Below are 144,179 nucleotides of genomic sequence, written 5' to 3' on the forward strand. Positions count from 1 at the left end.
ATGTGAGTATGAATTTATCAAAGTAATGCATTGTGAGATAGCTAAAGGTATCTAGGTTAAATTAGAAAATATTCATGAAGGAGATAAAAGGGTGAAGATGCTCAAATTACAAGTGCATAGAACACAATTTGAGACCTTAAAAATGAATGAAGATGAACATATAGCTAAATTATTTTTAAGAGTTGAGGAAGTTTTAATATCATGTTGGGTCTAGGTGAAACAATAAAATAAAGTGTAATAGTTCATAAAATATTGAGATCATTACCTTCTAGTTTCAATCCTAAGGTTTCAGCTATAGAAGAAACAACAAACTTTGAGACTTTGAACAAAGATCAACTACATGACTCTTTGACAACATATGAGATGAGAATTCCAAAAGGGAAGGAAACTAGTAGAGAGGCAACTTTCAAGGCAGACAAGCCCATAGAAGAAAAGGAGCAGTCATGCTCAAGTTGTGATGAAGAAGAAGCAAAATTGTCAGAAGGTTGAAGAAAGGCACATATAAGTATAAAGGAAAAAATCCATTTAAGTGTTTTAACTGTGGAAGAGTGGGACATTATGCATCAAAATTCCCTTATAAGAAAGAGGAAAATCATCCTAAAGGGAAAGAGAAGAACAAGTCTAGCAAAATATATAAAGAGAGGCAATTCAAAAGAAAAACATTATATGTTCAAGAGGATAGCAGTGGATCTAAAAGTTTCAATGAATCCTCTATTGAAGATGGAACCCATGAATTCATATTGATGGCCTTGGAAGAACTTGAAAAGGATTTGTAGGAATATGAAGAAGAAGAGGAAGGTGAGTTAGAAATTGAGGGGCAATTAATCAGTGCCCTAGATGAAATAGAAAGGCTTAAACTAAAGAATAGAAATAAGAAATAGATCCTATTTAAATATGTAAAGGAAGAATCAAATTCAAAAGACATTATCAAGTTGAAAGTTGAACTTGAAGAAGCAAAGAAGGTGAAAGACATTTTAATGAAGCAAATAAAAGAGAAAAACTAGGAGTGTGAAAGATTGGAGGAAGAGGTGGTATGTCTAAAGAAAAAGCTAGAGAAGGCTCAAACTGAACTAAACATGAATATTCAACAGATAAAAGAGTCTGAAAAACTGGATGTGATATTAAATTCTCAAAGGTCTCCACTCATAAAGACTGGGTTAGGCTATGAAGGAGAATCCAATAAATCTAAGGCAGAGGATAAAAGGACAATCACCTTTGTAAAAGCTGTTAGGGGAGAGGATGACAACTCACATCAATATGAGAAAAAAAAATTGAGCAACACTTCAACATCAAGTGAACAACTGCAAAGTAACATTGTCGGTAAAGTACAGAAGTAAAAAAAAATGGACAACCAAACAACAATCTATCAAAAACCACACTTCTTTAGGAGACAGGATTATCAAATGTCAAGATGGTTAGATTCTCAAACATCATCCACTACCAGGTACATATATATTTTTTATGAATATTGTTACTGTTGTAAAAATTTTGTACATAAAGCCATAAATTGTAGAGTTTATGTCAGAAGAACTGATTTTTGGAAATTTTAAGAGGAGAAAGAATGGATTCACAAACATTAAAACAAACATGAATATAGACAAAAGTGCATTTTCTCCTCTCCTTGATATCACTGAATGTTTATATTGTCACAACTTTGGGCACAAGTCATATGAATGTCAGCTTAAAGACAATAGATTAACATCTCAAAACATTTATATAACAAGTGGATGCATGCAATGGAGAAAGAAGGTAGAAGAAAAGAAACTTGATAAGTGTGACCTAGTTTTGTATGCTCAAGATCAAAGCAATAAATGTTATGTGGATAGTGGCTGCTCTAGACATATGACAGGAGATAAAAGAAAGTTTGTTTCCCTGAATGAAAATAAAACTGGAAATGTCACATTCAGTAATGATGAAATAGGAAGAATTAGAGGAAAGGGTACAATCAGTCTGAACATCGAAAGAGGAAAGGCTCGAGATGTATTGTTTGTAGATGGTATAAAACATAACTTGTTGAGTGTAAGTTAGATGTGTGACAAAGGTTGTGATGTTCTCTTTAGAGCTCAAGACTATGAAATTAGGTCAACATCTATAGGGAAGATTCTGGCTAAAGGAGTTCGAACTGAGAATAATGTATATATCTTGAAAGAAGAGAGTGAGGAATGCTACATCAGAAAACAAGATGAATCCTAGCTATGGAATAGGAGATTGGGGCATCTCAACTTTGATCACATCATTAAACTCAATAAGAAGAAAGCAGTCAAAGATCTACCAACAATAAAGAAGCCTCAAATGGGAAAACAAACATGAACATCATTCAAATTCAAAGATAAACTATCAAGTAGTAAGCCTTTGCGGCTAGTTCATATGGATTTGTGCGAGCCTTCCAAAACATAAGCACCAGGAGGAGAAAAATATTTCATGCTGGTAATCGATGACTATTCGAGGTTGACCTCGGTGGTATTCCTCATAAATAAGTCAGAAGAATTTGAGAAATTTAAAACATTCAAGGCATTGGAAGAAAATGAAACAGAGTGCAAGATAAAGTGCATAAAGTAAGACAGAGGAGGTGAATTGACATCAGATGAGTTTGCAGACTTGTGTAATGAATTAGGGATAAAGAAATAATATACTATTATAGACACATCACAACAAAATGGAGTTGGAGAGAGACAAAACAGGTTTGTTCAGCAAATACCGAGAGCCATAATCCAAGAAAGAAACAGTGCTCAAACCTATTGGGCGGAAGCAGTGCATACATCAATACATATTCTCAATAAGGCACATCTCAAACCAAACTGTGATAAGACTCCATATGAATTGTGGCATGGGAAACCAACATCAATCAAGAATTTTAAAGTATTCGGGAGTAAATGTTATATCAAAAATAATGATGAAAAGCTAGGAAAGTTTGATGCTCGATTTGATGAAATTATTTTTTTGGGATATTTGTTAAAAAGTAAGGGATACAAATGTTATAATAAAATATTGCATAAGATTGTGGAACGCATATATGTAAAGGTTGACAAAGAGCTACCCAATAAGAATAAGAGCACAGAATTTATCAATCCTCCAAATCATCATCATAATATCAATAAAGAGAATGAAGTACAAGATGAAGAATTAGATGATACATAGACTCATTCTAATGGATCCTCAAGACACACTCAAAAGAATCACCCTAAAAATAAAATTATTGGAGATAAAAGTGAAGGAATACAAACAAGGAGGCAACTAGTAGAAAAATTTGAGCAAGTTCATATAGCCATGTTATCACAGATAGAGCTAAAGAACTTTGAAGAGGCAAGTAAATACAAAAGTTGGATAGATGCTATAAATGAGGAGCTAGACCAAATTGAGAAGAACGAGACTTGGGAACTAACACCAAGACCTATCAAAAAGAATGTAATTGGCACAAAATGGACATTAAAAAATAAGATGAATGAACAAGGTCAAGTTGTTAGAAACAAAGCTAGACCAGTTTGTAAGGGTTAATCACAAGTGGAAGGTCTTAATTATGAATAAACCTTTGCACAGTCGTGATACCAGAGGCAATCAAGATGTTTTTGGCCTTTGCATGCTAAAATGACTTCAAGGTGTACCAATTGGACATGAAGTATGCCTTTCTAAATGGTGATCTCGGGGGGGAGAAGTCTATATGGAACAAGCATAGGCCTTTTCATTATCATATAAACCTAACTATGTCTGCAGGTTAAAGAAATCACTATATGGTCTTAAACAAGCACCATGGGTGTGGTACTTTAGACTGAAACAAGGTTTCAAGAGAGGAGGAGCTGATAGTAATATGTACATAAAGGTTGATGGATTTGAATTACTGATTATAGTTGTGTATGTGGATGATATTATGTTTTGCAGCAATAAATGTCATCTAGTCGAATGGTTTGTTGAAGGGATGAAGACCAAGTTCGAAATGTCAATGATTGGAGAACTTAGCTTCTACCTAGGGCTCCAAATCCTACCAAACCTAGAGGCATATTCATTTCACAAGAGAAATACCTAAGAGATATGTTGAAAATATTCCAAATGGAAGATTGTAAACCTGTCTTAAACCCCATGACTACTAGATGTAAGTTATGTGCGGAGATGAATCACTTCATGTGGAACAAAATCTTTACAGATCTATGATAGGAATTCTGTTATACCTAACAACTTCTTGAGCAGATATAATGTGGGCAGTCAGACTAGTAGCAAGATATCAATCAACACTAAAACAAAGTCATTTTTTAGCAACAAAAAGGATATTTAATTACTTGAAAGGGACTATAGGTTATGGACTATGGTATTTGAAAGGTAAGGAATTTACATTGAAAGCATACATAGATGCGGATTGGGCCAGATGTGTGGATGACCAAAAAAAACACAAGCGGTGGTGCATTCTACTTAGGAGAGTCTTTGGTGGCATGGTTAAGAAAAAACAAAAATAATTTTCTTTATCTACAACGAAAGTTGAATACATAGCAGTTGCAGCCTGTTGCAAACAAGTGTTGTGGATGAAGCAGCCACTTCAGGATATGAAGGTAGATTTCAATGAGCTTATCTCTATCAAATATGACAATACAAGTGTAATAAGAATTTCAAAAATTTGTGTGCTTCATTCAAATACCAAACATATCCCTATAAAGTACCACTTTCTCATAGAAAAAGTGGTTGAGAAAATAGTGAAGATGGAGTACATACCCACAAAAGAATAGATAGCATATATATTTACAAAGCCTCTTGCTAGGGAACCATTTGAATATCTGAGAAACAAGTTAGGGATAATTTCTGCAAACTCTCTTCACTAATGTGACTTCAAAAGGAGAACCTAAAATACTGCAGAGTATATGAAATTGAGCACGATCCAAGGGGGAGATTATAGGAGAATTAAGGAGTAATTAAGAGGAACAAGAGGCTTATGATTATGTCAAGAATTTGAAGCAGTTAAGAAGCAAAAAGAACAAAAGCATCATCAAATTGTGAGATCAAGCCACTTTCTTCATGAGCTAACAACATCAATTAGGTTCACCATTCAAAAGTCCATTCTTCAATGATTTTTTTTCATATACGCATGTATATATTCTATACATAAACATGTAAATAAATATTTTCAAGCATACATAGTTTTGCTAAGACAATTTCATATCTATTCAAAGCATGTTGGAAGATAAGCCTAAGTTATTGTACAATTGCAACATCAAATTTTCTCAAAATTCTTCATCTTCTGATAAATATAAGTATTTATATGGAATGTATCAATGTACTTTATGATGATCCCTATATTTAAATTCCATTTGATCTATGAAGAACTTGAGATCCATCCAAATATATGCATGGAAGAAAAAACAAAGGTTTTGAGATCGAGCAGAGGAGAAAACCCTATTATATTCAAATATATATCCATGCAATAAAAAGAAAAGGTATTGCCATAAAGTTGAGGAGAATATTCTATATATTTTTTATGTCTAGTTTAGAGAACATTCATCATGAATCATCATGGGATCTACATCCGAGCCATATTATTTGTGATCTCTATGTGAAGACATCTATCTCAGCAATCACTCAAGTGTTGTACTAATGTAAATGATAATTTTATATAGATATCCTTTATGAGTTCAAGATACTTCTATTGAAATGAAAATGGTTCTGCACGTAATTAAGCTACATTGCTACATTTCACTGCATCACTAGGATTTCTCTAAATCCTTCAGCACTGTTATTATGAACACAAAGATTTGGATGCAAGAAGAGTTAAAATATATTCATCATGAATAAAAGAAATCTCTTGAAAAGCATCAACAACATAGTTGAATATGAAGATCAGATGAGGATCCAACATCTCATAAGGATTTGAATGAAGAATCAATACATCATGAACTTATAGTGATTCTAAATCACAACACTTAAATTCAAGAAGCCATATTCTTAACATGAGGCTATGTTTAAACAAAAAATATATTACAAAGATTTGCTTATTTGCAAAAGAAAATATTGCATCATACAGAGAGGGCATTCTCCATATCTATAAATGTTGTGGAAAATAAGGCTTATCTCTCACATAGCAAGCAAATGGAAAGACATTCAAATCCATTGTGTTGCAAACTCTATTCTTTGTATTCACTGAAACATATTATTCGAAGGCATCCAATACTAAGAGAGTGTCAGAGAGAACCGAATATTTGAACAAGAAATCACGGATGCATGTCATTGAAAGAGGCATCACCAATTAAGTGCATACATTGAAATGTTTCAAAAAATAAAAATAAAAAAGGAAGAAAAACCCTAAAAATACCAGGAAGACTAAGAGAGTAAGCAAGCATATCAAATATGGAAATGGGAGCCCAAAAGCAGAATTTGAGTGCTCAAAATGATGCCCATATGTAGTGGTAAAAATGAACACTCTCAGGTAAAGTATCGCAAGGAAGAGTAACGACTGTGTGGTCAGGAATATCATTATGGGTTTCTCATAATTTTGATAAGAACAGAAATGGGAGCAGAGATGGCAGGAGACAAAAAGTCAAATAATGAATACCGACAACCATATATTCCAGTCAGATACATTTCATATATTCCTAATTTATTTAGTGGTGTGTTACACTAAATTGAAGTGTTTTTTTGTGTGCCCTAAATTAAGCCATGATTTTTGGAAAGTGAAGAGCATTTTGATGCTGCATTAATGAACACATGGAATTAGTGACATTGGAACAATTGTAATCTTGATTACCAGTGACAGACTTAGAGGGAAGCATTAATGACACTGCAAACAAGTCATCGTATTGGAATGATTGGAATGATGTTATTATACAATATTTATTAAATAACATAATTGGGAAGCATTACCATAGTAGTAAATTACGTTGTGTGTGGAGCATGATTGTTCAGAGGTTTTTTGTTTCAGCTGGATGTATACCCTAGGAAGTTTGTAGACCCCTCCACGCGGGGGGGGTGCGGGGGGGACTTGTCCCCCCCGTGGGGGTCAATCCCCCCCAGTGGGGATTCAGGGGTAGCGCCCCCGAAGCCAAAAATAGATGCAAAATTGCCTTGTAAAAGTATAGTAATTTCTAGTCAATTTGAGCCGTTCATTAGGCGGATGATCTGACGGTAGAACTTATGTTTGGTTTAGGGTTTTTTTCCCTAGAAGGCAACCCCTCTCTTGGTATGAGGGCATTGTATTTGAGGTTGTGATATAGATGTGTATTTTCTAAGAGAGAAACAGAGAGGTGAGACTGTGAGAGAAAACAGAGGATATTACAAGGGATTTGTTGTAGGTTGTGTCTCTTCATTTTGCTGGATAATAGAAAGGAAGGACTAGTTGTTCGGGGTGGACGTAGCCCAAACTGGGTGAACCACGTATATCTATGTCTCTCTTGTTTTATTCGATTTCTGTGTTTATATTTTTTCAATATTTTATGTGTTCCATTGCTCCATAATATATAATTTTCTAACAAATGGTATCAGAGCCGAAGGTATATTTGGCCGATAAACTCGCATGAAAGAAGGGTTCCTCATTCGAGTGGGAGCAATGGCGGAAGATGGTAAGTTTAGGGTCGAGAAATTTAATGGCCAAAACTTCTCGCTATGGAAGATGTAGATGGAAGATTATCTGTATCAGAAAGATCTGTACCTACCATTGAGCAGAAAAACAAAGAAGCCGATGGCTATGACAGATGAAGAATGGAACCTTCTTGATAGAAAGGCACTCGGAACAATATGGTTGTGCCTCGCTGCGTCAGTCGCCTTCAACATTTCGAAGGAAACAATGACATAGGGTTTGATTCAGGCGTTGTCGAAACTATATGAAAAACCCTCAGCCTCAAACAAGGTATTTCTTATGAAACAGTTATTTAATATGAAGATGTCAGAAGGTGGATCTGTTGCAAATCATCTAAATGATTTTAATACAATTACAAGTCAGTTAAGTTCTGTAGGGGTAAACTTTGAAGATGAACTTAGAGCTCTGTTATTCTTGTGCTCATTGCCAGAAAGTTGGAATGGTTTAGTAATGGCAATTAGTAACTCTGTCTCTGGATCTAGTACTTTAAAGTTGGATGATGTTGTCGGTGCTATCCTTAGCGAGGAAATGTGACGAAAAATCTCCGGTGAGACATCGAGTAATGCTTTGAGTGCAGAGTCTAGGGGAAGAAAAATGGAAAGAGGAAAGAGCTCAGGATATCGCAGTAAATCAAGGAAAGGTAGATCCAAGTCTAGATAGGGGATAGTGTGTTGGAAATGCGGAAAGAAAGGACACCTAAAGAAAGACTGTAGATCTCGGAAGGGAAAAGAAGGAGATGCATAGCAAGAAAACAATCATGAAGCAAATGTGACAGGTGAGGTGTTACAAGATGCTTTGATTCTTTCTTTTGAAAATATTACTAATTCCTGGGTGGTAGATTCAGGGGCCTGTTATGAAACCAGCTCAAGAAAAGATAGAAATGATAGATCAACGCCTTAGAATTCAGCCTCTTCGAGGGGGAAACCTCCTTTACATTACATAAATGAACAATTCTTGGATGTTACAAATGAAAAAACCTCCTTTCTATATATAGGAGTCTAAGGAGTCACAATATAATCTAGCCGACCTAACAATAATAATATAAAGCCACAAAAATAACAATAGAGGGATTCTATGGGGCACAGAAGTAACAATATGGGGGTAATAGGGGCACAACAATATAAATAAGGGGTATAACTACAATAGTAATGGGGTAATCACTAGTATTATAGGGACCCAACATGCCCCTTTCCTTCAAAAAAGTGTTGTCCTCAACGCTTGAGTAGTTCTGGATACTTCTGCATAAAATTCTCATCCTCCCATGTGGAATCTTCAGCGGATAAGTTCTTCCACTTGATAAGATACTCTGAAATTGATCGATTTCGTAGCTGTCGAGTTCTTGTTTCTGTGACTGCTTCCGGTTCCAATATAATTTTTCCTTCCTCGTCAAGTTCTGGCAATATTGTTTGAATTGGGAGCTTGTTGCCTATAACCTTCTTTAAACATGAAACATGAAAAACTGGGTGCAATCGAGAACCTGCAGGAAGCTCCAATTTGTATGCCATAGTACCAATCTTTTGCAACACCTTGTACGGACCATAATACTTTGGTGATAATTTATTATCCTTCTTAGCTTGCTTTAGGGACATTTGCTTATATGGTTGTAGCCGTAGGAATACCCAATCACCTACATCAAAACTTCTTTCACTGCGATGTTGATCTGCCTGTTGTTTCATTCTATTTGTGCCAACACGAGGTTATCCTTTAAGAGTTGGAGGACTTGTTGTTGATGTTCGATGTGATGTTCCACTGCCTGAACCTTAGAATTTTCTCTTAAATATGATGTGATGGATGGTGTTTGATACCCATAAAGTGCCATAAATGGGGTCATTTTTGTTGCTGTATGGAAGGAAGTGTTATACCACCATTCAGCCAGAGGCAACCATTTGACCCATTGTGTCTGTTTATCAGATACAAAGCAACGAAAATATCCTTCCAAACATTTGTTTACTATCTCAGTTTTCCCATCAGATTGAGGATGATAAGATGAGCTATGAGCTAACTGAGTACCAAGACAAGAAAATAATTCTGTCCAAAAATTTCCAGTGAAAATGGGATCTCTGTCACTTACAATAATCTTTGGGTTTCCATGTAGCTTTTGAATTGTTTCCATAAATGCAGTAGAAACTGTACTGGCTTTAAATGGATGTGATAATGCACAAAAGTGTGCATACTTGGTAAGTCTGTCAACTACCACCATGATGACACTCTTTCCCTCAGACTTGGGTAAACCTGTGATAAAATCCATTGAAACCTCCTCCCAACATTGGCTTGGAATGGACAAAGGATGAAATAGACCCGGTGTCTTAATTGTTTCAACTTTATTTTGTTGGCAAACCAAACATTCCGCCACAAACTTTTGAATATCTGATTTAAGGCCATCCCAAAAAAATTCCTTCTTAACCCTGTGGTAAGTTTTTAAAAATCCTGAGTGCCCTCCTAAGGGAGAAGTGTGCAATTCCATAAGAATATTTTTTTTTAGCTGGGAATTCTTACAGAGGTATAAGCGATCTTTGTACCATAACGAATCATTTTGCCAGCTAAATGTATCAGACGTACTGGAATCTTGTTGTAGCTTTCGAATAAGTGCCCACACTTCTTCGTCATTCTTCCATTCCTCCCTTGCTTCATTTATCCAATCTGGTTGGATAATAGAAATGGCACACAACAATGCTTCCACATTCTCATCCTTTCTTGAGAGTGCATCTGCCACCACATTTTGCTTCCCTTTTTTGTAGATGATTTCAAAGTCATAACCCAACATCTTTGTGACCCACTTTTGTTGCTCTTCAGAGGATAATCTTTGTTCTAAAAAGTATTTAAGGCTATCATGATCCGTTTTTACCTTGAAGTGTCTTCCCATTAGGTAGGGTCGCCATTTCTTAAGTGCATGGAGTATTGCCAACATTTCCTTCTCATAAATAGCTTTGCTTAAAAACTTTCCCTTGATTGGACGACTTTCAAAAGAAATGGGTCTTTCATCTTGCATTAGAACAGCACCAATTCCATTTCCTGAAGCATCACATTCCACAATAAAGGTTTTTGTGAAGTCCGGTGTAGCTAAGACCGGTGCTTGGCACATTGCCTCTTTAAGATGTTCAAAGGCCTTTGTTGCTTCCAGAGTCCATGAAAATGCATCTTTCTTCAATAATGTTGTTAGAGGTGCTGCTATTCTCCCATAATTCTTAACAAACTTGTGATAATACCCTGTCAACCCAAGAAATCCTCGCAGATGCTTTATGGATGTGGGGATTTTCCATTCCTTAATGGCTTTAATTTTGCTAGGGTCTACCTTAACTCCTTCATGAGATACAATATGACCCAAATATTCCACCTCCTGGACTCCAAAGAAACATTTGGATCTTTTTGCATATAATTGTTTCTCCTCCAATAGTTGTAGCACCCTGTCAACATGTTCAACATGATCCTTCCAAGACTTGCTGTAGATTAGTATATCATCAAAAAATACTAACACAAATTTTCTAAGGAATGGTTTGAAAATTGAATTCATCAAACCTTGAAATGTTGAAGGTGCATTGGTAAGGCCAAAAGGCATGACCAAAAATTCATAATGACCCTCATGAGTTCTAAATGCCGTTTTCGGAATGTCTTCAATCTTCATTCTGATTTGATGATATCCCGAACGAAGATCCAACTTGGTGAAGTAAATTGATCCATGCAATTCATCCAATAATTCATCAATGACAGGAATGGGGAACTTATCTTTAATAGTGAGCTTGTTGAGCTCCCTATAATCCGGACACATGCGCCATGATCCATCCTTCTTGTGCACCAATACTACTGGAGCAGAGAAAGAACTTTGACTCGGTTGAATTATACCAGCCTCTAGCATTTCTGCAACCATACGTTCAATTTCACTTTTTTGGACATAGGGATATCTGTACGGCCTGATGTTTGGAGGAACACTTCCTGGAATCAGATGAATAGCATGATCATGATCACGCATAGGTGGGAGACCTTTGGGAGTCTCAAATACCTTGGAATGATTGTCCAGGACTTTTTGGAGATCTGGAGAAATAGATGATTCCGATGTGGAAACATCTAGCGAACATAATTGTGCAATTACACCTCTTTGCTCCTTTTTTAGAAGCTTTGTCATACCATTAGAGCTGATTATCTTTCCTGGTTTCCCTGCAATACCCCTTAATTCAACTTCCTTTCCTTCCGTAGAAAATTTGATGAAAAGTTCTTGAAAATTAAAAGCTATTGTACCCAAGGATTGTAGCCATTGGACTCCTAGTACAACATCAGCACCTCCCATTGGAATGGAAAGCATTGGGCTAGTCAATACATATTCTCCCATGGATAGCTTGATATTATGGCACTTTCCAGAGCAATTTATTGTTCCTCCATTTGCAATCATCACTTGACACTCTGGTGCTGGATATAGGAAGCAATTCAATTCTTTTGCTACCCTACAATGAATAAAATTGTGGGTGCTTCCTAAATCAATCAACACTATTACCTTTTTCTTCTTGATTTGTCCTTCTATCTTGATGGTTTGAGGAGTGGTAATTCCCGCCAATGCATTACAAGATATGGTTGGATTTATTTTTTCTTCATCTAAGCTTTGTTCTTGGAATATATCCTCTTCTTTTGACCTTTCTTGCTCATTTTCTTCTTCCTCTTCACAATCTATGTAGAATAATTTCTTCTCAGCACACTTATGATTTTTAGTGTATTTGCTATCACAACTGTAACAAAGCCCTTTTGCTCTTTTTTCTTCCAATTTTTTTGGTGTCAACCTTATAGGTTGTGGAAGACTAGGGGCAACAACACTTCCGTCTTTATAGTTGTGAGTGGTATGCTTCCTAGTTGCCATAATTTTGCTTTCCATTTTTCTTGCTAACCTGAATGCCTTCTCTAATGAATCAGGTTCCCAAAGGCGAACATCATGTTGGATATTATCCTTTAAAGACCCTATGAACACATCAATCCTATGTTCCTCTGGAATATCTTTTACCCTTATGTTCAATTTTTGGAACTCCTCAATGTGCTCCATTATTGAACCCTTTTGTTTGAGACTTATCAATTGGCTAAAAAAAGTGTTGCTTTTTGTATCCTCATAATGTGCTATCAATTCTTCCATAAAAATTGCCCAAGTGATAAATTGTTTACGAGAGCAAAGCCATTGATACCATACAAACTGATTTGGTTCCAAATATACAGTTGCCATACGTACCTTTTGTGCGTTTTGCACATTATTGAGATCGAAGAATTGCTCCATCTGTAATATCCATGTGGCAGGATCCTTGCCATCAAACTTCCTCATATCGATTTTTGGAATATGGTGAGTCTTCGATCCAACATTAGCATCTATGGAATCATGATTAACATTTCTTTTGTTCTCATCATGAGTTTCCTTACTACCTTTTCACCATTAGTAAGTATTTCTTGTAGAAAATTTGTCAAATCTGTCTTCAAATATGCCATGCCTGTCTTCAAATTTGTGTTCAAATCTATCTTCAAATTGTCCATCTTAGCTTCCATGCCATTCATCTTAGCTTACACGCCATTTATCTTAGCTTCTGTTAACTTTTGTGAGCGTGACATTTGTTGCACCTGTTCTTGTAATTTTGATATATCATGTAGCATTTCTTCCTCTTCTTCATGAGTCATGCTAGAGCTATCAGGTTCCTTATTAGGTGTTTGCATTTTCTTTCCTCGGGGCATCAGTTACCGATAATAATTCTCTACTATGCCCTTTGAATTCCTTCAAAATAAATTTTCAAACCAAGCTTAAGAAAAAATTTAAAAAAATCTACACACCTTTTTTCACTTTGTAGGAGCTCGATATTGCCTCTGATGTATCTCCGTACTTTCCAATCATCTAGTTCTGAAATTGCTACCTGTAGTAGCCCTCTGTGTCCTCTTTCCAATGCCACAGGTCTAACCCAAATTGGATTCTCCAAGGAAGAGTTATGCGAAATCTCTCACAGTGACTTGATTATAGACTAGTTCAGTAGAGCGAACTTGTACGATGTGCCACGAGTCCCTGTTTCAACCTTTGGATCTGAAAAACACTTATAAGAAACTACAGTCTGTCCTATTTCTGTACCTTCTTACGAAATTTCACTCTGATCCCCAGAGAGAAAGTTATGACGATTTTCCCCAGGTCACCTGTTTGGAATGTAATTCAGAAGTCTGCAAAAAGACCAACTTCCTCAGATCATAACTCCGCAAATATAGCGCGAAACGCTCTGAAATTCGACCCAAGGTTCAGCGCAATTTCTTCTCAAATGGGTTTTTTTTGCGACTTCTGAAACGTCACAGAAAAAAATTTATATCGAAAATGCCACGATGACCTGTTTGGAGCAGCGAAACCCTAGAACCCAAAGCTCTAATACCAAATGTTATGAAACCAGCTCAAGAAAAGATAGAAATGATAGATCAATGCCTTAGAATTCAGCCTCTTCGAGGGGGAAACCTCCTTTACATTACATAAATGAACAATTCTTGGATGTTACAAATGACAAAACCTCCTTTCTATATATAGGAGTCTAAGGAGTCACAATATAATCTAGCCGACCTAACAATAATAATATAAAGCCACAAAAATAACAATAGAGGGATTCTATGGGGCACAGAAGTAACAATATGGGGGTAATAGGGGCACAACAATATAAATAAGGGGTATAACTACAATAGTAATGGGGTAATCACTAGTATTATAGGGACCCAAAAGGGCCTCATTCCATGCCACACCTGATAAGAAATACTTTCATGACTATGTTCAAGGAGATTTTGGACAAGTTCATTTGGGTGATGATAAACCCTGTAAAATTGTTGGAATGGGTAAGGTTCTTGTAAAATAGTAGAATGGAAACCAATGGCTACTAAAGGAGATAAGGCATGTTCCAGATCTAAAGAAAAATATGATTTCAACAGGGCAGTTAGGCGGTGAAGGTTGTGTGACAAATTTCACAGATAAAGCTTGGAAGGTCACCAAAGGAGCCCTGGTAATAGCAAAAGGCGAAAAGGTTGGTACATTGTATTTATGCAATGGTATTTCTAACTCTGTTAATGCTTTAACTTCCAAAGGAGCAGATGCAGTATTATGGCATCATAGGCTCGGACACATGAGTGAAAAGGGAATGAAGATTCTTCACTCAAGGAATTTGTTGCCAGGTTTGAAGAATGTTGATTTGGACTTCTGTGAGAATTGCATTTATGGAAAACAGAAGAGAGTTAGATTTCTCACAGTTGGGAAAGAAAAGAAGAGCGAAAAATTAGAGTTTGTGCATACAGATGTATGGGGACCTGCTCAGGTATCATCTCTCAGTGGCTCTTGTTATTATGTTACCTTTATTGATGATGCAACTAGAAAAACTTGGATTTATTGTATTAAGAATAAATCTGATGTATTTGATACTTTCAAGAAATGGAAAGCTTTGGTTGAGATTGAGATAGGAAAGAAATTTAAGTGTCTTAGATCAGACAATGGAGGTGAATATTGCAGCAAAGAGTTTGATAGGTACTATTCAGAGCATGGAATTCGTAGAGAGAAGACAATTCCAAGAACACCACAAGAAAATGGTGTGTCAGATTGGATGAACAAAACAATCATGGAGCGTGCAAGGTGCATGAGATTGCATGCAGGATTGCCTTTACAGTTTTGGGCAGATGCTGTAGATACTGTTGTTTATCTAATAAATAGAGGGCCTTCAAGTTCCTTAGATGGTGGTGTTCTAGAGGAAGCATGGACAGGTAAAAAGGTAAAATACTCCTTTTTAAAGCCTTTTGGTTGTGAGGCCTTTGTCCATATTGATAAAGAAAATAGAACAAATCTTGAGGCAAAGTCAAAGAAATGTACCTTTATTGGATATGGTGTTAATGATTTTGGTTACACTTATATGATTACGAAAATCACAAAATCATTAGGAGCAGAGATGTAATATTCAATGAAAAGGTCTTGTATAAGAATCAGTTGCAGGAAAAGAAGCAAGAAAAATAAAACAAGGAATATGCAGTTCTTGACAAAATCACTGAAAAAGTAAAGGTGCTTGAAAATAATAATAATCAACAACCACAACAACAGTAATCACCACAACAGCAACAAGCACCCCAAACACTTGAAAGTGGTGTTAGAAGATCTACCAGGATAAGTAGACCCCCTAAACGATACTATCCTTCATTATTTATTTATTGTTGACTGATTTTGGTGAACCCGAATGTTATGAAGAAGCAATGCAGGTTGAAAGCAGGAAGAAGTGGGAGGTAGCCATGGAAGAAGAGATGGAGTCCTTAATGCATAACCAGAATTGGGACTTAGTCAGGTTGCCTGCAGGAAAAACTACATTGAAGAATAGATGGGTTTACAGGCTGAAGGAAGAAGATGGAGGAAAACAGAGGTACAAAGCTAGACTTGTGGTGAAGGGGTTTGCATAGAAGAAAGGTATTGATTTTGATGAAATATTTTCTCCTGTTGTTAAAATGACTTCAATCAGAACTATTTCAAGTCTAGTAGCATCTAAAGATTTGCATCTTGAGCAGTTAGATGTAAAGACAACTTTTCTCCTTGGGGATTTGGAGGAAGAGATATATATGTAGCAGCCACAAGGATATGAGGTGAAAGGGAAGGAGAAATTAGTGTGTAGGTTGAAGAAGAGCCTGTATGGCTTAAAACAGGCTCCAAGGCAGTGGTATCTAAAATTTGACAAGTTTATCTCTGAACAAGGTTATACTAGATGTCACTCTAATCATTGTGTTTATCTGAAAAGGCAAAATGATGGCAACTATATTATATTGTTATTATATGTAGATGACATGCTTGTTGCAGGGTCTAACATGCAGGAAATAAATGTGCTCAAAAGAAAATTGGCAAATTCATTTGCAATGAAAGATTTGGGAGCTGCAAAACAAATCCTTGGTATGAGAATCACTAGAGACAGAAAAAATCGCAAATTAACATTGTCTCAGAATGAGTACATACAAAAGGTGTTGAAAAGATTTAATATGCACAATGCAAAACCAGTTAGTACACCTTTTGCTAGTCATTTCAAACTTAGTAAGGAAATGTGCCCAAAAACCCAAGAAGACATGGATTATATGTCTAAAGTTCCATATGCATCAGCAATTGGAAGCTTAATGTATGCAATGGTCTGCACAAGGCCTGATATTGCACATGTAGTGGGAGTTGTAAGTAGGTACATGAACAATTCAGGAAAGGAACATTGGATGGCAGTGAAATGGATTCTCAGATATTTGAAAGGTACCACAAATCAAGCATTATGCTTTGGTGGTTCAAACATTTCTCTACAGGGATATGTTGATGCAGATATGGCAGGTGACAGAGATAACAGGAGGAGCACTACAGGATATGTATTCACTGTTGGTGGAACAGCTATCAGTTGGGTTTCAAAAATCCAAAGTGTTGTTGCACTTTCAACAACAAAAGCAGAGTATGTTGTTGCTACAGAGGCTAGTAAAGAAATGATTTGGTTACAAAGGTTTATGGGTGAATTGGGTAAGGAGCATGATATGGGCACGTTATACAGTGATAGCCAAAGTGCCATTCATCTTGCAAAGAACTCAACATTTCATTCCAGGACTAAACACATACCACTCAAGTACCATTTCATACGATCAGTGTTGGAAGATGGAGAGTTGAAGCTGGAAAAGATACACACTAGCCAGAATCCTGCAGACATGCTAACAAAAGTTGTAACCAGGGAGAAACTGAGAACATGCTTACTTTCAATTGGTCTTCAAGGATGACAATGAAGATGAGAAACAACCAAGTCCAAAGAGGATTCATTGTACAGCAAATGAAGTAGCGGTGGAGTTGCTACAATCATTCTCCAAGTGGGAGATTGTTGCGTGTGGAGCATGATTGTTCAGAGGTTTTTTGTTTTAGCCGGATGTATACCGCAGGAATTTTGTAGACCCCTCCACACGGGGGGTGCGGGGGGGACTTGTCCCCCCACGGGGGTCAGGGGGGCCGATCCACCCCGACTAGGGGGTCCGAGGGCCAACGGTCTAAATGTAAAATTGCCTTGTAAAAGTATAGTAATTTCTAGTCAATCTGGGCCGTTCATTAGGCGGATGATCTGACGGTAGAACTTATGTTTAGTTTAGGGTTTTTTGCCCTAGAAGGCAAACCCTCTCTTAGTATGAGGGCATTGTATTTGAGGCTGTGATATAGATTTGTATTTTCTAAGCGAGAAACAGAGAGGTGAGACTGTGAGAGAAAACAGAGGATATTACAGCGGATTTGTTGTAGGTTGTGTCTCTTCATTTTGCTGGATAATAGAAAGGAAGGACTGGCTGTTCGAGGTGGACATAGCCCAAACTGGGTGAACCATGTATATCTTTGTCTCTCTTGTTTTATGTGATTTCTGTGTTTATATTTCTGCAATATTTTATGTGTTCCATTGCTCCATAATATATAATTTTCTAAAAAATTAATGACACACAACATTGATATTATTCAAACACAATATTGAGATATTGATGACAACATTGATACATTAAAGGTAACATTGATAGAATTGGAGACAACGTTGACACATTTGAAGGTAGAGTTGGTATTATTTGATATTGTTGAATAAAGGAAGCATCTTATATTATTTGTAGTGGGATATTACTTTGATACGAACATTTTCTTTCTCCTCGCAACAATGCATTTTCTATGGACAAGCCATTTGTATTTACAAGTGAAATGTTTTTTAGGGTTTTATTCCCTAATCTAGGCAATATTATGTATATTACATGCTCAATGTTATCAATGGACAATGTTCTCATAGCTCCAATTTTTTTAATGGTTCCATGATATTTTTCTCACAGCTACTGTTGTAACAACATATAAATTTATGCAGCGTTAGATTTGTATGAATATTGTTATTATCTTCTTGAAATCAACATAGAATGATAATGCATTTATCCCTCTTCATTTCAAGAGGAGAAGGTTCTCGCTTCCCGACATGACCTCTATAGATAAGGATCTTATCATTGCAAAGCTAAAACACATTAGATTGCAACCACAAAGAATAATGGCTAGCATAAGGTTAATATTGGGTGTGTGTTATATTCTTTCCACGACTACCCCATGTGCAGGGGGTCAGTAGCCCCCCTGCACGGGGTCTGCAGCGACGCCTCAGGAAATTTTTTTTGCACCATATATTAGGTGGGCAGACCTACCCATGGTTTTGTGCATGGATTTCATACATGGTTTTGGGCATGATGGTTTTCTGTCCATGGTATTTTGTAGATCTGGTCAATGGAACTACGATTATGTTCTAATCCAAGGTTAATGGATTGGGATTTATGTGTGCTTCGACATGTATATCGTTAGAAAATTATATATTACGGAGCAATGGAACACATAAAATATTGCAGAAATATAAACACAGAAAACGCACAAAACAAGAGAGACACAGATATACGTGGTTCACCCAGTTTGGGCTACGTCCAACCCGAACAGCCAGTCCTTCCTTTCTATTATCCAGCAAAATGAAGAGACACAACCTACAGCAAATCCGCTGTAATATCCTCTATTTTCTCTCACAGTCTCACCTCTCTGTTTCTCGCTCATAGAATACACATCTATTTCACAGCCTCAAATACAATACCCTCATACAAAGAGAGGGGTTTCCTTCTAGAGCAAAAAACCCTAAACTAAACATAAGTTCTACCGTCAAATCATCCACCTAATGAACGGCCCAGATTGACTAGAAATTACTATACTTTTACAAGGCAATTTTACATTTATTTTTAGCTTTGGGGGCGCTGCCCCCGAGCCCCCTTCGGGGGACCGCTGGCCCCCGAACCCCCGTGGGGGGGACAAGTCCCCCCCGCACCCCCCCGCGTGGAGGGGTGTACAAGACTTCCTGGGGTATACATCCGGCTAAAACAAAGACCTTTGAACAATCATGCTCCACACACAACAATCTCCCACTTGGAGAATGATTGTAGCAACTCCACTGCTGCTTCATTTGCTGGACCATGACTCCTCTTTGGACCTAGCTGTTTTTCATCTTCATCGTCATCCTTGAATACCAATTGAAATTGAGCATGTTCTCAGTTTCTCCCTGGTTACAACTTTTGTTAGCATATCTGCAGGATTCTTGCTAGTGTGTATCTTTTCCAGCTTCAACTCTCCATCTTCCAACACTAATCGTATGAAATGGTACTTGAGTTGTATGTGTTTAGTCCTGAAATGAAATGCTGAGTTCTTTGCAAGATGAATGGCACTTTGACTATCACTGTATAACGTGCCCATATCATGCTCCTTACCCAATTCACCCATAAGCCTTTGTAACCAAATCATTTCTTTACTAGCCTCTGTAGCAGCAACATACTCTGCTTCTGTTGTTGAAAGTGCAACAACACTTTGGATTTTTGAAACCCAACTGACAGCTGTTCCTCCAACAGTAAATACATATCCTGTAGTGCTCCTCCTGTTATCTCTGTCACCTGCCATATCTGCATCAACATATCCTTGTAGGGAGATGTTTGAACCAACAAAGCATAATGCTTTATTTGTGGTACCTTTCAAATATCTGAGAATCCATTTCACTGCCATCCAATGTTCCTTTCCTAGATTGTTCATGTACCTTCTTACAACTCCCACTGCATGTGCAATATCAGGCCTTGTGCAGACCATTGCATACATTAAGCTTCCAACTGCTGATGCATATGGAACTTTAGACATATAATCCATGTCTTCTTGGGTCTTTGGGCACATTTCCTTGCTAAGTTTGAAATGGCTAGCAAAAGGTGTACTAACTGGTTTTGCATTGTGCATGTTAAATCTTTTCAACACCTTTTGTATGTACTCATTCTGAGACAATGTTAATTTACGATTTTTCCTGTCTCTAGTTATTCTCATACCAAGGATTTGTTTTGCAGCTCCCAAATCCTTCATTGCAAATGAATTTGCCAATTTTCTTTTGAGCACATTTATTTCCTGCATGTTAGATCATGCAACAAGCATGTCATCTACATACAATAACAATATAATATAGCTGCCACCATTTTGCTTTTTCAAATAAACACAATGATCAGAGTGACATCTAGTATAACCTTGTTCAGACATAAACTTGTCAAATTTTAGATACCACTGCCTTGGAGCCTATTTTAAGCCATACAAGCTCTTCTTCAACCTGCACACTAGTTTCTCCTTCCCTTTCACCTCATATCCTTGTGGCTGCTACATATATATCTCTTCCTCCAAATCCCCATGGAGAAAAGATGTCTTTAAATCTAACTACTCAAGATGCAAATCTTCAGCTGCTACAAGACTTAAAATAGTTCTGATTGAAGTCATTTTAACAACAGGAGAAAATATTTCATCAAAATCAATACCTTTCTTCTGTGAAAACCCCTTCACCACAAGTCTAGCTTTATACCTCTGTTTTCCTCCATCTTCTTCCTTCAGCCTGTAAACCCATTTATTCTTCAATGTAGTTTTTCCTACATGCAACTTGACTAAATCCCAAGTCTGGTTATGCATTAAGGAGTCCATCTCTTCTTCCATGCCTACCTCCCACTTCTTCCTGCTTTCAACCTGCATTGCTTCTTCATAACATTCGGGTTCACCGGAATCAGTCAACAATAAATAATATAATGAAGGAGAGTATTGTTCAGGGGGTCTACTTATTCTGGTAGATCTTCTAACACCAATTTCAGGTGTTTGGGGTGCATGTTGTTGTTGTGGTGGTTGCTGTTGTTGTGGTTGTTGATTATTATTATTTTCAGGCACCTTTCCTTTTTCAGTGATTTCATCAAGAACTGCGTATTCCTTGTTTTCCTTTTCCTGTTTCTTTTCCTGCAACTGATTCTTATACAAGACCTTTTCATTGAATATTACATCTCTGCTCCTAATGATTTTGTGATTTTCGTAATCATATAAGCGATAACCAAAATCATTAACACCATATCCAATAAAGGTACATTTCTTTGACTTTGCCTCAAGCTTTTTTCTATTTTCTTTATTAATATGGACAAATGCCTCACAACCAAAAGGCTTTAAAATAGAGTAGTTTACCTTTTTACCTATCCATGCTTCCTCTAGAACACCACCATCCAAGGAACTTGAAGGCCCTCTGTTTATTAGATAAACAGCAGTATCTACAGCATCTGCCCAAAACTGTAAAGGCAATCCTGCATGCAATCTCATGCACCTTGCACGCTCCATGATTGTTCTGTTCATCCTTTCTGACACACCATTTTCTTGTGGTGTTCTTGGAACTGTCTTCTCTCTGCAAATTCCATGCTCTGAACATTAACTATCAAACTCTTTGCTGCAATATTAACCTCCATTGTCTGATCTAAGACACTTCAATTTCTTTCCTGTCTCAATCTCAACCAAAGCTTTCCATTTCTTGAAAGTATCAAATACATCAGATTTATTCTTAATACAATAAATCCAAGTTTTTCTAGTTGCATCATCAATAAAAGTAACATAATAACGAGAGCCACCGAGAGATGATACCTGGGCAGGTCCCCATACATCTATATGCACAAGCTCTAATTTTTCATTCTTCTTTTCTTTCCCAACTCTGAGAAATCTGACTCTCTTTTCTTTTCCATAAATGCAATTCTCATAGAATTCCAAATCAACATTCTTCAAACCCGGCAATAAATTCCTTGAGTGAAGAATCTTCATCCCCTTTTCACTCATGTGTCCGAGCCTATGATGCCATAATGTTGCATCTGCTCCTTTGGAAGTTAAACCATTAACAGAGTTAGAAATACCATTGCATAAATACAATGTACCAACCTTTTCGCCTTTTGCTATTACCAGGGCTCCTTTGGTAACCTTCCAAGCTTTATCTATGAAAGTTGTCACACAACCTTCACCGCTTAACTGCCCTGTTGAAATCAGATTTTTCTTTAGATTTGGAACATGCCTTACCTCCTTTAATAGCCATTGGTTTCCATTCTACTGTTTTACAAGAACCTTACCCATTCCAACGATTTTACAGGGTTTATCATCACCCAAACGAACTTGTCCAAAATCTCCTTGAACATAGTCATGAAAGTATTTCTTATTAGGTGTGGCATGGAATGAAGCCCCTGAATCTACCACCCAGGAATCAGTAATATTTTCGAAAGAAAGAATCAAAGCATCTTGTAACACCTCACCTGTCACATTTGCTTCATGATTGTTTTCTTGTTGTGCATCTCCTTCTTTTCCCTTCCGAGATCTACAGTCTTTCTTTAGGTGTCCTTTCTTTCCACATTTCCAGCACACTATCCCCGATCTGGACTTGGATCTGCCTTTCCTTGATTTACTGTGATATCCTGAGCTCTTTCCTCTTTCCATTTTCCTTCCTCTAGACTCTGCACTCAAAGCATTTCCCGTTGTCTCACTGGAGCTTTTCCGTCACATTTCCTCGCTAAGGATAGCACCAACAACATCATCAAACTTTAAAGTACTAGATCTAGAAACGGAGTTACTAATGGCCATTACCAAACCATTCTAACTTTCTGGTAGTGAGCACAAGAATAACAGAGCTCTAACTTCATCATCAAAGTTTACCCCTACAGAACTTAACTGACTTGTAACTGTATTAAAATCATTTAAATGGTTTGCAACAGATCCACCTTCCGACATATTCATATTAAATAACCGTTTCATAAAAAATACCTTGTTTGAGGCCGAGGGTTTTTCATATAGTTTCGACAACGTCTGCATCAAACCCTCTGTCGTGGTTTCCTTCGAAATGTTGAAGGCGACTGACGCAGCAAGGCACAACCGTATTGTTCCGAGTGCCTTTCTATCGAGAAGGTTCCATTCTTCGTCTTTCATACCCATCGGCATCTTTGTTTTTCCGCCCAATGGTAGGTATAGATCTTTCTGATATAGATAATCTTCCATCTGCATCTTCCACAACGAGAAGTTTTGGCCGTTAAATTTCTCAACCCTAAACTTACCATCTTCCGCCATTTCTCCCACTCGAACCAGGAACCCTTCTTTCCTACGAGTTTATCAGCCAAATAGACCTTCGGCTCTGATACCAGTTGTTAGAAAATTATATATTACGAAGCAATGGAACACATAAAATATTGCAGAAATATAAACACAGAAAACGCACAAAACAAGAGAGACACAGATATACGTGGTTCACCCAGTTTGGGCTACGTCCACCCCGAACAGCCAGTCCTTCCTTTCTATTATCCAGCAAAATGAAGAGACACAACCTACAGCAAATCCGCTGTAATATCCTCTGTTTTCTCTCACAGTCTCACCTCTCTGTTTCTCGCTCACAGAATACACATCTATTTCACAGCCTCAAATACAATACCCTCATACAAAGAGAGGGGTTGCCTTCTAGGGCAAAAAACCCTAAACTAAACATAAGTTCTACTATCAAATCATCTGCCTAATGAACGGCCCAGATTGACTAGAAATTACTATACTTTTACAAGGCAATTTTACATTTGTTTTTAGCTTCGGGGGCACTGCCCCTGAGCCCCCGCCGGGGGACCGCTGGCCCCCGGACCCCCCAGCCGGGGGGGATCGGCCCCCCCGGACCCCCACGGGGGGGACAAGTCCCCCCCGCGTGGAGGGGTGTACAAGACTTCCTGGGGTATACATCTGGCTGAAACAAAGACCTTTGAACAATCATGCTCCACACACAACATATATATATATATATATATGTGTGTGTGTGTGTGTGTGTGTGTGTGTGTGTGTGTATTGTAACATTGAAAGGAATACAATGAAAAATCAATCTAGTAGCCTTGATTTTTGGATCGAGGGAAAATCTCTATATATATCTATTTTATGTTTTGTGCTCTCGCTATTTGTTTATTTTTTGTTTTCAGAATTCGTATGGAGGTAATTTATGTACGAGGTTAAAACCTACATTTGGTGTCGGAGTTGTTTCAGCTTCAAGGGGACGCTTTTGCTGTTGAGGGGTTTTTCTCGGGCTTGTGGTAGACCCTGTTCAGTGGGAGATCTATGGGATCGATTCTTGTGGTGAAAGGAGATGGCGAGTAGTGGAAAGATAGAGATAGAGAAATTTGATGGTTAGAGTTTTGAGTTGTGGAAACTCAAGATGGAGGATCTGCTGGTGGATAAAGATCAGTGGATCACAGTAGATCCGGGTACTAAACCAACAACAATTTCAGTTGAAGACTAGGCGAAGTTGGATCGGAAGGCAAAGAGCACAATATGATTGTGTGTCTCTGATTCAGTGTTTTTGAATGTATCAGGGGAAGCTTCAGTGAAGGCTTTGTGGGACTTTGTATCAATCTAAGTCTATTGTGAATAAATTGTTCCTATGGAAAAAGTTGTATAACCTGAGGATGAAATATGGAGACTCAGTGATAGAGAATTTAAACATATTTAATACTGTGGTAAGTCAATTATTATTTGTTGATATTAAAATTTCAGATGAAGATAAGTGCATCAGTTTTTTGTGTTTTATACCAGATTTGTGGGATAGTCTGGTTGTTGCAATAGGTAGAAATGCAACTACCTTGAAGCTTGATGAAATAATCTCATCCATGCTGTCGGAGGATATGAGATGGAAAAATATGGAGGGCCATATTGGTGATGCCTTTTCTATATGAGGACGGTCCCAAAACATAAACAAAAATAATTCCTCGAGTGAGAGATCTAAATCTCTAAGAAAACCAGTGAAGGTGTGCTGGAAATGTGAAAGGAAGGGCACTTCAAAAGGGACTGTAAATCTAAAGCTCCTTAGAAATGAAAGGGATCTGATGATGCTCTTTCTACAAAGGTGAAAACCACCTCAAATGAAGGTGGGGATGTGTACTTGGCTTCTTCTTCAAGTGCACATGTAGATCACGAGGCATGGTTGATTGACTTAGGTGCATCCTTTCACTTCACTCCCCATAGAGAGTGGTTCTACAAGTATGAGAAATAATATGGTGGTGATGTTTTCTTAGGGGATGACAGGAAATCTAGAATCATTGGTTGTGGAAAAGTCAAGTTGAAGTTGCAAGGTGGAAGGATTAGAACACTTTCGGGTGTTCTGCATATTCCTACATTGGCCAAAAATCTGAAGTCTGTAAGCAAGCTTGATGATGCAGGTGTAAAAACAGTGTTCGAGAATGAGACCTACAAAATGGTTTGAGGATCAGTGGTATTGATGTGGGGAGTTCAGATTGGAACTTTTTACAAGCTTCAGGGTAGCATTTTTATTGATGAGTGCAACAGTTCTGTGGTTCTTGAAATTGGAGCAGAAAATCTAGTGGTCTCTGGAGAAAAGACCATGTTATGGCATCAAAGACTTGGAAATATTGGAGAGAAGGGCCTTTGAATACTTCATGGTAATGGTATGGTAGAAAGTATGTCTTATTTCTCTCTAGGTCTTATTTTTGTGAAAATTGTGTATATGGGAAGAAAAATCATGTGAGTTTCCCCTCTCATGCTAAGAGAGAAAAACATATATTAGAGCTTGTGAAAAGTGATGTGTTTGGACCTGTGTCAGTCCCATCACTGGGTAAGTTTGTGTACTATGTATCATTTATAGATGATTTCTCAAGGAATACACGGATATATTTCCTCGGTGTTGGATTATGAGGTCCTGACCTAGGTTCGAAGTTATTTAGCCAAACAAATCCCTACACTACTGGCCCTTTCAGCATCAGCCCATGGAGCGCAGGCTGAAGTCTCACCCGAAGCAGTATGGGGGGATGCTGGAACCAAGTTTTCGCACCCTTGAGATGTCTGTGATGTCAGTTTAGTCCAATTATGTCTGCCTCCGCACAGGTCATTTCATGCACTGTTCTAACCTTCAATACCTTCATGATTTGTTATAATCATCTTTCACACAGCCCTAACCAGGGCTGAGATGCTTTCACGCTGCTACGACAGCGACCTACGCTATTTCCCCAAACTACACCGCGTATCTTACTTATCTTCTTAACAAACCTTACTTATCTTCACGTAAACAATTATTCTATCTTGCGTTCACTTAATCAACACAGTTATACACATTCGCGCATCATACAAGCATTAAAAGTGAAATTTATATCCAATGTAACAGATGCATAAACAGATAAATACATAGAAATGATAGGAAACTTCTCTTTATTAATATTTCCAACTGTTACAAACTCGACTCACCCTGAGCACTCAGTTGTAGGGGTCCACGCACTCAGCTGTGGACTACTAGGCCTCTGCGCACTCAGCTGCAGAGCCTTCTCCTACTCTATGACCCAAAACTAGACTTTTCTCCTCAGATCTATCTTACATACATCATTGATTTTTCCATTATCCTTAGGTTAGATGTCTTAACTACTTAGAGCCTCGCTCTATTTATACAATCCCATGGTCCGTGGACCATGGGTAGATCTCTACAGCCGACATTACAATAACAAAATTAAGGGCAAACAACCCTATGACTCTTTTACAAACTACACACTCCGCGCCACAAAATGCAGAGTCTTTACATTGGAATTACAATTTTTGACCAAAATCTAGGCTCTAAGCCCCAAAACTTCCCTTGAAGGATCCCGCACCCAACACTCGGGAAGAAAACAAAGGTGTTGAGGACAGATAATGGTGGAGAGTTTTGCAAGAAAGAATTTGAAGAGTTTTGTAAGAAGTGTGGTATAACATGGTATAATATTACTTCATACACACCTAAACAAAATGGAGTTATAGAAAGAATGAACAGGACATTGATGGAAAAGGAAAGACGCATGCTTAGTGGTGTCAGGTTAGGATAGGAATTCTAGGCAGAGGTGGTGGAGACTGCATGTTACCTGGTCAACAAATCGCCTCCATCAACGTTGGAGGATAAGACTCCACAAAAGGTATGGACTGCTAAAAAACATTCTCTTTCACATCTAAGGGTATTTAGATGTGATGCATATGTACATGTTCCAAAGGAGAAAAGAACAAAGTTGGATAGTAAATCTAAAAGGTACATCTTTATTGGGTATAAGGATGGTTTAAAAGGTTATAAGCTTTGGGACCGAGAAACAAGGAAGTTTGTGTACAACCTATATGTGGTGTTTAGAGAGGTGAAATATGTTACTAAATATGAAGTCCTACCAAAGGAACCTGAACAGATAGAGTTTAAGCTAAAGGAGGAAGAACCAGACTCTACAATAAAAGAGGAATCAGAAGATGAAGAGCCACAAACTCGAGCCTTGAGAAGATCAGTTCGAGAAAGAAGGCAGCCAGAAAGGTATAGTCCATCTTCTTTCTGTTCAAATTTTACTATATCTATTACTAATGATGATCCCAGAACTGTGAGGGAAGCATTAGATTTAGATGATGGAAAACTCTGGAAAAATGCCATGGTTGATGAAATTTCATCTTTGCACAAAAATGAGGCTTGGGATCTGGTGGAGTTGTCAGCTGGAGGGAAACCCATTGCAAGCAAATGGATGTTTAAGAAGAAGATGAATGCAGAAGGCAAGGTGGAGAAATAAAAATCTTGGTTGGTAGCAAAGGGTTATTTCCAAGTGCCGAGAATTGATTTTGGTGATATTTTCTCCTATTGCCAAGGTAGCTTCTATTAGATTACTTTTATCTATTGATGTTGATTTTGATTCTGAGGTGAAGATAATATATTTTCACAGAGATCTATATGAAACGACCTGAAGGATTTAGGATGAAGGGTAAGAAAGAACTGGTATACAGGTTAAAAAAGTCTTTGTATGGGTTAAAACAGTCACCAAGGATGTGGTATCATAAATTTGATACATATATACAGGGACTTGGCTTCACTAAAAGCAAAGCAGATCATTGTGTGTATTTTAAATTAATTGGTCACCATGTTATTTATTTGGTCTTGTATGTGGATGATATGTTCTTGGTTGGAAATTAAAAATAAATTATCTAAGATTTGAAGACCCAATTTCCCTCCAAATTCGACATGAAAGATATTGGTGCTACAAACTATATTTTGGACATGGAAATTAAACGAGATCGAGCAAAGAGGAAGCTCTGGTTAAACCAGAAAAAGTATGTCGAGAGAATATTGCAAAGGTTTAATATGCAGGATAGTAAACCGGTGAAGGTTCCTATTCATGTAGGTATAAAGTTATCTACTAAACAATGTCCCAAGACACAAGAAGAGGAAGAGGACATGTCCCGTGTTCCATATGCAATTGCAGTCGATAGCTTGATGTATGAAATGGTTTGTACTATACCAAACATTGCACATGTAGTGGGAGTATTGAGCAGGTTTATGTCAAAACCAAAGAAGGATCATTGGATAGCAGTGAAGCGGTTTTTAGGTATTTGAGTGGCACTAGTGATTATGGTTTGTGCTACCAAGGAAGACCAAGATTAGATGGAGTTTTTGAGATCTATGGCTTTGTTGATGCAGACTGGGCTAGAGATCTGGATCAAAGAAGATCTACAAGTGGGTATGTGTTTAATCTATTTGGAGGTGTAGTCAGTTAGATGAGTAAGAGATAGTATATAGTGGCACTTTCAACTACAGAGGCAGAATACATGGAAACAACTCATGCAAGGAAGGAAGCAGTTTGGTTGCAAAGATTGTGTTCAAGTATGGGATTAGTACAGTGAGCTATAAGGATAGACTGCGAGAGAAAAAAGTGCATTTTTCTTGGCAAAGAACCCTTCTTATCATTCAAAGAAAAAGCACATTGATGTTCAGTATCACTTTGTGAGGGATATGGTTGAAGACAAAAAGGTGTTGCTAATAAAGGTGGACACGTTGAAGAATATTGCAAATGCATTGACAAAGTCTGTGAGCATTGATAAGTTCTCTTGGTGTAGAGAAACAATGGGCATTGTAGGACTGGACCAATGACTAAGCTCTCCTGTGGGACCCTGTGGAAAGAAAACAACAAGTGGGAGAGTGTTGGATGTGTGTTATATTCTTTCCACGACTACCCATGCACGGGGGGGGCCGGGGGGGGGGGAGGGGGGGCTACGCATGGGGGGGGGGGGGGAGGGGGGGCCGTAGCCCCCCTGTACGTTGTGTCAGGTGCAGCAGGGGGCTCACAAGGGGGTATGCGGGGGGGTGGTAGCACCCCTCCATAGGGTCCGGGGTAGTGCCCTGGGAAATTTTTTTTGGACCCTGTATTAGGTGGGCAAACCTACCTATGTTTTTGTGCATGAATTTCGCACATGGTTTTGCACATGATAGTTTTCTATCCATGGTATTTTGTAGATCTAGTCAAGGGAACTACGATTGTGTTCTAATCCAGGGTTAATAGATTGGGATTTATGGATTCTTCGGCATGTATATATATGTATTGTAACACTGAAAGGAATATAATGAAAAATCAATCTGCTAGTCCCAGTTTTGAGATCTAGGGGAAAATCTCTGTGTATATCTATTTTATGTTTTATGCTCTCGCTATTGTTTATTTTCTGTTTTTAGAATTCGTATGCAGGTAATTTCTATATGGGGTTAAAGCCTATAGTTAAACAGAAGCATGAAATTGGGCTTATATGAATAAGGATAAGCACCGTAGCCAACCACAAACAAGATATCAAGTTGTATATCGACTTTTCTAAACAAGTCTAGAATCTGATCCTATGGAAAGACAAAGATTGATTGCATTACAAAAAAAAATATGCATAGAATCTCGAGGAAGAGCTTGGATGCTCTACAATATTCCCGTGCCAAAGAAACTTTTGAGTACAAGGGCCTACATTTCAAATATGTTGTTTTAAAGGGAAAATGAGGAAGTGCAATTTCTACAATAATGCATCTTTTCCAAAGTCATCGAGATTCCTAAAAGTTCTTATTTATTTAGGAATGGGCCTTAGGATAGAAAAGGAATGAGTTAAGAAGGACCATAATAATTAACAAGCCAACCTTATAACATATCCAAATTATTGACAACATTGATATTTTATGTGAAGAGAATTACAGACATGTTTTCAGTGAAGGACGCACAGTGATCAATAATCTCAAAGTAATGAGAAAGTATTCCCGCACTAAAGTCAACTCCTTTCTACTTCAAATTTATTCAACTTCGACAACTATGTAAAGGAGGGAAATGCTTTGTAAAGAAATAAATGTGTCTCAACTATCTGAGTTACTACAAAGAAGAAACAAAGGACCCCATTAAAACAAAAAAAGATGCATGTAGTAGAAAAAAGTAATGAGAAAGTATTCCTGCACTAAAGTCAACTCCTTTCGACTTCAAATTTATTCAACTTTGACAACTATGTAAAGGAGGGAAATGCTTTGGAAAGAAATAAATGTGTCTCAACTATCTGAGTTACTACAGAGAAGAAACAAAGGACCCCATTAAAACAAAAAAAGATGCATGTAGTAGAAAAATTGCAAGAATCATTGAGGAGTACTGCAACAATTTAGTTTCCTGTCGCAAACATGCATACAATATAAACAGAAGACATACGAAGTCCTAGAATAGAAGTCTTGTGACAAATAACTGTTTCATTTCGATACAACTGATATTCAATTAGTTTCCAGCTGCCTCGAGCTGCAACAGGCCCATTCTTAGAAGACACTTTTATTACGCCCACCACTCATGATGCAAGAAAACAGATCTGCAATTATAGTCACCATTAATGCTCATTCAACACATTCATCACCCTTTAATACAATATTGCCTAGAAATACTCTTTGGCAGATTGCACTTCAATTTTTCAAATACGCTTCCTTGAATTCATACATCCGTGTAGCCTTGGATATGAACCATAAAGGCCACGCATTAAGAGCTACAACGAAGACTGAACCGTGCATATAACATGATTAGGGAAGTAAATCTTGTTTACAAACTATATTCTAATGAGAATAATAGTTGCGGTTTCTTCTCTGTCACCAAGGATTTAATAATATGCTTTTGTATTCAGACTTTACAGTGTATTATTATGCCTTAGAAAATCAAACTGAAGAAAACCCCATGGTTTCCTACATGTGAACAGTTTTTTTCTCATTATCATTATTCTCTTGTTGGTCAGAGAATGAAAACATATTATTTGCCTCCAGCGTATTGGATGCTCTAGCGTATTACTACAAACTTGCCATGCTCCAGCGTATTCATTATTACTCCAACCTATGGATGTTGTAACAATATCCAACATATATTATTTGCTCAACGTATTTGTATATCTTATTATTTTCTCCAACGTCCAATTCTCAATGAATTTGCAGCTCCAATGCTCCAATGCTCAACGTATATCTTATTATTTTCTCCAACGTCCAATGATCAACTTGCTCAGCGAATTTGTAGCTCCAATGCTCCAATGTATTTGCAGCTCAACGTATTCTATTTTCTCCAATGTTTAATATGAAGTCTCCAACATTAACGTATTCTATTTTCTCCAATGTTTAATATGAAGTCTCCAACATTAACATGAAGTCTCTTTTCATGTCTATAACTTGTATTTTGGTATTGCAAACAAAGTTGGATAACATCGTTGAATTGATTTTGCTAAGAGTGCTTAGTTGGAATCACAAGCAGGATATAGAAGCCTTGGTATTACAATATACTACAAGAAACATCATCAACGTTGGTATTACAATAGGCTACTAAAAAACATCAATAAGACTATTTATTTGGAGCAATATATTATTTCTCTTGCCACAAGTTTAGTTCGAGCAGTTTATTCTTTTTCTTAGTTATTATTTGTAGCAATACTATTCACACATTACACAAAAGTGGCATCGATGTTGAAGAGCAACAAGAAATATGGTAACATCTACACTTTGGAGTAGTGTCCACATTCAAAGTACATTAATACTTGGAACTAATATTGGATATGCTTCTATAGATTGGGTGCTATTATGAACTATCATTTTTAGTGTTAAAACCCCTACCATTGATGTGAAAGGGGGAGGTAACAAAAGTATATTTTTTTCTCGAAGCATAGATATCTTTTGTTGCCATCAATGTCAAAGGGGGAGAATGTTGGAAATGTTGGCATTGATGTTAGTGATCACATGAATGTTGAATGTTGAATTGGGGATAATTTATGCTTGAATGCAAAAGGTTGAAAGTGATGTGAAATGCAAAGGATATGCTAATCAATGTGAAGGCTAAACATTTTCAAGTGGAACATAAAATATTGAGACAAAAGCCGAAATACATATATTTCTCTGAACGGAAAATATAGATAATACAATCTGATTTGTCTCTTGTAATTATTACTGATTGAGCTATTAGTTCAACTTTATTTTATATTACAAATAATTTTCAGAACTGAAAGTAAAAAGACAAGCTTGTGAGCAGTTTTTGGAAGTCTAAGAGACTACACTTCATCTCATTTTCCTACAAAGAATACAAATAGCCAAAATGGCTTACTTATAAAACATACAACGTGGAATGAAAAAGTTATATTTTTTGGAAGGAAAAGAGTTTGCATCAGAGAGTTGAAGAGCAGTAGCAGAAAAGAAAAAGAATGAAAAGAATAAGAAGTTCAACAGTAAACTTGACAACAAAATTATATATGAGGTAACCAACATTTGTGACTTGATGATGTGATTGAGAAATTTATGTTCCTTTCTTTGTTGTAGCTTGAAAATGAGCAAGTTGTAGCCTGTTGAAGTAGGAGCCTTTTGTGGGTTGTAACTTGCAGAAAACTTATGGGAGTTGAAGCTTCCTTTGACGTAGGAGTCTCTTGTAGGTTGGAGCCTACAAAAAATATGATGTAATAAGCAGTAGCAGCGTGCCTTCACCTCACTTTCAACCTAAAATTTGTGGTTTTCTCCCTTTGGGGTTTTCTATCTGGTATCTTCATGTGTTTATTCTTGAATGTTGTGTGAATATTTTGAATTCTTGATAAATAAATCTGCAAATTTCTCTCTTTGACACCTGCAAAAGTAATTCAATAATGATTGAGCACAAACATAAACCATTAACTGCATAAGAAAAAAATTAAGTTGAACAAAAGTAAATAATTTGAATTACTTATTCACCCCCTCCTTAGTAGTTACGAATCATAGATATCAATACTACCTTCCCATAACGCAGCGCTTAATTCTTCTACGTCTACTTGTGTGAACTTTCATCCTTGTATGTGTGAGAAGGATTACGGATATCCATGGCGTCCGTATTCAAGCACTTATTTAATGTGGGTTATGTAACATTAAGATTGTTTTTCTGCTTTCAATAGGTTTGGAATTGGTCAGTGGCTCTACCTAGAGAAAATTTCGAGGGCTAATATTCGCAAGTGGGCTAATTTTCCATGCTTTTTTCAAAAAAAAAAAAGATTCGCCAAATTCCATTTTTATTTAAAATGATTCACCCAAATTTTAAAGTACACCATTATTTTACTTTAAAAATCACAAAAATATTATATTGACTAATATAAAATTATTGGAAATCTAAATATTTCTACGAAAATATCACCAAAAATTTTACAATTTGCATATTAGGGACTAGTAAGATTCACAAATGTTTCTAAAATTTAAGATAAACTTTCATCCTTAATACTTTCCCTATCATGCGGGTATGGTGGTGTGCCTCCATCTGATGCTCCTCCTTTTGCGGGTCATGTAAGGTAACAATTACAACCTTTCTGCTTTGGGTGAATTTTTCCTTTTCACGGTTTGCTCAGCTGGTTGGTCAAGTGGAGAATTGGTTGGTTTTAAGATTTTGTGTTTTGGGTTTAGGTAGTTCTGTATATTGACATTTCGAGTGGTGTTATGGCAGCCCTCAGTGTGTGGTGGATGGCGCAGTGGCCAACGGTACTTGTTGTCCTGTAGGTGGTAAATGCATTTGGCTCGGGTATTTGGATTTGGCCATAATTGAGCTCTTTGGCATTAGCCTTGCCTAGTTCTCCTGTCTAGGTGTCGTTAGTCGCAAAATTATCATTGAGGAAATCCGATGGCTCTGGTGCTGCTTGGACTTCTGGGAGTTGGAGTGTGGTGTTTTGCCTGTGGGTAATTGTTTGGTTCTCCGCTGGGTCCTCATGCTGAGAGGTTGTCGGTAAGTTTTGACCAAGTTATATAGCCATTTAGAGGTGAGTTAGGGTAGAGGAGACTAGAGCGATGGTGTAACACTGCCTCTCCTAGCAAGCGCGTGGAGCGTTGGGCCTGCAGTGGTGGTCGGTTGGCTTGAATTGTATCTTGTTGTAGGGGTCGTGGTGCTAGGGCTGACTAGGTGGTTGTGGAAGATAATTGTGATTTGGTATGGGTCACTGGTTTTGAGTGGGGCTCCTAAGATGAAGCCTCTTCCATGCTCCTAGCGTGCTGAAGCTGACTGAGGTTTTGCCTCGGCCAGTGCTAGGGGTAGCGAAGCAAGAGTTGTTGATGTTTGCAGGAGACATCTTGCAGCTTCTAAGTGTAGTAAAGCTAATGGGGGCGGTGAAGTTGGTAGCAGTTAGTTGGTCCCACGGGTGTCAGAAGTTGCAGGGCCTTGTCTAAGGGTGGTCACGAGGGTAGAAGCAGGGGTGGAAGATCAGGCCATGGACGAGACTCGGGTGCATGAGGGTGGGGTGGCATGTCACAACGCGTGGTCTCTAAGGGGCGTACCGCTGGTTGCAGCAGGAGATGCACGACACGATTCAGCTGGTTGCAGCAGGAGATGCATGATTCAGCTGGAGATGCTTCAGTCCATCTTGGACACTTTGGATCTCATGATAGGGTCCAAAGAGAAGAACATGAGGCAGTTATGGCCAAGCTAAAGAAATTCCAGTACTTTCAGCACCACATTCATGAACGAATTTTGGTTGTCTGGTGTGTCAAAGTATTATCACTGAGAAAATCGAGAAGCTAGAATCCTTGCTTGCTCACTTTTAACAACATGTCCATTGTGGCTACTGCCCACCTCTTCCTCCACAGATGGGGCCAGATAATCCTGCCTCCATCACTTTTGATGACTAATTATGGTAATGGATGTCTTGTTAGTTCTTTTTGTTTTTTGGCATGTAAGGTCTATAACATTGTAGGTCTCCCAATTGGGTATTTTGTTTTTTTGTCTGTAGCATGGTAAGAGCATTGGTCAACAAACCTGGCCGGGGTGAGGCCACATGCATTTTGACACCCTTGTATAGAATCTCAAGGAAGAGCTTGGATGCTTTACAATATTCCTATGCCAAAGAAACTTTTGAGTACAAGGGCCTACATTTCAAATATGTTGTTTTAAAGGGAAAAAGAGGAAGTGCAATTTCTACACTAATGCATCTTTTCCAAAGTCATCCAGATTCCTAAAAGTTCTTATGTATTTAGGAATGGGCCTTAGGATAGAAAGGGAATGAGTTAAGAAGGACCATAATAATTAGCAAGCCAACCTTATAACATATCCAAATTATTGACAACATTTATATTTTATGTGAAGTAGAATTACACACATGTTTGCAGTCAAGGACGCACGGTGATCGATAATCTCAAAGTAATGAGAAAGTTATTCCTGCACTAAAGTCAACTCCTTTCGACTTCAAATTTATTCAACTTTGACAACTATGTAAAGGAGGGAAATGCTTTGTAAAGAAATAAATGTATCTCAACTATCTGAGTTACTACAGAGAAGAAACAAAGGACCCCATTAAAACAAAAAAAATGCATGTAGTAGAAAATTGCAAGAATCATTGAGGAGTACTGCAACAATTTAGTTTCCTGTCACAAACATGCATACAATATAAACAGAAGACTTTCGAAGTCCTACAATATAAGTTTTGTGACAAATAACTGCTTCATTTCGATACAACTGATATTCAATTAGTTTCCAGCTGCCTCGAGCTGCAACAGGCCCATTCTTAGAAGACACTTTTATTACTCCCACCACTCATGATGCAAGAAAACAGATATGCAATTATAGTCACCATTAATGCTCATTCAATAGATTCATCCCCCTTTAATACAATATTGCCTAGAAATACTCTTTGGCAGATTGCACTTCAATTTTTCAAATACGCTTCCTTGAATTCATACATCCTTGTAGCCTTGGATATGAACCATAAAGGCCACGCATTAAGAGCTACAATGAAGACTGAACCGTGCATATAACATGATTAGGGAAGTAAATCTTGTTTACAAACTATATTCTAATGAGAATAATCGTTGCGGTTTCTTCTCTGTCACCAAGGATTTAATAATATGCTTTTGTATTCAGACTTTACAGTGTATTATTATGCCTTAGAAAATCAAACTGAAGAAAACCCCATGGTTTCCTACATGTGAACAGTTTTTTTCTCATTAGCATTATTCTCTTGTTGGTCAGAGAATGAAAACATATTATTTGCCGCCAGCGTATTGGATCCTCTAGCGTATTACTACAAATTTGCCATGCTCCAGCGTATTCATTATTACTCCAGCCTGTGGATGTTGTAACAATATCCAACACATATTATTTGCTCAACGTATTTGTATATCTTATTATTTTCTCCAACGTCCAATTCTCAATGAATTTGCAGCTCCAATGCTCAACGTATATCTTATTATTTTTTCCAACGTCTAATGATCAACTTATTTGCTCAACGTCCAATGCTCAACGAATTTGTAGCTCCAATGCTCCAATGTATTTGCAGCTCAACGTATTCTATTTTCTCCAATGTTTAATATCAAGTCTCCAACATTAACATGAAGTCTCTTTTCATGTCTATAACTTGTAGTATTTTGGTATTGCAAACAAAGTTGAATAACATCGTTGAGTTGATTTTGCTAAGAGCGTTTAATTGGAATCACAAGCAATCTTGGATATAGGAGAAGTCTTGGTATTACAATATACTACAAGAAACATCAATATCAACGTTGGTATTACAATATACTACAAAAAAAAAAAAAAAAAACATCAATACCAACGTTCAATATTTTGGAGCAACCTATTTATTTGGAGCAATATAGTATTTCTGTTTCCACAAGTTTATTTGGAGCAGTTTACTTTTTTTCTTAGTTATTATTTGTTGCAATACTAATCACACATTAGACAAAAGTGGCATCCCTGTTGAAGAGCAACAAGAAATATGGCAATGTCTACAATTTGGAGCAGTGTCCACATTCAAAGTACATTAATACTTAGAACTAATATTGGATATGCTTCTATAGATTGGGTGCTATTATGAATTATCATTTTCAGTATTAAAACCCCTTCCATTGATGTCAAAGGGGGATGTAACAAAGGTATATTTTTTTCTCGAAGCACAAGTATTTTTTGTTGCCATCAATGCCAAAGGGGGAGAATGTTGGAAATGTTGGCATTGATGTCATTGATCACATGAATGTTGAATGTTGAATTGGGGATAATTTATGCTTGAATGCAAAAGGTTGAAAGTGATGTGAAGTGCAAAGGATATGCTAATCAATGTGAAGGCTAAACATTTTCAAGTGGGACATAAAATATTGAGACAAACGCTGAAATACGTATATTTCTCTAAACGGAAAATGTAGCTAATACAATGTGATTTGTCTCTTGTAATTATTACCGATTGAACTATTAGTTCAACTTTATTTTATATTACAAATAATTTTCAGAACTGAAAGTGAAAAGACAAGCTTGTGAGTAGTTTTTGGAAGTCCAAGAGACTACACTTCATCTCATTTTCCTGAAAAGAATACAAATAGCCAAGATGGCTTACTTATAAAATATACAACGTGGAATGAAAAAAATATCTTCTTTGGAAGGAAAAGAGTTTGCATCAGAGAGTTGAAGAGCAGTAGCAGAAAAGAAAAAGAATGAAAAGAATAAGCAATTCAAGAGTAAACTTGACAACAAAATTGTATATGAGGTAACCAACATTTATGACTTGATGATGTGATTGAGAAATTTATGTTTCCTTCTTTGTTGCAACTTGAAAAAGAACAAGTTGTAGCCTGTTGAGGTAGAAGCCTCTTGTGGGTTGTAGTCTACAGAAAACTTATGGGATTTGAAGCTTCATTTGAGGTAGATATCTCTTGTAGGTTGGAGCCTCCAAAAAATATGATGTAATAAGCAGTAGCAGCTTTCCTTCACATCACTTTTAATCTAAAATTTGTGGTTTTCTCCCTTTGGGGTTTTCACTTATATCTGGTATCTTCATGTGTTTATTTTTGAATGTTGCGTAAATATTTTGAATTCTTGATAAATAAATCTGCAAATTTCTCTTTTTGACACCTGTAAAAGGAATTCAATAATGATTGAGCACAAACATAAACCATTAGTTGCATAAGAAGAAAATTGTTAAACACACATGGGAGCAAGAATAATATGAATGATAAATCATGAGAGTACAATTTTTATTAACAACTGATATACATTTATAGTACATAGTTTGACCGTTGGGTTCCACATCCCAAGGTCTCTTGGACTTCTTTTGTCCATGCGGCTTCCACACTAACCCATTGAGGATTAGGTGTCCAACATTCCCCTCCTTAATCCGAAGGGTTATGTATGAGTCCAAGAAGAGAGCGGTAATACAAAATGTGCAAAAATGCATGGCAGCACTAGGCTGAATGTGCTCTCTGAAATGTTGGTATAAAGGGCAGTGGTTTAAGGATGACCACCAACACTGGAACGCTTAGTGCAGTTCCCGGAACTCTTCCAAAACTGGTAAGAAACTGAAGTCTTCTGCTAGAAGAAGTGCTCCTATTGTTTTAAAGAGGGAAACCTTCAACCATGAAAGGGAGGTCTCACCCCGCATAAAAGGGAGAACTTCAACCTGAAAAGGGAAGTCTCAACCTGTGATGATTTAAGGATGACCAACAACTCTGCAATGGTTAATGTAATTCCTAGAACTCTTCCAAAACTGGCAAGAAGCTGGAGTCTTCTGCTAGAGGAAGTGTTCTCAATTTTGCTCCTGGAATTCTTCCGAAACTGGCAAGAAGCTGAAGTCTTCTGCTAGAGGAAGTGTCCCAAATTGCCAACTAAAGGCATGCTCAGGAGCATCTTTGTCGCTGGCTACAACTTTGAAACTGGTGTGGCAGGTTGTGGCTCAAGCTCGTTTGATGTGACTTTGAAGCTTATAGATGACCATCATTTCCCCCCCTGCCAGATACAAGGTGAGATGATGGAACTACAAGATTGTTCAATACTTTGGAACAAGTTTTGACATGAGTTTGGAATATCTTCTTGGCTGTTGATGCCCATTGCCAAGAAACGATCCATCCAAGATGAATCTTTGTTCTTGCAGGACGTTTATTTCTGAAGCATCTGTGTGAAGAATGACTGGTTTTATGACAGTGCTTACATGGATGAAGATCAAAACAGTGATCTTTCAAATGGCCAACTCGGTCACAGTGTTGGCATTTCACAATCTGTTGTTGTTGTTGCAGTTGTTGCTGTGGAAGAGGGGCAAAATCTGGAACAGCTGGAGGTGAATTGTCATGAGGAGCAGGTGAACTATCATGAATGAATCCAGCACTCTGAAACTGAATGGGCTTTGAGTAGTCTGGAATATGAAAGGACAAGTCCTTGTCATATGCAAGACTAGTTTTGTGCTTGTTGTGGACAAGCTGTTCCCAAGCTCTAATGATGGGCTTGGGAAGTGCAGACTGAGTTTCTGCATCTGCATGTAACCTTGCTGCTTTATGGGAGTCTGTTTCAATCTTCTGAACAGAAACAGGTTCAAAATTATGACTCCTCTATTTTAATTCTTCTTCTTGTAGCTTTGTCTCAAGCTGCAAAAACTCAATATTCTCATGTGCATTTTGGAGACAAATTTTAATATTGGAAAGAGAGGTTTTGTTGATCTTAACCATCTCATCAACAGTGGAAAGTATTAAATTATTCAGTAGTTTCAATACATTATCTATTCTATCCATTTCAGACCAATATAATCAGAGAAGTGATGTTATCTTCAGCTACAAATTGGTCTATAAAATGATAAATAATTGCAACTATTAGATGAGTAGCAGGATACCAATATCACCAAGTCACTGTAGCAGACAACACAGTACCAATTTCAATGTAGCAAATGACTCGCTGCTTTAATGTACTTCTCAAATTATTCAAACTACTCACACTGTGAAAAAAAGAGAGTCAATCTTTGACTTTCTTTGCAAATGAAATTTGTCGACAGTCTTAGTAGAGCCTGGTTTGTGTCATCAAGATACTAAATATAATCAATTGCAAGGAAGCTAGATCGAACCCTGCAAACTGATTTCTCATAGCTGAACTAAAGCTTCAAAAGAATCAAGTATCTTCACCCAGTGTTAGAATCGGGAAAATTCTGAAACGATCAACAATGTATCTTTAACGCAGTGCTTTTTCAAGCCCCTTTTTGGAAGGTCAAAACTCAATAATTCTTCAAATTTAACATTTGTTTGCAAAGTAATGGCATCATTGGTTTCAAATCCTCAACTAGCAATGGCCCCTGGATTGGTCCCCTTCGCAAATGCAACACAAGGAATACAATTTAGATGCAGATCACCTATGGATATAATGAGTATTTCAGCCTCCAATTTGACTCCTTAATAAATTTGGCATAGGCAATATATTTGGAACACATACTCGCCCTTGACACCTTGAGATTCCAAAGCACAATTAAATCTGAAAACACAACTCAATCCTCAGGTAATGTGACAAATAATGCATCCCTTATTGTCTGATCATAAACCCTGTGATATGTAATTCAAACTTCAGATCTGGAAAATTAGATGAAGAACTGTTTTTAGCCATAACATACTTGTTCCTTCATATAACTCAGAAATTACAAAATATAGCAGAGCTTTAACATTTGACGAGGGAAACCTGGTGTAATTTCTCCACAAAGATCTCAGCCTTTGATAGTCAGATGGAGCCAAGAATAAACAATTTTCTGTTTGCTATGTTCAGCCCTTTTTCGTTGGTGTAAACACTATACACCAAGTGAATTACACTCCTAAATTATCTCTCAACATAAAAATATTTGGTGTTTTACGACCCTCTCAAAGCATAAAATAATTTTTAAAGTGCACAACAATGCAACGTAATCCATGATTCAACTCATAGAGACTGATTCCTTATGAATAATATGCACAAAGAATAATATAAATCACTGCTTCAAGGCTTACAGGCAGCTCACAGGTGTGCCTATTGGACAATGCTTCCAGTGTACTACTTCATGAGTGCGCATAACTTTAAATCATACGAGTCTTGACATTAGAACAAAGTGCAAGTATCCATAGTCTTCACATGATGAATAAGTCCCACGTGTAGCCATCAAAACCCATGTGGTTGACAAGCACATAGATAGGCCCGACACATTTCTTTTCGATTGTCCCTCTCAGCAAGATGAGTGATTTGGAAGTTCAGCTCCCTTAGGAGACTACCAAACTGTGCTATGTCGAGGAAATAGGAAAAGGGGATCACTGTAATTCCACCAACATGCAATATACAGGCAACTGCAAGAAATGCAAAAGGAAAACATATGGGTCGAACACACCCAAGTCTCGTATGAAGAACAACCAGAGTCAAAATCGATGGTTTTCAGAATCGATGATACTCCAGAATCGATGGTTTTCAGACCAATAATGGTTTCTAGTCAAAATCACAACTTATTAAGCAGTAATTACAAGAATTAACACAAATCCGTGAGGACCAACTACAAGAGAAGGAATGGTTTCTCTGTCAAGTGGTTTCAAGGCCAATCCATAATCACAATGTTTCCATTTCCAACGCCAATACAACTCTAACGCATCACATAAAATCCAACAAATCTTGCAACCAATGGTCGTCCAACACAGCAAATACAAAGCAAGGAAAACCTGTAAGAATCAAGACAATTTGATCGAAGGCAACATGTTGAACCCTCTATAGAATGATAAACACAACCATATCTCGCCAAACCAGTGCTTGGTGCTTCTCACTTCTCGAAATTCTTTTCAAAGTTTCAACACAAGGAGCGATCGATGCACATTCGATTGCTAGCTGGAATTGTAACACAGTCCAAGAGATGTTGGAATCACAACAACGATGTTGGAATCGTAGAACAATCCAAGCAATGTTGAAATCACAACAACGATGTTTATTGCTCATAGATCCACTGGTGGGAGGACACCGAGGAGGTGGTTTACAACAAAGGTTGTTGGGGAATTTGCACCAATGATAGGCGAAATAAAGAAGCTACACACAGGAAAGAGAATGCAAAGGTTTACAAAGACAATGGTTCTCTGATTTCTAGTTCCAAAGCTAATTCAAGGCACAAGATTTTCTAGCAGAATAATATAATCCTATGAATAATATCTCCATTCATCATAATCTAGTCAAAAAGAAGAAAAATGAAGGAGTGTTATTTCCATAAAGACTGTTAGAATTCCAGGAGTGCAGGTCACACAGGCGCAGGTAGGATAGTGCGTTACATAGAATATTGCAGAGTATAAAACCACTATAATTTTAGGAGCAAAGATAGAGATGATTTGAGTGCAGAGGAACGTAGCAGCGTATGGGAGCCAAAAGCAGTATCTTTACACAGGATATCAGGCTTGACAGAAAAGGTCAGACAACTGACAGGCAGGTAATGGCAGCGTATTGTACGGAGCAGGCTTTGTATGGAGCAGCGCTTTTAAATGGAGCGTTTATGGACAGAGAGCACAGGTAATGGCAGACAGAGGTCAGGTAACGCAGAAGAGAGTCTTAAAATAGCCAAAGTCAGGTGCAGCGTATACAGTGCCAGAGGTCAGGTAGAAGAGGTAGCAGATTTCTGGCAGACAATGAATTAATGGTGCGTTATAGGTAATGGGCAAAACTGACATATATATAGCAACCACAAAACAAGTGGCTCAAATTGGAGCAGGACCAGCGATCGCCTGCTCTGATACCATGTTAAACACATGGGAGCAAGAATAATCCGAATGATAAATCATGAGAGTACAATTTTTATTAACAACTGATATACATTTATAGTACATAGTTTGACCATTGGGTTCCACATCCCAAGGTCTCTTGGACTCCTTTTGTCCATTCGGCTTCCACACTAACCCATTGAGGATTAGGTGTCCAACAAAAATTAAGTTGAACAAAAGTAAATAATTTGAATTACTTATTCACCCCCCCTCCTTAGTAATTACCAATTATAAATATCAAGACTACCTTCCCATAACGCAACGCTTAGTTCTTCTACTTCTACTTGTGTGAACTTTCATTCCTTGTCTGCAAGGATTACATGTATCCATGGCATCCATATTCAGACGGTTATTTAATGTGGGTTATGCAACATTAAGATTGTTGTTATGCTTTCAATAGGTTTGGAATTGGTCAATGGCTCTACCTAGGGAAAATTTTGAGGGCTAATATTCACAAGTGGGCTAATTTTCCATGCTTTTTCAAAAAAAAAGATTCGCCAAATTCCATTATTATCTAAAATGATTCACCCAAATTTTAAAGTACACCATTATTTTACTTTAAAAATCACAAAAATATTATATTGACTAATATAAAATTATTGGAAATCTAAATATTTCTACAAAAATATCACCAAAAATTTTACAATTTGCATATTAGGGACTAGTAAGATTCACAAAGGTTTCTAAAATTTAAGATAAACTCCCATCCTTAAAATTTTCCATATCGTGCAAGTATGGTGGTGTGCCTCCATCTAATGCTCGTCCTTTTGCGGGTCATGTAAGGTAACAATTACAACCTTTCCACTTTTGGTGAATTTTTCCTTTTCATGGTTTGCTCAGCTCGTTGGTCGGGTGGAGAATTGGTTGGTTTTGAGATTTTGTGTTTTGAGTCTGCGTAGTTCTATATACCAACATTTCAAGTGGTGTTGTGGTAGCCCTCCGTGTGTGGTGGATGGCGCAGTGGCCAACGATACTTGGTGTCCTGTAGGTGGTAAATGCACTTGGCTCGGGTATTTAGAGTTGGCCATAATTGAGCTCTTTGGCATTGACTTTGCCTAGTTCTCCTGTCTAGGTGTTGTTGGTCGTAGAATTATCATTGAGGTAGTCCAGTGGCTCTAGCATTGCTTGGGCTTATGGGAGTTGGAATGTGGTGTTTTGCTTGTGGGTAATTGTCTGGTTCTCCGCTGGGTCCTCCTGGTGAGAGGTTGTCGGTAAGTTTTGACCAAGGTCTATAGCCATTTAGAAGTGAATTAGGGTAGAGGAGACTGGAGCGATGCCGTAACACTGCCTCTCCTAGCAACTGCGTGGAGTGTTGGGCCTGCATTGGTGGTCGGTTGGCTGGAATTGTATCTTGTTGTAGGGGTCGTGGTGCTGGGGCTGCCTAGGTGGTTGTGGAAGATAATTGTTGCTTGGTATGGGTCTCTGGTTCTGAGCGAGGCTCCCAAGATGAAGCCTCTTCCACGCTTCTCGCGTGCTCTTGTGGGGTCAAAGCCGAAGCTGACTGAGGTTTTTCCTCCATTGGCCGGTGTCAGGGGTGGCGAAGCAAGAGTTGTTGATGTTTGCAAGAAACATCCTGTAGCTTCTAAGTGCGGTAAAGCTAATGGGGGCGATGAAGTTGGCAGCAGGAAAAGACAGTTATTTGGTCCCATGGGTGTCAAAAGTTGCAGGGCCTTGTCTAAGGGTGTTCGCAAGGGTGGAAGCAGGGGTGGAAGATCAGGCCGTGGACGAGACTCGAGCAAGGGCGGGGTGGCATGTCACGACACGTGGTCTCTAAGGGGCGTACAATTGCTGGTTGCAGAAGGAGATGCATGGTTCAGTTGGAGATGTGTCAATCCATCTTGGACACTTTGGAATCTCATGATAGGGTCCGAAGAGAAGAACATGAGGCAGTTATGGCCAAGCTAGAGCAACTCCAATACTTTCAGCGCCACATTCATGAACGAATTTTGGTTGTCTAGTGTGGTCAAAGTATTATCATTGAGAAAATCAAGACGCTGGAATCCTCGCTTGCTCACTTTTAACAACATGTCCATTGTGGCTACCACCCACCTCTTTCTCCAGGGACGGGGCCAGATAATCCCGCCTCCATCACTTCTGATGACTAATTATGGTAATGAATGTCTTGTTAGTTCTTTTTGTTTTTTGGCATGTAAGGTCTATAATGTTGTGGGTCTCCAGTTGGATATTTTGTTTTTTTGTCTGTAGCATGGTAAGAGCATTGGTCAACAAACCTAGTTGGGTGAGGCCACATGCATTTTGACACGCTTGTACATATTTTTTTATTAATGAAAAATCTTCGACTTACAAAAATTAAATTAAATAAATAAAGATAAATTTTAATTATATATAATATTAATTTAAAAATTAATAAATACAATATTCAATAAATATTTAAAAATCATATACTTTATTTTATATATAACAGCGTAGATCCATCTTAATTTTGGATCTACCAAGCGCATAGAGAGATCAAATCTCTCTTCATTTTAATCCCTCAAGAGAAAGATTTGATCTCTCTCGGCCCAAGGTAGATCTAGAGTTAAGATGATCTATGATGGTTTAATTACTATTCTTTAAATAAGCCACATTAGAGAAGGATACCATCGGAAAAAACGATGGTTTAAGAATACCACTAGAGTCCAAAAATGTTAAACAAGACCTTTGGAGAATTTTTTGTTTATTTTTTTTTTTTTAATTATAATTTATTTTGACTAAGGCAAAATGTTAACATTAAAACATCACTACCATACTAAACATTACAACATTGCTACCATATTGGGTTAGAGAGTGCCATTTGATGCAATCGCAAAATATAATCAGCCTATATCCATCTCAACTCTCGATCTACTAACCACCTAGAGGGATGTAATCTCTTGAGATGCAAACTTCTTTTAGAATGAAAAGAGATTTGATCCCTCTTGGAGCTTGGTAAATTCGGTGTTAAGATGGATCTAGGTTGGTTTAATTACCCTTTTTAAATAATCTATATTCCACATGAATACATTTTATTTTGAGAAAGTAAAATGTTTACATTACATTAATTTTTTTCTAATTGGCAAAAAAACATATTGAGTCCTTGTGAAACTGAGTGATGGAAAGTTCAATCCCCACAACATATTTCACCAACCAAACCTAAAAAAAATAATTATTTAATTTTTATTTTAATGTAATTGGACTTATCAAAATACTCAACATTATGTCACAACATCTCTACTATATTAAATTAAACTAACAACTGTACATAAACACGCATAAGCTACGGGTAAACATTGCTGGCTTCAAAGAGTATCTATATCCCACAAGCCATCGTGAACACGAGACAAATAATTTGCTCGTTACATCATGGCTACTCCAACATGTCTGCGTTTTTCAAAGCTTCTTTAAAAGCAAATTCTACCCAATTCCGATCAACAAACAATATACATTTGACAGCAGTGTATTAAATAGTATACGCATATATCAGATATACAACATTTAGATTTAATAATATATATTTCAATTTCTATAATATTTAATTCACTGTTAGCTAGTTGTATATTGTTTCCCGTTCCAAACTCGCCAGAAAGAAACATATCTCGGCAGATTCGAAATCGATTTGGAAAGATATTCAGACAGATTTAAAATAGTAAAAAAATTGCATATCCAATTAAACCATAGTTATCAAATTTGGATGTATCATGAGAATTTTACTGCTTCCCTTCTCGGGAACTTTTCTCCTATGGCATTTCTATGAACAATGTAAATTTTTGAATTTGGATGACAGTTTCTGATCTGTCGTTTTGCCAAAAATTTTACAAATTTTTTAAGTGTATTTGACGAACAAGTCACCATGTGTCACTAATTTCCCTTTCAAATTCCATCCCTGTGTGCGTTGACCCCTAGCAGGAAATGATTGAAAGCGGATATGACTTTCCCTGAATGACTGATGAACGACCCCACATGGGTGTCACGTGAGGGTACTCCTGTCATGTCATTCTTGAATGGGTTATGGGCACAAGACATGCTTTGCATGCTGTTGTGACTGATGGACAGAGTCGTGGGGTTTTAAGTTTTCTTGAACGTGACTTTTGGCGGTGTAGGTGTTGTGACTGATGGACAGAGTCGTGGGGTTTTAAGTTTCTTGAACGTGACTTTTGGCGGTGAGGGTGTCAAACGTACCGTAGAGGCCTGCGTTCTCATCACACACCTGTTCTTGCACGAGTTAACCGGACCAATTATGGGAGGCCTATGGAGAAATATGACTTCATGTACTTACAATACAAGCGTTCCATACGTGGAGACGTGTTAACCCTAATGAAAATTTGAATATAACTAAAATTGTTTCATTGGCTTCTAAAGACCGCAGTTCTGATTTGCTAACTTTACCATCTTTATTCACATCCAACTGCTGGAACATAAGATTTTTCACTTCCTCTAAAAGTTTTTCATCTGCCAGAAACTTTCTCAGTTGCAAGCCATTGAGACTTTCTCAGTTGTAATCCATTGAAGACCTTAATATCTTGGATAACAATGGGCTTTAAAGCCAGAGAATCAGCCAGATCTTGCAAGATACCTTGGAGTAACTGAGCAAACTGAGCCTGCCCTAATTCTTTGGTCCCTTCTGCCCCATGCTTCTTTAAAATGTTTGTTAGAAGAGCATCACCTTCAGGGGTAACTGTGAAGGGAGGAACACCCATCTCGACTCCCATTTGAACAAGGGTAGACCGCAACTCATTTCTGCTAAGCTTGCCACTGTCATCTGTATGAAGATCTGTGAACAGATTTTCTTCCAAAACGACCATAAACATCTGACCAACTACTAGTTGAATAAAACAGAGTACAGAGTAATATTGCATCTATAAGTAGATTAAAATTTGGAGTATATTTTTCTCTTTCGACTTATGTGTTGTACCCTGGAATAGTTTCTGAAAATATAACTTTACACTATTTAACAAAATGAATATGAAATATTTTTGGTATTATTGACACCTATTTTTGGTATTATTGACACCCTGCTTTATAGAAGACACAAAATTCTTTTGGCAGTTAGCATAAAGATTCAATTTACGGCAAATTACAATATCAGTGAACATAATCTAGCTACCAATGCACAGTTTTGTGAGAGAAAAACATAACAGTAATGTTAATAAAGAGTGAGTTTGTACTCTGAATAATCAGTGTAAGTGATGTTCCTAACTATACCCAGTACTTGCATAACACAAGCTGTTTGATTATTACGATACGTCCATTTGATTGCTATCATTTACTCAGTGCAATTACTACAACTATTTGATTAGGTTAATGCTTGATACGACTAGTAATACTGGTAAAGCTATGGGCCCTTGTTGACCATTTCAAGTTGCTTGCCCCTAAATTGCTAGAGTTGGTGAAGGTGGTTGAGGTCCATCCCACTTTGTTGAATTGCATTTAGTTCTGCAAGGACAGGTTTGTGATTATTGCGATTTCATGTCATCCAAGTGAAAATTGTCATGGCATCCTTATTTAAGAGAAGTGTCATTACAAAATTTCTAGAGACAACAGTATTTCTATGCATAATATATGTTATGAATCATTAAAATTAATAGTCCAAGAATACTGGTATCCAAAGATGGTCGACTTCCTAGTGAAAGGGGTTGAAGATAGATGACCACAAAAGTCTTGGATTAGTTACACACAGCTTTACCTCTTGTGGCATAACTAAGAGAGGTGTTTAATATTTTTTGCCTTCCATGTAAAAAGGCAGTGCCTAGATGGGGTAATTGCTGATTGGTGGTTAGCCTACTATGAAATGAAGACCAAGTGAATACAACTGTATTTAGTTCAAGGGGAGCTTTCCTAATGGTTATCTATAAAGGCAAGTTGAGAGTCTAGACTTTAGATGGCAAGTTGAGAGTCTAGACTTTAGATTCCATGTTCTATTGAGCTTTTCATCAGTGGAGTGCTTTCAAATTAGTTGATGACATTAAACTATTTGTTTCCAACAAAGGTCTTTGCACGTTTCTAATTCAAATTTCCAATGACTATGCGAGGGATTAGGCTCCAGTTTAAAAGAAAGAAGCTCTCAAATGAGGTCCTCGAGATTTTCCAAGGAGCCTGTTTTTTCTGAGTCATAGAGAAGGTATTTCAGGTGGTTCTAATTCCCCCACTGAAAATTCCCAAGCTGCCCATGTGTCCTTTTCACCGAAAGGAGATTTTCAAGGCTTGTTATCTAATTCTTGTTCTTGTGCAGACAAGGTTTCTCCCCCCTTTAAAATTGAACCTAGTCACTCCCCAGAGAACTTCAATAACTGATGGGATTGGGCCACCTAAGGATTCTTTTTCCTTCAATGACAGTTCATTCACGATATATGAATGAAGTAAACCTCTATGGAGGGGGTGTTTTTGTGGAAATCTACAAAGAACAAAGAGAAACTTATAAAAGCTTTGAAGGATTAAAAAGAAGACACTTTGATCTACAAGTTCAACTGTCTTTGCTTGTTTGCAGATGCACTGGAATGGTGGATAAAACTTTACAACACTGAGGACTTTACAATTAGTCTTCATGCTTGGGGATATTTCATTATCTACTTCAGAAATCTTGAGGATAAGAAACAAATCATGGAAGGGCCTTGGTTTTGGGGAAAACTCTATATGAAAGATTTAGTTCTTGAATTTTGATCTTGTCAGTACACCCATAATCACTACTGTATGAATGAGATCTTGAAACTACCAATTTATTTATGGAATGGAGGTGACAAAGCCAACAAGCAATGTTGAGGGAAGATTATTTAGCTATGATGAAAGTAGAGAAAAGATGATATATTCTAAATTTATATCAGGTTATGTGTAGATACTAGAAATAGATACAAGCAAACCTCTGCTAGACAAGGTAATCTTGGAGGTAGCGGACAAAATAGAAGGATGCAGTTGTTAGATTTCTAAAATCATAAATTCAAGTGCCAAGTTTTCCAGGAAGTAGGCCATGTATCTTCTTGTTTCAAGTTGGTAAACAAGTTCAAGATAAGAATGCCAAGCAGCACTCCAGTTTCAGCCAAGGATGAATTTCAGAAAGGAAAAGGAGAAGGAAGAAATCTAGTTGACCCTTGGAAGAGGGAAAATGAGACAAAGAAGAGCATTGCTGATAAGGTGTAACTTAAAATCCTGAACTGGAGAGCCAATGGAAGTCTTGTAGAAACAAACAGAGACTTCCCCATCAAAAGGGAAACCAGACAATAAGATCCCAAATTTCTGGAGATTATGAGGCAAGCAAATGGAAAGATTGCCTAAACATTCCAAAAACAATTATGAAAAAAGTCCCTTGACCCCACTCAAGGCAAGGGTTGAGTTTCTTTTGTTGTTTTCTGTCCACCTATTGCTGATAACAAGTCTTTTTTTCCCTGGTGTAGGCAAACTTATATTAACAAATCAAACCACAATACAAAAGGCATAAGCCTGAAGATATTATAAAAAATAGTCCCTAACTGAAATCCATTAAAGTAAGAATAACAACAACAAGACTCTACCAGAGTTTTCACTGTGTTCCACTTTTATGTTTGCATTGCATTAATCATCCTGGCTATATTATTGGTACACAACTCACTAAATCGAATCTTCCACTATTGGAGTCACCACTTGAGCACAATATACAAATCTATTAAGGGGATGACAAGGGCATTGCTATAAGCATGCCCCACATATGCTGCATGATTTCTATAGAACACAAACCAATGCTCTAGATTTGGAAATTTAGTTGGGCCTTTGCTTTCAACTTGCACTCTAATGTTACGGAGCAACTGATTTGAGCACACTGATCAACTCTATCCTTGAAGTAACACATCTAACCTCATTCTCGCAAGCAATCCTTTTTCTAGAAAACACAATATACTCCACAGTGATGTCTCAACTTCTCTTTGAAGCCATTCGTATTAAGCATCCGAAGATGTTTCTCACCCTTACCTCTGTTTGAACAAACCAAAAATCAATCAGGCTCCCTGACTTCCTGCGCCTGATTTATTGCTTACTAGAGCTGATGTTGTTGGTTTTCCCATGCTATATATCAAAGAAAGGTCCTCATAAAAGGGCCTCTCACATAAATATGTGCTAATATTGATACTTATGTGGACACTTTGGGTTTAGTGGAGTCTTTAACCATGTTGGCCAATTACTTTTAAGCACTCATAGACATTCCTTCGTAAATTCTACAATGAACTTTCAGTTTCCATAAAACAAATTGAAGAGGTTTACCCAAGCTTGGCTGACAATAAATCCACTTCTACAGGACATTACATAACCAATGAAACCTTCCTCTAGATGTAGCTACCTAATTAATAGAGGAAACCATGATGAAATATTCTACATAATTCCATGTATGACCATTAAACACAAGTGTAACACATGCACGTTATATCCCATGGTGAATGGCACAACCACAATTAAAAAAAATAAATTAGCATATTTTATATTACCTTAGTGCCATTAAATATCAATTGTTTTGGTCATTCTCTTGGTCTAGACATGGCATCGGTAGTGTCCTACCCTATGCATTCTTGGTTCCTGAGTTAATCAAATCAATGGATTGAACTAGCTTGGATGCTTCACGTGCTGATGGACCTGGTTAAGGATCATATGCAAAGGCTTCAATAGTAGATTCAACATTTGTAACAATAGGTGCAACAATTTCAACACTGGTTACTTCCATAGGATAAATAATAAAAAGTTCCACAGTGTAAATAGTGCAAAGTTGCTGATAAATCGGGTATAAAGACAATCTATTATGGCTTGCTTACAAGGCTTAAAGCACTAAATAAGCTAGCTATGGTGGTGAGTAAGAAGTTTGTTTGAATTCACAGGAAACAACACGCTAGTCTACACGGTTTACACTACAACAATTGACCAAAACCCCAACAAAGGCACCCTCGGCACCATCGCTACTAGATGCATTGCCTTCATAGTGAGTTCCAAAAACATCAAATCTACAGTGTCATAGGTAAAGTTAGTATTTTTTATTAGTATTTTATATTGAAATCTAGAATAAAAAATTATATATATATATATATATATATATATATATATATATATATATGTATATATATATATCTATATATATATATATATATATATATGTATATATATATATGTATGTATATATGTATATATGTATATATATATGTATATGTATGTATATATGTATATATGTATGTATGTATATATATATATGTATATATAGATATATATATATATATATATATATATATATATATATATATATATATATATATATATATATATATATATATATATATATATATATATATATATATATATATATATATATATATATATATAAAGTAGTGACAAATTTGGGAAGAAAATTGTCTTGTAGGCTCCCAAGGCTTGCATGCAAGCTAGGTGCCCCTCCCCACACTTAAACATTTGTTTTTTTGAACAATAATGCCAGGGATTCCCATGTTCCTGTTGTAAAGGCTATGGCTACAGGATTTAATAATGCCTTTGCATACAACTATTATTATCTGTAGTGGGGAAGTTTATTGAGCCAACAACAATGCAAAACAAGAAACTGGTTATTTCCATCTTGACTAGCGAGCCCATGCCCAATCTTATCAAATATTTTGAAATAATGTAGTGGTAACAGATCAATGTAATTCAGTTGAGCTTCTCTATAAATGGTTTAAGTTTTTTTTTATATCCTTGATAATGAATATTTAACCAAAAAGTTGCAGACATCACTAAAGAGGTTGGTTGGCAGTGAAGAAGAGGACTTCATAGGTTAATTGGTCCTAGTGAAAGAAATTCTTCAAGAAATGTCTTTGTACATGTTATTAGCTCTAGGTTCCCCTGAATTCATTCTCTCAACAATTCATAATTTGTAAAGATCCTTTCGAAGCTAAGTGGGCCAATAATGGAAAGAGGCAATCCTGTTCGGTGGGTGATGCATAGGAAGGAACCAGCGAAGCACTAGGTTCTATAGGGATTCAATCGTAAATAAGTAAATACCTCTTGAGAAAATTGAGCTTACTTACCATTTTTGCTATGAACAAAATTTACTTACTAGTTTTGCTTTGAAACAGGTTCTGGTGCATTCCAAGCAGATCAATAGGCAGGCATGAATGGAGCAAGGTTTCCCAGGTCAATCAACAAGCATGAATGGAATTGGAATTTTGGATACTCCTGAAACTTCTGCATCTTTAGATGATGTCGCGATTTCATAGCAAGGATTTCCCAAGAAGAATAGGTGGCCAGTCTAGGCAATTTGGTAGCTAGCCGCGTGTAGCAGAGGCCTCAAGTGAGGGGATCATGGCAAGACTCATGGGAAACCACGTGTAAGTGAGCCTCAAGGAAGGGAACCATCGCCAAACTCATTAGCAGTGACTCTAACTATGATGCAGGGGTTCAAATAATTTGTTATGCAGACATTCAAATAATTTATGTTAACCAAGTAATGTCCACACATGAAGATACACTAGTTAACTAGATTATGTTAGGGTTTCACTGATTCACCTAGTGTGAAAGCATGTGACCAGATACATGTATGTTCCCAGATACATGCATGTTCCCTATTTTTTTCTATTCTATACTAGAGATGCAGGGAAGATGCACGAGAAACTCCAGGTACAGTAGCAGGAAAAGAAAGGGTTATGGAGCTTGAACGAGCCACGAAAGCAAGGGTCTTCCGCTACTAGTGTCTCCCTTGAATGGATCGTCCTCCTTGAACAGATCGCAGAGCTTGTTTCGCGCGACCTTCCTCTAATCTAGGTGGATATTGGTGGAAACCTGCCAATTCCACTTGGACCCCCACCATTGTTTCTTTCAGTTTTTCATTTTCCTTAATTGTAGCACAATTTACTATTTTTAGCAGTTTTTTCAGGTCCTAAACTTCTAGAGCCATTTTGAGGCCCTAAACGACGTTTTTTTGGCAATCTACCACCAGTGATTTTTTGTCTACCTCTTTTTCGTCGTAGTCCTTGGAGATATCTTTTCAATGGGTTATCATGCACGTCAAACAGAGATACTATGACCAAGTTGTGACCCCAGGAAGTTGGTTGTCCAACTCACCCTAACAGGGCCCATAAACTCTTGGTGTTACATCTCCTCGGGTTAGGGTTTTGGTTGTTTAGGGTTTGCTCTTATTGTTCAATAATAAAAAGGCCCTTGAGCCTCATTGTAACATAGTTCAGAGGCATGTAGCCGCCACATCTCTTCTCATAGATAAGCTACCATCGCCCGAGCTAGTCTTATTTCCATTCTGTTTGTAAGCATATTTCAGTATTTGATATTAATGAAATGAAGTGTTATTTCTAATACATCTTTGTAATTATGGTTATATCTGTAATTTGTTGTGTTCCTATTTAAATTCAGATCATCCTCCCTATTGCAAAGCTTGTTTCATTGTAGAACTTCCTCACTCAGAATACTTAGCTATTGGGTGATATGTTGCTTGTTTTTATGTAATTTATTCAACCTCTCTGTAGGTTATGGATATTGATTAGGATCTACTGGATTTTGCTTCCCTATGTCCAACATGGCTAGTACACACAGTTGCCATGTGGTCTAGCAACATGTGTTGTGCAACCACCATGTGGTCTAGGCAGTGACATGTGTTGTGGCGTGTTGCTTATCAGAGATGTTGCTCTTATCAGACATAGTATATACAAGCATGTTTCTGAGCTAGCATTTAATTCCCTCAACTAATGCTATCATTAGTTTATCTATCATTTACCAGTGCATTTACCAGTTAGAAAATGTGAAACAAACTTATAATTATAACCTATGCTTTCGCCTCCCCGCCTCAGGAAGAGGCCAAATAAGATGGTAAATCAGTATGCACCTAAAAACTTTGGTTATATTGATCAACAAGAACTAACAAACAGCTCAACTAATACTAATATCATTGTATTGATTACAATAGTCCCAGTCGTGCCTATGGCAAGGACTAATAATATAGAAAGTGCAATGTGAAAAGTTAACACAATATGGAGTGGAATCTATATCTCTACATGAGAGAAGAAAAAATTATGGTTGCTTCACCAACATACAATTAACCTGAGTTAGATTAGAGTCACTATTATAATCTAGGAGCTTGTAGGGAATAGTTATTAGTGATATATTTAAACAAACCAATACATAACAATATATTATACATACTATAAAAGTATTTGCATAAAGAAGAAATTAAAAATAACACAAAGTAATGGGATGTTAGCAAACCAAAAAGGCAAAAATATTTTCTTATTCTTGATAAATACTTTGGATGTTCTTGTTATTACGATTCTTTATATCTTCTTTCTTTTAGTTCATCAAGCAATTATCAAATAAATAGCACTGTTATAGACATTTTTGTGCCTTATAGCATTGAGCATGAAATGTCCATAATCTAAGGGATCCAAAGTCCCTAAAAATGTTGTTCCTACCCCTAGAGGAACAAGGCTAACAAACCACAACAATTCACAGAAGTTCTCCACCAGAAACTGCTCAAAAACAAGTCAATTCAGGATCATTTCAGTGGCTACACTAGCTGTTTGCGCTGAATGTCAAAGCCAACACTGGCTACCTACGCTGAATGTCAAAGGCAACACTGGCTACCTGCGCTGAGCGAGAGTGGACATGTGGCAAGTTCATTTCTCAAGGTGTGAGAACCCAGGAAGCTTCCAAAATGACACTTGCCTCAGGGAATTCGACTGGTGATGAGTAAGAGGTTCCAAATCTCCAAGTGGAAGCAAGAACCTCCAAGTGGAATCAAGAACTGACAGAGGGAGAGGACACTAGTCAGATCTCAAGCTGACTCATCCTCTCTCCAAACATCTATATATGGATCTCTCCTCCATGAGATCTGGAGGCTGGAATTTTGTTATTGCAAAGAATTGCTGTTGGTTTGAGACTGGAACTATTAGGTGCTTAATGCTTTGAAGGGGGTGAATATAGGAATTCCATTTGCTGGGAAGGAGATGCTGGATTGGAGCCCTTTGGGTTGTATCTCTTCCTGAACCTTGTTATTCATCAATAAAGCTATCTTGGTTTCTCCTATATACTGATGTATCTTTGATGTATGATTGCATTAGTGTATTTGAATTTTGGTTCATTTCTAATCCTGAACTAGCTATGAATGTGAATATCTGTCTTTGAGTAGTGTTCTTCTCTTGTCGCAAGTAGCTGTTCTCTTGTGATCTTGCAGGAATTTGTTGAAGCTGGGCTAGCAAGAAGGCAAGTAGCTGTTCTCTTGTGATCTCGTATGAACCCGTTGAAGCTGGGCGAGCAAGAAGGCAAGTAGCTGTGAACACCCAAAGAGAAGAGAGACCGGATCGAGGGACAAACGGAAGACATCGGTTAGTCCATCTATCTCTCTTCATTTTTAATTCATAAAGGAAGAATACTAGAATAGCTGTCTCTGTTTGTTGCTAAGGCACTGTCACACCTTAGGTGGATAGGATCATCCTGCATAGGCATTTTTCCCCACAACAAATTGGTGACTCCACTGGGGAAATTTGTTTAGTCATTTTATTTGTGTTTTTTATCATTGTTTGCTTCATAGACTCGACAGCAACAATCGAACTGCATCTGCTATTCCCGGATGCAAAGTAGACAGTTGCTGCTTTGATCCAATCACTGGACTTGTCTATGATCTGAACAATGGACTCACAAATGATTTGATGATCCTTTGTGATAGATCTTAGTACTCTCTCAAAGCATCCCTTTGATTTTACCTTGCTTGTTGCTTTTATTTGGCCTAAAACAGTAGATTAAATAACAATCTGTGACCCAGAACCAGTGAGAAACGAGAGTTTCTCCTTCAGCGCAGACCCAGTGAAGGGATTCTGCATTTCAACGCAGGTCCCGTGAAGGCTACCTGCGCTGAATGTCAAAACCCCTGTGTTGAGGTTGCGCTGAACCAGTTTGCCCTTGTGCAGCTGGGGTTCTCTGCTCTGTTTTGCCTTGTTTTGATCTCTGATTTTTGCAGCCTGTAACCAGCATAGGTACCAGTCTAATAACTCCTTTTCTCTGCTTAAATTCCGCCTCCTTTTGTACAAAAAGACTGTGAGTGTTTTTATGTGTTTGTGACGTCATTTACAGTTTTCCTTTGCATGAGTGAAATAATCATCCTGTAGCCCTTGATTCAGATCTGTTGATTGTGATCTTAGGAGAGAGTTCATTGGCTGTTTACAGTTGGTTATGCATTCATTCTTGCTTTTGGTTTGAGTTTGTCTCTTTTAAAGTGTCGAAACAAAAGTTTATTTCGAAAATCGTTAAGTGTTGTAATCTCTTCTACCCTTTCTGATTTCGAAAAAGTAAACTTGTTTGTATTTGTCATTTAAAAGCAAATTCAAAGTTGTACAAAAAGCTTTCTTTTGTAGGCATCAATACTAAGAAAGCGGAAAACAAACACCTGCATTGTGCATTTGCATCTTGATAGTTTGCAGGTTTGATTTAGGAAAAGTGCATTAGAGTGTGCTGATTGCTCTTTGAGAAAAGATGGTGTCTTTCTTTTCCCTTAGTAGCTAGGATTTTCGAAGTTGAAAAGATAAAAATCTTGCTTATCATCTTTAGACTGCATTTAGGAATTTGTATCATACATCTCATGGTGAACCTTGAAAGGCAAACTTTAAAAAGATCAACCTAAAATAAATTGAATGAACTTAACAACACTTTGCAACATAACGCACAACATAGAGGTCTAGGCTAGAGACGTGTTCCGGCGTCGTAAAGCCTGGTGACTGTCGATCTCGTTGATGGTGGGTGATTCCTCCTGAGGGACGATAGCGCCAGTACGGATTGTGCTCCCACGCACCGTCGCGTATATATTGGGAGACCCCTATAGGCATAAAACCTTTATCCTTAGGAAGCCGTGTCGGCCGCCCTACTGATCGCAATGCACTGAACACAGCATTCAGGAAGATCGACCGCCCGTACCCTAAAAAGTATTCTGCGGTTTTGCGAAAAGTTTGGCACACCCTCTGCCTAGAACTCCAGAGCAGTTCCTTTTGGCCTTTTTCAGACTCTATAACGGAAAAAGTCCATCCGAGCATTTGTCACTTCGGGCTCGTTAAAACATCGAAGGAGACTAGAGTCATATTTAGCTTTTTCTTGACTCTTTAAAAGTGAAAAAGCAAGTTGTGTCTAAGCGTCGTTAAAAATTTATTTTAAACGGAACAATCACCCTTTATTCCTGCGTTGATCTTTAGGTTGAAAAAATGGAGCACACCAACCAAGAAATTCCCCTTGGTGGAAATCCTAGTCCCTTCTCCTCTTGGGGAGATGTTGGTGCGCCCCACATGGCCACATTGTCGCTTCCAGGACTGACAATTGGCCTGCCGGACTGGCTCTTTTCAACCAATGTCATTCAGAACACCACTATTCCTGAACAGTCGAGTCAACAGTTAGATCAGACCAGAGTTGCCCACCAGCCTTCCACTTCATCTAATTCTTCCTCTCCTCCTTCCTCTTCGCTTGACAGAACTGGTAAAACAAAAAACCAAGTTCCTAAGGAGAAGAAGGAAAAGAAGAAGAAAGAGAAGAAGAAGAAGGAGCCAAAAGCGACTGGGGGCAAACAAGTGTCGTCTGACAAAAATCCACACACCGCACTGACTAGGCCTAAATCGCCATGTGTCATATGCAAGGGAGACCACTTCCACAGAGATTGTCCCTGCATCCCTCGGATACTAAGGGACTGGTCTCCTCGTTTGCACAATTCGGTAGCGTCAACCTCTGATAGCCATGTTGACTGCTCACCGTCAACTAGTGAAAGTGAAGTCACAGGACAGAGAGGGAAAGCTAGATTTCCCTGCAAACTGTGTGAAGGCGACCATGCCATCCACCGTTGTCCCTTCTTAGACGAGGCTAAAAGAGTTCTGGAAGATCGCCCGATTTTACGAGCGCAACTTCCTCCTGGATATCAAAAACTCCTGCCAAGTCCTTCACTGGTTGAGAATCCGGCTGGCCCGCCCAGGTGGTCAGCCGAAGCACCTATCATTGAAGATGAACCGTCTGAATCCATAATTGACGAAAGTCAAAAGGTTGAGACGACAGTTGACCCGGTTTTGCCTTCAGAGGCTCCCTCTTCGAATGATACCATCACAGAGGAGAATAAAGACGACACCGTCCAAATTCTCTTCATCAACACAGACTCCGTCGAACAAGGGGGCAATTTGCCCATTCCTTTATCGCAGGAAGGAACTTCGTCAGAGTCATATCCGGCCGTCTATTCGGTCCCACCACCAAGCAACCTAGTTGTCTCGTTCGACTGGAACCAACTAGGCAGACCCTGGTTGCCAGCCAGCATACCATTCAAAATTATCGTTCAAATATACAGAATGGTAATGGCTGGCACTATCATTGATGAGGGAGCATCTGTGAGTATCCTTTCCTCTATTGCTTGGAAAGCGCTTGGTTCGCCAACGCTTTTGCTTGAAATGAGAAATCTATCAGGCTTTGATAAAGGAACCAGTCGACCTTTAGGGATCCTCCCCAATGTGCCCATAACATTGAAAGGGAAGACCGTTCAAATGAACGTGATGGTCGTTCAAGGACCCTTGGATTATAACCTACTCCTTGGACGAGACTATATATATTGCATTGGAGCCATCATCTCCTCACTCTTTAGAGTAATGTGTTTTCCGCATGAAGGAAGAGTGGTCAAGCTCGTGGACCAACTTTCATTTCCCAGATCACGCATCGCAAATAGTCATATACCACCCCTAAATGGTCTATTCACGCAAGAAGTGTCTCAACCCACGGTCCGTCCTCCTGATGAGCACGAGTAATCCGGGAGGATATGACTGGAACCCAGGGGGCATGCATCCTGGTCTGCTTCAGCAGGAAAACTTTGGGTATAGAGTAGGTTTCCGCGGGAGAATATGACTAGTCTGTACCCCGCCCTTGCTGGAGAGGGGTTATTCTAGAATAAGATTCTTTTGTCAAAGTTATGTGTTTGGCGCTCGTTGTCATTCACCTTTGTCTATCTCGGTAGACATCGCCGAAGGAGTGTTTCGTTTGAAAGATTAATGAAACAATCTTTGGGTAACCTGAAAGAGGTAGGCCTCTCCCGATAGAACAAATGTTTTGTCTGCAAATTGAGGGGTAACCTTGAAATCATATTTTATACCTGGGGGCATGCAAACCTTTTGGAGTGCAAGCAAGGGACGACTATTTATTTTTTAAATTTTTAGGTCCTCCCTTTAAACCTGTAGGTCTAACCCTTTAAACTCGTAGGATTAGTCGTTTCCGAACTTGCATAACGAAAGGATCCGGGGCAAAGCTTCGTGAGATGAAGCTCCATAAAAAATAGAATCTCAATGAGACACTCTTATCATATGACTGGGTAATTGAGCAGTTTTAGCACACAGTTCATGCTCGTTAAAAAATAAACGCAAGATCTGAGCAGTTTTAGCGCATAGTTCATGCTCGTTAAAAAATAAACATAAGATCGAGCAAGTGTTTCAACCCGCATTTAAGCTCGTTAAAAAATGAACCTTCCCGGTAAATAACCATTGTGAATGTAATATCATCAGCCATTAAAGCCTTGGTCGTGTTTGCACCGTCACCTCCACTTTTCCATTGGCCGATCGTTCACCTCCATATGATTGTTTACCCATTTTGAGGAACAGCTGTGAAGAGTGATTTCACTAGCCATCCTTGTGACACTGCCGTGATTGGAAAATTCCAACCTGTACCTGGAATCAGCTGCTAACCCTGTTTATCACTCGTTCCTCAAAAGACGAGTCTTCTTTAAGCTCTTTTCATCTGACTCGTAAAATATGAAAAGATTGCCGAGTTTTGGCCTTTCAACTCGTTAAAGCGACCGGAAGAGCTATCCCTCCTCTAGATTTTAATCTTTTTGGACCTGAGGGATTATTGCACAAAAAGATCAAGCGCTTGTTTTGTTCGGCTCGTTAAAACTATCGAAAACTCATCCCTTCTGTATTGTTTTATACTTTTTCGGACTTAAGGGATTAGATGACGAAAAAGGACTTTTGGAGTCGACTTTACGTACCTTTTCAGACTCTCTAAAAATGAAAAGGACCGAGTTATCCTTGTCGTTAGACTCGTTAAATGCATTAAATAACGACAAACTTGTCTTTAGACGAGAACGAGTTTCACTATCGCTAGGCTTGTTAAAACATAGCGATGGGCTTGCCCGAAGGGCAAGTTATAGAACAAGCATATGTTATCCTCCTCAAGCTTGACAAAAATAAAGAGGTACTGGTCAGCAATGACTGGGGAAAAATTGGGAGAAACTCAAGAAAACTTTGATGGTAGCAAGTCGCTCTTGAACATGACACTTTTCCTCCGTACCACAGTCGGGTTGGGTTGTTTCATTCACCGGTCACATCCATGGTCTCGCCATACCATCCATATTTGGGGTAATGCTACCAATCCATCGCATCAGTGTCGCCACATGTTCAAGAGAAGTCGTTCAGAAAAGTCAACCGTGTCCCATCCACTGCCATACATTATCCTTCATCCTTTCATGACCGCCACCCTGAATCATATGTCACAGATCGTTTTCACCTCCATTAAAATCATTAGCTCCGTTCCATGTCATTGATGTGGGATTCATTAAGGCCCTCCTTTGACAGATCACTTCTTGTCGACATCAGCTCATTATCCAAGAAGTTGATCTAGGAACAACCCCTTTAGTACTTTGAAGCTTGCATGCCTCAATGGCAAGTTTCTCACTTCTGGCGACAGGTATACATCAATGACCTTCGACCGAAAGATTTTGCGTGGTGTTCGATGCCAAGTCCTTTATTCACACCACGTGAATTGTACTACAGTACCTTGAGGGTCATTATCATTATCGGTGATTCCTCTCGCGCTTGTTAACAGTTTACATCATTGACCGGTAATCAAGCGACGTCTTTCCATTTTCGACTTCAGGACATTTCTCACATGGATCGACTTGTACTTAGAGTGAAGATCAAACGAGTTTGAAGACCTCGGATCTAGTTTCATCCATCCGGGCTGCGATATATATTCAGGAAAGATAAAGACATTGACATGTACATCATTGCAACAGATAATCATCCTACTCAAAGGATGATAATTTCATCAAAATTATCAGTCTACCATCAGACGATTGTCTGTTCTATGTACAGAAAAATGAATTTATAAAGCTGAGCATGGGAATGCCCGCCTCAGCTAGATCATGAAAGCAGTATGAAAAATAATGTATTGTATTGTATCTTATTACAGGTCTCCTCCCAGCATTGGATGAACTTTGGATCCCCCTGATAAAGCATTTCACCCGATAAACGGCCTCATACTTTAGGGGGCAACTGTTATAGAAATTTTTGTGCCTTATAGCATTGAGCATGAAATGTCCATAATCTAAGGGATCCAAAGTCCCTAAACATGTTGTTCCTACCCCTAGAGGAACAAGGCTAACAAACCACAGCAATTCACAGAAGTTCTCCACCAGAAACTGCTCAAAAACAAGTCAATTCAGGATCATTTCAATGGCTACACTAGCTGTTTGCGCTGAATGTCAAAGCCAACACTGGCTACCTACGCTGAATGTCAAAGGCAACACTGGCTACCTGCGCTGAGCGAGAGTGGACATGTGGCAAGTTCATTTCTCAAGGTGTCAGAACCCAGGAAGCTTCCAAAATGACACTTGCCTCAGGGAATTCGACTGGTGATGAGTAAGAGGTTCCAAATCTCCAAGTGGAAGCAAGAACCTCCAAGTGGAATCAAGAACTGACAAAGGGAGAGGACACTAGTCAGATCTCAAGCTGACTCATCCTCTCTCCAAACATCTATATATGGATCTCTCCTCCATGAGATCTGGAGGCTGGAATTTTGTTATTGCAAAGAATTGCTGTTGGTTTGAGACTGGAACTATTGGGTGCTTAATGCTTTGAAGGGGGTGAAGATAGGAATTCCATTTGCTAGGAAGGAGATGCTCGATTGGAGCCCTTTGGGTTGTATCTCTTCCTAAACCTTGTTATTCATCAATAAAGCTATCTTGGTTTCTCCTATATACTGATGTATCTTTGATGTATGATTGCATTAGTGTATTTGGTTCATTTCTAATCCTGAACTAGTTATGAATGTGAATATCTGTCTTTGAGTAGTGTTCTTCTCTTGTCGCAAGTAGCTGTTCTCTTATGATCTTGCAGGAATTTGTTGAAGCTGGGCTAGCGAGAAGGCAAGTAGCTGTTCTCTTGTGATCTCGTATGAACCTGTTGAAGCTGGGCGAGCAAGAAGGCAAGTAGCTATGAACACCCAAAGAGAAGAGAGACCGGATCGGGGGACAAACGGAAGACATCGGTTAGTCCATCTATCTCTCTTCATTTTTAATTCATAAAGGAAGAATACTAGAATAGCTGTCTCTGTTTGTTGCTAAGGCACTGTCACACCTTAGGTGGATAGGATCGTCCTGCATAGGCATTTTTCCCCACAACAAGCACATAAGACAATGGACACCAGATGTAGGCACTATTCCAGGGAAAAATTCCCCTCCAGGGGAAAACCCAATCAAGAAAAATTCTTCCTTTCAATAGTATTCTTTGAGACCCTTCACCCTAGACAAAGACCAAACCTTTCCTCCACACCTAGTCAACCTCTTAGATCTTTGACCTCCTTTCTAGCAACTTCGACAAGGCAACAACTTCTGGAATCAAGAATCTTTCAGCATCAATGAAACTAGGAAGACTTTGATCTCCCAAACTAGGGCATGAAACAGAGAGAGAGAGGCTCCAAATTTTCGTTTTTCTTCTTCTCCTTAGACTTCAGCCAACTCAAACTTCTTTTGGCTTCCCGATTCCATACTTCACACTTCCTATATTCCTTAGAGATATCAAACTTGTTGTGTGAGAGAGTGTTCCAAATGAATTCGACTTGCTTGTATTTATAGGCTCCACGTGAGGTCAAATTATTGTCCGTAGGCTGACTTGATCTCTTCTAGACCGACTTCATTTAGAGGATACATCATGGGGACTTCACTAAAAAAGCAATACCATGTCACATGCGTTCATATTGGGACATAAAAAATGAGGAAAAAGTGAAATAATATATTGAGCATATAATAGGGGGGGTAAAGGGTTCCTATATGTTGTATAACAATATGTGTGTTATAAGGTATTATTTATACAATACATTAGCTACACGGAGGCAAAAAACAAGTGGGCTGGAGAAATAGAGGTTCAAGAGTACTGTGGGAGTATCGATAGTGGGAAGGAGAAAGAAAAACTATGGTAATAATAGGTCCATACTAGCCTAATATTCAAACCTATGGCCCTAGTGTTGACATGCAATTCATGGTAATGTTCATTCTCCTTTATCTTTCATTTTCATCCTTTTGCTTAAATTTTTAACATTACCATGAAATGACTTAGGATGTTTGAGAGTGGTTCCGTCCTCATTAGATTTCATATGGAGAAAGTGGAATTTTAGATCTCACTCAAAATCCAGCAGACTTATTAGTTTTTCAAGATTTCAAGATTGGGAGGATTGCAATGTTTCCATTTTATTTTATCATGTAATAAGGTCTGGAACTCGTATTTAATCAAGAGTACCAAGCTCTCTATGTATCTTGATGTTACTGAAATTAGTTGTCAAACTCCTCTATCTTGACCCTACTAAAAATGTACCTGTCGCTCAAACAAAATCTTGACTTGAGATGCTACATTTTTTCTATCTTATGTTAATTCTTAGAGGGTGATATTAATGACAAAGATCCCAAATAGGAAATGATTTTGATTATATGTAGGTATTTGTTGTAAAATGATTTTTTTGGATGCTAGAGGCCATCACGAGCCTATTTGATGATGTATTTTTGGTTCAGAGATGGATTGCACTCGACATTATTTTGGTTATGTGCAACCTTACATGCTATATAAATGAGAACTTGTAATTTTTGGACCTGTGGTTGATGAAAATTATAACTACTAGATGAATGATGTTACATGGTTTAATCCATGTTTTTATGTTTTTTATCACAAATACATCATTCTACATGATTTTGTTGACATATATGCTTCAACATATATACAAATATATATTATATAAAATTCACTCCAAAAATATCTCCCAACCTTGGATCTTTTGAAACTATCACTCCTCACCCTTTCTTCCACTCCCACTTCCTGCTTCTACTCTCACTTCCCTATTCCACTCCCACTCTCGCTCCCAAGCATGATTGATTTAAAATCGACATGGATCACATTACTAATACTTCCACCTCTATGATCCGTGTCTAATGTGTGCATATTTTTATATGAGGTAACCAACATTTCTGACTTGATGATGTGATTGAGAAATTTATGTTCCCTTCTATGTTGCAGCTTGAAAAAGAACAAGTTGTAGTCTGTTGAGGTAGGAGCCTCCTGTGGGTTGTAGCTTGCAGAAAACTTGTGGGAGTTGGAGTTTCCTTTGAGGTAGGAGCCTCTTGTAGGTTGCAGCTTACAAAAAATATGATGTAATAAGCAGTAGCAACTTTCCTTCACATCACTTTTAGCGTAAAATTCGTGGTATTATACCTTCGGGGTTTTCACTTATATATGGTGTCTGCATGTGTTTATTCTTGAATTCTGTGTTAATGTTTTGAATTCTTGATAAATAAATCTACAAATTTCTCACTTCGACACTTGCAAAAGGAATTCAATAATGATTGAGCACAAACATAAACCATTAGCTGAATAAGAAGAAAATTAAGCTGAGAAAAAGTAAAGAATTTGAATCATTGATTCACCACCCCCCCCCCCTTAATAATTACAACCATAAATATCAATATTTCCTTCCCATAACAAAACTCTGAACACTTCTGCTTCTACTTGTGTGAAAATTCATTCTTTGTCTGCACGAGAAGGATTACGAGGATCCATGGCATCCGTATTCAGGCAGTTATTTAATGTGGGTTATGCAGAATTAAGATTGTTGTTCGACTTTCAACAGGTTTGGAATTAGTCAGTGGCATTGATTTTCTGGGTCATGCCCCAGGGAAAATTTTAAGGGCTAATATTCGTAGGCGGGCTAATTTTCCATGCTTTTTCACAAAAAAAGATTCACCAAATTCCATTTTTATCTAAAATGATTCGCCCAAATTTTAAAATACACCATTATTTTACTTTTAAAATCGCCAAAATATTATATCGACTAATATAAAATTATTGGAAATATAAATATTTCTACAAAAATATCACCAAATTTTTTACAATTTGCATATTAGGGACTAGTAAGATTTACCAAGGTTTCTAAAATTTAAGATAAACTTCCATCCTTAAAATTTTCCCTATCGTGCGAGTATGATGGTGTACCTCCTTCTGATGCTCCTCCCTTTGTGGGTACTGTAAGGTAACAATTGCAACCTTGCAGTTTTGGGTGAATTTTTCCTTTTCACGATTTTCTTAGCAGGTTGGTCGGGTGGAGAATTGGTTGGTTTTGGGATTTTGTGTTTCGGGCCTAGATAGTTTTGTATATCGACATTTTGGGTGGTGTTGTGGAAGCCCTTTATGTGTGGTGGATGGTTATGTGGCCAATGGTACTTGGTGTCATGTAGGTGGTAAATGCACTCGGCTTGAGTATTTGGAGTTGGTCATAATTGAACTCTTTGGCATTGGCTTTGCCTGGTTCTCCTGTCTGGGTGCTATTGGTCACAGAATTATCATTGAGGTAGTTTGGTGGCTCTGGCACCGCTTGGGCTTCTGGGAGTTGGAGTGTGGTGTTTTTCCTATGGGTAGTTGTCTGGTTCTTTGCTGGGTCCTCCTGGTGAGAGGTTGTCAGGCAGTTTTGGCCAAGGTCTATAGCCATTTAGAGGTGAATTGGGGTAGAGGAGACTAGAGTGGTGGCGTAATTCCACCTCTCCTGGAAAGGGCATGGAGTGTTGGGCCTACAGTGGTGGTCAGCTAGCTGGAAGTGTATCTTGTTGTAGGGGGCGTGGTGTTGGGGCTGCCTAGGCAGTTGTGGAAGATAGCCTGGGCTTGGTACAAGTCTCTAGTTCTGAGTGGGGCTCCCAGGACAAACCCTCTTCCACATTCCTTGCGTGCTCTTGTGGGGTCGAAGCTGGCGCCAACTGAGGGTTTGACAACATTGGTCAGTGCTAGGGGTGGCGAAGCGATAGTTGTTGATGTTTGCAGGAGATGTCATGTATCTTCTAAGCATGATAAAGCTAGTGGGGGCGGTGAAGTTGGTAGCAGGAAAAGGCATTTAGTTGGTCTTGCGGGTGGTAGAGGTTGCAGGGCCTTGTCTTAGGGTGGTCGTGGGGGTGGAAGCAAGGGCGGAAGATCAGGCCGTGGACGAGACTTGAGTGCACAAGGGCAGGGTGATAGGTCGCGATGCGTGGTCTCTAAGGGGCGTAGAGCTACTGGTCTCATCAGGAGATCCCCGGTGCAATTGGAGATGCTTTAGTCCATCTTAGACACTTTGGAATCTCATGACAGGGTCTGAAGAGAAGAACATGAGGCAGTTATGGCCAAGCTGGAGCAACTCCAGTACTTTCAGTGCCACATTCGTGAATGAATTTTTGTTGTCTGGCATGGTCAAAGTATTTTCACTGAGAAAATCGAGAAGCTAAAATCTTGGCTTGCTCACTTTGAAAAAATGTCCATTGTCTCTACTGCCCACCTCTTCCTCCAGAGACAGGGCTAGATACTCTTGCCTCTATCACTTCTAATGACTAACTATGGTAACGAGTGTCTTGTTAGTTCTTTTTTTTTTGGCATGTAAGGCCTATAAGGTTGTGGGTCTCCCAGTTGAGTATTTTGATTTTTGTCTATAGCATGGTAATAGCATGGTCAACAAACCTGGTCGGGGTGAGTTTTGACACCCTTGTACATATTTTTTTATTAATGAAAAATCTCCGACTTACAAAAAAAAGATAAATTTTAATTATATATAATATTAATTTAAAAATTAATAAATACAATATTTAATATATATTTAAAAATCATATACTTTATTTTATATATGTCAGCCTAGATCCATATTAATTTTGTATCTACTAAGTGCGTAGAGGGATCAAATCTCTCTTCATTTTAATCCCTCAAGAGAGAGATTTGATCCCTATGGGCCCTAGGTAGATCCAGATTTAAGATGATCTAGGACGGTTTAATTACTAGTCTTTAAATAAGCCACATTAGAGAAGGATACCATGGGGAAAACCATGTTTTAAGAATAACATTAGAGTCTGAAAATGTTAAACAAAACCTTTGGAGAAATTTTTGTTTCTTTCCTTTTTTTTAATTATAACTTATTTTGACTAAGTCAAAATGTTAACATTAAAACATCGCTACCATACTAAACATTACAACATCACTATCATAGTGGACTGGAGAGCACCACTTGATGCAATCACAAAATATAATCAACCTATATCCATCTCAACTCTGGATCTGCTAACCACCGAGAGGGATCTAGTCTCTTGAGATGCAAACTTCTTTTAGAATGAAAAGAGATTTGATTCCTCTTGGAGCTTGGTAGATTTGGTGTTAAGATGGATCTAGGTTGGTTTAATTACCCTCTTTAAGTAGTCTGTATTCCACATGAATACCATGGGTTCTCTATATAGTGAGGTCAATACCATAGACATTTTTATTTTTTTTTTATTTTTTTTTATAGGGCTATTTTTAATTTGTTGTTTTTATTTTTATTCTTTTATTTTATTATGAGAAACTAATATGTTTACATTACATTAATTTTTTTATTTGATTTTTTTTTTAATTGGCAAAAACATATATTGGATCTTTATGAACTTAAATAATGGGAAGTTCAATCCCCGAGATATATCTTACTAACCAAACCTAAAAAAATATATTTAATTTTTATTTTTATATAATTTAACTTAATCAAAATATTAAACATTATGTCACAACATCTCTATCATATTAAATCGAAAAACTCAAACTATAACATATCTACCCAACTTATATAAACACACATTAACTGTAATAAAACATTGCTGACTTCAAAAAGTCTATATCCCACCAGCCATCGTGAAACCAAGACAAATAATTTGCTCGTTACATCATGGCTACTCCAACATGTCTGCGTTTTTCAAAGCTTCTTTAAAAGCAAATTCTACCCAATTCCGATCAACAAACAATATACATTTGCTAGCAGTGTATTAAACAGTTATATGCATATATCAGATATACAACATTTAGGTTTAATAATATATATTTCAATTTCTATAATATTTAATTCACTGTTAGCTAGTTGTATATTGTTTCCCATTCCAAACTCGCCGGAAAGAAAGATATTTGAGACCGATTTAAAATAGTAAAAAATTGCATATCCAATTAAACCATAGTTATCAAATTTGAACTAATCAGGCTGAAGAATTGTACGAAAATTTTGAGCAGTTTGGTTCGATTAAGCTATTAATACGCCAAAATTTGATTGAGTACGCATCACATTGTTTGAACACTACTGAAATTACTTGTAAATATATTCCAAAGGCTAAAACTCTAAAAACCAGAGTTAGTAATAAAACTTGCTTTCATATAGACTGTATCCTTGTTCTGCCTCCATGCCGTCATATTCATTACACTTATTTTGCAAATATATTCCAAATGCTAAAACTCTAAAAACCAGAGTTAGTAATAAAACTTGCTTTCATATAGACTGTATCCTTGTTCTGCCTCCATGCCGTCATATTCATTACACTTGTTTTGCTCAATATGTCTTGCTTTAATGGCTGACACCGAGCCTTCAATTACACTTGTTTTGCTCAATATGTCTTGCTTTAATGGCTGACACCGAGCCTTCAATGTACCTCTGAACATTATATACTCTTAATATAATCTATTCGGTTTTTTCTCTCTGAAAAAAAAGACTGTATCCTTGTTAAATTTTTTTCTCAATTTGTAATTTGCAGGGTAAGTGGTCCTCCTTTTCCTCAGGGTCAGTCTCGTCACGCATCTGGCAATTTGAAATCCTTCCTTCTCCTAACAGCTCTCCGAGTTTTTGGACGTGCTTCGTGACTTTTGGCGGTGGAGGTGTCAAACCTACGGTAGAGGCCTGCGTTCTCATCACACACCTGTTGTTGCGCCAAATACCAAATATGGGAGGCGTATGAAGAAATATGACTTCATGTACTTACAATGCGCGCGTTCCATACGCGGAGCGTGTAAATCATAATGAAAGTTTTCAATATAACTAAAATTGTTTAGAGTAGGGGGACTCACCGGATTGAAGATATAAGGTGAATAGGAGTGATGGAATTTTTTTTGTTTTGTTTTAAAGTGGGAAAATTTATTATAATTTAGTTGTCAAACTAGTATTGAGGTAAAACCATGTCACCTGGAATAATTTACTGGTACTCATCACTTTTATTTAAGGAAAAACCAAGTCGCTTGGAATAACTCACTAGTGGTTGGTAAAGGGGCAGGCTTTCACTCCTGCCAGATGCCTCTAGGTCTTGGGTTGTTAACCTGTTTCTTAAGTTGTAGGAAGACGAGCTCTTAGACAAACAAAAGAAGTTTTAGGGCATACTCTAGACCCTCTGTAATGTGGATCTATTTTGATACATGTAAACATTTTTCTTTATAAAATATGTTCTAAGTTTTTTCTTACTCTAAAAAAAATATGGAGTGAAATTTATATTTCTACACTAGACAAACAAAAATGATGGTTATTTCACCAATATACAATTAACCCAAGTTAGAGTAGAGTCCCTATTGTAATCTAGGGGCTTGTAAGGAATAGTTATTGGTGATATTTTTAAATAGAGACATTCATAACAATATACACAATATTATACAAGTATTTGGATAAAGAAAAAATAAAGAATAACACAAAATAATGGGAGCACTAGTGATATGCATTTTATTAATATATCACATAACAATAATTATTATTCTTCTTAGTTACATATTTATGCTTGTTTTTCAATTACAATGTAGATATAAATTTCTAGCTACCATGGTGGGGGGTCTACTCAAGCGCATGACTCATTCACTTACAATTCCAACTAGATAGTCAACTTCAATTTAACCATGGAAGTTGAATACCTTAGTTAAGTTTATTAGATAGTTGACTTTCCCTTTCAATACCTTCCCCCCACCTTAAATCCTTGTTGGTTTCAAGTAAGTAGGATATGTGGAGTTATGTTTATAAAATTTACAAAGAATTTATTACAAAATGCTTTTTATGAAAATAGATGTAGAAGTGGTATTTGTGCTTGCTTTCACACTTGATCAATATTCATGGGCTCTAGTGCTAATTGATTTGTTGGTTTTTCTTGAGCTAATGTTGTCTCTCTTATTAATGGATCAACTTGCTCTTGCACTAGTTGAGCAAGGAGTTCTTTTAGAATGACTTCTAGCCCCTTATCTCCTTAATTGCTTTTGCTTGTTGTTGTACTTCTATCCAGTCAAAACCCAAAACCCCTTGTCTCTATTAATGCATGCTAATCCATAAATGGAAAATTTGACTCTAAAGTGATGGGGCTAAAAAATGAAATCTTGGTTGAAGAGGAGAAGCTAGAGTAGACTATAACCGTGATTGTGGTTGAACTTGGAGTCAACTGAATGTTATCAAGTGAATCTGAGGTACAAGGAATCATAAATGGCGATGAAATGTTTGTCACTCATCAATAAAGAATTGGGATTGCACCCCAAGCGACTTCATTTGGGTGAGGTATTCCATTTTGTTCACAACTGATGTTTCCTACACTTTCATTGAGTCACAATTGAATTTGTCTTCTAAGTGTTGCACATATTGAACTACTTGATTGCACTGCTAGTAGCATTCTTCACTCTAAGTTGTGCTTTTCTTCCTTCATGGAACATTATTGGCTCCAAGTTATGTTTTTTTTCCTTCATGGAACTATTTTGATTCTTCTTGAATCAATGATGTTTCTACTCACTTTTCTCCATCAATTTCTTTTAATAAAGCTCATTGTGTGTGATGGTTGACTATTGTACTTTCTTTAGATGATATATATTTAACTAATGTTTGTTGTACCTTTAGTTGACTATAAGTCGATGCAAAATCAAATGGCTAGTTATTCAAAATTGTGCTCATTGCCATATCCCGCTCTAATGCAACTTCTAGAAACTATCTGGTTTCCTTGAAGTTAAAATCAAATAGCTAGTTATTCAATATTGTGTTCATTTCCATATCCCGCTCTAATGCAACTTCTAGAAACTATATGGTTTCCTTGAAGTTAAAATATTTCTTCCACAAAATTGTGGCAGACTGATCAACTTTTAATCTTTTATTTTCATGATGTAGCTATTTATTCTCTTCCTACATATGAATGTTCAAATCTACTAATTGTTATACTAAATGCCTCAAATATGTCAAATTCTCTTAATGTTTGGTGCGACAAATTGCATTTTATCATAGACCAAATCTATCCATTCTTTCTAGACTATTTTTTCTTTATTCCTTTTTAAATACATTTTGTCCACATATTACATTATTCTTCTACATCTATAAACATAATCTTTGGAAATATCATTGTACATATCGAATTTTTAAGTATTTGAAACTTTGGCTCAGTTAAAAATGACATTTTTCTAAAGACCTACTACTTCTACAGGATGTGTAAACTTTATTCTTTTATGTCTATTTCTTATTTTTCCCTATGTTTTTCTTTAAGGCTATGAATTTCTAGGATGGAACTAATGTTTGTTCTACCATCTTGGTTGGGTTGACCATTAGTGGAGGTGGTGGAGCTATGGTTGTAGTTGTGGTCAGGTTCTCTATCAACTACTTTTTGCTCTATCTCTATAAGTTTGGTTGACCTTACATTTAACCCCTTTTCTGTTGCAGTCAAGTGAGGTTATTGATCCTTCTATTGTGTTGCAGCCTATTTCTTCTCTATTATTTATTTTTAAGTTTGTTCTACCATGTGTTGTTTAGTTAGTTGATCTTTGACTACTACTAAGTTCCCTTGTTATTCACTAACTTGTATTCTTAACCTAGTGGAGGATTATATTCACAATTATTCTTCTCTTCCATCTGTAAGTGTTATTGTTAGTTTGTTTTTTGCCAAATATTGTTCTTCATTATGCTTCAACTAGTCATGGTTAGGTATTGTATTATTTCCATCCTATATATCATGGTTTATTTGGCTACTATCATGTTGGAAATATGATTATACTAAGAGGGGGGTTGAATCAATATAATTCCCAATTTTAGCAATTCAAAGAACTTCAATGCATATACAATGTCCATCACATTAAAAACATAAGCAAACACTAGATATATTGTATACATAGAAACCCTAATGGGAGAAAACCACAAGGCTTATTTATATGAATATTTTTGTAGCAACCATCCTACTATTACAATAATTTACTAGCACCAACTATAAAGAGACACCAATCCCTTGAAATGATGTTACTAGAACCAACCAAAGGGAGACTTCAATCCCCTCGAATGATTTACTGGCAACAACTAGAAAGAGACAACAATCTCCTAAAGTAATTTCTTGGCACCAACCAAAGCTTCTTATCAAATCCATTTTTCATACATTTTCAAACTTAGATCCACAAGCTTCCCAATTAATCTTCCTTATATAAATTTCTTTATCTCTAATCTAGAATTTTCTTCCTCAAGATCTCTTTTGCTTCTCCATATCACTTCCTTCTTTGTAACTTCAAGTTTTTCATATACTATTAGCCTCTCTTTTTGTAATTCATGCTCAGACTCTTCCTCAGTCACACACCTTTCATAGGCTTGATTCTCATACTTCTTTGGGTTTCAATCATGCATAGTTTTGTTCTCCTTATTTATACTTTTTGGCTCTTCAGCCAACTAAAGCACCATAATTGTACCAAACAATGATAACTCATCCACACCTCAAACTTCTCTAGATTGAGATACTTATACTCTATTAGGTTAACAGAGTCTTAACAGGGTCGACATGCCATGGGAACTTAGTCCGAAAATCATGGATTATTTTCTAGTTACATGGTTGGATTTCTAGTCTAGATAACCCAGATAGGTGATATTTACATGGCTTCTTAGGTCCCTAGGGGAATAATTTTATACATATGAAACCTTACGATCATTTTCTAGGAATGCCGTCTAAAGAAATTAGTATTGATGCATCCAAATTTATTTTTTCTTAGATACCTTTCCATTTTTCATGGAAACAATCACTTACCATTTTCTCCTCACAACCTGGAGCTAAGACAGTAAGATTAAAAACCCAGATGCTCTACACACTCCCTAAATGTTTGGTGACCTAGAACCCTAAGATATGTCGATTGTCAATTTTGTTGCTTAATGACAATGTATTTGTTACCTAAGATAAGGACATACCATGGTTCTTCATAATTGTTTTGATCTCTTGATGCTTAGTAGCCTGGTGTGGGCCCCACACAAGCCATCCTTTGGCTATGCCACTAAAACGTTATTTTTCAGACATTTTGGTTAAAACCAAATACAGACAAAACCTTGCAAAACACAATCCTTGCATAGATCCCGAGGCCTCTAAGTCTCCCACATCAATCCATTGTGGACTAACCACAAACTTCCACATTTTCCTTCTACCACTTCATCATTTTCATGTGTACACTTCCACATCATACTGGCCCATCCTTCTTTCATAGCAGAAACTGTACTCTAGTGCTCGGTGCCTTGATACTTAGAGAGGGACCTGCCATTGCTACGTCTCTTGCCAACTCATGTACCACATCATATTTTGTGATCAATTATAGCTTGCCATGTGTCTAGATGTTGACATGTACTTTCCATGTGTCACCAACCAAAATTCTATTTGCGTGACCAAAAATGTCAAATCTACATGCCACATGTTAGCATTGAGGATGCCATATCATCAAGTTTGTTATCTATCATCCATGTGGACTTTCCATGTCATATTTGTGCCACATTATACAGGCCTAGGGCATCCAATACATTAATAAAATTAAGCTTCCTTAATCCACTTACGTAGCCACCTAATCAGTTTTAGTTATCATTAATCATGGATTAAAGGCCATGATTTAGGCCATAGGAGTTCACAGTAAAATGTGGTTTTCCAATTATACAAAAAAATTGGCCCTTTTCAATTTTCACATACTAAACTGGGATGCACACTCTTCTAATGGTCCCCATCCCATTGGGCTAGTCCATATCAACCTAGATGTCTACATTCCTATGGTCTCTTTTATCATACTAGGCTTATATTAGTCCTTGGCCTCCTGAGTTAGTCCATATACCAGACCTCACCTACCGAGCTGATATCGATCCCTTCTTCCTAGGGAATTCTATACCAACCCTCAGGCTATTGAGAAAGTAGATATAATCCTGAGTTCCAATATACCATACCAACACTTTAACCAAGATGGAACCTTTCTTGATCTGCCTCACTTTAAATGTGTTGTTCTCCTCAATCCTTTGGAATTAGAAAAATTTCCATATACTATTGGGAAGGTCTCTAACAAGCTATTCAACCATACACCTTTCATTCTTATTTGTACCATGGAACTAAAGAAGAAGTGGCTTCAAAGTTAGGCTACCCAAACTACAACTACATTCATTGTCTCATGTTTATTTGTGACTTATATTGGTTTGGCTCCCCTTGAGCTTCCATGTGCATCAAGGACACTGCAAACCTACACAAAACTTCCTTGATATAAACAAAACTACAATTGAAATCAATGAAAATACAAAATTTCTACCAAAAATCTCCCCCTTTAGCATTAATGGAAACTCCACCAGGCATTTTTTATCTATTGGTGGTATTGGGCTACACTCCCCCTATTTACTTGTTGACTATTATTTTCCTGGTGTCTGCTCATTCTCCCCCTTTGACATTAATGGAAAAGGGTGTGTGCTACACATGTGTTGATGCATATACGTTCCTTCAAATCCCCCTATCACCAACATCCTTCTTAGTGTTTAATTTCCATGACCTTAGGTGTAGGTTAGAGTCTTAAAATCACTGACGCTACCAAACCAAGAATGTCAACCATAAACTACTTTGCACAGCGGATATATAAATTAGTAGATCACGTATGCACAAATATACATGGTCTTTAAACAAAATTGTACAATTCCAATCTTCGTTATATTAAACCAAATCTAAATAATACAATAATCTATGGTATACGAGATACAATGACAAACTTCGTTGCAACTTTGATGTCGTATCTCGTACTGTCGGTCCTTTACTCTCGTACTATTCACTAGTAGTGCCTTAGTCCATTAAGGAATCTACACATCGAGACTCCAAGAGGGCTTCCCTCTAACAATGTTGCAAGTCACTTTTGTTGCAAGTACACAGGCTCATCAAACTGCTCTTTAGGTTGGCCAATTCCCGAGCCCCAATTTGCCTTCTAGTAGCCTCTTTTTTCCATCAAAGAGCTACTCATAAGGATGCAATCCTTCACCCAATCACGAATCAACAATGTCCTTCTTGTTTGCTGCTCTAGGGCTACTTTGGGTAGCCAACATGCTGCCCTCCAATCAGCTCTAAGGCACCCAATCAATCACTGTCAATTTTGCTCCTACAATGACACTTCACCCTCTCGGAATGTCATACACATGGCATCAACAAGCTGCAATAAACATGATCCAATTCGGTCACGAACTTGACCCAATACACATCTCCAAGCATTGTTGTTTCACCTTTGCACACTATTGCAATATTTCACCACTAGTTAGGGCACAACAGGTTGCCCTCCACCCAACACGCAATCAATTATACAAGCATCTAAAGGTTGTGGTTCACCCTAGAAGGAGCCTCCTTGTGCCACATTGTCCCTTCCTTACTCTGTCCACATAGACGTAGCCTTTAAGGGCTTCTAACTGCTGGTTATGGCCTGTAGCCTAGCCCAACAATTAAGTGTAGTTTTGGTCCTCCTCAAATAGTGCCACATTCGCCTTTCTAACAACAACCCCTTTCTCCTTTAGACTGTGGCCTTATTTTCCCAGCAACTCGCATTAAGACAACCATTAAACATGCCCTTAGACAACCCCTAATCCACCTCATTGTCACCTAGAATAGCTCTATCTCCCCACAGTTGTACCTCAACCTCCTCACGTTATCTTCTAGCTCCCTTGCTATGGCTAAGCCTCATGAAAATTTCAGAGCTTCTTTGGTGTGTATTGACCACTCTTGGATGATCAAAATGACTCTAATACACCTTGTATTTATACACATACAAGGGCTCCAACGAATCTTGAAGAGACACATCTATTGGAGTTGTTTTACACCAAGCCTACATGACTTCGTAACTAATAATTACCTTGTCAACTTCAAAAAATCATTTCTCTCTAACGACAACTCGGATTTAGATGATTCTTGATGCATTGGAATCGTATCACCAAGCATTATCATCCTCATCCATTACATGTGACAAATCCTTCATGGTTTTTTCCCAAACATCAATGGGTGAAAAACACCACACTTGGGTTCCAAGCCCACAAGCTTCCCTTGTGGTGCTTTGCCCTCTAAACCCTAAACCCTAGGGCTTGGAGTACCTCCCAAGATACATAAATAAACACTTCGTTGAAATCAATGGTTCATTAACCCTTGTGAAGAACAAATTACACCCATCTCTAGGAAGGGGTTTATTAAATATGTTTGTTCTTTTTTTGCAATGTATTCTAACCTGACAGCATGATCAACAACTTGTTCTTTCAAAAAGTGTTATTTAATAGGAATGTTCTTTTCCTTATTGTGCATAACAAGGGTTTTAGAGATGTTGATGAGACTGGATTTGTCACACATGATGGGCACAGGTTGATCGTCATTTTCTTGATCATCATTTTACTTCATCCAGAGGAATGGAATGCAACATGATGTTGCTACAATATATTCTTCCCCAATTATGGATAGATAAATGGATATTTCTTTCTCGTTGAGCTAGCAAACCAAACAACTGTCTATAAAGAAGGTTCTCGCACCGGTTCTCTTATTTTCGTCAATAGTGCCATCCCAATCTACATCTATATAAACTATGAGAGTAACATTTGTGCCCCTTGGATACCATAGACCAAATTTTTTGGTGCCTTTCAAAGTATCAAAATATTCCTTTTACTGCATTTACATGAGTTTCTTTTGGACTTTATTTAGATATGCCCACCATACCTATTGCTTGCATGATATATGGTCTTGAAGTTGTTATATTAAAGAAGGTTACCAACCATGGAACTGCACATGGTTTGATTTTCCTTTGGAGACTCATCATTATTACTCAGTTTACATTTTATTTCCATGCAGGGAGTGCTCATAGGTGCATAGTTTTCCATACCAAACTTCTTCAATATTTCTTTAAGGTTGTTGCTCTAAGAAATAAGGATGCCTCTTTCTGATTGTTGAACTGAAAAAACAAGAAAGAAAGACAATTCCCCCAACATAGATATTTCAAACTCTTTCTACATGTTATTTGCAAATATTTTTCTCATAAAATTAGCATCACTTCTAATAATTATGTCATATACATAAAAAAAAATGACCAATAAGTTATCAATCTCATCCTTGATATGGAGGTTATTTTTTTCTTCTTCTCTCTTGAAGCTTTGTTGTTGAAGATATTTAACCAACCTAGAGTACCATGCCCTAGGTTCCTGCTTTAACCCATACAAAGCTTTCTTCAATATGCACACATAATACTTGTATTCAGATAGTTGAAATCCTTCTGGGTTCTCAATATATTCTTCTTCATGTAGTTCTTCATTTATAAATATTAGTTTTACATCCATTTGATAAACTTTAAGCCCCTTAAATCTTGCAAAGGCTAAGAACATTCTTGTTGCTTCAAGTCTAGCTATTTGAGAAAATGTTTCTTCAAAGTCAATGGATTTTACTTGTGCATATCCTTTACATACAAGTATTTCTTTGTTTCGAACTATTTTTCCATATTCATTCAACTAATTTCCATAGATTCACTTTGTTCGAATCACATTGTTGTGCTTTGGTCTTAGAACATACTCCCATGTTCCATTCATCTCGATTTGATCTAGTTCTTCATTCATGGTGTTGACTCAATGTTTTTCTTGATGGCTTAAGAAAAAAAATTGGGCTCCATGATGGATAACAGGGCTATGTTAGCATGACTTGTTGTGCCAAAAATCTTCCTTCTAGTTTGAACTATTGATTCCTTGTCTCCAAGAATTTGGATATCTGGATGATTCTTTAGGACATACTTGGATCAAGCTTTTGGATGCACCGGCTCAACTCCTTCCTATTTTTCCTCTAATATCTCTTCACGATCTTATTTTGGTTGTGGTTGGGTTTGAGGTGGAACTTCATCTACTCTTACATCAATACTTTCAACAACCTTATGTTTCCTTGAGTTGTAACATTTGTATCCATTTCTCCTATATGTATATCCAAGGAACATTCCTACCTCAACTCTAGAATAAATTTTTTCCTACAGTGTCTTCATTTATCCTAATGTGGCATTTCCTTCAAAATAGTTTGAAATGTTTGAAACTAGATGGCCTACATTTCCATAATTCATAAGGTGTTTTAGTATTATTTATCCATACTTTCACTATATTTAAAATATATACTATTGTGTAAACTGCTTCTCCTCAAAATATATTTGGTAACTAATCTTCGTTGAGCATAATTATTGCCATTTCTTGCATTGTTTGATTATTTTCTTTTGGAAAATCCATTCTATTGTGGAGTTATAACAATATTTGGTGGTCTTCTAATCCCATGTTTCTCACAAAATTTATTGAATTGATTGGAATTAAACTCACCTCCTTGGACTGTTCTCAGGAATTTGATTTTTAGATTAGTTTCATTTTCAACTAAAGCCTTGAAGGCTTTGAATTTCTCAAAAGCCTCATATTTTTCTTTAAGGAAAGTAACCCATGTCATTCTTGTATAATCATCAATGAAAAACATAAAATACCTTTCACCTTCTAGTGTTTGTGTCCTAGCTTGTCCAAAGAGATCTAAATGGATGAGTTCCAAAGGCTTGGATGTAGAGTATTCCTTTGTTTTGAAGATGACCCCCATTTGTTTTCCATGTTGGCATGCCTTACAAAGGGAATTATTTCGTTTTGATATATTTAGCATGTTACAACATGTGTTCTACTGATATTTACCATATAATTATCAAATCTAATGTGTCCCATTCTTCTATTCCATAACCAACTCTCGTCTATCTTTCCCATAAAACATTTTTCTTTTTCTTCTCCATCAAGAATGTACACATTCTTTGAAGTTTCGTTAGCCTTTACTACTAGCTTTTCTATATTGACGTTTCTAATTTCACATTCTTTGGATTATAATCTGAGATCATACCCTTGATCACACATTTGACTGACACTTAGGAGATTATGTTTCATTCCTTCCACATATAAAACATTTTGGGCCTTAGTTCTTCCATTGTTTATGCTAAATGTTCCCTTTCCAACTATTCTTGCAACTACATTTTTACCAAGTATTACTTTGCCTCCATCTTCTTCTTCTAGTTTAATGATTTTTCTTTGATCCCTTATCATGTGCCTTAAACATCCACTATTAATATACCATATGTTTTCTTATTTTTGGGCATATAAAATAAGACTACACTACCCCTACTTCTCTCGTTTCTTTTTCCATATTGTTGGATGTTGATTTCTAAGCATACATTCTTCCTTTCCTTGGTTTTGAGACTATGTAGACTACTTATGCAATCCCGTGCTTTTTGGCCATAGTTGTTTCAATTATAGAATTTAGTGTAATTCAACAAAGAAGAAAAATGATTACTTTTTCTAATACCACTTTCATACATACCTCTAGGTTTGTTGCTTAAGTAGTTGTTCATTAGAGTTTTAAGGACTTATCTCCTTCCATATTCCTTTCTTGCAAAGGATTTATAATCAACTTCTTTATGACAAAATTATTTTATGCATAGTAGTATTCATAAAATAAATTTTGGTACCTCAATGTATATTGTCTACTAAAAGGAATAACTCTGATGAATTTGCTTTGCTTGTTTTCTTTGACATAGTCATAATAGTGCTAATTTGTAGATGTATTGGTGCCTTTCCTATTTGGTTGATCCTTTTAACATATCATCATGGCTTTCATATTCTCCTTTTTTTAATTCCTTTATTATTGTGAACATGGTTCTACATTGCTAGCCTGAGAGTCATGATTGGTTGGAACAATCTTGCAAACACTAAAGAATAAAATGTAAATTGTACTGGGTGGTTAATTGGAGAAGAGAACCAATGGATATAAATCTTGGGGGGTGGGGGATTAACTCATTGCATGTAGTGAACAAGATAATTATTTGCATTAAATTTACTTAACAACCAACCTAATGACCATTGCTAATAAAAATTATGAGATGTGATTGGATGGTGTGCACATAGGAAAATACCCATCCCTAATCCTCTTGTGGATAGAGGTTGAATAGTGACCTTAGAACAATGGAAAATACCATGGAATAGGAAGAAGGGGTGAGAGTGGAGAGAGAGAAAATGTTATCATAGGAGTGATATGAGAAGCATAATAGGAAAAGGGGAGAGGAGACAATGGAGCTAAGCATCAAGAATAAGTTGGATTGGAGTTGTCACAGAGATGGTGCTCAAAAGTGATGGGTTTTATTCCCTATATTCCTTTGTGTTGAGGCCATTAGACTACGGTCTATGCTTGAGTGGTCAGTGAGAGGCTTAGTGGAGAGGAAATCATTGTGGTGCTTGTTGTATAGTTGATAAACACCTGGAAAGGGAATTATTAGTCACTATGGTGCTTGTTATAGAGATGTTCACCACCTAGAAAATAGATTGTAGGACCCTGTAGTTCTTGCTATGAAAAGTAAGGTAATAAACTACCTGGTTAGTGGATTTAATTTCCTAGACTAAGAAATACCCCATCTAAACTATGTGTGAAGCCCAATGAATGGAATTAGCATAGTAAGTGAGTTACTCAGGTGATTACTATGAAAGGATAGCTGTTAAACCACCTGGACAATGAACTCCATATCTGAGTGCATATTAAGAATTGGTGTGAAGCTTCCCCTTAAGGAAGCATCCCCTCAGAATTTGGATCTGGCTCAGTGGGGTCAACTGAAAGAAAACTTGTAGTAAAGTTGGTTTATGGTTGGGTGGAGAGTTGAAGTCCCTCTATTAGTTTCTAGCCATCTTTGCATACTTAGATAAGTTAAATGCATTGACATATTAAGTTAGGAACTATGATGTCACATGAATCGCACATGTCCGGTCTGAACCCTTGTATGTTCCAGAATGTTAGTGCATGCCTAAATGGTGAAGATCATTGTTATGCTCATGATTGGATGATATCTTAGATGCTATGAATTTAATGAATTTATGGACTATGCATCACTTACTTTGTTTAAGGTTTATGTAACAAGCTATATGTCTATTTTCATTCATTAGATTTTGATGGTTGAGAGTGTATTAATTCATTTGCTTAGGATAACAGTGCAACCTATAATAAATGTCTTCCTTGGAGTATGTATAAACCACCTCATTAGAGGAAATTTCATCCTAAAAGTGTGCATAAAATTTTCATGTAATTCCCATGTCATAATATGTAAACAAATCAAAATCCTTTAAATTTAAAAAGAGATACACGTAAATATTTTGGAGGTAAAATAAGGAAACTGCTTTTTTTAATTGTACTTTTGGCTTATCTCCTTATAGCTTTGATCAAATTTCAAGTGTAGACACTCGTTGGATGCAGAATTAAATTCGACACCCAATGAGTACCCATTATGCATACTTCTGAGAAGACCCACATTGATGAAAAATTAAGATACATTAAAAAGTGTGTTGCATACTTCTAAAAAGACCCACAATGAAAAAAATTAAAGATACATTAAAAAAGCATGTTCAATATGATTTTTTAATCTATCTTCAATTTTTATCAATGTGGGTCTTCTTAGAAGTATGCATAATGGGTACTCGTTGGATGTGGAATTTAATTCCGCATGTAAAACGAGTGTATACAATAGAAATTTGAGTAAACCTATAAGGAGAGAAACCAAAAATACAATAATAAAAAAATAGTTTTCTTCTTTTCCCTCCAAAATTCATAACTCTTATTTTATTATTTTAACTATTATTTTATTATTTTTCCTTAGGAGGCCACTTTTACGCTGAAATTTCATCTAATGATAGCATTCATTTTATTAGTCTTAGAACTTTTACCATGAATTTTCAATTCATATTAGAATGGAGAGAAAACATTGATTTCGAAGCCTCGAGATGATGCAACCTGGTAGGCTCTAGCTCAAGAACCGAGAAAAATGAATGGAGGTTGTGGGTCTTGAACCTTGGACCGTGGCTCTAAAATTGATATTGGAATAGAGGGAAGGATGTGAACCTGATGTCAATTTAACATGGCTTGGGGTGACATGGACTAGGATGATGTGGCTTGGGGGTGGACCCTACTAAGCTTGCAGTTCTTCGAGCCACCAAAATTTTCAAAGGAGCTAAGTGGAGAGAAAGACTAGAGATTGAAATTTAAGATCAATTGAGGGGGGCCCTTCATGGTCGATGTTTAATGAGAAAGGGGATTGCAGTTGGGATTAAAACCAACTAGTGAATCTCTAATTGATGGCTAAGATTGATTGAGGTCCCCCCGTTCCCCAAATTTGAAGTCACTGCTAAGAGGGATTCCAACTACCAGTTGTTTAGTTGAAGTGGTTTCATATCCCAACATGATGTGTAATAGGGTAGGTGGCTTGGTGGAAAGGTAAGTGGCTATACCATTGCCACATGGGATAGGAAACGACCATGTGGGTGTTTTGTGTAAATCCATTGATTAATGTGGACCCTTCTTATTAGAAAACTTTGAATGGGCATAACTTTTGATTCAGAAATTAGATTGAGTTAAATTTTATATCTTTGGAAAGATCTCAACGAGTTGATCACAATGGTGGTGTCGAAATTAGATTATGAAAATATCATGAATAACAAAGTTTTTGCTAATCCCATCTTCATGGAAGATCTTAGAGATTGAGTCAAAACAAATAGGTAACACCTCCCACAACCTATGAAAAGCCAAGGGGGTGGGAGAGAGTGTTATAGAGTGATATCAAAGAAAATATTCAACAATAGACCTGAAAAGGCTCACCCACAAGGAATAAAGTTTAAGCTAACAATTAAACTGCTATATATATGCTAATTTTAGAGTTATGATTGATGCAAATACTAACCTTGATAAAATGTTTATATGTTAATTTTTTTTCTAACCTACACACTAACATTGGATTTATTATGCAACAGGCTTTAGATCAACATTCTTAGTCCATATATTCCAAGGAAATGAGTGAATATATTAATTTGTGTTTGACTTAGTGAATAGTAGTGTGTGTTTAAAATCACATAGGAAGACACAAATTCCTACAAGAAATAAAGTAATGTGCAACATAATGGTTTGGTACATCATGGAAAAAACCTGTCATTATTAGGATGAAGGTTCAGTTGGAAATAGGTCAGAAGAAAACTCCCCTAATTGGATGGATACCCTCACAAGCTTAGGGGTTGAATTGAGAAGTTGCAAGGTAGAAAATGAAAGATTATCAAAGCAAAAGAGAAGCAAGAAGAGGTGCATGTAGTGATTTTGCAAAGCTTATAATATATACAAAGATAAAGACACCACAAGCTTGGTAATTCAATCTATGTAGGAATGCACAAATCTAAGTAAATTCCATCTGATATTTGGAAGCATGAATTGAAAACTAGTAAAGAAGAAGGCTGAAAGTTAAGAAAAAGGATTAGGGAAGCAAGTCAAGACATAGTGAGGAGATAAACCCCACTCAACACTCCAGAAATGGATTCAAGCAACCATGAATGATTTTCTAGTGTTGCAACCAAAGTACACCACCAAAAAAGGAAAAATGAGAAGAGCTCAATGCCGAAGGAGTTCAAGAAAGAAAATCTCTTTAACTTTAATGGAGAAATTAAGAAGGTTGAAGAGGAAAATCCTTCCTATTGGGATTGAAGAAATATTTCAAATTACATGACTACTATGAAAACATGAAGGACAAGGTAGCCATTTTAGTCTTAAAGGAAAATTTGATATATGGTGGAAATATTTGATAAAATTCAAGGGAATTAGAGAGAAGGAACTATCATGGAGAAAATTTTGAAATCATTTTCATGAGAAGTACCTTTCTGAGAGGTACTACAACAATAAAATTAAAGAGTTACACAAACACAAGTTAGGGAAGCTTGCTTTGGATGCTTATACTAATAGATTTTTGGAGTTGTTGAGGTATGTATCATATATCAAGGATGATAAGGTGAATAGCCAGAGATACCTTAGTGGGATACTATAGTCATGCCAAGACATGATTAAGTTTGATGAGCCAAGGACGATGGAGGATACCATATGAAAGACTAAGTATTCCTATTATCAATCCAAGCATAGGGTTGAATGCCGACCATACTAGAAGAAGAAGAAGGAAAAAGGAAGTTTTAAAGAAAGAGGACCAAAATCCTCATAACAAAAGCAACAAGGGAAAAAGGGTAAGTTCACCACCCGTACCAAAGGTGAATTCTAGTGAAATCTCTTTGCTGCTAGTATAGACTGGCTTGTTAAATCAGCAAGAGAAGAGGCCAATGATTCTACGAGAAGGCCACTACAATGTTGGGGATGTGGGGAGAACAAGATGTAGAAGGATTTCCCTCACTAATAGTGTAACAATAAGAGGTTGTACAATCTCCAAGAGGTAGAAATGATGAACAATGTGGCTCAATGTGTGCCTCAATTTGATGCAACATTGGACAACAAGAAATCATATCATCAAGACTCAGTGATCAAAATGGAAGATGCGGTCACCAAATAACCAATTTTAATCAATCTAGGTTAAAATTTTAGTTATATCAATCCAAAACTTGCATAGATGTGCAACATGCAAAGAAACCCCCATGTAAATTATATCAAGTTGCTAGAATGTTGCAAAAATGAAAGTGAATAAAGAATACTTTAGGGAGTGAGGAAGCTTATCTCTATTAGTAAAATATTAGTGATACAAGTAAAGAAGTGAAATTGGAGGGGATATTCCTTGTATGTGTTATGAGTGACCATCATGGTAGAGAGTAGCAAGCCCAAAATAAAATATCACCTTGTTTTAGAGCATTTCAACAATGTGTTTCTAGAAGAAATACTAGAATTTCCACCCAAAATGGAAATCAACTTCTCTATTGAGTTGATTCTTGGGGCAGTGTCAGTTTCAAAATAGCTGTATCAAATGAGGACACTAGAATTAGTTTAATTAAAATTGCAACTATAGGAAATACTATATAAGGGATATATCAGAAATAGTGTGTCAAGTTGGGGAGCCCCTGTGTTGTTTGTGAATAAGAAAGATGGCACGCTATGGTTGTGCATTTATTACTCATAGCTAAATAATGTCACAACATAAAACAAGTACATGCTACCAAAAATTGATCGCCTATTTAATTAGATGAGAGGGGATACAGTTCTCTAAGACATATTTGAGATCCAATTACCATCAGGTCTAAATTAAGGCTGAAGAGATCCAAAAGATAATGTTTAGGACAAGTTATAAACTACAAATTTTTGGTGGTGCCGTTTGGGCTCACAAATGCCCCAACCAGATTTATGTGTCTAGTGAACAAGGTATTCAACCCATATTTGGAAAGGTTTGTATTAGTTTTTGTTAATGACATCTTGGTTTAATCAAAAACTAGAGAAGAGCATGAAGAACATTTAAAAGTAGTGTTGCAATTGTTGAGGGAGCACAAATTGTATGTTAAGCTCAATAAATATGATTTCTTCCAATCATAAGTTCAATACTTGGGGCATTTCATTTCAAGGGAAGGAGACATTGTGGACCCCAAAAATATTAGGGCCATAATGGATTGGCCTACTCCCTAAAATATCATGGACATTAGAGCCTTCATGGGTTTGACAAACCTAGTTATTTTACACTTATGTATACAATGTAAATATTTAAAAAAATGGGTTGAGTCAAAGGGACACAGATTCCAGAGTGATGGGCCTCACAAATAAGTAGAATTCAAGGCCCCTATGACCATCCTTCAACACATTTTAACCTCTCCTTTTGCATTTCATGACATATTTTTGAGCTATAATGTGTTCATTATGAAGGTTAGGGACTATTTGTTATATTTTGTAGCCTAATGCATTGAATGTGCCTAAAAAAGAGAATTTATTGTGCAAAACATGTTGAAGACAAGTAGGAGAATATTTAGGAGGCTTGTTCCTTGCTCAACCCATTAACAATTCAATTGGATTATGGGAAGTTACTACCCCTCAGTGATTATGAGAACCCTAGGAGACCAAATTCACTTTTGTAGGAGTTTTAGAGGGAAGCAACCCTCCCTTCAAGGAGGCCACCCCTCACTCATTGTTAAGTCAATTTAATGTCTTAAATTTCAAACATAAATTATCGACCAGGGTTAGTAAACCGATGAAGTGTGGTGCACAATATGTGCTTAGTTAACCTTGTTTCTCACTTCGTTGAGTATGTTTTTGTATTGTTTTGAGTGTTTTGTATTTTATGCCTAATGATTTTAATGGATGTTAAGTGTCAATGATCAACTAAGTCTAATGGATGTTTAATATAAAAACTAATTTCTAAGAAGGAAGAAAAGGAAATGTACTTCAACTAATTTAATTTGCATAAAATCAAATCAAAAACTTGAATGGCTAGTCTAATTTAGGCCGACACTGTGTCTATGAAAGGCAAAGCATTATTCTAGATACAATTGTATTAATTGATAAGATGAAAATGAAATCACTTCCTATCCTTATCCTTGAAAACTCTTGATCAAAAATAAAACTAATCGTATTTTATGAAATGAAAGCAAGCAATATAAAAACAACTATGATTTACTGCATGCTCAAATACTATTGTGAACATTCAATATTGGAATATGTTGAAATCATCTTCTTGAAATGACTTAAGAAATTGATTATACATTAAATGTGATATAAGAAAGCATAATAAAAGCATGGAAAGAAAAAATTGCAGCTACTGTGTGATCTAATGCCTCTTAGGCAACCCAAATTAGAAGAACTACCTTCTTGGACTTGCTGATCATGAGATTACACAGTAGATGAAAGCTTAATATAAAAATAATGACAAAAGCATAAGGAAAGAAACTAAATCACTGTTTATTCTTAATGCCTCAAGCAACCAATATTGGAAAATAGCTGAATGCTACCTTCTTTAGAAGCTCTTTAGAAAACATATGGTTAAACAGTGAATGTAAAGTTGAATCTCAGAAAGCATTGTAAAGACATGTGAAATAAAACTAAGTCAGTGTATGCTCTAATGCTTTAAGCAATCTAATTTTAGAAAATAGATAAAACACTACTTTCTTGAGATGTTCTTAGGAAACATAAAATTACACAATGAAGTAAATCTACATTTGAAAAATAAAATAACATTTGCAATGGGAAGCTAAACTATTTGCATGAATCAAAGTAAAAAAAACTAATTAATCTTACAAATTTACAAAGGGATGCACATGGTTGATGGGTGCCCTTCCATTCTCCAATAGCATTCCAACTCGCAAAGCTCACATTCTAAAATTCAATAATAGAAAAGAAGCTTTTTTATTGCTAAACTCACAACTTTACACAATGGAAATTTACACTCCTAATCTCATTACATCAATAGCCATTCACTTTACATCCCATTCCATCTCAAGCCTTGTTACAAAACATTCTATAATTCGTTTTCTTCTTCTCCTCTTTTTACACCCCCCTTTTCACCCCCTATGATAGGAGAAAACTTCCCCTATTTATACAAGAAGATGAGAAGATATCTCATTAATGAGAGTCCATGAATCTCTCCCTATATCTCTAGAGTTATAATCAAAATATGAAATGTTAAGACACATGTCTTCTTAGAGTTTCAATACAAATAGGAAATGAGACACATATCCTTATGATCCCATGATCTTCTCCACTCAAATTCGAATTGGATTTTGGGAGGCCACATAAAGGTCTTTTAGAAGCTTCCTTTTGACCTACATATGTCAACAATCTCATCCCACTTGTTAGGTATAAACATATGCACATTATTTTCTAATTTTTAACCATAAATTCATTTAAAAATGCTAAGAATTAACAAAGTTTGGAAAAACATAAATGTGACCCGATAATGATAATGGTAAGGTAAATGTAATGAAATAGAGGTGGAGTGAAGGTGACAATATGGAAATATAAGTAAAAATGTAATGGAAGTGAATGACAATTTCAAGACCCAACATACCCCCCAACTGAAGCTATTGCATGTCCTCATGCAATCTATTACATTAATTCCTTTTGATCCTTGAGCTTTGGCTTAACTTTACATGCTATCATTTGATAAATTCATACTTCTGCAAAGTCTTCTAGTTGAATTGCGACATGTTTGGTTCTTGTGTTACAACCATATTTTGTTGTTGCATTCATTTTTGATCTTTGAACTTTGTATAATGATAATTTGATTATTGTTGCAAAGTATATCTTTATTGGATTGCATCATAGTTGGCTCTTGTGTCACAACCATGATTGTGTTTGTATCCAATTATCTTTTTAGTATTTTTGACAAGCCTTTGTATGCTCATAAAAATAATGTAATAGTTAATATCTTTTGAAAGTATGTGGGCTTTTGAATGTGATATGAATATGGAAAAATATGAATATGAATGTATCCCCCCCCAACTGATGATATTGAAAATTTTATGAGATGAGGAAGAGAAATGATTTTTTCCAAAAATTATTATTCTAGATTTTCAAGGGATTTTATGGTAAAAAATTAGAAAATGACATACCTTAACTTACTCTTTAGAAATGGATGAGCTGCATGTGTGGTGGTTGCAAAATTCTAATCATAATCTTCTTCAAGTGGCTGGACAAGTCATGGAAAAAAAAGAGTCAAGATGATTTTTTATTGCTTTTACTAAAACTTGCTGAATCAGATACGAAATAATGTTGATTCTGCTGCTGCCATCTAATTTCGCAGCTGTTGTTTGATTTTGCAGTTGTCATCTGATTCTGCAGTTTCCGTTTGATTCCGTAGCTTCCATCCGATTCTGTAGCTGCATATTTTCTACATTTGCTCAAGAATGCTGAAAATGATAGCCTTCATGTCTTCAAAACTCATTGGCACAATTCCTGCTATGTGAATAGATGTTCTGATGTCGAACATAACAGGAAATTATTGACTTGTTGCCATTAATGGATGCCACTAGTCAACACGAGAACTCTCACCATTGATGACAATGAGAGTCAAGATGCCCAAACACATCTTGCTAAGTACGAATAATTTTGTTTTTGTCGAGTACCTAGAAGATCCGATGAACAAGAGACATTTATGTATTCCCATTGTTCGTCGGCACGAGGACTTGCCATTAAGGCATGCAAGCCTCAAGGTGCTTTTTCAAGGATTTTAGATTCAATAGACTGTGGACTCAATAATTTGCATTGAACCAAGGTTTATTTGTGAAATGAAAAGGAAAGGAAGGGAAAATGAGAATGGAAGATGGGTTTATTTGTTTATTTGTGAGCTCCTTGCTTTTATTTGTGGGTTAGGAGTAGACAAAAAGTAATGGAAAGTGTATGTGAATAAAGGAAAATGAACAACTAACTCTTTTTGGGAAAAATGACTATGGCTTGCTTTGAATTGCTTGGTTGGATTTATAATTCAAAAGGGAGGAAACATAATGGTTTGGATGGATATGGACATGGAATTGTTCTTATGTTTCTCATGGAATCGGTCATTTGAAGACCAATTGTGTGCACGATTAGTTTTCTTCAATGATCATTCAATCATCCCAAACTTGAAAAAAAAACTTGACATAAAGAACATAAGTGTGTTCAAAAAGAAATGATCAGTTCCTTTCTGATTCTTATACAAAATGTCAAATGAAACAAACTAAGGAAAATCAAAAGTGTTATATTAAGTCCAATTCATGATATCGATAACAATCCATTTTTAAGAAATAACCATGAAAAATAAATTAACTCCCTATTTTCAGATGACTTCATGCACTGTGCTTAGTAAAAATATTGGCATCACAAAGATTCGATGTGTCCTGCAAGTTAGAACTTCATAGAAAAATACATAGCAACAATATTAATGCCAAATGTTCAAAAATCATTTAAATAATTTTCCAATTGAAAAGAACCAGAGAACTAAGGTAGAGTGTTCAACTGTCCAAGTGCGATCTTGTATATATAAGCTGGCACAAGAGTAATAGCTAATCCGATTCTAAATCCATCAAGTAGATGGGCCAATACCATTAACAATACAGTTGCATCAACAAACTGCACAGAGGATGAAAGAGATGGAAGTTTAAATCAATTTGGATTATTTTATCATGTATCATATGGATTAAATGCCACAACAAATTTTTATTTTGAGTTGCATTCTTCCACCTTGCTGAAACCGTTCATTGTGTATATATAAACATTGTTTTTTTTTTTCTCGCGCAGACAACAAAATAGGGCTCTGAAGAACCGCAAAAATATCTCAATTGGTTGCAAAATCCAGAAAATGGTTTCTTGGTTACCTAACTGCCCCTATTTCGGAAAAAACCCATGTCTTGGATTTTGATAATTCACCCCGTTTTATTCAGAAAACGCATTTTAAAATCATCTTTCAAAACAATTACGTTTTCTAGAAATGTTTCGGATCCCCTATAGAATGCTACAGGATCCTCAATCAACAACAAAAACAACATCTGGTCATGGAGGCACTTGTTCTATAATCACCTGAATCATGGAACTTCATTCAGCAATGAACATTACAAAAATTCAAGCCAGTGAGAGGATCAATGAAGGCAATAGATTGCACCTGAGAGGGAACTCAAATATCTTCATCAATGCTCCAAAAACCTCATGCAAGCATTAATTGGTCAAAACATCAGCTGCAACACCTCTAGCATGAGCATCATCAACTAAGGCTCAACGAATATGCAATGTCCTAACTCTTCCTTACAAGTGCATCTTAATTTAAAAATTGTTATCAGTGAATAAAAGAGGAGGTTTTTTAAGCTAAGGTTAGTTTAGTAGTCTCAACCATCTTTGAGATTGAACTGAAATCATTTTCATAATCCATCACACGTGCAGAGAAAAAAAAACAAAAAAGAGGGTGATGACTCCAAAGAGTGGGCAAATATGTCTATGGTCAGTATGCGAAGGTGGTAGGTGGGGATAGCTCACACATTATGTTGAGCCCAAACACTCAACCACCAATAGCATAATTTGGGCCCTTGAGCCTCATTTGGCATAAAATGAGTATTTTAAAGATAGGAGAGGCATGCCACTACTGTTGAAGGATGATATACCTATGACATTGTTTTCATATACCATTTCCTAAGAAGCTACATGATCTAAACGATTTTGCTGTAGGATAAACCTAGAGTGTTATAGGACAGACACAAAGTGCTATAAGATAGTTTTTGGGTACTACATGAAAGTCTAGAGAGTTACATGGAGCTCAATTATGAGAAAGTTCATCACTCAAACCATAGAATTCAAGGAGAAGCATCATAGGGAGGGTAAGTACAAAATTTTCTTGCCACATTTTGTGGAAAAATCCTACAAAATCCTTCAATTTTCCAAAAGTACATCATGTAGCAGTTTCTGATATAAATTTGGGCATGAAAGGAAAATGAAGTATAGATGTTTTTGAATTGAGCATGATAAGAAAAAGAGATGCAACTATTTTGAATGGTATTATGAAATGTCCCTCTTGCGAGAGGTGTAAACAAATTGTTCATTTTACCTTTTCCTTAATAACCCTAATTGCACAAAAATCCCTAAAACCTGTAGTAGAGAGAGGGAATTGCTTGTCCAACTTTAGAAAATTTGTATTGAAGACTATGGGGGGTGGATTTAACTATAGGGATCTCACGGATCCATCTCTAATTCACTAGCATCCTGATGTTAGGGACCTCTTTCCAATCATTAGTGGCTAGGGTTCTTTGAAAAATTCATGGGTTTTGATGATGAGGTCACTCATGAATTTTATTTGAGCCTCCAACCACAAGGATAAAATGATTCCATCATCATAGTAAGGGGACTAATTATCCACTTGAATAAATCATTCATCAATAGAGTGACCAACCTTCCTCTAGGAATGATATGGAGCAAAGAAGAAAGGTCAAAGGCTATCACAACAAGGATGAACTCTATTTTCCAAAAGAACAACCCATTGAGGAAAAAAATGGAGTTAGAAGAGAAAGTTTACCCTATCCTTGGGATGAGGTAGCATACCATGTCTTGAAGTACATATCTTGTGAAGGAATATTTCGTATTGTCTATGAATACCACTTTAGTATGCTCCATCAACTGAGGTTTCAATTGGATTTTCCTACCTAAGAAAAATTGAGCATTCCTCACATTCTCTTCCAGTCCATCAAGGAGACAAGTGAAAAATTTAAATGAGGAAAACATCAATACATAACACACCATGGGCTCATAAGACTAATAGTTATGGAGGCTCAGGAGGGTCTTCAAAACCCTATAACTTGGGTTGACTTTGTGGACATGGGAAGGGATGCCTTCTTAGAAACCCAAGCACAAGCCCAATTGGAACTTAGAGGAGTTGCAACAAAGGAATGAGTTATTGAAGAAGAAGAAGAAGAAGAAGAAGATCCAAAATATGAACCAAAAAAGGAAGTGGAGGAGGAAGAAGAAGAAGTAGAGGCAAAAACTAAAATAGAAACAAAAACCACATTGCCTAAGGAAGACCCAATCAAGACTATTGTGACCCAAATAGTAGAATATAGCACTCCAGAGGCCATTGGGACATCATCTAGGCCATAAAAGAGAAGGATAAGGGAGCATATAGAAATCCCTTTAGAAGGAAACACAAAATAAGAAGTAGTTCCCATAGTGGCAACATTATGTACCATAGCTAAACCAAAATTAAGGAGGTCAAGGAAATCCCCTATGTAATTTAAGAGAAGAAAAAGCAACAAAATAAGGCAAGTGAAAGCCTTAACCCCCTTCTCCAACCCCTATCATTATTGAAGAGTCATCCGACAAACAAGGAGGATAATTGAAAAGAGGTAGGAAGAATTCAGACAAGATAGCCTCCATCAAAACTAAGAGGAAACAACCTCAGACCCTAAAAATAGGCCAAGCACCAAAGGGAGAAAAACCCATAAACCTACCATTAAGCTCTAGGATAAATATGTAGTGTTATAGCAAGGCACAACAGTGCTATAGGAAGAAACAAAAAGGATACAGGAAGCCATTGTACAACTATAAGAATAGGAAGCACAACTATAGGAAGGGGTTGTGGGGGTACAAGAGAAAAATTTAGACCTACAAGATACAAATCCCCAACCATACAAGATACAAATCCCCAACCATACCTTGAATCCTACTATAAATGGATTGAAGAAGGGAAGATACTCCCTACCCATTTTGCAATCCCACTCTTCTTTGAGATAGAAAAGGAAAGAGGTAGGACCCATAGGTGGATGCAAATTTCAAAATCCAAGGGATTTGAAGATGTCGTAATAATGGAGGATAAGATTAAAAATATGGGGGAGGAAATGTTTGATCTCAAACTAGAGGAATATAATGTAAGGGACTAGTTGAAAACATAAAATATAAGGATAAAATCCCAACTATAGGAGAAGGAGGAGCAGTTGGCCACCATGGAAAGTTTAGCCATAGAATCCATCCAATATAGGCATCCATCAAAGACTTATTCACTATTCCTAAAGCAACAATGGAACCAATTCCATAGTAAAAACATGGCCTGGCATGGCTCTCCCCCCTTTCAAGGCTACACAAAATTCATTGAGTTTTGTCATAAGAGTAATGTTGAGGATAGAGGTAAAATGCCTGAATTTTATATGCACAATGTAATACTCACTAACATGAACATTTGGGACCCCAACTCAAGAATGGTAGATGTGCAATCAATGGCCTTGGCCTCCTAGGTTACCCATCAAGAGGCAAGAGTTGAGGAAATAAAAAGAGTCATGGATAAGGAGGTAAATGAACCCTTATGGATCAAAGCAGAGTTAAGAGGCCCTTGTCTTGTCACTAGTAACCATAGGCTCAATGCTAGAGATCAAAGGTTGGAACCAACCTACACAGAGAAACAAGAGCATGCAATATTACACTTTTAAGATACATTCATATTATTAGGTAATGAAAGCCTGTAAGCATGTCAAAGAAGGTGGAACACATTGCCACACAACTTGAGAATGAAGGAGCATCACTCACCTGAAAGGCTAAGGAATGCTTTTTATAGAACAATTATGTACAAAAGGATAGTCTAGAGATTGAGGATCAATTGGATTGGACTAAATTTCAGCCCTCCTCTACTATTGTTCTTGCAAGAAAACATGGAACAAATGGAGGAACAAAGATAATGAGTAGAGATTGAAAAGAATGAATGTTTCCATCCTAAAGAAAGGATTCCTTTTGAGGTAGCTTGGGATTTTAGGGAGGCCATATCAGCCTTGAATGAGGTATAATTAAGTGACTAAGATTCTCAGAGGATGAGAAACACTTTCAATAGAGGGGTATGATGGTCCTCCCAAATAGGTACAATTCAAGGCCCATCCGACCATCCTTCAGTTCATTTTAACCTTTGTTTTTCCATTTGATGACATCTTTTCGAGCTATAATGTGTTCACTGGGAAGGTTAGGGACTATTTGTTATATCATGTAGCCCAATGCATAGAATGTATAGGAAAAATAACATTTACTGTGAAGAACATGTTGCAGACTAGTTAGAGAAGATTTAGGAGGCTCGTTCCTTGCATAATCCCATCAACAACTCGTATGGCTTATGTTATTATCCCTTAGTGACTGCAAGAACCACAGGATACTAGGTCCACTTTTGTAGGCATTTTGGAGGGAAGCAACCATCCCTTAGAGGAGGCTGACCCGCACTCATTTTTTATAAGTAAAGGAGCTTAAAAAATTAGTAGGATTTGACTTTCAGAGGAAGATAGTGACTATTAGAGAAAGAGCCTGCTACTTGTTATTTCCATTGTCATGTTATGTATTTGAACAATTTTGGAGATTAATAAAAAGGATCACTTTACCTCCATTCTAAGTTTTATTTAAGGTAGTTTAGTTTCCTTCGGTTAGTGCCCAACCCAAGAACTCAAGCCCCTCTTTTGTATATTTCTTTTATGCATTTTTTTTTTGCACTTAATCTAGTTGTGTTTATTTTTGAAAATCTAGTTATGAAAAAGGTTTTTCTCAGCAGGTTGATAAGTAAGATCCCTTGAGAAGCTTGGTTGTGCACCATGTGTACAATCACAAAAAATCATAGTATTTTTTTTTTGCAATAGTTCGATTCTAGTTAAAATTCAACTCATCCTTTCCCATGCATTTTGGCTTTCTACAATTAGTATTTTAGTAGTCCTTTAATCACATTGTCTTTTCTAGTTGAATGATCATTTTGTATGCAGGTGAGATATATTTGTTCATAGGGTAGAGTAGCATCACTTTCCATGCATAAACACCATCTCCTTCAAAACTCTTTTTCCCATTTTTATTCGTTTCTCCAAACTTTTTGCGCATAGAAAATTACATTATAAAGCTACAAGAGATTGTTAGTTTTCTTTTTCCCTTGTGCAAGATGGGATAATGAGTAGATCTAAGCTTGGAAAGGTCCCTTACACTCTTTCACAACTTCCTACCACCTTCTCCCACCTTCATACCACTTCTAGAACCCTTAGATCACTCTTGGATGCAATCTTGTAGCAATGCAGGGCATCTTGTAGTAATCCAATAGCATTTCACAAAATTCATCAGAACATGCCCAAATTTGCCTCTAAAGCTTATTTTTTGTTTCTCATAATTCCACAACGTCCTATAAGCCTTGAGAACAAACTTGAGAAGACTAGAGACCCTTTGTATATCTTCCTTTCATCACTGTAACTTTAATTATGCAACTAGGGTTTATTGTTTTGGTTACGAGTTAAGTAGTTCAAAAATATTTTACATTGGTCACTTTTGAGCATTTTATGGTTTCTCCAAATTAAATATAATTTATTTTGACTGTAATATTATAGATTCAATTTCTTGCAAGATAGATTAGAGTCACTACTTTCATGCAACTAGCTTAGGTTTACTTTCTTGTTATTTAACTTTTGCAAAACAAATTAGGATTTCTTTTCTAGTATTTCTTTCCATGAAAATAGATTAGTGTTCCCTTTATGTAGTAGGAAAAGTAATGTTTCAATTGTCTCTTTTCTTGAAAAGTTAATTTTAATAGTTTTCCTTCTTTGGAAGTTTGCAAAATGGTCTCTGCACATTCCAGTTCAATTCATTTCTTCATAGCAACTTACGTAGAATCTTTCTTATTTTGCATATAACATTTTCACCTTTTAAGTTTCTACAAACTCTAGATTGATAAATTAAAGTTGGTAGCCTTTGGAGTTGTAACATTCTTGTTTTAACACTAGGACTCATTACAGAGTTTGAGGAGGAAGGTTTGTATTTAAAAGAGGTTTGACTTGTTTCAGGATAGCCATTGAAGGCTGGTATGTGTGTGATTAAATGGACTAGTTATGTCATTAATCCAACTGAAGAATAAGAACAAGGAGACATGATTTCCATAGGAAAATTGACAAGGTATAAAGGATGAAATTTTGATGAACGATGGGTTGTGCGGGCAGCTTGGATAGTGGAATTTGACTTAGAAGGAGAGCATTGGGGGTAAAGTATAGGCTATCTAGAAAAAGAAGAGGAATAACCTGTGAAGGGGGAGTGAAGGAGAGAAATGAGAGATGAGGAGAAATGCAGGGGAGATGTGGAAAAAAAATCAGTTGGCAAGAAGGCAGGAAGAAATTTCTCTAAGGTGAGGAACAATGGTCTCTCAATTCCCTATTAGCCATAGGATGGATATGGTTTTATATGGAGTTCCTTGATGTTTGGGGTTTAGAATCATTCCCTTGATTATTGAAAGGAGGATTTGTGAAGGCCTTTGTTGTTGTGGTTGTTATTATAGTGGGTTCTAGATTCCAAAATTGGATGGAACCACTATTTTGTAGCTTGAAGGTTGGATATATGAATCTTTGGAATACCTTGACATTATATGGTGGAGAATAAATCTCTAGATTCCATGGAATTTTCTTTTTGAAAAACTAAAGGTTGGAGGGAATGGCCCTCTAGATTGCCTGTGATTTTGTTGAGTGCTTACATAGTTGGTGGGTGGAGGTGGTAGAACCTTTGGAATCCTTGTTTAAACTAGTTGTTGGAGGTTAATCCCTTGAGAAAAAATCACCTCAATCTCTAGAATATAGATCAGAGGTGCATTGTATCTGCTACAACCCCCCTTCAAAAAGTTTCCCGTGCTTTGATTTTGGAGGCTCCCTTGGTCATATGAACTTTCATTTCAACCCATTAAGGCCACCCTTGGTCTTATTTTTCGAAGTGTTGAGTTTTATTCTTTAAGTACTAAATGTCACAACCTCTTACACCTTCATGCCAAGATTGTGATATATTAATTATGCATCTCTTTAAAAATCTACTGGGAACTTTATGATGAGACACAATCCTTGTCAATAGGAATTGTTCAAGTGCTAAAGATAGACAATGCACATTTTGTGAGAACATACTTAGGCATGCCTTGATGACCCTAATTTCATGACTTGATTTGAGAGATTGCACAGTTCCTTGTGACATTCAACTACATAGCTCCTTGTCGGAGTGAACTATGCAACCCCTTGTGATAGGAAATTCCATAATTAGTTGTGGAACCAAACAACACACTTCCTTGTCGCATTGAACTACACACTTCCCTAAGACAACCAACTACACAGTCTCTTGTGCCAATGAACTAGATAGTTCCCAAAGTTAGGAAATTGTGCACTCCTTGAAAAAAGAAAGTGCACACTTACCAATGATAGCCCATGCACACTTCTATATGGAAATGCAACACATGTTTCCAAGTTTTTATTGTACATGTGTCAACTTACTGAGTTTAGCTCCTTGATCTTAAGCATGCATGCTCAAAACCATAACCCTAAATTTGTGAGTGCTCATCTATATAACAATCATCCTAGAGTTCATTCTCATAGTCATATTTGGAGCTATAACTATTTTTGTGAGCACAAGGATATTTTTGTTTCATTTGCGCAACTTTTCCAGGTAAGTTTCTTAACTGTCACTTTTTGCTACTTTTGCTTTTTCTTTTGTCGCTTTTGCTTTCACAAGTGTCATTTTTGCATGCTTTTCACATAGCAAGTGTCGTTTTAACATTATTAGCTTTTTCAAGTGTTGCTTCATTCTTTTATGCTTCTTTTCTAGTGTCACTTTGCATTCCATGTCTTTTCACCTGTTAGTAATCATTGTTGTTGGTCATATTAATGCATGTTTGTATTCTCACTTTAATTATCTTTCTTTCTTAATGTGAATGCTTTATTGGGTGGATATCAAGCCGATATACAACTTTCCTCCCTTCAATTAGCAGATCTTGAGCCCTACCCTCTATCAGAGAAAACTACATAGGTCCTAGAGCATCCTTCCCTCTCCAATTGTGCATTGTGCAATATCAATCAGCATAGGTCACCTCTTACCCTTTGTAAATGTGCACTGCGCAATTCCCTGGCCTTAGTTTTGCATTGTGTATTCTTAGCTAGCAGTGAGGCCCTTTCTATCCTTTGTAAATGTGAACTACACAACGAGGAAGCCTCTCCCAAACAACAATTGTGCATTGTAAAATCTTAGTCCACAATATCTCTCTCTTGCTGACAAGTATTGCACAATCCCCTCTTAGTCAATGGACAATGCACATTTCTAGTGATCACTGAGGTCGCTTTACCTCTCTTGTGCTATAACACTATGCGTCTCGATAAAGAACTACAACTATAACTACTGGCCGGGCGTATCCATCTCGCACTTGGGCAACCAGAACACCCTTTTATATCTCTTTTTATTGCTCATTACTCCACGCCGATACAACTTAGCTTTGCCCTTAGTATTCTATTTACAGGCAGGGAACACATCACAGAGCCCAAAAACCCATGAATTAGACAGGCATCCCTATCAGTAACAATCACCCACAATGTTTACCATGTGTTTCTATCCATAAAACCACACGATCAGCAATTCCATCATTCCAACACCGAATCAGACACCAAGCATAAACACTTTCTGAAATCCAGCTAAAGGGATAGAGTACCTAACACACCCTAAACTCGGTGGAAACTAGTCTGATGGTTCTTAGACAACTGGTTATTAATAAGCTATTGACCCACAGAGTGCATCTTCTACTGGTCCTATATCATATGCTGAAACTGGTCATGCTCCTCCTGTATATGTTGGTGGTTCAACAGGGGACAGACTATGCATCTACTCCTCCTTATTAAGCTATTACTTTCTATTCATATATTGAATATCAAAGGATGGATCAACCGAATAGCAAAGGAACTTGGTCGGCTAATAGTGCCTCCTTTCAAACAACAGGCGAAAAAAACTATACACCAGTCAGAAGCTAACATCTACATTTTGACTAGGAACTCACAGCATTCCACCAACCTTTAGGAACAAACGAACAGATGGAACTAAGCCACTCACAGTCTATTCACTTTCACTAAACCCCTTCTCCCTATCTCTGAGCTATCTGCCCTGCCTAACTGGATGAGGCAAAGGAAGGAGCATCCTAGCCATTATCGAGATTCATAGACAAGGCTTGGGCATTTCAAGTCTCTAATTCATTGTATAGAAAGCGGAATTAGATGAGGGAAACGAAAAGGGCAAACGAAACGAATAGGTAGGGGACGAGACAAAAAGCTAGCGATAGGGGAGGAAAGAAATAGGGAACAAATAAGGTGCAAACACTTCTTGTCTTGATGGGCCATCAATGAAAGAGAAATCCATCCATATAGTAGAAGGGGGGGGCTGGCTTTGTGGCGTATTATTTCTATAAATCAATCAGTTCGAACGCCAAGGAGCACATCCCCCTCTTGGTGGTTGTGATTGTTTGATAGATTAGCCGATATTTTGTGGAATTGACTTACTATTGCCATGAGTGCATCTGTTTCACCAAGTATTGCAAATATAGATCACATCAATCTTTCATCATCCACCAACACCATGAGTCCAACTATAAAGAAAGGACCATCAAAGGAGGTCACATAAAGCAATATCGAGGATGCCATGCAAAATACCTTGACAGGAGTACCCATCTTGTCAGATACTCAAAGCTTCATTGATAAATATTCATTTGTCACATGGCTAACCATTAAATATGTCTTCAACACAAAGGAGTTCCCAGAGGATCTTGAAGATAAGGAAGTTAATGGTAATGTCAAGAGATCAGGATTCCACAAATTCGCCTACAGGTATACTGTGTTACCTTGTGTCGATGCCATCAAATGGATACTGCATTGTCTAGACACCAAGAACGTGGTGCTCAACAGTGTTAGTAAGAAACAACTTGCCTTTTACCATCCACATGACTTACACTCATACTACAAGTTTCCCAAGCTTGAGAAACACTTTAGTTCCTAGTTTTATGTAGCTTGTAGTTACTTGGACACAAGGGAAGTGATTAAGTCACGGTGGTAAGAACTAACTAGTGAGCACCAATATTGTAGCAATAATGCTGCAACTCCTGGGCTGCCTACTTTACTCTTATCAACCCAGTAGTTCATAATAAACTTGGAAGCGACGGTGTTGTATGCACAAGTACTAGTTCTTACTGCAGGCTGTCACTTGGTCAGCTGATGCAAGATCACCAGGAGCTCAAGCCAACTTCTATGGATTCTAGAAGAAGCTCTATATGTGATGAAAGAAAGGAAAACTTACTCTACAAAGGCTACTCTAATTACAGAAAGGAAAAATACTAAAATGTAAAGTAACCTAGCAAACCCTACTTAACCAACTAATCCTACTTTTGCAGAAAGCACTATGAAAACCATGAAATGAATGCCATTACCTACTCAAGGAACTAAACAACATCTACTCACACTATTTCTAGAAGTAAATGAGCAAAAAACATATTTTTGGATTTTTACGTATTTTTATGTGAAATTGATAGGCATGTATTTTATTGTGTGTGAAGGTGGAAGCGAGGTGGTGTTGAAGGGTGACTTTGGGCTTTGTGGGGATGTAGGATGGTGTGGATGGGTCCTAGGAGGTCTCAGGTGGCCTTCTGGAGGCTTTTCCCACACTCGGCCGTCAAAAGAAAGCCTAAGAAAATCTACAGGAGGACATAGGGGATCTACGAGAGGTCTACAAGAGGATGCCAAGAGCAGTATTGAAGGTTTTGAGGGTGTGAGAGTGGGTGGAAAAGGTAGGTGAAGGTTGGGATGGTGTGTTAGGGCACCTAGGGTCTACCAAGAATCACTAGGAGAGGGAAAGATGATTGGGAGAGAGGAAGAAGTCCTATGGAAAAATGCATAAAACTAAGGCAGATTTGAGGTGAACTTTGGGCGACTTGTAGGGCATGGATCAAAGAGAGAATGTGATGGATGATAGGCTGACCTACTGTGAGGAGATATCTATTGCAAAAGAACTAATAGTCAACCAATAAGATCAAGCAAGCAAGGAAGTGAGTACATCTAAAAAACATAATTTTGCATCAAGCTAGTCTAAACTATGATCCATGGAAGTGAATGCTGAGCAATGCTACATGAAAAGAAAGCATGGAAGAAGAATTATTGCAAATACATAAATGAGCATGGTGGAAGAGATCTAAAGCAAAGCATTAATCTTTTAACACACTTGCAAGCACTAGAAATCCTATGGAGAAGGAAAATTTGTGCTTTTGGGGTAGCAAGAGGGTCTTTGCCTCAATTCATAGTCCCAAAGGGAGGAAAAGAGGCCAAGGCACTGTTGCTAGCCTTTTGAATCTTATTTTTATTAGTGCTTAACCTGCTATAGTAAACAAAAATGAAATCAAACTACTAAACCATCATAAACAACCTATTCTTAACCAAGAAAGAAATTCATCTAACAACAACTAATCCATAAACTGAAAAAAGCATATAAATACAAACAAAGAGGAGCTTGGCTGCTTAGATTGGGCCCCAACCCAAGAGCTTCAGCCCTCTGAGGTAACTCAGTGCTAGCTCAAAAAGGATCTCATCTTTATTATCAAAACAGTAATAGGATTACATGAAACTGTCCACAAAAGTAAGCTCGAAGTTGAGTGAGTTTTACAATAGCAAAAGTACAACAAAAATCTGACCCTAGTGAGGCCCTAGGCCTCTCTACTTATATAACTGAAGCTCCCAACAACTTCCTTAAAATCAGGGAGGCTTGGCTTCCAAAACTCGAGATAAACATCAGTTACCCTCCACTTGCTCAGCTACCTCCTAGTGCATTGATTTGGATGTTTGTACTCCAAGCTGCATGAAGAGGAATTCATAGTGGGGAGTAATAAATGAGGGGGATTCCCTCCTATAAATCCTCTCCTTTGTCCACTTCGAATTATTGCTGCAAATTGTCCATTGAATCACTTTGTCTTCAATATTCAACAAAAATCTGCATTAACCACATATTAGACCACATGGCATCATAACTAACTCAACTCACTCCATAAGCATAAATATAATCAAAAAACATGCAATAAGCTAAGAGAATGGTTGATTTAACTATGTTAGGAGGCAAAATAATCCCATATAATTACCCATTTATGGGGCTCATCATCACCCCCTATTGAAGGTGTTGCTCACCCTCTAAGCAACTTAGTCCATCTCCTCATCTTTTATGGTCTTGGTGGCCTCTATAGCATCCCAAGCTTCTGATGTTGTTTCCTCTTCCTTGTCATATAAGCTTGCTTTTATGTCTATCTCTTCCCACTGCCTCTGCTCTTCTTCTTCTGTCCTTCCTTCTAGCATGTCTAACAATAGTGGTGGACTCAGTTTGAGGCCAATTCAATTGACTTGCAGCCTCTACATTGAGTGCTTGTACATTGGCACTCTCCTTAGTGCCTCCTGCATCCTCATTGGGGAATGATATTACCTGATCTTCATACTATGTGGTAAGGTGTTCCATCTCCTCATACATGCATGCACACAGTCATCCCCAAGTAACCTTTCCATGTCCTCAAAATGTGTAATGGCATGTGCTTGATCACTTATATATCTAGGGGAAATTTGAGGATTATTGGCAAGAAGCTGGTATGTACTAATGAGAGCCATGGGATCTGATGGCTCAGCTCTGATCATTAATGGCTCATTCTTCTCCCTTATCATCAACCTTTTTACTTTTGTTGCCCTTAACTCTTCATGGTTCATCCAGGAAGTGATGGCTATTAGTTGTAGGTCCCCTAGCATAGAATTGGGGTCCCAAACATTCATGTCTGTGAGGGCCATATTATGCAGGTAAAATCCTGCCATCTTTGCCTTATCTTCTGCTGTGCTTTGATGTCACAAGTCCATAAACTGTCTGTAATCTTAAAAAGGCATTGTGCCTTTCTGTGCCAAAGTCTTGATCTAAAATTGTAACCATTGGTCCTTGAGGTATAATCCATAGGATTTTGCTGGTGTTCTACATTGCAATGCCTCCATTGATAAGCTAGCCATGCATGCTAGCTGGGTCTCTTTCTCCTTTAGCTGCCTCCTTAGCAATTCATTTTCAGTTTGAAGTTGGTTTCTTGAAATTTCTTCTCTATGTCTGACATCACTTAACTCTCTGCCCATTTCTCTAAGTCTGTTCTCCATATGGCCAACATCGTCAACTCCCTTGGATTTGGCTATTTGCATCCACCTATGTGTTCTTATTCTTTCCTTTTCTAGTTCAAAGAATAGTGGAATTGCAAATGTTTGTGGAATTATCCTTCCTCCTTCAAGAAGATGGTAATAGGAGGAAAGGTTGGGTTGGGGATCAGGTTCTTGTGGCTCTGTAGCTTCCTACTTCCCTTTTGGATGCTCTTCTATTCTTTTCTCTAGTTGTTGGGTCTCCTGTAGCTTTGAAAGTGTCTCCTGTAGAACTGTCTGTGCCTCCTGTAGGACTGTTTTTGGGTCCTGTAGTTGCACTTCTTCCTTCCAAGTAGATGATCTAGGAGTCCTTTTTTCATATGTGATAGGGGTTTTAGAGGGAGATTCTTCCCCTTTGACAATGGGTGAATCTTCAATTGTAATGGGCACTATTGAAGATGGCTGGGGTTTTCATGTTTTGATCCTTGTGCTTTTCCTGGCCTTGAAATACATGGGGTCTGCCTTTTTCTCTTTTCTTTTGGGTTAATTGGTGTGCTAAGGGCTCTGAGGGCAGTTGCTGCCTCCCTTTCCAAGGTCTCGGGGGACCCTTCTCTTTGTTTTTCCTCTGCTGCCTTTTTTTCTCCTCCTTTTGCCTCCTTTTCTATCTCTGTTTTCTCTGTTTCTTCTTGTTCTGTTTCTTCCCCCTTCTCCTCTTCTATCTTAGTTTCTTCCTCCTCCTTTTCTTGTCCTGCTGAGTCATCAGTTGCTTCCCCTTCTCCCCCTTTCTGCTCTTCTTCCTCACTGTCAGAAGGACTGATATCATAGGTGAGGGCCTTTATGTCATCTTCTATTGTCATGTTCCTGAAGACTTCCCATGTTATAGGGAGTGTGAATGTATGGAGGGCTTCTTCCACTAAAATTTTGATTAACCCATGGTGAGGTAGCTGATATGGACTCCCTGCCTTAAACTTAATGCTGGAGTCTATGAGGGACTGCAAGAGGAAATAAGGGATGCTAAGTTTGTGGGGTGTTGGAGTGTCCATGCCATATCTCAGCTCATGAAGGATTATAAAATGGCAGCCATAGATTATGTTATACCTCCGTTCATAGGAAATTTATTTGATGATTTGATAACTAACCTCATCCCAAGGGTATGGTATGCTAGCCCTTCTAATGCCATTTTTATCTTCTACAGGATGTTCATTATTTTGGAAGAAGTTTTTCTTGGTAGCTTGTCCAATTGGTTACTCATCTTTGCTCCAAGGTAATTTAAGAGGAAGGGTAGTAACCCTACTGATAAATTCAGGGGTTATCTCCATGGGAATACCTCTAAAAGTGACAGTGGCATGTGTTCTTGAGTGAGGGACTAAAGAGAGGGCAAATTCCTGGGCAATTTCCTAATCAAACCCTCGAAATTCCTCAAAAAAGTTCATCCAATTTTCACTTGTGAATATGGCCACTACTTGGGGATGTTCATGGAGCCTGGTGGAATTAGCGACCTCCTTACTCATGAATCCTCCTGTCATTGTGCTTATACCCCTTTTGAACACCAAATGTAAAGATGGAGACAATAATTTTGAAGAAACAGGAAAACAGAGGAAAACTGTGTTTTTTTTAAAACAGGCAGAATTTTTTTATGTAATTCCTCTTCTTCTATGGACTCAATTCCTCCTTAAATTGATATCATTTCTTTCATATGCTAATAATCAAGGTGGGTATGCATGGAACCTACCTCCTCAAGCCAAAAATCGAGCAGAAAACCCGTGTTTTCTTCTTAAAAACAACTCATTGCCTGTAGGTGCTCCTATAGAACCTGTAAATGCTACTGTAGACAATGCTGAGAGTAGGGGGATGGGTGAGATCGATGGAAAATGATGGTTTTGAGGCTGTGGGGTGACAAGGAGTTTGTTGCAGCTAAGTTTACAAGGAGAGAATGAGGGAAAAGGTGGTGAGAGTGCTCAAGGAGGAGTACTTATTACTTATTTTAGATATTTTTGGTGATGGGGGTGAGCTGGTAAAAATGTATGTTGGCCATATTTGGACCGTTGGTCCCCACCTGCCTTGTCATCATGGTTCCTTCCTGCAATCACCTCTCATTATTACATCAGAGTTTACATACCCTCCACTACCTGTCCTTGGTATCTTTCTCTCAGTTGACTATGCGCATGTGTGGGTGACATATTTGGATGAGTGCAGTCAACTAGATGAAGGTGGCCAAGTTAACTGGCCACCTTTTCCTCGTTCAACCTCAACCATCTCGTTACTCATGCATATCTTTCAATTACACAAATGAAAATAGAGGAGCGGGTTAGTCACTTACCTGTGAGTCGAATGTATGTGTTGCGAGGTATTTTGGCTCCTTCTACTGCTGCATGCCTGTGTTTCCCTTGCTGCATGCTCTCTGCTTTCTGATGTGTGGTTGTTTGTCTTGTGCAGGTATCCTCTAGCTGGATCTAAGCTTTAGATGTCTCCTTCAATCCTCATGGTTGCACTTCTTTTGCTGCTGTGGCTTGATTTTAATGGGATCAACTGCTACAGGAATTCTTACAGGAGCTCCTGTAGTTGCTTCTCCCCTTGAAATTTCAGCTTATTTCTATGCTGGGGGCTGTGAGGATGATGCCAGAGATGCTGATGGAGATGGAGAGGTAATAGGTAAGCTGCAGGTGAGATTTGAGGTGTTGCTTCCTTTCTTATTTTTGTTTTTTTTTCTCTTTTTACTAAAAACTATTTTTTCTGTGTTTTTCTGGGACATGAAGAAAAAAATGATGATGATGATGTGATCCAGGTGTGGAAAGGATGGCAAGGCAGGTTGATAGTTGTAGGAGGGTTTATATGTTCTTCATGAAGCTTCCCAACCCCTCAAACTACTTTTTGGAACCATTTCTGGCTCTCTGTAATTCTTACAGGAGCCTCCTGTAGAAAACACAAAACCTCTTGTAGAACACACAGTTTTTGGAAAAAAACATAGTGGGGTGGAAGAAAGGTCAGAAATGATGGAGAAGAGTGTGGAGGAGATGAAATAGGTGTTGGTGTGAATGTCAGGGATTTGTGGCATCTCCTCTTGCTCTCTGTGGTCCTCCTAGAAACCTGCAATGCACACTAAAATTTAGTTTTCTTTTTATTTTTTCTCTTTTTTCTTTTTTCTGAAAACAACTAGGGCGTCTCAAGGAGGTTTTCACCCTAATTTTCTGCCCTGGGCACCTCCAGGGGAGGTTTTCACCCAGGGATCTTATTCTCTATTTTTTTTTTGACATCACTGGGCCGCCTCAGGAGAGGTTTTCAACCCAATGATGGGACTTCAACTGCCTCATGGAGGTTTTCACTTGAGTCCTTATTTTTTTATTTTTTTTCTTTTCCTTCAATGAGTGGGTGGAGTGGAGGCTAAGACATGCTCCACTACCATCACTGTCTTATTCAAATATTCAATGCAATCTAGCTTGGAGAGGGGCTTCTTGTAAATTTTCAACCGATGTCCATTGATAAGCATGGGGATGGCTTCATCATCAATGGTTTTGATCAGGACTGAACCATTGTCATTGAATTTTTCCACAGTGTAGGGTCCCAACCATCTTGTCCTTAGCTTGCCTTTGAAGTCTTTATACCTTGAATCATAGAGCAGTGCCCAATCCCCTTCTTGGAATTGCTTCTCCTTGATATTTTTATCATGCCATATCTTCCTCTGAAGTTGAACTACTTCTGTGTGGAGAAGGACCTGCAATCTTTGTTCATCCAATCCATTGAGCTGGAGTAACCTTTCCTTCTGTGCATGGCTGACATCTAGGTCCAACTGAGCTGCCATCCTTAGTGTATTGAATTCAAATTCTATTGACAATAATGCCTTCTTCCCATAGACCAGTTCATAGGGTGCGAACCCTATAGTGGTCTTCCATGTTGTGTTGTAGGCCCAGGTGGCCTCAACTAATCTGTCCACCCAGTATTTTCTACTGCTACTCACTACCTTGGTCAGAATTCCTTCCAAAGCTCTGTTAGTGACTTCCACCTACCCATTGGCTTGTGGATGGTAAGGGGTGGAAGTTCTGTGCTTGATTTTATGATGTGTGAGTAGGTCTTCAATCAAATTGGAAGTGAACTGACTGCCTTGATTTGTGACCAATTCTCTTGGATACCCAAACTTGTAGAATATGTTTTCTCTCAAAAACTTAGCTACTTTTTCCTCTGTTGCTGCTTTGATTTCTTTTATTTCTGTCCACTTTGTCAGGTAATCAATGCTCACAATGATGTATTGTTTCTGTCTTGAATGAGGGCTGATAGGACCCACAAAGTCCATGCTCCACTTCTCAAATGGCTCAAAGGTCACTTGAGGTCACATGGGAATATCATCCTTTGGAGTAGGTTTCCCCATCCTTTGACACTGATCGCATTGGCTAGTGTATCTCCTCACTTCTTCATGAAGAGTGGGCCAATAGTAGCCTGCTTGCAATATTTTTAAGGCAATTCTATTTACTGCAAAATGACCTCCACAAGGCCTGTCATGATAGTCTAGGAGAATGTCAAAGACTTCCTCCTCCCTGACACGTCTTCTCAAGATCTGATCTGGGCCAAGTTTGAAGAGATTACCCCCAATCTAGGTGAAAGGGACGCTTTTCCTTACTATCTTGCTCTTCTCTTTTGAGGATGAGTGTGGTGGAAACTGTGCTGAAACCAAGTAGTTTGCTATATCAAAAAATGATGGAGAGAGTACTGAAATAGAAAATAGATGTTCATATGGGATTTGGTCATCCACCATTCATTATTCACCTGCAGGAAAATTTACTCTAGACAAAAAGTTAGCAGCAACATTTTCTTTACTAGGTTTATCAATAATGGTTAGATCAAACTGCTGCAGTAAAAGCGACCATCTAATAATGCGAGCATTTACATATGGTTTGTTCATCAAATATCTAATTGCAGAATGATCAGTGTGCATGAATGTTTTCTATCTTGTAATATAATGTCTGAATTTTTTTAAGGAATGCACAACAGCTAGGAGTTTCTTCTCGATAACTATGTAATTTAACTCTGCCTTTGACAAATTCCTGCTTATAAAGTATATGGCATAAGGCAACATTTCATCAATTTTTCCTAAGGCTACTCCTATTGCTTTGTTCGAGGCATCTGTCTGAATTTTAAAGGGTAGGGCCCAGTTTGGGCCTCTAAGAATTGGGGCAGTTACTAACTTGCTCTTCAAGGTATCTAGTGCTTCTTGATAATTTTCAAGCCATATGAACTCAACATCTTTGCCTAAAAGGCCAAACAAAGGAGAGGCTAGCTTACTAAAATCTTTAATGAATCTTTGGTAATATCCAGCTAAGCCTAGGAAACTTCTGACATCTCTCACCTTTTGAGGAGGTGGGACCCTTTGGATGATGGCAATCTTGTTGGGGTCCACCTGCAGTCCTTGTTGAGATATTGCATGACCTAACACGGTCCCTTTAGTCATCAAAAATTTGCATTTTTCCACACTGAGGGATAGGTTCATCTCAATACACTTGTCTAGAACTTTTCCTAGGTTAGATAAAGCTTCCTGAAAGTCAGAACCATAAGGAGTAAAATCATCCATATATATTTCCACTGCATCATGAACCAGTTCAGAAAATATACTCAATACCGCTCTTTGGAAAGTGGTTAGAGCATTTCACAAACCAAAAGGAAGGACCCGATATGCAAAGGTATGCCAAGGACAAGTGCAAGTGGTCTTATCTTGGTCTTCCGGGCTGATTTGAATCTAATTGTACCTGCTGAACCCATCTAGGAAGGAGAAAAACGTTTTCCCCGCCAAACCATCTAACACTTGATCTATGAATGGTAATGTAAAATGGTCCGTTTTAGTGGCTTTTTCAATTCCCGATAGTCGACATAGATTCTCCACTTGCCATTTTTCTTTAGCACTAGCACCAAAGGAGAGACCCATTCACTGTCAGAGATGGGGTAGATGAATCCTGCATCAAACAATTTTTGCAATTCTTCCTTAACAATGTCTTTAAGTGCTGGATTCATCCTCCTTTGAGGTTTCCTGACTAGTTTGCAATCTTCCTTAATGTATATATGATGAGTACATACTAAAGGGTGCACTCCCTTCATCTTCTTATAACTCCAGGCAAAGGCATCTAAATGCTTTCTCAATAAGCTGCACAACTCCTTCTCCTATGAAGTGGATAGGGATGGATTGATTTCCAAGGTTCTTTCTGCACCGAACTCTATATTCTTAACATGAAGAGAGGTCAGGTCAACCATGCAGAGATCAGTTGAGGGGTTGTTTTGGGTTTCTCTCACTATTTCCTTTAATGGTAAGACACTGGGGGGTGGATTTTGAATCAAATTTTCAATCATATCATCTTCATCTTGCAGTTTCCCCCCATGGCAGTTTCTAATGCACAAAGTGGTGCAGAACAGACCTCATCCTCATCCTCCTCCTCCAACCAGAGAGGTAGATCATGTTCTAGCAAGGGTTGGGAAGGACGATATAGGATTAACTGCTTGGACATATGCCTGTCCTTTATGGTCATGTTCCCAGCTCGACAGTTGATGTAGGCATTGACAGTAGCCAACCAGGGTCTTCCCAGGATGAGAGGATACCCAGCGAGCTTTGCCTTCAGCTGGAGAACTAAGAAATTAGCAGGGTACTCCCAAGAATCAATGGAGACCATCACATCTTCCACAATCCCTTTAGGGTTCATGGTGGAGTGGTCTGCTAGCTGCAGTACTGTCGTGGTCATCCTCAAGGAGATCTAGAGGTTAAGTTTGAGCATTGTGTCCTTTGTCATCACATTAATGGTGGATCCCAAATCAATCAAGGTGTGTGGGATCATGGTGCCATTGATGTGGACATCAACTACTGGGCTTCCAGGGTCCAGATATTTCGAACAGATTACCTGCCCCAACATCAGGTCAGACAATTGTCCTATGAGATCGATGGTTGGGACATCTCTTTTGCGCCTTCTTAGATGCCAAAATCACTTCTCTTTGATCAACCTATTATAGATAGGCACATCTTTTATGGCTTGGAGAAGTGGTATCCTCACACATAACTGTTTCAATTCTCCTAGAAGTTCAGTTTCTTCTGGGGTAGGCTGTGTTGTCCCGGATAGTCTCTTAGGAAAGGGTGGAATTGCTTTAGGTTCACTTTCCTCTTTATCTTCCTCAACCTCCCTAGGTGGAGGCTGGCTATCTGGGAGAACCTTCCTAGATCATAGGTTAATCTCCTAAATCTCTACAACATAATTTGGGCATGAAGGTTACCCACTATATACTTGCTGAGACTGTTTATTGTTTAGGTTCGGGTTTAGCTAGGCAAGCATTTGGGGTTGCCTTGGTGGAGTAGAACGTAATGGTTGTGGTTGAGCAGGTGGTGGAGGAAAAGGAGTGGGAGGAGAGTTGTACTGGGGTCTCCACCCCATATGAGATGCATTCCACTGAGGTTGCGGCTGAACATAGGATTGAAATGAATGAGTGGCTGGTTGGGCATGATATTGAGATGGGAAGGACCAAGGAGGAGGTGTGGACGAGAAAGGATGAGCAGGAGGGCCCCAAGAAGGTATGGAAGTGACTTGGTTGGGGTTGTAGTATGCTTGAGATGTCCCTTGCATCCCTCGTTGTTATGGTCTAGGACCATGTGGTCTCCTTTGGTTCATGAAATAGAGTGGTTTAGTGGCTCCTTTGTCCCCTTGGTATACAGCTTTAAGTCCGGGCAATGAAGGGCACTTATCTGTAGAATGATATTCTTCACAGATTGAACAAACCTCTATAGAGTTCAATGGACATTCGTTCTTAGGATACCTCCTGGTGCATCTAGGACAAAAGATGGCCAAAGCCATCTCTGCTTCCTCTTGTTTTCTTTTGATATGCAAGGTATCCATTTGCATGGCAAGAGTCTGCATCATCTCACTTTTGAATTCTTCTAGCATGTTTCCAATTTCACCTTTAATGGATGAATTGGAAGAGGAGGTACTGGCTATGGGTTGACTCCCCCTACCTTTCTTTCTGGCTACTCTAGAGTGGTTTCTAAAAACAGTCTTTATGTCCTCATAAGATAGTTGGTAGATGTCTCCCGCAGCTAGTAGATGGAGGGTGTCTAGAAGGTCTTCTGGAATTCCCTTGAGCAGGACCAACTTCAGAGATTTAGGGTCAAGTGTACACCTGGCCCTTTTATAGTTGAGCTGGAACCTCTCTTCATAAACTTACAAGGATTCATCACTTCCCATGGTCATTCAGAAGATTTCTTCTTTGGTATCTTTTAACCTACAGTAGTCTCGATACTTTTCATTAAAGGCCTGTTGCATCTAAGCCCAAGTTGTGATGCTATTTCCAGGTAACCCCATGAACCAACACAATGCTACATCCTTTAGAGTAGAAGGGAATAGCTTCAACTTTTGCTCGTCTTTTGCATAGTCATAGGTTCGACAGATAACAAAAAACTCAAACAAGAAGGTGTTAGGATCTTCTGTAGTCAAACCATGGAAGTGAGGTAGTGCTGAAGGGCTTATATTCTTCATTTTGGTGTCCCCATTAGTCTCCCTAATGGGAAAGGTACCCTCTATTCTCTCTCCATTCCCCCTAGCATTTTTGTTTTCATCCATTGGCTCAGGAGGGATGTTTTCTTCTTCTTCTTCCCCTATAGGTTCTTCAAATATCTCTGGTTTTTCACCTAAAGGTTCTTCTTGATCACTGCCACCGAGGAAGAGAGAAGGTTGGTTATGTGAGGTAGTGGGGGTGTTGGGCAAGAATTTTCCTGAATTATCTCTATTCCTATGAGGCATGAAAGGAAATATTTTTGGTTGGTTTTTGTTTTTTTCACACTGATTGTACCTACAAAACTGAAATGGATTGAACAAAACAAATTGCAACTAACTGAAATGAACTTGCTGAAATGAAATTTGCAGAATTGAAAAAGAAAGCAAGGAAATGCAAAAGCTGAAAGAAATAACTATTCTACTTTCACTGAAATAAACTATTTAGCAGAATGTTGCGATAGAAAATAGAAGAAAGTAGTAATCACAAAATACTCTGATGCTTCCCGGAAACAGTGCCAAAAATTGGTGAGCACCAATATTGCAGCAATAATGCTACAACTCCTGGGCTTCCTACTTTACTCTTATCAACCCGGTAGTTCGTAACAAACTTGGAAGCGATGGTGCTGTATGCATAAGTACTAGTTCTTACTATAGGCTGTCACTTGGTTAGCTGGTGCAAGATCACTAGGAGCTCAAGCCAACTTCTATGGATTCCAGAAGAAGCTCTATATGTGATGAAAGAAAGGAAATCTTACTCTAAAGAGGCTAATCTAATTGCAGAAAGGAAAAAGACTGAAATGTAAAGTAAACCTAGGAAACCCTACTTAACCAACTAATCCTACTTTTGCATAAAGCACTATGAAAACCATGAAATGAATGCCATTACCTACTCAAGGAAGTAAACAACATCTACTCATGCTATTTCTAGAAGTAAATGAGCAAAAAACATCTTTTTGGATTTTTATGTGAAACTGACAGCCATGTATTTTATTGTGTGTGAAGGTTGAAGTGAATAGGTGGTGTTGAAGGGCGACTTTGGGCTTTGTGGGGATGTAGGATGGTGTGGATGGGTCCTAGGAGGTCTTGGGTGGCCTTTTGAAGGCTTTTCCCACACTCGGCCTTCAAAAGAAAGCCTACAGGAAAATCTACAGGAGGACACAAGGGATCTGCAGGAGGTCTACAGGTGGATGCCGAGAGCAGTTTTGAAGGTTTTGAGCATGTGAGAGTGGGTGGAAAAGGTAGGTGAAGGTTGGAATGATGTGTTAGGGCACCTAGGGTCGACCAAGAATCACTAGGAGAGGGAAAGATGATTGGGAGTGAGGAAGAAGTCCTATGGAAAAATGCATAAAACTAAGGCAGATTTGAGGTAAACTTTGGGCAACTTGTAGGGCATGGATCAAAGAAAGAATGTGATGGCTGATAGGTTGACCTGCTGTGAGAAGAGATCTGCTGCAAAAGAACTGACAGTCAACCAATAAGATCAAGCAAGCAAGGAAGTGAGTACATCTAAAAAACAGAATTTTGCATCAAGCTAGTCTAAACTATGATCCATGGAAGTGAATGCTGAGCAATGCTACAAGAAAAGAAAACATGGAAGAAGACTTATTGCAAATGCAGAAATGATCATGTTGGAAGAGATCTAAAGAAAAGCATTAACCTTCTAACAAACTTTCAAACACTAGAAATCCTATGGAGAAGGAAAATTTGTGTTTTTGGGGCAGCAAGAGGGTCTTTGCCTCAATTCATAGTCCCAAAGGCAGGAAAAGAGGCCAAGGCACTGTTGCTAGCCTTTTGAATCTTCTTTCTATCACTGCTTAACCTGCTATAGAAAACACAAATGAAAGCAAACTACTAAACCATAAAAAACAGCCTATTCTTAACCAATAAATAAATTCATCTAACAACAACTAATCCATAAACTGAAACAAAGCATATAAATACAAACAAATAGGAGGTTGGTTGCTTGGATTGGGCCCTAACCCAAGAGCTTCAGCCCTCCGAGGTAACTCAGTGCTAGCTCAAAAATGATCTCATCTTTATTATCAAAATAGTAATAGGATTACATGAAACTGTCCACAAAAATAAGCTCGAAGTTGAGCAGAGTTTTACAATAGCAAAAGTACAACAAAAATCCGACCCTAGTGAGGCCCTAGGCCTCTCTACTAATATAACTAGAGCACCCAACAGCTTCCTTAAAATCAGGGAGGCTTGGTGCCCAAAACTTGAGATAAACATTAGTTATCTTCCACTTGCTCAGTTGCCTCCTAGTGCATTGATTTGGTTGTTTGTACTTTGAGCTGCATGAAGGGGAATTCATAGTGGGGAGTAATAAATGAAGGTGATTCCCTCCTATAAATCCTCTCCTTTGTCCACTTTGAATTATTGTTGTCAATTGTCCATTGAATCTTTGACTTTGTCTTCAAAATTCAACAAAAATCTGCATTAACCACATATTAGACCACATGGCATCATAACTAACTCAACTCACTCCATAAGCATAAATATAATAAAAAACATGAAAAAAGCTAAGAGAATGGTTGATTTAACTATGTTAGGAGGCAAAATGAGCCCATATAATTACCCATTTATGGGGCTCATCACTAACTAAGTTTCGCTAGAAGCTAGGTGGTATCTATAAGACAAAGTCTCTCCAGAAAGTTTATCATTACCTGATGGTTATGTGTTACAATATTTATGGGCAGAAGAACACTACATTATGTGATGAAGGATGGATCTTCATGCTTTATCCACTTGTAATGGAAGGAAATGTATTCAATTGGTTGAATACATTGGGCCAATAGTTGAATATTAATGTGACTAAGACAAAAGAACCACCACAGGGAAAGCAACCACAATTTTACATGTTTTCCTACTTACTAGATGATATTTATGTCTTCCATTAGTTCCGAGGTTTAGGATAGAAATGCACCCCAAGGGAACTCCCTATCAATGTTCATTGTAGAGTATTGTCAGAGTACAACTATAGAGGTGTTTATGAAAATATTTATAAGCACTTCTTCATGGTACTATATCAGATGAGCTTTGAAGTGGAAGCCCCTTGCATGTCTAATGAGGTTAGAAAAATAATTGGAGATACAGAAAAATGGTTTGTCTCACCTTAAGGCACATACCTCAGAGTGTTCGGTTCTCAGATGCCCCCACATCTCATACCATGGTATGTGACCAATAAGGTGGTCATGTAGGAAGTGAGATATCAACTTAACATAGGTTTATCTGAGTTATTGCATATGAAGAAGAAGAAGGCACCTTGACCTTCATTTCCTTTGCAAGTGATATCCTATGAGCTCAAGAGCTTGAAGGCTACAGAATTAGAAGAAGAAGATCTTATTTTCCTTACGCTCAGTGAGATAAGTTTTCACAGATATGATACCATTGGTTTATGTAAATGACACCGTACCAAGTTACATTTTTCCTGGCGATATAAGTTTGATCGTTATGAAGAAGAATAAAAGATATAGAAATGGTACAATGCTTCCAAGGTCATGCATCAAGTAATGAGGTAGACCCTTCCCATGCACCTCACAAGTAGGATGTTGTCGAAGAAGGCAATCAACAGGAAGGAACCACTCATGTTAGCATTTCCAAGTCAAAGAGGGAAGTTGCACATGATTATGAAGAAAAGAGGAGCCATAAGTTTAAAGCATGTCCTATCATCACTAAAAGGGTCATTGAAGAGGAAAAGTGGAGAAAGGAGCTTGTGGAATCAAAGAAGAATTAGCAGGAAGAAGGATAGAGACAAGAGGAAGAGTGGAAATGAGAAGAGGAGTAGAAGTAGAAGGAAGAACAGGAATAGAAAGAAAGAGAAGAGATGCAGATAAGACAGAAAGAGTTAAGAAAGAAAGAAGAAGATAGACTAGAAAGAAGCAACATAAAGAAATATGGCAGAAATAGAGAGAAGAAGAAGAAGGATAGAAGTAGTTAGAAGATGAAGAGCACCAAAAATAGTTGGAAGAAGAAGAAAGCAGGAAAGAGTAAGATGAAGAGCTTGTAGGAGAGATAGAAGAAGAGATGTAAACCCATGATATAGAGGCTGAATAGGAGAAGGAAAACTTCGAGGTAGACAACATACCCATTGCAGAACAAACCAGCTATTAGCTTCCACCTCCTCTTACTGGTGGACACATCCCATTCAGTGAGATGGGAATATCAAATCCACAAGATGACTTGGTCATGGAAATTTCCAATCTTACCTTTGTCCAATTCAAGAACTAAATAATGTAGGAGAGGTGAAGGTATTATGAAAATGATATTGTTCATCATGTTTCCATCCATAAAGAGAAGGTAATAGTGCCTAATACTAAGAAGAACCTAATAATAGTCAAACCAATAAATGAATATTTTGCAGAAAACAACGTAAACTTTGAAACAGGAACTGATACTGTTACCCATTTCGTAGAGATAGCAAAAAAGTGACCTGATTTTGGAAAGGGGTGATGCAGAACACACATGTTTTTTTAGAGCATAGTTTTTGGCACTTTAGTTTTTTTTATGTACATCACGTTTTAGAATGGTAGTGATTTTCATGCTGATTTAAAAAAGTGAGCATTCTACATCACACTCCTTTTTTAAAAGCCCTGTTTTTTGGCTTTAAATTTTTTAATGTATAAAATGTAAATAATTATTTAGTAAATTTTATAATTTTTGAAGTGGTCGTTTTCTTCACACTTTCTTGTTTTTTATTATAATTTAAAATATTTTTTTCGTGAGGTTTTTACTGTTTTGCATTTTTAAATTAGAAGGTCGATATTTAGACTTTTCGATATTCTACATATTTATACATCCTTAATTAATTTTTCAATCGACATGAAATAATTGTTTCTAAAAAACAATATTTTTTAACAATGGACATAAAAATAACAATTTTTAACATAAATATAACTAAAAAACTACACGTTTTGATAATTTTTTGTTAGAATTGACATGTCAAAATCACAAATTTTATACGATAATTTTAACTAAAAATGGTTAAATAATAGCTTTTTCTATGAATTTCATGTCAAAAAAATAATAAAAATCACTTTTTTTTTTCAAAAAATAATGATTAACTTAAAAATCAATGCAAAAATCACATATTACCAATATTGAACGTATAACAACCCTAATTGAGTGTTTATTCTTCTCATAAAATGTCAAAGTCAAAACATTGCAAAGCTTGATTTACAAGCATAACTTAAATTTAATCAACAATGTCACGTAATCCAAACTCTTCGTCCTCTAGAGTTTCACCACTGTCCTCTTCCACAATATTTTCTGTTTCATTTTGCTCATTTTCCTCTTCTAATGGGTTTTTGATGTCTGCAAAACTCCCAATGTATGTCTTTCCAAACATTCCATGTAATGGTGGTTGGGGTTCCTTTGCCTTTTTTGCCACACGTGATTCACTAAAGTCCCCTTTCTTCAACCCAATTTCTTGCATTGCATCTGGAAGAAATTGAAGAGCATTAATTCTTTGTTGAATGAAATTGCACTGTACTGGATCTTTTTCAATTGCAATGCAATTTCTTCCTTTTTGAAGGCAACATGCTAGTGTTGTACCTAATTATCAAGCACAAAAGAAATAATGAACTAAATTAGTACAATGACATATTAATTAAAAAAATAACATATTGAAATTCAATTCCATATAATAAAACTTACCTGAGCCAGAAAATAAATCCAAAACCCAATCTCCTTCATTTGAACAAATGTCTATAAGATAGTTAATCAATAATTGTGGTTTTTGATAAATGTTAACTATCTCTCCTTTTGCTTCTTTGTCTTCATATGTTAGTTTTCTCACAACAACATCATAACTCAGTATTTGGCTATGACTCTTTCTGTCTACCCGATTAAAAATCATAGACATATGGCTATCATATTTTGCCCAACTATCAATATGAATGAACTCACAATCATTTATAAATTGTTGATATTCATTGTGAAGAAGATTTGACTTTTCCCTGTAACATGAAATAGTAAAAGTTAAATTAACTTGTACATAAATAATTTTTTCAACATTAATCAAATATACATTTTAAACGTCTTACCATGTAAGCTGCATCCTTGAATTTGTTTTCCCCTTGAAGCTTGACAATATCAATGCCAATTGCGTGTCTGAATGAAATGTCACAAATCTCCATAATGGTGATGACGTGACTTCTACAAATCCCGCAACCACTTTACTAAAAGCTTGATAAGTATAAGGGTCACTATCATAGTCAATGTTTGGAATATTGAAACCATGGGGAATATCTGTAATGACTAGGGCATAATCCCTTTTAGGTATGAGTTTAGCAATGTCTTCACAGTCGCCTTGTATTACTTGATATTGAATAGTGTCTAGCCCATTCCAAATGAAATGATTAAGAGTTGGATCAAGTTGAATATCCTTAATACATTGCTTCCTCAGTTTTTCGATCTTTATTTTTTCAATAAAGGTTTTGAAACTATCCGGCACTCCATTATCATCCTTCCTCATCTTTTATAAAATAAACAAATATATGTGTAAGTTATAAATTAAAAATAGTACACAGGTGAATAAAAATGAATGTATAAATCAAGATACCTTTTTAAATGCAAGATAAAAATCTTTTAATGTTGATGTAGAACTTGAATCTGGATAGTTGCATACGACATCATCCCAACTATCTTCATTCAACAATCTAACCATTTGTTCTTGAATTTTCATGTAAACTTTGTGACTGCATAGATAAAGTAACAAAAAGTTAATATAATGATATGTATAACAAATACTACCAAGAACAACATGTTTTATTTAAAATATAATTATAATCTAGAAATAAATAAAAATACTTCAAGAAACTTACTTTTGAAATTCTTCAGACATTTCCTCCAATGATAATTCCCCTGACCTCACACGAGATAATATTGTTTTGACAATTTTTTCATCTTTCACTCCTTGCATTGCCCTTCAAGGTGTGATAGTCATATCGTCTGGAAGATGCTTCATTTCAGGAGCTAATTTACTGTTGCCACATATGAATGGCTTAGACTTTTTGACCTTCTGGTTTTTAATGGTAATGTCTTCCCACATGCTAAAAATCTCATCAATCAACCTCCAAACATCTCCAGTTCTAAATGCCAATTGGAAAATGTTATCAACACCTATGAATAAATCACTATGTTTGCTGCCTTTTCCACCTTTTGAATTGGTTTTCTCTTCAATTTGATATCCTATTTCCATACAACATTCCTTTCGGAAATCTGCAGTAACTTTTGTCCTATCCCCACCACATTTTTCTTCAAATTCACTATGAATAAATCTAACCCTTTGGATGAAAGTCATAGACATCCTATATTCATTATATGAATTATGATCCCATGCCACTAAATTTGCTTCTGTATCAGATAAACCAGCGTAAATGATACATTTCATTGTTTCAAAACGTGGGTTATTAGGATATTCCTCCATCAATTGTCTTTGAGCTTCTACAGAATGGTTCCCCCCAAGCACATAATAATTGTATTCAAAACATTTTGACTTATCAAATGCTTCTTTGTTGGGAACTTGAAGTGGATCAACAAGAAGCACATAACTAACCACATGAGCATATGGATTGTACCTCATCAATGTCTTCAAGTTGTGAACATGCAGATGATGTGGCTTTCTAACTTGATATTGACATTGTCCTTCACTTGCTTTATAGGTTTGCCTGACATTAAGCTGAAATGTGCGACCACCATCAATTAAGTTTCTCTTTGTCAAATTCTCTCGAATGACATTTTGTTTTGTTTTGATAATTCCATCTTCTAAATCAGCTCCTGGTGTAATGATTTCTCTGCTTTCTTTTGAAGTTTCACTAGGATCTTGACTGCTGGTAATGATTATTTCAAAATCATCAACTTTACTTTTCTTGGTCATAACATTCACACCAGAGTTATTCTTGGGCATTGTTACTTTTTGATTTTTATGGCTCTTCTCAGTTCCAATGTCATCTTCAGTAATGACAACATATATTTCATTGTCAATTTCAACTTCATCGTTCTCAAAAGTAACTTGTTTACCCTTGATAGATTTATCCACGAGAGACCTTTTTTTCTGATTCTTTGGATGTAGTTTTGTAGCATTATCAATTACTTCATTTTGCCTATTTTCCATATCTTCTTCTGACACTGAGTAAAAAATGCTGACAACTTTCATGATATCATTCTCAATGAAATGAATGCCTCCCAACTTAATTGAACAACTTTCAATGAAATTCTGCCAAACAAAATATCATATGTCAATAAAAAACAAAGTTAAAAAATATAGTGAGACACTTTCAAAAACGCAAAATACAAATATAAATAATAATACTTACAATGTTTTGTGTCATCTCATTTACGATTTGACTACACAACTTTGTAGATACCTCTCTCGTGTCATACAATGAATATGATAGTTGGTGTTTAACCCTTTCATGTGACTTGGGAGCTTTTGTAAGTACGTAAACAACTTCAGTGTCCGGTACCGAACACATATCTACGACTCTTCCCATCACCTCAAAAATTCCATTATCATTCGGTATATCGATATATAGATATATATTCACATTTGCGCTTTCTCTTTCTTTCACATACCACATTCTTGATGGAAATTTCACCTCTTTCGAATTCTTCCAGTCTGAAATCATCTTCTTATCAATTGAGGCACTTGAAAGATTTTTAGTCATGAGCTCAGGTGGAGTTCGTTCACCAATGTTTCTTTTAGATGCACCTTTATGAGTCTTTGGTCCAGAAAGATTCACTGAAATTCTCTTTGATGCCATTTTCCTGAAAAATAGAAACACATAAATCAGTAAATAATAAGAACATATTAACTTAAATTAACAAAAAAAATATATCATAAATTTTAATCAACAATCGCCCCACCCACCACCCCTCAGATTCCAAAAGGACATGCATTAACATTCCATTGTAAAAAAGTAAATCACAAAAAAAACATTTTGCTCGGGTGCCCTCACCCACCCGCACGGCACGGGCGCCCTCACCCACTCACCCCCACAAGCATCCCAACCCCCCCACCCCGGCGGCCCAAGCGCCCTCACCCACCCCACCGCCCGGGCGCCCCGGCCCAACCCCCACAACCCTCCCTGGCCTGGGTGCCCTCACTCGCCCACCCGCCCCAACTCTCTCCCTACTCCGCCCCCGCCCCACCCGCCTGCCTGCCCGACCCGGGCGTCCTCACCCACCCCTCCCGGTGCCCTCCCTACCTCTCCCCCAACCCGCCCGTCCCGCACCCCCTCACCCGCCCACTCCAACCCTCCCGGCGCCCCACCCCTTCGAGCACCCTCGCCCGCCCCACCGCTTCGGGCGCCCTCACCCGTCCCCCTGCCCGGCACCCTCACCCACCCGCCCGCCTCACCCGAACCCCCCTCCGCCTGGGCTCCCTACCTCTCCCCCAACCCGCCCACCCTGCATCCCCTCACCCGCCCGTTCCAGCCCTCCCGACGCCCTCACCCCTTCGGGCGCCCTCACCCGCCCGTCCGCCCGACGCCCTCACCCACCCGCCCGCCTCACCCGAACCCCCCTTTGCCCGTGTAAGGCCTTCGTGAGATAAGTGCGATGGGCACCGGTGAATCGTACACGAGAGCGGGCGCGCGGGCAGGCGCACGGAGGAAATGTGCGATGGGTGCGACACTTTGTGCGAAGGAATGCGACGATATATGCGACATAAGGGAAAACACTTATGTGACTAAGTGTTGGAACGACCACATATATATGCGATATTAAAATGTATGCAAGCCGACTTGTAATGGAAGATAGGTGGGCATGCGTTAGTGGTTTTGGGGGTCGGCCATGGGGCTGCACACCCCATGTAAACCCACGTTGATAATGGTATAAGTAAGTGGAGCTTGAGGCTCATTTGATCATCAAACAAACTCTCATCATCTCTACGCATAAAGAAGAGGGGTAAAATCTGCGCAAGGAGAGATAAGAGATGCACATATCTCATGCGCTTTATCTAAGTGCAGATTTTGTATATTCTTGTGCCGGTTGAGGTGTAGGAAAGTGTGCCGGGGTTCGGTTTGTATGCAGATTTGTGCAGGACTTGGTAGAGAGGAATAAGTGGCTCGGGTGAGCACTTCTCTTTGTGCAAGGGTGCACATGATTGTAAAAGCAGGTTGCTTATCTTTGTAAATTTGTCTAAGTGTGAGACTTGGTTCGGCCAAGACACACTTGTGTTGTAAATCTGATATTCTTAATAAAATTGTCGGGCAGACTCACATTACGGGGAGTTGCCCCTCCCCTTTATACTTGTTGCAATTGTTAATGTCCTCGGTATAATTGCATGATGATAATGAATGAGTATGGGCTTCATTAAGTATAAAGGATAATTGCTTTTACTTAGTTGCGAAACACAAGCTAAGTATGTTAATGTGAAAGTAAGCGTAGTCCACGAATGTTAGTATTGGTGAAAAGAAAGCGTTCGATGGTGTCCGGACCTTGCTACAAGTGGTTGGAAGACTACCGCAGGTGTAGGGGTGTGACAGGTGGTATCATAGCTTCAGTTCAGTGAAGCTGTTGAGCAAGGGTTGCTCATGATAGGTACTTGCAGGTGAAGGAAACTGTTTCACACGAAGTGGAACAAGGGTTGGTTCAGGTTGCAGGTGACTTGGTAAAGATGTCTATCTAGCAGAGATTGGGTTTTGCAACCTTCGAAGAGTTTGAAGGAAGTCTGCTTGAAGAGTCAGAGGAAGTAAGACAAGGATTTGTAGAATATGGCAAAAGGTTGTTTGAAACAAGGAGTGCTCTTCATGCTTTGGCTAAGAAAGGGGTTTCTGACCAGAATGAGGAGGAAGCCTCTCAACTTGCAAAGGAAATGGACTTGCTTGAAGCAGAATTCAAGGAACTAGAGATAAGACATGAATTGAATCAGAAGAAGTGGGATTGCCTAGCTCTTGAGGTAAGGCATCTCAAGGCCTTGAAGAAGAAGGTTGAGTCTGATGGAAAGAATAAAGATGCTTTTGTGGGGATGATGCAGATACTTGGTGCTTCTGCTACTATGGAAGTAGCCTCTAGAAGGGATCCTAAAAGGAACAAGTTGGAGTATGTTCGAATGAAGGTTGGAGGTGCTGATGTGCTCACTATGGTGGATAGTGGGGCTTCTCACAACTTCATGGGCGAAGATACTGCGAGAAGAATTGGGCTGAAATTTGTACCGGCAAAGGCACAAATGAAGACAGTAAATTCTCCTCCTATTGAGATTCTTGGTATAGCTGAAAGGGTGGACACTACACTTGGTGAATGGACCGGGAAGGTGGACTTCACTATAGTGCGGATTGATGACTATGAGGCTGTATTGGGGATGGAGTTCATGAAACAATTTGATGCTATGATCGTTCCACATTTGAAGAAGCTCTACATTTATGATGGAAGGGAAGATGTACCCATTGGTGTGCCAACAATTGGTGTGACTAGGCATGATTGTAAATTGGGAGTGATGCAAATGGAGGATAAGGAGAAGGTGAACAAGCGGTTGTCTAGTGTTGAGACAAAGCTTGTGGAGCAGTCATTAGTCATCAAGACACTTTCAGATAGCATCTTGGATTTGACAGGAAGGCTAGAGTTGGTGGAGGATGATGATGATGATGAGGAGGTATATGTGAGACCAGATGTCCAGAAGGAAGACCAGGTTGCTTATCTACAAAGGATGGAGATTGAGGATCCTGATAGGTGGATCGAGTTGATTAGTGAGGGAGAGCCTTCAGGCTATACTCCCTCTACATATTCTTAGATGGATGAAGAAGATGGGGCTCATTGTTAGCTGCTCATGGCAGTGAGTCCTTAAACATATTTGAGTAGGTATGATTGATGGTGCACGGATGGCTTGGCATCAAGCATCATGACATGTTGCAGATGAGATGGATGGAGTTTCCATGGACCTGAGCATGGATTATGGAGATGGATTCTTGAGGAGTCAAGGATGTGGTAGATGTTTGAGGAACAGCTGATGATGGCATGAGGATGTTCACTCTCATGGAATGAGCGTGATGGTTGGATTAGCTACCCAACTAGTTCAGACATGAGGTCCGGAAGTGTGCAGAGATATGTTGGCATCGTGCTAGAGTGTCATGGTAGAGGTTCACATGGAGACACATGAGGAGGTCGACATGAGATGTTGCAGTGGAGATTGTGGCAAAGGGGTTGATGATCATGGATCGAGATGACATCTAATGGAGAGCATACCGTGGAGGTGCATACCTTGGTATGGTGAGCTTGGTGGTAGTTGGTCACTAAGTCGAGGCATGATGGAGATGAGGCTCTACATATGTTGCAAGGATGTTTGCTTTGTGTGGAGGAGTCAACATCATGGTTGATGATGATCTTGGTGTATGGCTAACGGGATGGTATGTTGTCGAGGATGACAACGATTTCAGGTGGAGGAGGATGTAAGGCCTTCGGGAGATAAGTGCGACGAGCACCGGTGAGTCGTGCACGAGAGCGGGCGCGCGGAGGAAATGTGCGATGGGTGCGACACTTTGTGCGAAGGAATGCGAGGATATATGAAACATAAGGGAAAACACTTATGCGACTAAGTGTTGGAACGACCACATATATATGCGATATTAAAATGTATGCAAGCCGACTTGTAATGGAAGATAGGTGGGCATGCGTTAGTGGTTTTGGGGGTCGGCCATGGGGCTGCACACCCCATGTAAACCCACGTTGATAATGGTATAAGTAAGTGGAGCTTGAGGCTCATTTGATCATCAAACAAACTCTCATCATCTCTACGCATAAAGAAGAGGGGTAAAATCTGCGCAAGGAGAGATAGGAGATGCGCATATCTCATGCGCTTTATCTAAGTGCAGATTTGGTATATTCTTGTGTCGGTTGAGGTGTAGGCAAGTGTGTCGGGGTTCGGTTTGTATGCAGATTTGTGCAGGACTTGGTAGAGAGGAATAAGTGGCTCAGGTGAGCACTTCTCTTTGTGCAAGGGTGCACATGATTGTAAAAGCAGGTTGCTTATCTTTGTAAATTTGTCTAAGTGTGAGACTTGGTTCGGCCAAGACACACTTGTGTTGTAAATCTGATATTCTTAATAAAATTGTCGGGCAGACTCACATTACGGGGAGTTTCCCCTCCCCTTTATACTTGTTGCAATTGTTATTGTTCTCGGTATAATTGCATGATGATAATGAATGAGTATGGGCTTCATTAAGTATAAAGGATAATTGCATTTTACTTAGTTGCGAAACACAAGCTAAGTATGTTAATGTGAAAGTAGGCATAGTCCACGAATGTTAGTATTGGTGAAAAGAACATGTGCGGTGGTGCCGCACCTTGCTACAAGTGGTTGGAAGACTACCGCAGGTGTAGGGGCGTGACAGCCCGGGCTCCCTACCTCTCCCCCAACCCGCCCACCCTGCACCCCCTCACCCGCCCACTCCAACCCTCCCGACGCCCTCACCCCTTTGGGCGCCCTCGCCCGCCCGTCCGCCCGGCGCCCTCACCCACCTGCGCACCTCACCCGAACCCCCCTTCGCTCGGGCTCCCTACCTCTCCCCCAACCCGCCCACCCCGCACCCCCTCACCCACCCCGCACCCCCTCACCCACCCGCTCCAACCCTCTCGGTGCCCTCACCCCTTCGGGCTCCCTCGCCCGCCCCCTTGCCCAGCGTCCTCACCCACCCGCCCGCCTCACCCGAACCCCCCTCCGCCTGGGCTCCCTACCTCACCCCCTCACCCGCACACCCAACACCCCCTCACCCGCACACTCCAACCCTCCCGACGCCCTCACCCCTTCGGGCGCCCTCTCCCACCTGCCCACCCACCCCACCCCTTCGGGCGCCCTCGCCCACCCGCCCGCCCCACCCCTTCGGGCAACCTCACCCACCCCCCCGCCCGACGCCCTCACCCACCCGCCTGCCTCACCCGAACCCCCCTCCGCCTGGGCTCCCTACCTCTCCCCCAACCCGCCCACCCCGCACCCCCTCACCCGCCCGCTCCAACCCGCCCGCCCCGCCCCTTCGGGCGCCCTCGCCCACCCCACCCATTCGGGCGCCCTCGCCCACCCCACCCATTCGGGCGCCCTCGCCCGCCCGCCCGCCCCACCCCTTCGGGCGCCCTCACCCACCCCCTCGCCCGACGCCCTCACCCATCCGCCCGGCACCCTCACCCACCCGCCCGCCTCACCCGAACCCCCCTTCGCCCAGGCGCCCTCGTGCAGGCGCCACTCGGGCCGCTCGCGCCCTCGCCTGGCAGGCAAGGCGATTCTGGGAATCGCCCTGCCTGCCGGGCGAGGGCACGGGTGGCCCGGGTGGCGCCTGCACGAGGGCGCCCTCCCTCGTGCAGGCGCCACCCGGGGTGCCCGTGCCCTCACCCGGCAGGCAGGGTGATTCCCGGAATCGCCCTGCCTACCGGGCGAGGGCGCGAGTGGCCCGAGTGGTGCCTGCATGAGGGCGCCCTCCCTCGTGCAGGCGCCACCCGGGCCGCCCGCGCCCTGGCTCGGCAAGCAGGGCGATTCCGGGAATCGCCCTGCCTGCTAGGGGAGGGCGTGGGCGGCCTGGGTGGCGCCTGCACGAGGGTGCCCTCCCTCGTGCAGGTGCCACCCGGGCCGCCCGTGCCCTCGCCCGGCAGGCAGGGTGATTCCCGGAATTGCCCTGCCTGCCGGGCGAGGGCGCGGGCGGCCCGGGTGGCGCCTGCATGAGGGCGCCCTCCCTCGTGCAGGCGCCACCGGGGCCGCCCGCACCCTCGCCCGGCAGGCAGGGCGATTCTGGGAATCGCCATGCCTACCGGGCAAGGGCGCGAGCGGCCCGGGTGGCGCCCTGTCACGCCCCTACACCTGCGGTAGTCTTCCAACCTCTTGTAGCAAGGTGCGGCACCACCGAACGCTTTCTTTTCACCAATACTAACATTCGTGGACTACGCCTACTTTCACATTAACATTACTTAGCTTGTGTTCCGGAACCAAGTAAACATGCAATTATCCTTTATACTTAATGAAGCCCATACTCATTCATTATCATCATGCAATTATACCAAGAACAATAACAATTGCAACAAGTATAAAGCGGAGGGGAAACTCCCTGTAATGTGAGTCTGCCTGACAATATATTAAGAATATCAGTTTTACAATATACAAGTGTGCCTTTCCAAACCAAGTCTCACACTTAGCCAAATATTACAAAGAGAGGCAACCCTACCTTTTACAATACATGTGCACCCTTGCACAAAGGGTAGTGCTCACCCGAGCCACTTAATCCTCTTCACCAATTCCTGCGCAAATATGCACATCCACCGCACCTCGGGCACACCTTGCCCACTCTTCGACCGACTCAAGACAACTTCAAGTGCACCTTCAAGTGGAGCGCATGAGATACGTGCAACTCCCCTTATTTCTGAGCACTTTAGTTTACCCCTTGACTCTTATGCGTAGAAGAGATGAGAGAATGTGTTGATGAGTTGTGAGCTCTCATGCTCCACTCATATATACACTTCTTAACTAGTTTACATGGGGTGTGCAGCCCCTTGGCCGACCCCCAAACCACATGTAATGCGCCCCCATGAGGGCTCCTTCCAAGTCGGCTTGCACATGATACAAGTCTCCTTTCGCATCGTTATATATATCCAACACTTAGCCGCATTTACCCAAGTGTCGTTCCATCGTTTCATGGTATCGTCGCATCCGGCTCGCACAAACGTCGCATTGTCGTTTCGTGCGCATCCACGCGCGCGCCCGCGCGCCCGCTCGCGCCCTCGTGCACGAAAACTCGCCGGCGCCCGTCGCACCAATAACTCAAAGGCCTTACATCCTCCTCCACCTGAAATTGTTGTCGTCCTCGACAACATATCATCCCGGTAGCCATCCACCAAGATCATCCTCATCTGCGATGTCGACCTTTCCACACAAGGAAAACATCCCTGCAACATATGTAGAGTCTCATCTCCATCATATCTCGACTTAGTGACCAACTGCCACCAAGCTCACCATACCAAGGTATGCACCTCAATGGTATGCTCTCCATCAGATATCATCTCGATCCATGATCATTGACCCTTCTGCCACAATCTCCACTGCAACATCTCGTGTCGACCTCATCATGTGTCCCTCCTCCATGTAGTCTCCCTGTCAGATGCCAACACATATGTGTTACCATGTCTCGACTAATGCCAACATATCTCTGCACATTGGTACCCCTCATGACTCAAACTAGTTGGGTGATCAGTCCATCCATATGCCCAAACCATAAGAATGCACATCCTTATGCCATCACAAGTCTTCCCTGACTTATGCTACATCTCGGACTCATCAAGAATCTATCAATCATCCCATGCTCAGGTCCATGGAAACTCCATCCCATTTGCAACATGCTCCATATAACCAACTTGATGTCCATGACTCTAGTTGTCCATGATGTCCAACCCATGTAGACTCCATCCCAGCCTCTGGTCATCTGCATCCAAGTCTGCACCTGTCATAAAGAAGCCTCCTCCAAGGCCCCTTGTAAAGTTGGTGTGGTTCCCCCCTACCAAGGCCTCCACACCAACCTTCCTCCAAGGTTATCTATAGAGAAAGGAAGGCCAGGAAGTTTCCTCCATGGCTCTCATCCGCCCATGTGTCAGATTGATGTTGTGTACTCAAGTGTCTATGCACAGCCTCAATCTCCTCACATGTACATCCAAGCTCACCTAGCTTGTTCTTTGTCAACTGAAAGTCATATATGCCCATAGCATATCTACAAAAGTCCACTATCCCAGCAGGATCTCTACCTCCATAATCCTCATCAACCACTGCCTCTGAAGTAGCACTCGAGCTCCCTTCACTTGCAACTCCATCGTGAAGATCAACAGTAGAAGATGCTCCCAACAAGTGTCTCCATGTTCATGAGGTTGTCTTCTCACTTCCTTCATTCTTCTTTCCAGCTCTTGCAACAAAGTCAACTAGCTTCCTTTCCTTCGTTGTTTGAGTCACACTCCCAAGTCCTCTTTGTTCCACATCCTCATGCTTCACATTCGGATCTTTGGGATACAAAGTCATAGAGGCCATCCTTGGTCTATACCCCAAGCAACTTCTTCTATTCATCGGTACCATCATGGTCTTCCCTTCAGTTGTGATCAAGAGAATGTCCCGGTCCACCATTGGTATGGCTTGTGCAAGCTCCATAAAGTCCAGCCCCAATACCATAGAATGATCATCCATGTCCACAACTCTCAAGTCCAACTTTCCAAACCACGATCCTACTTTTACTTGAGTGTCCTTCAACGCCCCATCAACAGCTCTAATGGTAGAGTTGACTGCTTTGAAAGCACTCCATTCCCTCTCCATTTTTGCTCTCTTCCCAAAAGACTTTGCTGCCTTCCTGCTTAAGAAGATATGAGTAGCCCCTGTGTCTACCAAAGCTGCAAATCTCTTGCCCTTCACGGTCACCTTCACAAAACTTAGCTTCAAGGAATCACCTCCCTCTGTTGGCTTTGTCTTGCGCCTCACATCAGCAACCTTCTTCAAGAATTTAGCCTCAGAAGTGCCAATTGGCTCATGCTCCACCTTGACATTCCTCCTAAGGTACTTCACCTCCTTGCTTGGCTCCTCTAAGCAACCCGATCCTGGTCCAGCTTGACTCCCTTCAAGCTTGCCCTTCATCGCATCTTGCTCAAGTGCACCAACCAAGTGTCCACTGACCAAGTTCATAGAACTAAAATTCCGAATGTCCTCTAGATGCTCTCGGTATTGAGTTCCCAACCTGTCAATGTAGTTGAGCTCTTCCTACTCAATCACAACAACCTTCTTACCAAGAAGCTTCTTCTTTATCTCTTCCTCAATTTGCTTGATTTCGGCTTCCACCTTGGCACTTTCCTTCCTCAACCGAGCTCTTTCATCAAAGAGATCTTGAAGATCAAGACCACTTCGTTGGATCTCCTCATCAAGTTCCTTGAGTTCAACATCTGTTGTACTTCCGCATTGGCTCTTGAGTTCTTCAAGTTCCCTCTTCAATTCCGAACAACTCTCTCGAATCTTCATGTTCTCGGCCTTCATCGAAACCCATTCAGAACTCCATTGACTCATGTGTTCCAACACTTCGTACCGGAGAGCTTTAACTGCACTATGGCTAGATTCACCCTTCGTAGGTTCATCTACCATTACTGCCTTTTCAGACTTCTCCATGTTCACCAAGTCACCTGCAACCTGAACCAACCCTTGTTCAACTTGTGTGAAACGGTTTCCTTCACCTGCAAGTACCCTTTCCACTGTCACGAGCAACCTTGCTCACCGGCTTCAAACCGAAGCTCTGATAAGCTCTTCACCAAGCTCTGATACCACCTGTCATGCTCCTACACCTGCGGTAGTCTTCCAACCGCTTGTAGCAAGGTGCGGCACCATCGAACGCTTTCTTTTCACCAATACTAACATTCGTGGACTACGCCTACTTTCACATTAACATTACTTAGCTTGTGTTCCGCAACCAAGTAAACTTGCAATTATCCTTTATACTTAATGAAGCCCATACTCATTCATTATCATCATGCAATTATACCAAGAACAATAACAATTGCAACAAGTATAAAGGGGAGGGGCAACTCCCCATAATGTGAGTCTGCCCGACAATATATAAAGAATATCAGTTTTACAATATACAGGTGTGCCTTGCCAAACCAAGCCTCGCACTTACCCAAATATTACAAAGAGAGGCAACCCTGGCTTTTACAATACATGTGCACCCTTGCACAAAGAGTAGTGCTCACCCGAGCCACTTAATCCTCTTCACCAAGTTCTGCACAAATCTGCACATCCACCGCACCCCGGCACACCTTGCCCACTCTTCGACCGACTAAAGACAACTTCAAGTGCACCTTCAAGTGGAGCACATGAGATATGCGCAGCTCCCCTTATTTCTGCGCACTTTAGTTTACCCCTTGACTCTTATGCGTAGAAGAGATGAGAGAATGTGTTGATGAGTTGTGAGTTCTCATGCTCCACTCATATATACACTTCTTAACTAGTTTACATGGGGTGTGTAGCCCCTTGGCCGACCCCCAAACGGCATGTAATGCGCCCCCAAATGGCATGTAAGTCTCCTTTCACATCGTTATATATATCCAACACTTAGCCGCATTTACCCAAGTGTCGTTCCATCGTTTCATGGTATCATCGCATCCGGCTAGCACAAACGTTGCATTGTCGTTTCGTGCACATCCGCGCGCCACCCACGCAAGCGCCTGCCCGTGCGCCCGCCCGCGCGCCCGCTCGTGCGCCCGCCTGCGTGCCCGCCCACGCCCTCGTGCACGAAAACTCGCCGGCGCCCATCGCACCAATAACTCGAAGGCCTTACACGCCCCCTCGTGCAGGTGCCACCCGGGCCGCCCGCGCCCTCTCCCGGCAGGCAGGGTGATTCCCGGAATTGCCCTGCCTACCGGGTGGGGGCGCGGGCGGCCTGGGTGGTGCCTGCACGAGGGAGGGCGCCCTTGTGCAGGCGCCACCCGGGCCACTCGTGCCCTCGCCCGGCAGGTAGGGCGATTCCTGGAATCGCCCTGCCTGTCGGGCGAGGGCGCGGGCGGCTCGGGTGGCGCCTGCACGAGGGAGGGCGCCCTCGTGTAGGCGCCACTCTGGCCGCCCGCGGCCTCGTGTTGTGTGTGGAGCATGATTGTTCAGAGGTATTTGTTTCAACCGGATGTATACCCCAGGAAGTTTTGTACACCCCTCCACGCGGGGGGGGTGCAGGGGGGGTGCGGGGGCCAGCGGTCCCCCGGCGGGGGCTCTGGGGCAGCGCCCCCAAAGAAAAAAATAAATGTAAAATTGCCTTGTAAAAGTATAGTAATTTCTAGTCAATTTGGGCCGTTCATTAGGCGGATGATCTGACGGTAGAACTTATGTTTGTTTAGGGCTTTTTGCCCTAGAAGGCAACCCCTCTCTTTGTATGAGGGTATTTTATTTGAGGCTGTGTGATAGATGTGTATTCTGTGTGAGTGAGAAACAGAGAGGTGAGACTGTGAGAGAAAACAGAGGATATTACAACGGATTTTCTGTAGGTTGTGTCTCTTCATTTTGCTGGATAATAGAAAGGAAGGACTGGCTGTTCGGGGTGGACGTAGCCCAAACTGGGTGAACCACGTATATTTGTGTCTCTCTTGTTTTATGCGTTTTCTGTGTTTATATTTCTGCAATATTTTATGTGTTCCATTGCTCCGTAATAGATAGTTTTCTAACAACTGGTATCAGAGCCGAAGGTCTATTTGGCTGATAAACTCGCAGGAAAGAAGGGTTCCTGGTTCGAGTGGGAGCAATGGCAGAAGATGGTAAGTTTAGGGTCGAGAAATTTAACGGCCAAAACTTCTCGCTGTGGAAGATGCAGATGGAAGATTATCTGTATCAAAAAGATCTATACCTACCATTGGGCGGAAAAACAAAGATGCCGACGGGTATGAAAGACAAAGAATGGAACCTTCTCGATAGAAAGGCACTCGGAACAATACGGTTGTGCCTTGCTGCATCAGTCGCCTTCAACATTTCGAAGGAAACCACGACAGAGGGTTTGATGCAGGCGTTGTCGAAACTATATGAAAAACCCTCGGCCTCAAACAAGGTATTTCTTATGAAACGGTTATTTAATATGAATATGTCGGAAGGTGGATTTGTTGCAAACCATTTAAATGATTTTAATACAGTTACAAGTCAGTTAAGTTCTGTAGGGGTATAATTTGATGATGAAGTTAGAGCTCTGTTATTCTTGTGCTCATTACCAGAAAGTTGGAATGGTTTGGTAATGGCCATTAGTAACTCCGTTTCTGGATCTAGTACTTTAAAGTTTGATGATGTTGTCGGTGCTATCCTTAGTGAGGAAATGCGATGGAAAAGCTCCGGTGAGACATTGGGAAATGCTTTGAGTGCAGAGTCTAGAGGAAGAAAAATGGAAAGAGGAAACAGCTCAGGATATCGCAGTAAATCAAGGAAAGGCAGATCCAAGTCCAGATCGAGAATAGTGTGCTGGAAATGTGGAAAGAAAGGACACCTAAAGAAAGACTGTAGATCTCGGAAGGGAAAAGAAGGAGATGTACAACAAGAAAACAATCATGAAGCAAATGTGACAGGTGAGGTGTTACAAGATGCTTTGATTCTTTCTTTCGAAAATATTACTGATTCCTGGGTGGTAGATTCAAGGGCTTCATTCCATGCCACACCTCATAAGAAATACTTTCATGATTATGTTCAAGGAGATTTTGGACAAGTTCGTCTGGGTGATGATAAACCTCGTAAAATCGTTGGAATGGGTAAGGTTCTTGTAAAACAGCAGAATGGAAACCAATGGCTATTAAAGGAGGTAAGGCATGTTCCAGATCTAAAGAAAAATTTGATTTCAACAGGGCAGTTAGGCGGTGAAGGTTGTGTGACAACTTTCACAGATAAAGCTTGGAAGGTCACCAAAGGAGCCCTGGTAATAGAAAAAGGTGAAAAGGTTGGTACATTGTATTTATGCAATGGTATTTCTAACTCTGTTAATGCTTTAGCTTCCAAAGGAGCAAATGCAGCATTATGGCATCATAGGCTCGGACACATGAGTGAAAAGGGGATGAAGATTCTTCACTCAAGGAATTTGTTGCCAGGTTTGAAGAATGTTGATTTGGACTTCTGTGAGAATTGCATTTATGGAAAACAGAAGAGAGTCAGATTTCCTAGAGTTGGGAAAGAAAAGAACAATGAAAAATTAGAGCTTGTGCATACAGATGTATGGGGACCTGCTCAGGTATCATCTCTCGGTGGCTCTCGTTATTATGTTACTTTTATTGATGATGCAACTAGAAAAACTTGGATTTATTGTATTAAGAATAAATCTGATGTATTTGATAATTTCAAGAAATGGAAAGCTTTGGTTGAGATTGAGACAGGAAAGAAATTGAAGTGTCTTAGATCAGACAATGGAGGTGAATATTGCAGCAAAGAGTTTGATAGGTACTGTTCAGAGCATGGAATTTGCAGAGAGAAGACAGTTCCAAGAACACCACAAGAAAATGGTGTGTCAGAAAGGATGAACAGAACAATCATGGAGCGTGCAAGGTGCATGAGATTGCATGCAAGATTGCCTTTACAGTTTTGGGAAGATGCTGTAGATACTACTGTTTATCTAATAAACAGAGGGCCTTCAAGTTCCTTGGATGGTGGTGTTCCAGAGGAAGCATGGACAGGTAAAAAGGTAAGCTACTCCTTTTTAAAGCCTTTTGGTTGTGAGGCCTTTGTCCATATTGATAAAGAAAATAGAACAAATCTTGAGGCAAAGTCAAAGAAATGTACCTTTATTGGATATGGTGTTAATGATTTTGGTTATCGCTTATATGATTATGAAAATCACAAAATCATTAGGAGCAGAGATGTAATATTCAATGAAAAGGTCTTGTATAAGAATCAGTTGTAGGAAAAGAAGCAAGAAAAAGAAAACAAGGAATACGCAGTTCTTGATGACATCACTGAAAAGGTAAAGGTTCCTGAAAATAATAATAATCAACAACAGCAACCACCACAACAGCAACAGGCACCCAAAACACCTGAAAGTGGTGTTAGAAGATCTACCAGGATAAGTAGAACCCCTGAACGATACTCTCCTTCATTATATTATTTATTGTTGACTGATTCTGGTGAACCCGAATGTTATGAAGAAGCAGTGCAGGTAGAAACGAGGAAGAAGTGGGAGCAATCCATGAAAGAAGAGATGGACTCCTTAGCACATAACCAGACTTGGGACTTAGTCAGGTTGCCTACAGGTAAAACAGCATTGCAGAATAAATGGGTTTACAGGCTGAAGGAAGAAGATGGAGGAAAACAGAGGTATAAAGCTAGACTTGTGGTGAAGAGGTTTGCACAGAAGAAAGGTATTGATTTTGATGAAATATTTTCTCCTGTTGTTAAAATGACTTCAATCAGAACTATTTTAAGTCTTGTAGCAGCTGAAGACTTGCATCTTGAGCAGTTAGATGTAAAGACAACCTTTCTCCATGGGGATTTGGAGGAAGATATATATATGCAGCAGCCACAAGGATATGAGGTGAAAGGGAAGGAGAAACTAGTGTGCATGTTGATGAAGAGCTTGTATGGCTTAAAACAGGCTCCAAGGCAGTGGTATCTAAAATTTGACAAGTTTATGTCTGAACAAGGTTATACTAGATGTCACTCTGATCATTGTGTTTATTTGAAAAAGAAAAATGATGGCAGCTATATTATATTGTTATTATATGTAGATGACATGCTTGTTGCAGGATCTAACATGCAGGAAATAAATATGCTCAAAAGAAAATTGGCAAATTCATTTGCAATGAAGGATTTGGGAGCTGCAAAACAAATCCTTGGTATGAGAATAACTAGAGACAGGAAAAATCGTAAATTATCATTGTCTCAGAATGAGTACATACAAAAGGTGTTGAAAATATTTAACATGCACAATGCAAAACCAGTTAGTACACCTTTTGCTAGCCATTTCAAACTTAGCAAGGAAATGTGCCCAAAGACCCAAGAAGACATGGATTATATGTCTAAAGTTCCATATGCATCAGCAGTTGGAAGCTTAATGTATGCAATGGTCTGCACAAGGCCTGATATTGCACATGCAGTGGGAGTTGTAAGCAGGTACATGAACAATCCAGGAAAGGAACATTGGATGGCAGTGAAATGGATTCTCAGATATTTGAAAGGTACCACAAATCAAGCATTATGCTTTGGTGGTTCAAACATCTCCCTACAAGGATATGTTGATGCAGATATGGCAGGTGACAGAGATAACAGGAGGAGCACTACAGGATATGTATTTACTGTTGGAGGAACAAATGTCAGTTGGGTTTCAAAAATCCAAAGTGTTGTTGCACTTTCAACAACAGAAGCAGAGTATGTTGCTACTACAGAGGCTAGTAAAGAAATGATTTGGTTACAAAGGTTTATGGGTGAGTTGGGTAAGAAGCATGATATGGGCACGTTATACAGTGATAGCCAAAGTGCCATTCATCTTGCAAAGAACTCAACATTTCATTCCAGGACTAAACACATACAGCTCAAGTATCATTTCATACGATCAATGTTGGAAGATGGAGAGTTGAAGCTGGAAAAGATACACACTAGCCAGAATCCTGTAGATATGCTAACAAAAGTTGTAACCAGGGAGAAACTGAGAACATGCTCAGTTTCAATTGGTCTTCAAGGATGAAGATGAAGATGAGAAATAGCTAGGTCCAAAGAGGAGCCATTGTCCAGCAAATGAAGCAGCGGTGGAGTTGCTACAATCATTCTCCAAGTGGGAGATTGTTGTGTGTGGAGCATGATTGTTCAAAGGTCTTTGTTTCAGTCGGATGTATACCCCAGGAAGTTTTGTACACGCCTCCACGCGGGGGGGTGCGGGGGCCAGCGGTCCCCCGACAGGGGCTCGGGGGCAGCGCCCCCGAAGCCAAAAAAAAATGTAAAATTGCCTTGTAAAAGTATAGTAATTTCTAGTCAATCTGGGCCGTTCATTAGGCAAATGATCTGACGGTAGAACTTATGTTTGTTTAGGGTTTTTTGCCCTAGAAGGAAACCCCTCTCTTTGTATGAGGGTATTGTATTTGAGGCTGTGTGATAGATGCGTATTCTATGTGAGCGAGAAACAGAGAGGTGAGACTGTGAGAGAAAACAGAGGATATTACAACAGATTTGTTGTAGGTTGTGTCTCTTCATTTTTCTGGATAATAGAAAGGAAGGACTGGCTGTTCGGGGTGGACGTAGCCCAAACTGGGTGAACCACGTATATTTGTGTCTCTCTTGTTTTGTGCGTTTTCTGTGTTTATATTTTTGCAATATTTTATGTGTTCCATTGCTCCGTAATAGATAATTTTCTAACACCTCGCCGGGTCGCCCGCGCCCTCGCTCGGTAGGCAGGGTGATTCCGGGAATCGCCCTGCCTGCCGGGCGAGGGCGCGGGTGGCTTAGGTGGCGCCTGCAAGAGGGCGCCCTCCCTCGTGTAGGCGGCACCCAGGCCGCCTGCGCCCTCCCCCGGCAGGCAGGGCAATTCCCGGAATCGCCCTGCCTACTGGGCGGGGGCGCGGGCGGCTCGGGTGGCACCTGCACGACGGCGCCCTTGTGCAGGCACCACCCGAGCCACCCGCGCCCTCGCCCAGTAGGAAGGGCGATTCGGGCGCCCTTGTACAGGCGCCACCTGGGCCGCTCGTGCCCTCGCCTGGCAGGCAAGGTGATTTCGGGAATCGCCCTGCCTGTCGGGCGGGGGCGAGGGCAGCCCGGGTGGCGCTTGCATGAGTGCGCCCTCTGTCACGCCCCTAAACTTGTGGTAGTCTTCCAACCACTTATAGCGAGGTGCGGCACCACCGAACACTTTCTTTTCACCAATATTTATGTTCGTGGACTACGCCTACTTGCACTTTAACATTACTTAGCTTCTGTTTCGCAACCAAGTAAACATACATTTATCCTTTATACCAATGAAGCCCATACTCATTCATTATCCATAGCAATTATAACAAGAACAACAACAATTGCAATAGTATAAAGGGGAGGGGCAACTCCCCGTAATGTGAGTCTGCCCGAATCAATATATTATATAATCATCATTTTTACAATGTACAGACTAAGTCCTTGGGAAACCCCAAATTTTCACCTAGCCAAATTTTCACAACTTCGGCAAACTCGGTTGCCCAGCTCGTCGGCATGTTTGCACGATCTTTGCACGACTCTCCAACCCGTCGTTCACCTCGTTGCACGTCTTCGCCGGTTCGCTCTTTGTTTGGTCGCAAACGCCCAAACTGTGTATCCCTGCCCACACGCAGTCCCGCTTGCCAACTCTTGACAAATGCCCAAATCGTGTGCACAACACATAGTACCGCCTGCCCAACTCAATGACCTCTAGTTCCAACCTTCGTCTCACCTTCGTGTGCACTTTCACGGTGGGCAGACGCTCACCCGAGTCGCCAAGACACCCACACTAAGTCGCCGCACAAACGCCTCCGCACAATACACCCGGGCACGCCTTGCCCAAAGCATCCACCTCTCACCAAGAGTACTCTCACCAAGTGCGACTCACCAAGAGGAGCGCATGAGGTATGCGCTCATCCTCCTCTTAAATCTGCGCACTAGAGATCTTCTTCCAAGAGCGTAGAGAAGTGCGAAGCTTGTTGTTCAAAATGACTCAACGCATGTCATATTTATATGCGTTCCATCCTTGGTTTACATGTGGGTGGCAGCCCCTTGGCCGACCCCCAAAATACTCATAATACACCCATAAACCACTTCTTCTACCGTCGGCCATGCCTCAACGCAGCCTCCTCCAAGTCGTAGTATAAAGGCCTCATTTGTTCCACGCACATTTCAAAGTTTCATAATTCTGCTCACGGTATTGTCGCACCGAACTCGTACAAACATCGCATTTCTGCCTGCACACCGTCGCATGCCCGTTCAGCATGCGCCCGTCATGCACTCGCGTGCCCGCCTGTGCCCTCGTGCACGACAACTCCACCCGGCGCCTGTCGCACCATCGCCCGAAGGTCTTTACACCCTCCCTCGTGTAGGCACCACCCGAGACGCCCACGCCCCTGCCCGGCGGAATCGCCTTGCCTACTGAGCGGGGGCGCGGGCGACCTGGGTGGCGCCTGCACGAGGGCGCCCTCGTGCAGGCGCCACCCGGGTCACCTGCGCCCTTTCCCGGTAGGTAGGGCGATTCCAGTAATCGCCCTGCCTGCCGGGCGGGGGCGCGAGCGGCCCGGGTGGCGCCTGCACGAGCCCCCCTCGTGGGGCTGAGGGAGGGTGGGTGAGGCCGAGGGCGGAGGGTGGGTGAGGTCGAGGGTGGAGGGTGGGTGAGGCGGGTGGGTGGAGATGGGTGAGGCGGGTGGGTGGGGCGGAGGGAGTGTGGGTGGGTTTGGCGGGCGGGCGATGGCGGGTAAGGGCGCCCGGGCCGGGCGGGCGGGTGAGGGCGCCCGGGGGTGGGTGGGGTGGGCGGGTGAGGGCGCCAGGGCCAGGCGGGCGGGTGAGGGCGCCCGCGGGTGAGTGGGGCGGGCGGGTGGGTGAGGGCGCCCGCGGGTGGGCGCTCGGGCGGGTGAGGGCGCCCACGGGTGGGTGGGGTGGGCGAGTTAGGGGCGGGCGGGCGGGTGAGGGCGCCCGCGGGTGGGCGGGCGGGCGGGTGAGGGTGCGCGCAGGTGGGTGGGGCGGGCGGGTCAGGTCGCCCGTGGGTGGGTGGGACGGGCGGTCGGGTTAGGGCGCCCGTGGGTGGGTGGGGCGGGCGGGTCAGGGCGCCCGCGGGTGGGTGGGCCGCCCAGGGGTGGGTGGGCCACCCGGAGGGGTGGGGCGCCTTGGTGAGGGTGCCGGGAAGGGTTGGGTGGGTGGGTGAGGGCACCCGAGCCGGGCGGGCGAGTGAGGGGGGCGTGGGTGGGTCGCCCGGAGGGGTGGGGCGGGCGGGTTAGGGCGCCCGGGCCGGGCCGGGCGGGCGGGTGAGGGGGTGTTGGGTGGGTGGGCCGGGCGGGTGAGGGTGCCGAGGCTGGGAAGGCGGGTGAGGGGGGGCTGTTAGGGTGCCCGGAGGGGCCGGGCGGGCGGGTGGGGGGTGCGCTGTTAGGGCGCCCGGAGGGGCCGGGCGGGCGGGCGGGCAAGGGGGGTGGGGTGCACCCACGAGTGTTAAGAAAATGAGGTTGACCGGGCCCACCATGCTCACGATTTTTCATTAAACTAATTTAATATAAAAGTTTTCAAGGAAAATAATTGTTTAACTGCGAGAATTCTTTGTTGAATATGTTGTTGATAGCGATTTAGCTGCTCCACAAATTCACGAGTCTTTCAACGATTTTCAGAAAACCTAGATGTGATGTTAGTAATAGTGATAATGAAACTTTAATATGTAAGTGAAGTTACAGAGATGTTTTACTGTACGGTTAATATGGATAATTTGTTTTACAATATTATAAAGTGAGTATTATAGATTTTTTTTACAACAGGTTGAATGTGGGATAATTTGTTTTAAAATATTATAAAGTGAATATTGTAGTATTGGAAAGCAAATATTATATGGTTTAACTATTATAATAATTAATGTAGAAGTTGTAGTGTACAATTTTAATTATGATTTCATCAAAAAAATTAGTTTACATTTTTCAATAAATTGTAGAACAAAGTAATAAAGGTAAATAAATTTAACAGACTTTTTGGAGGGAAATATTTTCACGAAACTTTTTGGAGGGAAATATTTTCGCGAAATTTTTTGGAGGGAAAATTTCATTCTTTAAGCTATATAATATCTTTAGGAGAATCTCCATTTGTATCATTCAACATCTTCTATTTGAAAGGGATGGATTTGTTCTGATAGTGAAGTTTCCATTTATACACCATCAACTTCTTCATCGCGTAACAACTCTATTCATATTGATGAACATAGCGGGAATTCTTCCACTGTGAATAGAAAGTCAATTCTTCCACTTAGTCCTGATTCTAAGGACTATGAGAGCAGCACTGATGAAAGAGGGGATGGAGAATTTCAAATAAATAAAGAGTCACAGATTCCACTTAGTCCTACTTCTAAGGACTATGAAAGCCGCAGTGATGAAGAGCATGATGGTGAAGATCAAAAGAATGGAGTGTCACGATGCCCACTTAGTCCTAATTCTGAGGACTATGAGAGCAACAGTTTTGAAGAGCATGATGGTGAAGTTCAAAAGAATGGAGGGTCACGGTGTCCACTTAGTCCTAATTCTGAGGACTATGAGAGCAGCAGTTTTGAAGAGCATGATGGTGAGGTTCAAAAGAATGGAGTGTCACGGTGTCCACTTAGTCCTAATTCCGAGGACTATGAGAGCAGCAGTTTTGAAGAGCATAATGGTGAAGTTCAAAAGAAGGGAGTGTCATGATGTCCACTTAGTCCTAATTCTGAGGACTATGAGAGCAGCATTTTTGAAGAGCATAATGGTGAAGTTCAAAAGAAGGGAGTGTCATGGTGTCCACTTAGTCCTAATTCTGAGGACTATGAGAGCAGCAGTTTGGAAGAGCATAATGGTGAAGTTCAAAAGAAGGGAGTGTCACGGTGTCCACTTAGTCCTAATTCTAAGGACTATGAGAGTAGCAGTTTTGAAGTGCATGATGGCAAATTTCAAAAGAATGGAGTGTCACGGTGTCCACTTAGTCCTAATTCTGAAGACTATGAGAGTAGTAGTGATCAAAAGCATGATGTTGATTTTCAAAAGTATGGAGTGTCAAAGTGTCCACTTAGTCCTCATTCTAAGGACTATGAGAGCAGTAGTGATGAAAAGCATGATGTTGATTTTAAAAAGTATGGAGTGTCACGGTGTCCAGTTAGTCCAAATTCTAAGGACTATGAGAGTAGCAGTGATGAAGAGTGGGATGATGAATTTCAAAATATTGGAGTACCACAATGTCCACTTAGTCCTAATTCTGCAAACTATGAGAGCAATAGTTATAAAGAGCGTGATGATGAATTTCAAAAGAATGGACTGTCATTGTGTCCTCTTAGTCCTAATTCTGCGGACTATGAGAGCAGCAGGGATGAAGGACAGGATGATGCACTTAGTCCTAATTCTAATGAGTATAAAGGTAGCAGTGACAAAGGACGGGATGTAGCATATTCAATAAGTAAACAATCACATTTTCAACGTAGTCCTAATTCTATGGACTATGAGAGTAGCACTGGCAATGCATATGAGGAAGAATATCCATTAAACATTGAGTCAGATTTTCCATTCAGTCCGAATTCTAAGGACTACGACAGTAGCACTAAAGAAGCGGAAGATGAAGAATATCCTCCAAGTCAATATTTGAAAAGCAGAGCTGATCATAGTGTGGATAACATTCCTCTTAATGATGATGAAAAGCCTTATACAAATGATGATCAAATGATGGAGATGTTGCCAAGAAACATTGTATCAAGGAGTAGGAGCAAACCTTTTCGTATTAATGCAAGTTGTTCTAGTTATACAAGGGGTAGAGCAGGATATCTGACGACAAGAAGTTCTATCAGTGCTCTCATTTCAAGTGAATGTTTCCAAAAAGATTGCTTGAAACATATGGATTTCAAATTTGCATTAGAAAGCAGGCAGAGATATTTGTCAATGAATAAAAGCATGCAAAATGCATATTTAGTTGGGTGCTACATTGTCAGGTTATGATTATCATATTAGGACTTTTTTTATCTGTAGAAAAGGTTTCAAAATGTTTCATTCGATTGGGAATTTTCGTCTCTCGAGAATTCAAGAAAATTTGGAAAAGGATCCCACATTTTATTCAGAAGTGTGTCATAAAAGACAGTTTGGTCCATTATCAAATACTGCAATGTCATTGATGAAAGATTTCTTTTCAAAGCATGGAGAGTGTATGCCAAATGGAGAGACAATACATATTCCAGATAATTTTTCAAGACGAGAAATCTACAACTTATACAAAGAATATGTAGAAGGTGCTGAGGGACATGGCCATTTTATTACATATCAATATTTTGTGAAGGTATGGAAGAAAGAATTCAACAATGTCCGTATTCCTAAGAAGACAAGGATGGGGATTTGCAGTACATGTGCTTCTCTTAAATAAAAAAGGACAAATGTGAAGGCTCAGAAAGAGGTAAGCGTTCATAAATTTAACTTTTAAAATTGTATAGTCATCAACTATGAAAACATATTTCTTAATGAATCTCTTTTATGTTGTGTAGATTTAATTGTCAAACAACTTCAGGAGCATCGCGAACAACAAACAAACGAAAGGAAGAAGTTGTACAAGCATCGAAAGAAGTGTTATGATAATCCGAATAAATATTTGGGTTTGATAATTGATGGTATGGATCAGAAGAAAACACTTTTACCACATTTTGTTCACACACCCAAACATTTACAGGAGGAAAACTTTATTCAATTTCACTTGGTCGGTTGTATGGTCTTCAATGGGAAAATGTTTCCAAGGGTGTACTTCACAGCTCCAAATATTCATAATGATGCAAATCTGACCATAACCATAATTCATGATGTGATTTCTCATTGGTCTGGTAATCTTCCTGAAATTTTGTATCTACAATTGGACAACACTTGTCGTGAAAACAAAAATCAGGTTGTTTTTGGATATCTAAACATGCTTGTTGAATTGGGAATTTTTCAAAAGGTAAAGGTTGGTTTCCTTCTTGTTGGGCACACTCATGACCATATTGATCAGATGTTCAGTCGTTTTTCAGTCACATTGAGGAGGAAGGAAGTTGG

The sequence above is a fragment of the Pinus tabuliformis genome, chromosome 6, assembly GCF_031772625.1.
Source record: "Pinus tabuliformis cultivar Carrire ecotype Pingquan chromosome 6, CPIR1, whole genome shotgun sequence".
NCBI lineage: Eukaryota > Viridiplantae > Streptophyta > Pinopsida > Pinales > Pinaceae > Pinus > Pinus tabuliformis.